The sequence below is a fragment of the Pelmatolapia mariae genome, linkage group LG10_11 (genome assembly GCF_036321145.2).
Source record: "Pelmatolapia mariae isolate MD_Pm_ZW linkage group LG10_11, Pm_UMD_F_2, whole genome shotgun sequence".
NCBI lineage: Eukaryota > Metazoa > Chordata > Actinopteri > Cichliformes > Cichlidae > Pelmatolapia > Pelmatolapia mariae.
In genome coordinates this window covers 73889048-74013979 of record NC_086236.1, presented here as the reverse complement: position 1 = coordinate 74013979, position 124932 = coordinate 73889048, and the positions used below count along the sequence as shown (strand labels likewise).

General features: G+C 44.7%; 2 protein-coding genes across 3 annotated transcripts; both read left to right on the top strand.

Moving 5' to 3' along the window:
- Nucleotides 1-4357: 4357 nt before the first annotated feature.
- cmtm7 (CKLF-like MARVEL transmembrane domain containing 7) lies at nt 4358-11182 on the top strand. Its single transcript, XM_063487280.1, has 5 exons — nt 4358-4557; nt 8621-8797; nt 9825-9923; nt 10162-10240; nt 11074-11182. The coding sequence occupies exons 1-5, from the start codon at nt 4447-4449 to the stop codon at nt 11079-11081; spliced, it is 474 nt and encodes a 157-aa protein (XP_063343350.1). The 5' UTR covers nt 4358-4446; the 3' UTR covers nt 11082-11182.
- An 11491-nt stretch (nt 11183-22673) lies between these two features.
- Nucleotides 22674-94120, top strand: nek11 (NIMA-related kinase 11). 2 transcript variants are annotated; one of them, XM_063487985.1, is made up of 15 exons: nt 22674-22766; nt 28354-28524; nt 43304-43469; nt 45589-45707; nt 45980-46044; nt 47237-47363; nt 61627-61776; nt 62076-62154; nt 65009-65082; nt 67353-67472; nt 70179-70272; nt 70395-70515; nt 78357-78475; nt 85113-85173; nt 93050-94120. In XM_063487985.1, exons 2-15 carry the CDS (start codon nt 28367-28369, stop codon nt 93106-93108), a joined length of 1512 nt encoding a protein of 503 aa, XP_063344055.1. In that variant the 5' UTR covers nt 22674-22766; nt 28354-28366; the 3' UTR covers nt 93109-94120. The 2 variants fall into 2 exon arrangements, with proteins under 2 accessions (XP_063344055.1, XP_063344056.1); XM_063487986.1 differs by lacking the exon at nt 22674-22766 and adding an exon at nt 25852-25888.
- Nucleotides 94121-124932: the final 30812 nt, after the last annotated feature.

The following is a 124932-nucleotide window of genomic DNA, read 5'->3' as shown; positions in this document are numbered from 1 at the left end:
TCGTTCAACATGAACTGCATTCATGAAAAGGCCGCACGCAGCTTCCACTGAAACAGGATCAAAGTGTGACGCTCACTAAATGGAAATATCAGCTGCATTTGGATAAAGATGGAGTCTGTCTGAAGTGTACTTTGGTCCCGTGCTGGTTTTGTGAAGCCACATGTGGTCAGATAGTTACATAAAAAAAATCCATTTACATTTGTTCAGTGTGGAACTCCAGGCCTCGATGGCCGGCATCCCGCAGGTCAGCACGCCTGAATCACATGATTAGTTCATTACCAGGCCTCTGGAGAACTTTAAGGCATGCTGAGGAGGTCATTTAGCCGTTTAAATCAGCTGTGTTGTATCAGCGACACATCTAACACCTGCAGGACGCCGGCCCTCGAGGCCTGGAGTTGGACACCCCTGAGCTACAGAGCCCGAACACTTCTGCCCTCCGGCTGCGTGAGGCCTTTTACAATGTGTGACGCTGCGGCGTGACCGTACGTCGATCACTTGGAGGTCTTAAAGTCTCTGAGGACTGACTCGATGCTGGAGGCAGACGCCGCTCCATCAGAGGGTCTGCAGCTTGTGAAACTTCATGCTCGGTGCTGCAGTTGCTGCTCAGGCGTACCTCGGTCGAAGCAGCGCCTCCGTGAACATTACTGTGCTTCAGCCCTGCGCTCATGTTCACATGAGACAGGAAGTCGAAGCTGTCTGTGGTTATTGTGTCATTCTCTGTTCTATATCAGTCAGTGTGTCACTTAATGCTTACTTTGACCAACATCGCAGAAGACTCTGGAGACAGGGACGTGGGTTTACCTTGTAAAGCACTTGTGACACATGTCTGTGAAAGGTGTTATATAAATAAACTTTACTTACTTACTTATCCTTTTCTCAGCAAAACCCCCACATGACACCCACTGTGGGAGTAATCTCCTGAAGTCTTCACCTGTGAAAGGGCATTCTCATTTTCTGTTGCAGTGACGTGCGCTGAGTTTACAGAAAGGGAAGCAGAGGAGCTGACAGCCCACCCACAAACACAGAGAAAGCTTCCACTGCTGAGCACACCTACAGACAGCTGGACCAGACGCAAACACACTGGCTCTCATCAGCAGCGCTTTTATATCGTGAGTTTGAAGTATCAGCAGAATCACCCTGTACCACGTATGATGTCACACACCTTATTAGGATTTACAAAAAACAAACCTCATAACGAGGATCGGGAAAGGAAGTGTGCGTGAGCGTCAGCGGCCACGCCAACAACAAGTTGTCCAATCCTCCCGTGTTCAACATGTCCTCTGTGTGGGACTTTTCCCATCAGTATAATTAAATAGTCCTCACATAAAACTTTATATTACTGTCAGATTTGACTCAAAGTGAAAGAGCTGCTCCTGTGAGCTGTGGACATGAAAGTGACAGAAACTAAAGAAACAACTGCAGCCTGTGTGTCGGATCAGCCACCGCTCTTCAGTCTGCAGAGAGCAGCTCTGGGCGGCACTCGGAGCTGCAGCTCAGCTGTGCTGATGTGCGTCTCTTTCTCCTTCGGGTTTAGTGTTTCTGAGGCCGCTGTCTGAATTATGAATGATGCTCTGAGAGCATTTTAGTCGAAAACTCAGGAGACTCCTCCAGCTCCTTCCTTCTGAAACAGAGACGTCACCTTTTCATGACAAACAGATGATTCGTCATCACTGAAAACTAAAAGTAACGTTGTCACATCAGCGGTTGGTGAAGCTGCAGCTTGTCAAGTGTTCTCGGTGGAGCCGGGTGGTGCTTCCCTGTGTTGGTCTGAGCATCTCTGCTCTCTGTGACTCTCTTGGCTTCTCCGGCTGGTGTCCAGCTCGCACTGAGAGTTCACAGCTAAATGTGCAGCGTTGGGATTGAGAGTAAGTACTTCCAGTCTGAGCTGGATCAGAGTGGAAGAGTTTAAGTGTCTCGGAGTCTTGTCTATGTTGTCTATGATGAGTTGGTGACGCCTCTGTAGTGACGTGGACGCTGTACCGGCCTGTGGTGGTAAAAACAAAGCTGTCGACTCAGAGGTCGATCCACGTCTCCACCCTCACCTTTGACTGGGAGCTCTGGATGGTGACTGGAACAGGCACCACCTCTCAGCTCTGTCGTGCACAGAAGTTTATCATTTATCACCTGCACAGGAACACGATCTGTACTCATGAACACGGCACAGAAACAAGCTAGCGAGCGTGATGTGCTTAATGATTGATTTTGTACTTCTAAAGCACAACAGCTCAACTGTAGCTCCTCCCATTTATGGTTATGTACAGAGCTGATGTAGTGAACCTGAGCTGCATCCATCGCAGAAGCGTCCACGAAGATCGTGTTGAAATCAGAAAAAAGACGTTCATATTCGCAGCTCAGCCTGAGAGAGTGTGATTAATGAACTTCAGCTCATTTTCTGGTACCTCAGGATGCAGGCGAGCATCACCGCCCTGTGTGTGTTCAGACGACTGACGTAGTTTACTCTTCTATATTTACCTCACTGTTGTGTCATGAGCTGGTCTGCACGTCTGCACGTCTGCACACTCTTTAAAACGAAGGTTTTATCTCATGTTTCCCGCTTAAACGTGAAATATTCAAACAGAAAACAGAGAAAATGGTACTGAGCTCCGAATGGAGGTGTGTGTGTGTGTGTGTGTGCGTGTGTGTGTGTGTGTGTGCGTGTTCAGTTTAAAGGGAAACGTCCTGACAGCAGCTCTGTTGTCCTGCTGCTCGGGAACATTCGTGCCTCTCTGGAAGCTGCTGCTGCTGCTGCAGTGCTTCCTGACAGAGACCACACCTCCACTCGGCCCACAGGTCAACGCTGACACCTCAGCCACCCAAAAACCTGCACACACAGGATGTCTGCTTCAAAATAAAGGCCTCGCAACAAACACAAGCAGATTCACAGCATGTTTCAGTCAGAAAGCAACATAAAGTCCAGCGTTATCAGGCACCGTTCATGATTGTGTGTGTTTGCTGCTGCAGTCTCAGATATGACTCTCAGATGTAAAGGGAAACAACAGAAACCACAATAATACAATTACATAAATAAAGATAGGATTCAATGATATTACTGACTCTCTAGCATCTGTTTAATTACCTGTTAGGTATCCTAACAACAAACTATGGTCTTATCAGAGATCTCCCTGCATTATTTTCTGAATCATGATGGATCATGAAGTATCTGATGGAAAATTAAAAGAATCAAATTCACCAACAAAACGAGAGCCGTGTTTGAGTTAGAATAAACACCTCAAACATCAAACTTGACGTTCAGCTTTAATATAATTTTAAATGATCATTTTTACTTATTTTTATAAATTGAATTTCATTTATTATAAAACAAGCAACAATAAATAAATGAGATAAATTCACCACAACCTGCAGTTCCTGTGATGTCCAGCAGGGGCAGCAGTGAGTCAGTCCCCATAGACTCCCATGTTAAAACTTTACAGCAGAGATATAAACTGCTTGGTCTCTACAGATTCCCCCTTCATAACAACTGTAACACTGAATAATTTATTTTTTATCTGTGAGTTTTGAGACTTAAATTTATGGGCGTGGCCAGTTATTGACTAACCGCTGGATGGCCACAGAGTGTGGCTGGAGTCCCTGAACTGGACCTCTGCACTGTGTTTGTGCCGTTGGAGCCTTTTGGAGCATTTTTAGTGACATCATGTGGCCAATAACATGTCTGCTGTGAGGTCACTGTACTAACAGACTGTTCAAGAAGGCGGAGCTCCAGTTTTTAGTGACTGAAATTCAAGGATTTCACTGAGGGTACACCAAAGCTTTGGCGATTGTTGAGTCATATACGGGTGATGTATGTTGGGCTTGACACATGAAAGAAACGCAAAAGCAGAACACGACATTTTATTCACAGAGGATGATGAAATGACCAGAATTTACACAAAAATCGAACGAACTGTGATTTAAAATAACATTAACATTTATTTAAAATAAATGTTAATGACCCAATCTCAAAGTTTCTGTCAGATTGGCTCACCTGTGAAGGAGGAGAGTGATAAGATGTTATTGAACACTGATTAGCAGACATATGTGTGTGTGGATGTACACTAATAATAAAACAAGGCTCTAAAATGTTCAAAACCAGTGGGTGACGTCAAAGTGGTGGTGTCCATCTTTATATACAATCTATGGAACTTTTAAAAAATTGATATTTCAGACACACTCAGAAAAATACACTCAAAAAACCACAGTTACATTAAAAATATGCTACTGTTATTATACTGGAAATATATGAATACACACTAAAGTGTTTTGAGAGGACAGGGTTTTTTTCCGGTGCTTTTATTATGAAATACATCCCGGAAGCTGTCGCGTTTATCTGCTGCGCGTTGACGTCAGCGATTAAAACAGGGGCTGTGTCGTGTCGGGCGGTCGACGGTGACTTTCCGCTGCGGTTAAACTCGTTTAAACGTTTTATTTACCGTGCTGTTTACCGGCGTCATGTCTCACACCGTCATCACCACGACAACAACGACCAGGACATCCGGGGAGAGCGGCCTGAACCTGGGCTACACCCGGACCATCCCGGGACTGCTCAAGATCGGACAGCTGGTAAGAGTCGGTCCGGCGGACAAAGCCCGGGACTTTACCCGGGTCTACCCGGGTTTATGTGCGCGTGGCAGAGTTTTCTAAAGATTTAGACACGAGAAACTTTACCTGTGAAATATTTAAACGACTGTTGTTGTTATTGATCGCCTGTGATGCTCGGAGTGATCGTCTCCTGATGGAGAAATATTGATTTTCGTAAAAACTTCCATCAATTTCCTGCCGTGAAACTGAGTCCAGACAGGGACGGGCGAACAGAAAACAGGGCCCGGGGCTCAGAGACAGCTACAGACCCCCAGGCTTTTACAGGGGACCTCTCCAGCTGTTTTATGTGTCCTCATATTATTATAATAGCACCATTAGACCCACTCACAAGGCACTTTATTAGGTACACTTTACTGGCACCAAACATTTGGATCCAGTTTTTCCTTCAGAGATGTTTTAATTCTTCATGGCTCTGAATCAACAAGCTGCTGGAAACATTTCTCAGGGGCTTTGGTCACGTGATCACAGTGAGATGATTTTGTGACATGGAGCGTCATCCTGCTGGAAGCAGCCAATCAGAAGATGGTACACTCTGGTCAAAAAGGGATGCCCCACTCAGCCAGGCTGTGGCGTTTCGGTGAAGCTCTAACGGCTGACACAGGCCAGAGTGGATCCACACTTTCATGCTGTTTCCTCAAACTCCATCATTGACGGTTGCAGCAGAAACCGAGACTCATCAGAACAGGCAGCGTTTCTCTGATCACCTGGTGTGGTCTTCTGCTGCCGTAGCCCATCTGCTTGATGTTCGACACGTTCATTGATGCTCTGCACGCGATGGTCGTAACGATCTGATCTCCTCGTGTCGGTGTTGTTCCCACATCATCATAATAAATGTTTATACCAACACGAGGATATCAGATCGTGCTTTATTCGAGGTCCTGGTGCCTTCCTATCAGCTTAAAAATCTGTTTCTGACACAGTCAGACCAACAGCCATGTTCAGAGTCACTCAGGTCGCCTTTCTCCATCATTCTGATGCTCAGCGTGAACTTCAGCAGGTCGTCTCAGCCGGGTCCATGTGCTTAAATGAGTCACTGCCATGTGATTGGCTGATATTTGTGTTGGCGTGCAGTTGAACAAGTGTACCTAATAAAGTGTCCGGTGAGTCTGACCGCCTGTGTAAAACCTTTAACGCCGTCTCAGAGCAGACTTACAGGAGTGAAGCTCGTGAACACGTTAGTTTGTATGCCGTTTCCTACGTGCACTCCAACACGTGCACTCTCTGTCTGAGATAACGACAGAGCGACTGATCCTTGTTGGTTCGACTCAACAGTCAGTTTGAAACTTGTTCCTTTGAGACCTAGATGCTGGCGGGTTTGATAATATTCATATCTTTGAACTAAAACAAAAACACAAATCAGCTGCTGATTCAGACCCAACAGCTGTTTGACCCAGAACGAACCGTGTTTACAGCTTTCTGCCACATTTGGCCTGGTTGGTTCAGGCTGTGCCGTCACATCAGGAACAAGTCCTGCTTATGTGAGCTAAATATCAGAGTTTCTGTGGCAACAGAGCAGGGCTCTGGACTGCCACCAACTTTTTAATGATGCAACTAAAAAAAAATCCTAGGTCGCACCGGTGCAACCAACTGTTTGAGTGGTTAAAAAAAAAGGTCTCTGCAACTCTCCATGTGGTCAACAACAGACACATTATGTCCCTATCGTGGTCTAAACCAATCAGAGATAGTAAGGGGCGGGACCTCTCTGATATAGATATCCGATATCGATTCATTAAATCCTGAATTGACTTTTTAATATAAATGTATTTTGCCAGAAACGCCAGAATCTCAGGTTAAAGCTCACAGAACTATTTCAACAACCATCAAACAGTAAATGAGAGCAGGAACACGGACTCTGCACAAAGACGTAAACAGAGCGGACGCATCAGAATCAGCTTTGTCTTTCTCGACTTTCTCACCCGATGGCCCGTACACGGACACGCCGTCGGGGCTGAAAGCCGACAGCTCGCTGACTCTGATGCGTCGGGTCCGCGCTGTCTTTACGTCTTTTTTGCGCTCGATTCTGATGCTGCAGGTTTGGTCTCTCTGCAAATTGCATTTATTATAAAACAAGCAACAATAAATAAATGAGATAAATTCACCACAACCTGCAGTTCCTGTGATGTCCAGCAGGGGCAGCAGTGAGTCAGTCCCCATAGACTCCCATGTTAAAACTTTCCAGCAGAGATATAAACTGCTTGGTCTCTACAGATTCCCCCTTCATAACCACTGTAACATCAAATAATTTATTTTTTATCTGTGAGTTTTGAGACTTAAATTTATGGGCGTGGCCAGTCATTGACTAACAGCTGGATGGTCACAGGGTGTGGCTGGAGTCCCTGAACTGGACCTCTGCACTGTGTTTGTGCCGTTGGAGCCTTTTGGAGCATTTTTAATGACATCATGTGGCCAATAACATGTCTGCTGTGAGGTCAACAGACACATTATGTCCCTATCGTGGTCTAAACCAAAATTCACTGAAGCAGCAGCAAAAGAAACTACGCTTCATTTTTGATAAACGTCGTCATGAATTCACTCTGACTTTTGCTGTTTTGCTTCCACCACGATAAAAATCACACTTCATGCACAGCTCGCTCTCTCTCTCTCTCTCTCTCTCTCTCTCTCTCTCTCAGATCTCTGTTTTCTGCATTATTCATTCGCTTATTACCCATCAGTCTACTGTTGTTTACAGCGCTGTCGGCCGCTGTCTTTTTTTTCTTTTTTTTACTTAAATGACCTCGGACAGGAAAGCCTCATTTCTGCTGTTCAATACTGAAGAAATGTAAACTTTTTAAAATTCTGCAAAACTGCAGAATATTTTTAAAGTTATCTGCTATAAAAATCCAGGCCAGGAAAATCTCCTTCATGTTTTTCTGTTTTATCCTCAGTTACTTTGACACAAAGGCCTCTGCTGTGATGCCCACACCTCTGATGAAGGCTCACAGTGTCAGTGCTGATAAATGATCAGAATTATGATATTTCTGACTGTCTGATGCAAAATTGAATCAAATCGAATGGATTATAGAAATCAGTGATGATGCCCAGCCCCAGTGAGCAGCCTAGGCCCGACAGAGTGGATGTAGCTGTGGGTAATGTGAAAAGATGAAAAGAACGATTGATAACTTTTTTGTTAAGTTAAGGCCTGATCGTCTGAAATTCATAGCCAGCTCTGACACGGAGCCATCAGCCTCTGAGCGCTGAAAAAGCAGCAGTGAATCCAGGAAACACATTATATGCAGCGATAAATGCCCAAGTGTCCCCTCTCCCCACTGCCTTTCAGCAGCAGGCAGGCCGTCAGAGGAGCCGATGTGATGAATAAGTTTAACATTGCCTACAGTATTACCAAAGAGTGCCAAAGCACTTTAAGGACAAGCATAAGATTGTTAGTTAATCATTTGCAAATTAATATTGTCTGTATGGACAGTAATTTTCCCCCTTTAAAAGTGCACATGTAAAACTGCGGTGTTAGGCGATGTGGTTGAAAAATTTGGGTGCACCTAACTTTTGTGCTGGTGCGCAAAAAGTTAGTGTAGAGGCCTGCATCAGAGCCACAGCCGACCCCCTACCTCCGAATCATGCCCACAGTGTTTATCTGCGCTGTAACTGAGCTGAAGGTGCCAGAACCAAATGTACCATTTATTGATTGATTGATTTATTTATTTATTTATTTATTTATTGTCTGAAAATAAACACTCATTTTAAATTTGATGCCAGTAAGATGTTTCAAAAAGCTGGGACGGGGAGTGAAACTGGGTCAGATGATGAGTGTGAAATCTGCAAACAGTTCAGCAGTGACATTTTCACAGTGTGTGGAGCTCATGAGAAACCAGCCGATCCTGAGGTGGAAGTCACTGCACGCGCTCAGGAGCTCTTCTAAAAACCATCGGCCGTGAACGCGGCGCATCGCTTCGTTCTCTTTTGCTTGTTTAAACAAGAAGATGCAAAAACATGTGATGCATGTCCTCAAAACGCTGCTCGCCTCTAATGCAAAATAAGCAGATATTAAAATGAATTTCCCTTTTCCCAGATCTCCCTGCTCATCGCCTTCCTGTGTGTGTTCTGCACTCGCGGCTGGCCCAGCTGGCCGGCCTTCCAGTACTTCGAGGTGGTGACGCTGTGGTTCCTCGTAGCCTTCCTCATCTTCTTCCTCATGCACCTGTGCAGGCTGCAGACGAGGATGCCCTGCATCAACTGGCCGCTGACGGTAAGAGGAGCGACGCTTCCATCTGTCTGTGTCTCACTTCTGCATTTCAGCCGAACTTCTGCATCGAAGACTTGAGCGTTTGATTCTCAGGGTAGTGCAACAGGAAGCTGCTGTTATGCAACGCTGAGAAGCCAGAAGAACATTTACCCAAATGTTCTTCTGGCTTCTCTGTGGAGTTCAAGGAAGGAAGAAAGTTTCTGGTGTGCGGATGCTCGTAGTGCACCAGCAGCCCCTCGTTTACCTTCCTGACCAGTCTGCCGTGAGCAGAGGTGATTTTCAGATTGAGTAAATCTCAGATTTTGGATCAAAATGAAACAAATCAGCTGCTGCAAATTGTTCCTTAATCTTTTGAGAGCTTTGTGACCTTCAAAATGTTCATGAGCACCAAACATGCTGGGAGATCTCAGCCTGAGACCGAAACATCAACCTGCAGCTCTCTGTTAGTCGTTCGGCTCAAACTTGCAGGATGGACTTCATCCAAAATCAGATTTATGCTTCCACACATGCCGAGATTTCCTCTTTGTTCTGTTGAATCCAGAGAAATGTTCAAAATTGTGAGATGACAGCTGATCTTCATACGGACGCTGTACATACATGCACCCAAAGTCTGCTCAGCTGTAAACGGTACTAATAAAGCTCCACAGCAGAGCACCTGCCTCCATGTCACCCGACCCCCAGCGTCTTCTGCACATCTGTACGCACATCTGTTCAGCAGCGGTCAGTCCCTTGCTCTTATTTTGAAAGTCCAGCAGCTGCGGTGCAGGTCTGGTTCCTGTGCTGAGCTCTCAGCGAGCTCATCCGACTGCAGGATGAGAGACGTGCTGGTAATGAAAAGCACTTCCTGTACAGCGGTATTTATTAATGAATGTTTGTGTCCTGGTTTCAGAAGCAGACCCGACTTTGAAGCCGTCCACTAAAGCGGAGCTCTGAGGAAGGCTCGGAGCTTTCTCAGAGCTCCTCTGTGGTGGAAACGAGGTGCTGACAGATGCTGAGAAATCTTCTGTTTATTGTTCCTCTGCTGTTTCAGGAGTTCTTTCATTACTCTGTGGGATGCATCCTCATCTTCATCGCCTCCATCATCGCCTCGGCGAAGAGCGGTGGAGTTTCAGCGCTGGTGGCCGGATCGGTACGTAAGCGCACAGCTGCTAGACTCGTGTTGTGTCACTTTGCAGCAGACCGGCTCTGTGTGTGACTCCTGCAGACCGAGTCCTCCCTCTGATCACGCAGGACGTCACATTAAGTTCTTTCCTCAGAACAGAAATCTGGTCCTGCCTGAACTTCTCTGAGCTGAGTGAGATCCGTCAGTAAACTTGAGCAGCTTTACTTTGAAAGGTGTTTGTAACGCACTGTGTGTTTGTTCACAGGTGTTTGGATTCATAGCGACGTTCCTGATGGCCGTGAACTTGTGGACGTCTTACAGCGTGGCTTGTGGGCCTCAGTCTGGTAGGTGCTGTCCTTCACCTGACACAGTCTTCACCTGCTTCTGGTCTGAGCCTGTTACCTGCTCACATGGTTTTGGGTTAAACGTCTCCAGCGCTGGGCGAGGGTGTCGTCTTTTTAACGCGCTGCAGAATCAAACCTTCATGGCCTCGCCTGCTTTTTATGAGCACGGTTCAAGTGAAGCATGTTGTTAAACTGCAGTGCATTCAGGGACAAGTAAGCGTTTTGTGCTCAAAGTCGATGTTAGAGGCAGGAAAACGGACGAGCGTGAGGATTTGTGACAGTTTGGCTCAAAGTAGCTGCGACACTGAAGCTCCTGTGGGGCTCCAAGGAAGGAGCAGGGGTCACGGGGTCACGGGCCATCTCAGTCAGCTGAGCATCAGTGCGAGGTGCTGCACAAAAGGTCCAATCCACAGAGGCTCCACCCACAGCACAGCCTCGATGGGTGCAGCCAAAGGGGGGCCGACACAATATTAGGCACACGGTCAGTATGTTACACCTGACTGGTGCATATTTGTCCACAGTTGGACTGAAGGTGGCTGCATACCACATTTAAAACATTGTTATGGTATAAATAATGCAAACGTGCACCTCCCTGCTCGAGTTGAGTTCCCTGTGATAAGTGGAGGGTTTCCCTGAGGAATGCTAACGATGCTAACGATGCTAATCAGTTTAAAGTGCTTTTTTTTTTTTTTCCAAACAGTGAACCAACTGTTTTCTTCGAGCCACATCCAAAGATGTGAGGCCGATCCACATGACAGCAATTACTTCCACTGCCCTGAGACTCTAACACTCTCTCTCTCCCCGCATGTTTCTCCCATCATGCTTTTCTGCAGCCGTGTAAAAAGCATCCCGTCACGATGGAGTCCGATGGCTGTGTTGGCAGTCTGCTGTGTCCTGGTTCTTCTCTGCTAATCGACCGCCTGAATAAATCGATGTGATCATAAATCTTACTGCAGAGGAGCGCCGACTCAGCACCGGCTGGACGGGACAGCAGTCAGTGTTATTTTTTTACTCGTTAAATCGGACCACTGTGGTCACGTTTCCACGGTAACGGTGCTCTGGGTCACACATTTGAACCATCAGTAATCCTCATTAATGAATGACAGCACAGTCACCTGGAATTGTCACCTTTACTACATTTCCCATCATTCCTGTTGTTTTCTTTCTTTTTCCTTAAGAATGAGGCGTAGGCTCTAAAGCGATGGCGCCCTCGTACTGCTGTGTGCCATAAATGAGCGTGACCTCACGGTTTACAGCGCCCAGCTCGTCCTTCTGCTCCTTTGAAACTTCCTCGAGCTCTGCAGAAGCAGTTTGGACCACAGATGCATTAAAATTACAGCAGTTCTACTTTAAAATATTAGTGTTGAAATATTCTTATCACTCAAACACGAGTTGCATGCTAATGTTGTTGTTAGCATGCTAAAAATTTACTCAGGGGCTGTAAAACAGCAGCATGCTAACAAATGAAACGAAACAGGTAAAACGTCGGCATGCCAACAAAGCAAAAGAACAAAAAATCGCCATTTTTGGCGAGTAAAGACACGTGGCAGAAATCGTTATTTCTTTGATTGTCAGGAAGCCCGTGGGCGGAGTCTAACCTGCTGGAGGTTCAGTTTGTTTTAGCCAGCTGGGTCATTTCTAAAGATTCACGGAAACTGAAGACGCTTCACGCGACGCTGCATGTAAACAGTGTAAACCACACGCATGTAAACAGGTTGCAAATTTTAATGATTGAAAAAATCTCACATTGATTATGTGGGTCAGTAATGATGTCATCGTTCATTTATATTGCAAAAAAAGCTGCAGATAAATATAAGAACCAGCTTGACTCATGGACACGCCCACTTACATTAAAGACAAACGCTCCCGTCTGCAGCTGTTCTGCTTGAGATGCTCGAAAACCTGAAAACCCGACAAATACATCAGTTTGTGTCGCGTTAAATCAGACCACAACTGGGGGCTCACGTTTATTGACTCTCAGCGTGTCCGTGGCCCGTAGACACATGTACAGGAAATAAACCTGAATGTTTTTGTGTGTCGTGAGGTGTTCTGTGGGAAGCTCCAGTGTTTGACATCTGCTTGTGGGATTTACTGACAATAAGAGAAATAAAGGACAGAGCACAGCGTCTGTGTTATGGAGGAAGAACGTGTAATATGTCACTGACGTGGATTCAATCTGTAACTGAACTCCTCGCAGTTTAGAGACGTTTCAGCAGGAACTGCAGATTATTGTAATTACTCTTTTGTTCAGCTGTCCTCGGTGCTTAAAAGAACCAAACTTTTAGCCATTTGAATTTAAAATTCAGTCTGAATTTTGTATTTAAAAAGCACATCTGTGATTATTTTAGAGGATGCCAAAAGAGAGCGATGTATAAATTATATCAGGATTATTTGTAAAAATGAACTGTGTGGAAATCTGTGCGGATTAATAAATGTAATGACATGTAACAGGATTACAGACTGGATTCATTCAGATTATCCAAATATTCACGTGATTAATGATCAATCATACTTCGTTCAGTCGCGCTGAGATGGATTCAAATGAACCAAAGAGATTAAAAGTGTGTATCTATGGACAGAAGAAGACATATTGTAGTAAATATTAAACATCATTCATTTAAAAGTGTTTGGATTTATAATTATATGTTGGAAGCTACATTTTTGGAAAATGTGTGTTTTCCAGAAGAAAAGCTGTAAAATATGATCTGACGTCATTGCAGCGCCACATCAGTGAAAGCACAGACGAGCTAACAATGAAAAGATGCTGTAAATATTCGATGTGCTGCACTGAGCGCAGCGTGTTAGCCGTTTTACAATCGTCCGACTGTTTAAGCACAATCTCTGCGTACCTCTCCCAGCCCGTTCGTTCTGATCATAGTTATTAATCTGTGCTTTCATTCAGTGACAGCAAACTTTTATTAATCTGCACACGGTGACTTCCACTCCCGCTAACTGCTAGCTCCGACCGCACGCAGCATCTCTGGGCTGTCAGCTCTGCAAACATCTCTGATTGACTCAACGCTCAGTTGAACTTACGTGGAAAAAGAAGTCACACCTCTGAACCTAAAAACTTTAGCGTGAAAAATCGTTACGAATCGAGACAGGGACGCCAAATGCGGCAGGTAGCCAACGTTAGCCGAGACGTTAGCTTACAGCTAAGTGATTACTAAAACAAATTGAAGAGACAGAATTAAGAGTTTGTTGAAAATGGTTAAACCATGCTTATGTTTTCTGTTGACTATACATTATTGATACATAGTTAACATTTTATTAAATGGAATTTAATGAAGAGGTTAATATAGCAGCACTAGCTAACAAGCGTGACCCAGCATGACTGTTGTTGATGCCACGCCCATTTTTTCTCGCCTGCACTGCCGATCTGATTGGACAGGAGGGGAGTTCATGCTAACATGCCAGTGTTCACATGACAGCTGCTGGTTGTCTTATTGGTCTTTAATAACAAAGTGCCATTTATTGTTTGATTGTTTTTAGCGATTAATCCCAGTTTACAGGTGTGCAGATAAACTGCTGTAAACGTCTTGGAGGAAAAACACATTTCCAGTTTTTCTGCTGCGTGTTCTTTGTAGAACCCAAAGTTGTACTCGCTTTAATTCTTAGAATAAAAAGGCTCAAAGTTGGACCCTTTTCTGCCACCTGTCGTTAACAAACGAGTAAAACCATTCGGTGTGCAACGATAATCCTGAGATTACTGCCTTACTGTCCGCTCAACATCTTAGTGCGATGCTTCTGACTCTGCACTGAATGTGTCTGAAATTTCCTCTGAAGTAGCTCAGAGCACCAAATGAAGGACTGACCTCTAATTGGATTCAGACTGAATGTTAAACTGTGGAAGCTTAGGTTTACACAGCACTTTGTAGTACATTTAAATACCCGTTAGTGTCCGACCCTGGAGCCTCTACACACTGTGTGACATCATAACAGGTTCCTGCTCGACTGGTCTGTGGGAACCATCAGGATGTTCTAGTTGGCGTAGGAACTTGATGAGAGCATGTGAGCTTTTTGTAAGAACGTTTTTAGCTTTAGACAACTTCATAAACTAACTTTAAAAAGCATAATTAGGTTGTGGTGGCTTAGCGGTGCAGCGGCTGGAGCTTCATGTTCTCCCTGTCTGGGTTTCCTCTCACAGTCCAAAGACGTAGGTGGGGTGACCTGTCCAGGGTACGAGCCCCGCCCACAGGGTTTCAGTAGTAAAACGTGCCACTGACTGAGACACTGAATAAGAGCGGTCCTTCAGCTCTTCATTATCTGAAGCTGGTCATGAAATCATGTGACCCTGCAGGTAGAGACTCATACAGTGTAACGCGGTCTGACCTGACCTGTAGGGCCGGCCTCAGCGGACGCGATGGCGTCGTTTGCAGCTGCTGAGAGTCACAGTCCTGTTTGATAGGCTGCAGGGACTGACTTCACAACAGTGACATCACATCCTGCCTGCTCCCAGCGAGTCCTGGTACGTCAGGGCCTGAACTCCTGACAGCCAAAGGCTGAGGATCACACAGTGTGCAGGGGTTCCTGTCCCATTAATGTCACGTGTCTCATAAGCTTTATTTCACGCTGTGATGCTGTTCGTAATGGTGCACCATGCTCACTTGCTGCCTCTTTGGTTTCCTGTCTGCACCAGCTTCATTTGTAAGAGTTTGATTTCTTATGCGATGCACTGATAAGCTTACTGCAGCAGGCCGTTACATCATCGTGTTAAATCACAACACGTGAAAAGATTTACATTTGATTTTTGTATGTATTTACTATTTCTATGGTTGAACTTTACTACGCTGTTTTTCCAGTTTGGGATAAAATTCAAACTTTTTTCTTGTTTCCGTTTCCTTGGAATAATTTTTTTTTACCCTAAAGCTGGGATTTAATTTTCCGTCTGGATGTTTTGCATGAATCCAAAATGAAGGTGTTTGTCAGTCAGAGTGTGGGACAGCGATGTGGTTTTCCTGAAGGCTATTTGAAGGCGTTGCTGTGAGCGTTTACAGTTATTTCCATGCCTCGAGTACTCTGATGGATCCGGGCTCCACCATAGACAAACCACACTGTTTACATTATTTATTTTGGCTCCAGCTTGATGATGATATTCTCACCGATGCAAAGTGACCTGATGTATGGCTGCGTGTCCACTGGGGGACAGAAACATTCATTAGACTGGTTATGAATCTGGACCGCTGATAATCCATTACAGTCAGGTCTGAGTTCACCTGCTGCTCATTATATTTTTCACTGTCGGAGGGAAACGGCTTCAACTGCTCAGTCTCCGGGTGAGATTTGTTTGTACAAATGTTCCAGTTTAGTGGAAAGCAGCCAAAGCTCGTATGCAATTGGTCAAGACTTGACCCTTTTTTCTACACATGCCACAGATTCATTTACAGAGTGTGTGCAGATTGACAGAAATCTTTCAAAATCAATATAAATGATGTCAAATCAAGAATATAAATTCCTTCAATTCAATTCAACTTTATTTATACAGCGCCAAATCACAACAACAGTCGCCTCAAGGTGCTTTATATTGTAAGGTCGACCCTACAATAATACATACAGAGAAAAACCCAACAATCATATGACCCCCTATGAGCAAGCACTTTGGTGACAGTGGGAAGGAAAAACTCCCTTTTAACAGGAAGAAACCTCTGGCAGAACCAGGCTCAGGAGGGGCGGGGCCATCTGCTGCAACCGGTTGGGGTGAGAGAAGGAGGACAGGATAAAGACATGCTGTGGAAGAGAGACAGAGATTAATAACAGATATGATTCAGTGCAGAGAGGTCTGTTAACACATAGTGAGTGAGAAAGGTGACTTTCTTTAATCTCGAGTCTGTTTGATTTCATTTGAGACCAACAAAGCTTCACACATGGAAACATTTTACTGCAACAGCAACTTTTAGTCTCAGGTCTATTTTTTCATTTTTAATGCCACTGATTGTGTTTCTACTACAGACTAAAGTCCTGCAGACATTTGGTCGATTATTCAGCTCATATTAAATCTTTTTTTGTTAAAGTCATTTAGTTTGAGCTGAATCCTGTCACTGCTGTTTCCTGTGATGACACACGGGGCGGCGCCAGGAAAAGCTGTAAAAGCAGGTCGTGGAGCAGCCGTCCTAACAGCTGTTTCAAAGCTTCTTCTTTCTCCAACGTTAAATTCTGATTGGACGTTTGCTTCTTAAAGTTCTGAATCTGTGAATTGAATGTTTGAGATCGAGACTAGGAACAGATTTCCAATTTTAAAAATAAATGTATACATATGAGAGCGAGGAGCCCAGTGGACACGGTCACCTGGTAGTTCATTTAGTGTTTTCTCCAAAGTGCCTTAATGTTCTGTGGGTGTGGATTGGTCACTTGGCTTCTGTGAGGAGCCACGATCAGGCTGGACCTGTGATTTTATTATATTACAATAAAAGATGTGTACAGTGTTATGAGTGACATCACAAACACGACTCGAGTTGTTTTTCTACATTTTTAAAATATGTTCAAACTACAAGTTGTGATTTATTGCATGTTGTGAATTAAAGGCTCATTGCACCATTTCTGTCTCTGTGCTAGTTTCATAGAACATGAGGAACAAATACATGAGAAATGGAAACAAAGTATTATTTATAATTACAGTTAACAAAATGATGCATTTATCTGTTTAGTAAAGTCTTTGTGTAAAACTCTCCATGTGTGTAAGGACTTTACACACACTGATATGACTGTGTACAGAGGTTTAGCATTTTGCTGTGGGTGGAAAAATCTGCGTGGGACACTTTTACTGTGTAAAATAAATGCTTTCAGTTTTAGCTAATCTGATGTTTGAGGCACATTTTGAAAACACATGAAAGCGTTAGCGGCATGTAGAGAACAGTGTGGATTATTAGCAAACATTAGAAAGATGAAGAGTCCTAAAAGTGATCCCTGTGGAACACCCACACCACTTTATCCAATCCAACTTTATTTATAAAGCACTTTAACATCCAAAGTGCTTTACAGCAGATATGTTAAGAAAAAAAAATTCAATTTCAAACAGCCCTATATTAAAAAACAACATAGAACCAACTAAAAAAGTTTGGGAGCTGCTACAGCAAAAGCACGATCTCTAAGTTTTGTCTTGGGTACATGCAGGAGCAGCTGATCAGCTGACCTGAGAGAGCGGGTGGGTGTATGAGGCTGTAGCAGCTCAGAGAGATGAGATGGGGCGAGGCCATGGAGAGCTTTAAAAGCAAATAAAAGAATTTTAAAATGAATCCTAAAAGTAATGGGCAGCCAGTGAAGTGAAGCTGAAATAGGGGAAATGTGCTCAAACTTTCGAGTGCCAGTTAAAAGACGAGCTGCGGCATTTTGCACCCTCTGTAGATGAGTAATATATGATGCGCTGAGCCCAGTGCATTACAGTAATCCAGCTGAGTGCTAACAAAGGCGTGGATAGCTGTGAAAACTGGCTTTATTTTAGCCAGCTGCCTTAATCTGACTGTCAAACTTCAGATCACAGTCCACTTTGACCCCCAGGTTTGTGACAGCTGGTTTAACATACTGGGCCAAGGTAACTAAATACACACTGGGGGTCTCAGTGGGGCTACCAAAAACCATCACCTCGGTCTTTTTGTCATTGAATTTTAAAAAGTTAAGAGACATCCAAGCCTTAATTTCAAGACACTGAAGTAGTGGCTGTGTGGAGTATGTGCTTTTGTTCTTTAGAGGGACATAGATCTGACAGTCATCAGCATAAAAGGGGAATACAACGCAACTGAGTTTTCTCAGTACAGAACCAAGAGGGGGCAGATACAAAGAAAAGAGGAGGGGGCCGAGAACTGAGCCCTGTGGGACACCACACCACAGAGGAGCGGAGGACAGCACGGCACAAAAGTTCACCCTGCCAAGTAGGACCTGAACCACTCCAGTGCCGTGCCCACCCAGTGCTCCAAACCAGAGAGTAAAATGACGTGATCCACTGTATCAGACGCAGCTGTCAAATCTAAAAGCACCAGAACAACACAGTCCCGAGCGACAGGAGCTAAAAATATGTCATTAAAACTTTGAACAGGGCTGATTCAGTGAAAGGGTTTAAAACCAGACTGGGAAACATCTAAAACATTTTGCTTTCCAAGGAAGGCCGTTTATTGGCTGTGAGCTCTTTTCAAGACATTTGGAAAGAAAAGATAGTTTGGAGATAGACCTGTAATTTACAGGAGTCATAGGATCAAGAGCAGGTTTTTTAATCAGGGGTTTGACTACAGCATGTTTAACATCTTTAGGGACAACATCTGACATCAAACTGTGGTTTACCAGCTCAAAAAGCAGAGTTCCAACTGCAGTTAACACGTGTTTTAAGAGTCGAGGAGGGGTAGTATCATTTGGAGACCCTGCAGGCTTAAAACGACCAACAGTCTCCTTTAAAGAGGACAGAGTCACCGGCTCAAAGAAGACAGCAGAGCAGGAAGCAGAGACTGAGAGGTCATGAGCAGAAAGATCTGAGCCCTGGTGGAGGAGACCTCAAGAAAACAGCGTACAAACCGTTCACAGGTGCAGACGAGGGCTCGGTACAGTCAGAGCAGAGTTAATGGTCTTAAATAAAACACGTGTTGTGACAGTTTGACAGAATAATGTCAGATACGTGTTTTTTACAGTTGTGTTTAAAGCAGCTGTGTATTTTGAAGGTTTGAGTTTATAAACCGATGCTTTAAACAGAGAGAAAAAACACTCCTCTTGTGTCTGTGTTTGTCTCCCACACGTGACATCATGACCTGGTCCACCGAGGAAGGAAGAGCGAGGAAGCACGCCCTGTTTCCACCGGTCAGAGCAGGTAAACAGCAGTGACACCGGACAGGAAGTGTGTGGAGAGCTGCAGCTGTGAAAAAGTGTGACGCATGAAATAAACGTGGTTTCTGTGATGTGAGGAAGAAAAACGTTTCCTCATCAATCTGCACCCAGCTGAGGCTTTTGGCTGGAGTCGGATGATTCGCCTTCATTAGAGGTGGATATTTTTCACCAATAATTTTTTATGTTTCCATAAGATTTTTTTAAATTAGTGGAAACATTATTTGATTGGTTTGATTCTTATATAAACTGAGCACCTCTGTGTTCCTGGACTCTGATGGGACACAACCTGCACAGGCAGCGTGTGATGGGAGTCATAGCTGCCTCTCATTTCCTGAACTCCAGCCTAAACTGTACAGAAGGAAAAGCAGAAGGCTTCTGTTCAACCCCTGTGAAAGACTACCGTCACCGAGCTGATCTTATTTCTCTTCTTTAATGTTGAGTTGCGTTCTGTTCTCAAGCACCAGAACCAAAGCCAGGGCTGACGTGCCCAAACCTGCAGTTCCTGCTACGTCCACAAGGCTGAGTCCAAAAGTGAGTCGGTCCTCGGTGACACAGGCGGCTGTAGCTGCTCGCGGCCTGCTGGGCTTCGCCTCAGCTAGTCCGTGTTTGTGCTTGAATTATGTGACAGATAACACAGTTCGATGTGTGTCTAACTGTTCGAACAGCAGGTAACGAAACAGCTGACTCCTTATTTCTCTCATCTTAAAGCAGCTTTAACGAATTCAGAGTCAAATCCTGAACTCTGAGACAAAGTGCTGACATATTAATGATGCGCCTACCTGACAGTGACCGCAGCATTTAAAGATGATGACACATAATCTCTCAATAAACCAGATCATCAACGAACCAAAATGAATGTCTGAACTGTTTATTCCAGAGTCTGTAAAAGCTTCTGACAGACAAGAAACACTGAAACCATCAGTGAGCTGTTTCTCAAATAAAGGATTTATTCAGACCTTCATTTGAACTCGACAGGAAAACGTTTGTAACTAAGTAAAATGTATTTATACGGCACTTTTCACAGATAGAAATCACAAAGGGCTTCACAATAAAACCAGAAATATAAATGAAATAATAATATTAATTAAAAGCTCGTTTGTATAGAAACATCAGTGGGGTCTACACAGAGGATTCCACAGTGCCTGAACAGCCGAACCGAGTACGTGGGACCAACAGTGACCTCTGACCTGAAGACCTGAGTGCTCGGGAAGAAGCTCGAGCGCTGAACTGTTACATTTCTGAGACTCGATTGAACGAAGTTCTGAATTTCTGAAGTCATGTGATCAGGAGCAATAATCAAGGTATGTGTTTGTGATGTTCTCACACTCAGGACACGACACAATACAAAGGGAAGACAACCACACGACCTCAGACACAGGCGGGTGGATCTGAGCTCCACTGGCTCCCTCTGGTGGTGGCAGAGTAGACTGCAGACAACTCCAGCGAGCACTCTGTGTGTGTGTGTGTGTGTGTCTACATGTTTAGACATCTGAAATGTTAGGATACTTGTGGGGACCAACAGTCACCTATGGGGACATAAAACCCGTCCACACGAGTTTGAAGGTAATTTTGAGGCTATCGATGTGGTTAGGTTAGTAGTAGTTATGGTTAGGTTTAGGCTGAGGGTTAGCCAATCATTTTCGATGGTTAGGGGTAAGCGGCTACAGAAAGAACTATGTCAATGAGATGTCCTCACTACAATATGAAAACGAGAATGTGTGTGTGTGATACAGATGTTTTTCTTCTAAAATATTGCCAGCAGCAGGTCTGTGGTGCCAGCTATTCACAGGGCTCATATAAGTGTTGAAAACACTATGTTGCCAAAAGTGTTCGCTCAGCCTTCCAAATCAGTGAGTCCAGGTGTTCCTCGCACTTCCAGGTCCGGTCACAAAACTGATCGGGATCAGTTTTGATCAGTCAGCGGACGCCACCGCCTTTCTGTGGAGTCAGGGGCTGCACAGCTCCACACTTCACGTGGCCTTCAGGTTAGCTCAAGAACTGCGTGTGGAGAGCTTCGTGGATTTGGTTTCACTTTGTGAAGTGTGGCGTGATGTATGGTTTGGTTTGAACCAATAAAAATAAAGTTCTTGTCTCGCCGATCTGTGTGGCTTGGAGGAATGAGAACGCTACCTGGAAAACTTTTCAAATCAGTCAACAGCAAACTGACAGCTCTCAAACTGCAGCACCCAGAGGGTAAATACGCTGAATAACTGGACCTTATTTTCTCTCAGGAACCCATCTGACTCTGCTCAGTGTGCACACAGTGCTGCTCATCATTGTGATATTCACCCTCATGAGCTACAGATGAATGCGCTCACTATCAGTTCCCATCTCTTCTGTTCCTGAGTTATTTCTGCTGAAGAGCAGTCAGAATCCGATGGATGGAGGATCTGGAGACATAAAATCCTCCAGAGGCAAAAAATGACTTTTTATTATCCTAATAAAAAGACAAAAGTCCAGTGTTGCAAAGTAAAGAGCGTCGTGTTTGAGCATCAGTTTAAAGAAATTGCTGCGCTGAATGAAAACTAACCATGAAGCTTCCGGTGTTTGAGTCTATGGTCATATCACCGGAAATATTACAGCCACAAAACTGTTCTGCAACCTAACGGAAGCTTAAAAATACCTCGTGAAATAAAAGGAGGATGTTCAGTACCGACCACATAGTTCACACTCACCACCTCAGTGTGTCAGTCAGTGTCTTCATCAGCACTGCTGACCACACGTTTAAAGAAGAAGTCATTCAGTCGGCTCATTAAAACGTGAGGATGGCAGTTTGGGACAAAAACAGTCTGTGGGGGCTCCTGTTCCTGCTGGCAGGTAAGACCTGTTTAACATTTTTATGTGTCTTATTGTAACTGCTTGTGTTTTCACATCAAACCGACTTCTTTCCGTTTCGGAAACTTTGTTTTAGAGCTTCACACACAGCAGTCTGTATTTTCTGTCTCTAAACTGAGTCACTGTGTTTGAATCTCAGCTCTGTGTTTGCTCCTCTTTAGGTGCTGTGGGTCAAACTGTGATCTATCCTTTCACGTCTACCTGTGCTGTCAGAGGATCCACTGTCACCCTCCCCTGCACCTTCACACCTCTGAAGTCTTTTAAAGTGAATCAAACAGAAGTTCCACTAAAGATCGTCAGAGTCCTCTGGTGTCAGAACCACCGGTACTGCTACACTAACACTCCCTCTGTGTATGACAGTAACTCAGCAAACATCAATCCTCGTTATCAATATCTGGGAGACATGAAGACAAACTGCACTTTACAGATCAGAGATGTTCAGCAGGGAGACAACGCAACCTTTCGCTTCAGGATGGACGCTGATCATCGTGAAGGACATTTTACTAACAAGACAGGAGTGACTGTCAGAGTTGATGGTGAGAGAAAAATGTCCTGATTCTCACACAAATATTAATCTTTAATATTAACGACTGTTTATTCAAACTAATGAACACTTTGATTTTAGATGGGTCTAAAATGAGAATAATCAGCTCCAGTGATGATGAAAAGTTGAGCAGAGGTGAAACCGTCACACTGCTCTGTGCTTCAGGCTGCACTTTCCACCAACTGGAGGTCACCTGGTTCAAAGATAACCACGCCCTCTCAGACACTGGCCCCTCCCTCCATCTCAGCCCTTTGATTGCAGAGGACTCTGGGAGCTACACCTGTGCTCTGAAGGCCAACATGGAGACTGTCTCTGAGCCGTACAGCCTGCAGGTGGAGGCAGGTTGGTGTGATCAGTTTCTCTCAGATTTTCCTCTCCGTCAAACAGCTGCATGATGTTAAACCTTTGCTGCGCTGCACTCTGCAAAAATCAGATTGTTGCTTAAATTTACACAAAATGTCAGAAATCTGCACCGTCATGAACAAAAAGCTCATTTTCATGATTTGTTGGGTTCACCCTCTGGGGAGCACGACATAACCGCACACTTTTCACTACTTTGTGTTTCACCCTTACATCTTTTGTTGCCTCGTTTGTTTGGTATCATTCTCTTCAGCTCAACCTCACGTGTCTGAATTTACACGGAGTTTTCACTGACACACTGTAGTAACACAACTGATCTGAAATCACACAAAAACATTAAATCCTAGTCGTAGTTATATTCGCTTTACTGTAAAAACCACAAATTTGTTTAGTGAATAATTTGACTAAAGTTGAAATGCAAATATAAACTGTCAGATTTTAAAAACGTATGCACACAACAACAAAGTTATATACAACTATTTATCTAAAAGTCAATGCATCCCACAGGTTTTTGTACAAACATTTACAACTACTGAAACTACAATGAGAGAACAAGCAGGTGTCACAATAAGATGCAGCACAAATTATTTGTGTCAGTGAACAAAATTAGTTTGTGGCCACAAGAGAGAGGAGAACAGCACAGGGACAAAGCTGCAGGCCTGACAGCAGGAGGTGTATCACTGCTCCTGTTTCCACCTGGAGACAGTCTTTCCACTGCAGTCTGCCTTTGTCACATTCATTAGTGCCCTCACTGACACACAACAACCACTACACAACACACTCCCAACACGCTAAACATCACAAATCCCGCCCTCTCTCTCTTCCTAAACAACCACGTGTTGTCGTTTTTTTCAATTGGTCGACATGGTACATTTTTCAACCAATAGGAAAGAGGCAGCATTTTTCTTTCTTTAATGTTTTTCGTGACGTCCTTCGAAAATGCTTCGTTTTTTAACAATTTCTTGCAGAACAAACGTATCGATAGAATTCAGAAAAGCATCGCTTATATATTTTTTTATTATAATTCTTGGCCGAAAAATAAAATGTAAAAACCAGGGGCGATTTTAGCCCATTTTGGGGGGTGCTTCAGCACCCCCCAAAATGAATCAAAGCACCCCCAAAGATTTCTTACTTTTTTTGACAATATTTGCTGTTTGTGGGACACACTACTAAAAATATAAAAAAGCATACAGTACGTAATTGAGATGGAAAATTTTAACAACAAAAGTATAGACACCCCCCCTCCCAAAATGGTTTGTTCCAGCTCTACCCTACTCTGGCTCTGGTGCCCGAGACCCAGCGGAGCGGAGGTGGAATCGCCTGCCTTAAAATAGGACATATTAGCTGCATTTAACCCTAAGTTACTCTTTATATAGTTCGGTAGGAGTCATGTTTCTTTTTAGCTGAAAAACATTACACCAGGTAACCTGCTGTGTTGAAAACGTGTTTCCCGATGATGTTTTCTACCCTACAATCCGTCCTGCTCTGTAGTAAATATTTGACCGTCCTGTTGCTCCCATTGAAATGTATAAAGCCTATTTAAAATCTAAAACTTAAAATTGTCCGTAGCCTGCTGCTGTTACCACTGTCCTGTTTGAAAAGGAATGAGAGAAGCTGGTTATTTTGTCATATGTGCCGATATTAAACTCAAGGTACTAACTAGCTAACTGACTGGATGCCCATTAACCTTATAACTCCTGGTGTGCGTCTGTGTGTGTACAGAGAGACAGCCAGGTTCATATAAGATCAGATCAAATGATCCATCAATAAAGGATAATGTTGGATCAGTGTTTCAATATTTATATCATGTATTAGATGTACATGTGGTTTGGTTATTTGCCTTTTTGTTGAAAGTACACTGAGAGAGGACTTTTTTTATTAGACCATGGGTCAAAGCAGACTCCAGCACCTGGCTGTGATGTCAGCTGAGAAAGAGATGCTTGAGAGTCTTGACCACCAAAATGTGATAGACAGATTTGCCAACTTCAAGGTGAGGCGACATAGGTTAAAAGAAAAGAAAAAATCTGCAGAGCCATAGTAGCATCTGCAGTAAAGATCTTTTCATACATTGTATACATTGTACCATAGGCCAAGGTGTCTCCATTTTTCTAATTTTTTAATAATATTTTGTACATTTCAAGGACTCTTCTATTTTTGGAGTGTATTTTTATGTATCTGTATTATATCATACACACACTTTAAAAGTGTATCTCTGTCCAAAAAATGCACTCAGTTTATTTTTTACTCACTGTGAGCATCATTCATTATTCTCCCGCAGTAATTAAGGTTAGGATATGTATTTTTTAAAATTCCAATCCATTCTTCTTTAGCAGCATTTAAATAACCTTTATCAGATTTGATGGTTTTGTTACAGACTTTTCAAAAAAGTGTTTTGCTTTTCTTTCACACATGTGGGGATTAAATTGTGTTAAAATGTACAAAACAGTGATGTCATGTTTTGTGACGAGGACCCAGGCACAGAGAGACTTGATGAATTTAAAATTCTTATGCTTTAATAAAGAAATTTGCAGACTTGCACAGAGATGGTAAAATTATGATGACTGATAATGGAGATGAAGACAACAGACGATGAGGACAGGGAGGAACGGAGGGAACTCGGGACAACTGGAGACATTTGAGGATGCAGGGACTGACAGAGACAGGGAAGAAGTCTCATCGTGACGAGTAAAGTTTACCTTGCCTGGATGGGCAGCTCTCTGGGTGCTCAGCACCCCCAAAGCTCTCATCCTAGAATTGCCCCTGGTAAAAACTGATCTATAGTTTGAAGGTCTTTCAACGCAGCTTGTTGCTATGTCAGCTTAAATGCTACTGACAGCAAGAAGTAAAGCCGTCCGGCCATGGGCTGAACCATTTGTTAATGGTGGAGGGGAGGTAACAGTATGCAATATATTCAGTTTGTGTCGCTTCAGCTTCATGTGACCACAGAGGAAGCAGCAGATTGGTCGCAGGAAGTAAACAAGGTGAGAACACCTGGTGAGAGCTCCCGATGTAAGCTCCTCCCCTGCATTTGTCAGTGCGCCTGCGCGTTCGTTGTCTTTAGTTTCCATGGAAACACAGAAGTCCGCCATCCAGAGTTGCTGCAGGTAAACAACACAACAAATCATCGCTCCAGTTTATTTACCTGGTTAAATGGTTCATTTTAAAACCCAAATATCGCGAGATGACGCGGCAGCTTTTCCGCCACTCATCGAGATCCTCAGTACTTCACTATCGGACACTTTTAGCTCTTTTTCTCCTTTTTTCTTCTCCGCCGTCGGTTTTACGGGAACAAACGAGCTGGTTAAAGCAGCGGATACAAACAGCTGATAAGCTTCCGGTTGTCGTGTCCTCCATCCCGCGCATGCTTTAACCTCGAGAAAACAGTTGTTGAAAAAAGACATGATACTGGTACCCAAAGCGATTGAGCGTGTGCATTTATGTGTCCGGTCACATTTTCAAAATAAAACCAATTTCCTGAAATGTTTTCAAAATAAAATAACTCCTGTGATGAAAGCCTTAACAGTTTTCTGCTTCACTTCTCTCACTCTGGGATGGATTTGATGTTCCCGTGTCTTTTCATGTTAGCAAAAACGTTTTTTAGACTTTTTTGGTTTCTTCTTCTTTTCAGAATGAAAGAAATACCACATCTGTGATTTTATTTTACTCTGTCTTTAGAAATTAATCTATGATCCCCTCTGTGAATCGCTACCTTATTGTGGTGGAGGGTTTTGTGTATCCCAGGAATCCCAGGGGCTATGTTGTCAAATGACAAATTGGTCCTGGGTGAATGACCAGACAAAGAGCTATTCAGAAACCCTTATGAGTGAAAAGCCTAGGAAACAGTTCAACGTGCCCGAGATAGGGTTGCCGGGGCCCCGCCCTGGAGCCTCGTGGCCGGATCTTAGTTCATGTGGCCCAGCCCCCCACACAGCCCAAAGAAAGGACTTGGGCTCACCCTCCTGTAGGCCCACCACCCTCAGAAGGTGGCTTAGGGGTTCAATTCAATTCAATTCAATTAAATTTTATTTATACAGCGCCAAATCACAACAAAAGTCGCCTCAAGGCGCTTTATATTGTACAGTAGATCGCACAATAATAAATACAGAGAAAAACCCAACAATCATATGACCCCCTATGAGCAAGCACTTTGGCAACAGTGGGAAGGAAAAACTCCCTTTTAACAGGAAGAAACCTCCGGCAGAACCAGGCTCAGGGAGGGGCGGGGCCATCTGCTGTGATTGGTTGGGGTGAGAGAAGGAAGACAGGATAAAGACATGCTGTGGAAGAGAGACAGAGATTAATAACAGATATGATTCAGTGCAGAGAGGTCTGTTAACACATAGTGAGTGAGAAAGGTGACTGGAAAGGAAAAACTCGATGCATCATGGGAATCCCCGGCAGCCTACATCTATTGCAGCATAACTAAGGGAGGATTCAGGGTCACCTGGTCCAGCCCTAACTATATGCTTTAGCAAAAAGGAAAGTTTGAAGCCTAATCTTGAAAGTAGAGATAGTGTCTGTCTCCTGAATCCAAACTGGAAGCTGGTTCCACAGAAGAGGGGCCTGAAAACTGAAGGCTCTGCCTCCCATTCTACTTTTAAATACTCTAGGAACAACAAGTAAGCCTGCAGTGTGAGAGCGAAGTGCTCTAATAGGGTGATATGGTACTACAAGGTCATTAAGATAAGATGGGGCCTGATTATTTAAGACCTTGTATATGAGGAGCAGGATTTTGAATTCTGGATTTAACAGGAAGCCAATGAAGGGAAGCCAATACAGGAGAAATATGGTTGCATGCAGTGTGCTGGGTGGCGACCAAGGGTGGAGACCCTGGTAGACCAATGCCCGGCTACCGAGACATGAAACGTCACCTGTCTGATGTGGAAGGAGCGTGAGCTTATGCGTGAGGTTGAGAGGTTTCAACCAGATACAGTGGGTTGGATCAGGTGGCCAAGGAGGATGTTGGATAGACCCAATGTGCCTAAACGTATAGTGAGGGTACACTGGGAACGCCTAGCAGAGCCCACAGTCCAGGAGACTCCCATCTCTGGCAGAGAGTTGACAGCATTCCAAGGGAAACACTGAGTTTGGATGCACCATGTTCAGCACCGCCATTGCTGAAGCTGCTGCACTGAGCTGGGGCTGCAAGGTGTTTGGTGCCTGTCATGGTGCTAACCACAAAAGATGGTGGACATCAGAGGTAAAAGGAACCATCACGCTAAAGAAGGAGTCTTATCATGCTTGGTTAGCCTGTGGGACTTTGGATGCAGCTGATAAGGCGACTCGGGAGGGGAAAGCGGTGCTCTACCTGCACTGCGTATATTGCGGCTGTAGCGCTACTGATTACGACTGAGGATATTGTCGGGTGGTGGAAGTAACACTTTGAGGACCTCCTTAAGCCCACTGACACGTATTTGGTCCTGGTCGTGGAACACTGGACCAGTGAATTACTGTGGAGGGCCAGTGTGAACACACAGACGTAATACATGGATATCATTTTTCCATTCGGGGAAGTCAAACTGTGCTTTTGGTGACTCTGAGCTCTCCGTCGCCTCTTCTTATTCCACAGGTGAGCTGACAGGATGCCTCGGTTCCAGGAGGTGGCAGCCGGCCAACCTTTGACCCCCGGAGGCGGTGGTCTGGTTGCTAAGCGATACAGCATCCTGCAGAATCTGGGCCGAGGAAGTTTTGGTTCAGTTTTTCTGGTTCAGGATGCCAAAGCTGCAGATGGAGAGAAGCTGTGAGTAGCTTTGAATCATCTTGTTTTAAGATGGCATCTGGATGTTTTTGCTGCTTTTTAATTCCAATTAGATTTGATTGTTGGATAAAAAAAATTACATTTATTTAACACGTTTCAATAAATACATACATATATATGCCTTAGTGTAGAAAATAGGTTACATAGAGAACATATTTAGAGTAATAAGTAAAATTAGTGATAAAGGCACATTAAGACAAACAAAATTAATTTAAAAATGAGTAAAAAAATAAAAACTGAAGCATGAAAAAGTAAAAACTAACGATTTTGTTAACAAAACTCGTGGGTCAGATGTGAAAGTGTTTACGATCTATTTATAAACGTTTGCTTCCTGTTGGGTGGATTTTTAAATGTTTGATGGTAATATTTGGAACGTTTGGATTTTTGCTGATGGAGGCCTCACACTCGAGCTCAGAGGACACAGAGCAGTGCTGAAGCTGCAGGACAGAAAGAGTTCTGCAGACGGACACTAGATGGCGATATTGGCTTGTACATGCTTGCACTGTAGCTCCTTCAGCAGATGTGCTACAGTCTGTGAGCAGTAAAATCAATCAGGCTGATTAGTGAGCAGAGATCACCCATCTGTTCAGCTCCTGCCACTGAGCAGCTTTAACTGAACTTCGTCTAAGGTCACTCAGACTGGCTGTTGTCTTCAGACGCTGTGTTGTGGCAGTGCAAGGTAGAGGATTTGGAGGTCTGTTTCCAGGCTTCCCAAAGTGGCTCGTGGGACGTAGAGCATCCGCTCTCTGTGGGAAAGGAGGCTCAGAGGTCAGACTGGTCTGAGGCAGAAAAAGGAAGAGCATTTTTTTACTTCATCAATTTGCAACAAATATTTAAAACATGGAAAACTTTGATGCTGATAAACTGAAAATATTTCCATAAAACTGAATAACAGAAGAATTACAACAATAGGAAACACGAGTCATTGTTACTGTGGCAACATTAATTTTAGTTGATGCAGAACGTGTTAGACCTGCCGTCCTCTACTGTCAAATTTCAGCTTTTACTGAAAATCACCTTTAGTTACTGACAGTATTGGCTTCACGTAATGAAACCGTTTGTGTGATTAAAGACAGAGTCAAACAAAATTTAGGTGTTTTATTTTTGGAGAATTATGAACTGGATCTTTGGACCTTATTTGTGCTGTTTGAGCCTTTTGGAGCGTTTTAAATTTGATTATATCGTACTGGCAGAACTCAGAGGCCCTGACTCTGTGAGGGTTCAGTGCTCGATTCCTGGTTTGAGACTGGGAGAAGATGCAAACCCACCCTCGGTATTTGACAAGCTGATGTATCACTAGTGCTGGTTCCAAACTGGGATAATTGCATCAGAAACAGCATCTGGGGGGAAATCTATGCCAAATCAAACACGTGGATCAATCTGCTGTGGCGACCCCGGGGAAATAAGGGCGCTGATGAAAGTTCTTCCATGAGGGACCATGAAACTGCTCAGGTGTATGCTCTGTATCACCAAGGCTTAGTTTTATGTACTGGCTATTAAAAAAGAGGAAAAAAGAATTGTGCACATCATGAGTTTTGCGCTGTCGTCCTCACTCTTGGGATTTTATCTCTTCTTCGCTGTTTTCAGCTCTTCTTCCTGCTCTTCTTCCTGCTCTCAGGGTTTGTTTCCTCCTGTTTGTCTGTGGATGTTAGCAGAGACGGTGAATCAGCTGACGGTACACTCATTCACGTCTGTGTGGAGCGAGCTCGGCAAACAGAGCCGCCTCCTTCCCTTCACACAGAGCTCAGTGGGATTGCAGTGCGGCTCGTTGCTTTGAGGCTGCGTTAGAAATAGTTCCAGCAGAAGATGTGAGAACATGAACTGGTCTCACTGGTTTCCTTCAGCTGCTTGTCGTCATCACAAAGATTTTCTTTGTGTGTGAGTTCAACAGTGGTGAGGTGTCAGTCGTAAATGCGTATTCCCTTTGAACAAACCACATGATTAAATACATCACAGATAAGAAGAGACACCAAACCTGTGCTCAGGATTCATTCAGCAGCTGGTGGCTGCAGTCGCGATCCTTTCGTGATCCTTTCTGTCCGAGCTGAAGTGGCTCTGATTCCCAGAGAGTCAATCTGACGTCTTCTTCTTTCATGTGCACTTAACGCAGCCGGACTCTTTAATAAAAAACACACTTATGACCCAGGCATGAACACGGGAACCGCGTGTCAGACATTCATTTATGAAATGGTCAAAATCGAGTAACATCTGTTATTAAAGCGTACCTTATCCATGGACCAGCTTTGGATGATTCAGAGTTTAAAACAGTTCCTATACTTGTTATAGTGCACGGTTCATCTCGAAACAAATCATTTTAGCTCCTGTTGTTCGCTCCCCTCCCTAAAAATATGCTTTACTGTGACTGGTCAATTACTGGAAGCCTGCTGAGGGGCAGCACCCAGTTCTTCTGAGCTCTAACAAAGAAAAAACTTCCATTTCAAAGACTTCCTGTTTCATGATGTTGATAATGAGTGGAGCCCAAAAATGTCATTTTCACGTGACAAACATTGTTAACATTTGGCTGCCTCCGTTTTTTATTAGAAAGAATTGATCAAATAAGGATGAGAGCATGGAGTAATGAATTTGCTAATACTAGCAGACTTTGTTAGTGACTTCTATCCATCAGCCTTGTGCATGTGTGCGTGCAGATACTTGCAAACTTGTGCTAACTCAATAAAATGGGAGAATTTCTATCAGAAAACTGGAGCATGGACGTCTTTGGTAGCGTGTTTGTACAGTTAACCGCACAGCAGGGATTTCATTGGACAATTACATTAAATACTTTCAATTGCACCAACTGCATAAACTTGATGCAGAACGAGGAGAAGCCTAGCAGGCAGGTAACAGCTACAGCTGCCTGCCCTCCATCCATCTGTCAGTCAAAGAGACCTCGCCCTTTTTGAGATGGCCACGCCTCCCCGAATCTGGTTCTGCTGGAGGTTTCTTCCTGTTGAAAGGGAGTTTTTCCTTTCCATTGTCACCAAGTGTTTGCTCAGAAGGGGGCCGTCTGATTTTTGGGGTTTTCTCTGTATTATTGTAGGCTCCTTATCTTACAATATAAATCACCCTGAGGTGATTACTGTTGTGATTTGGTGCTATATAAATAAAACTGGGTTGACTGTTGCCCTGAAGTGTCCCAGGACAGGAGGACCAGGGGGGATGAATGCTGTGTTAACCTGCATGGATCACTTGCAGCTGCAGTATTAGAGGAAGTTTAGGATTCAGGGATGTAAACAAGAGTAAAGGAGTTTTTCTGACTATGCTGAAATACTTCTAATCACACCTTATTATTTATGCTGTACTTGTGCTGATGTAGAGATCTGAGGTCCTTATTAATCAGCTCAGATGGAGACACTCACAGGAAATACCCGACACAAGTACTGATAACATATCTCTTCTATCTCTGTCCTATCTGCGTCTACATCTTTTTCTATCGGTCACGCTCTGTCGCTTCCTCGCCAACCCTGACACACACACACACACACACACAGTCATGCCTTCATCATCAAGTTGACGTTACAGTCGTGTACATTCATCATCAGGAGGATAACCCTTAAACCCAGTCTTCATCCTAAGATGCACCTGCACTTGTTGGGACTCGCTCTTTGTCCCCAAAACGAGACGTGCTCCCACAATGTGTCCAACAGATTTGAGTCCCCACAGAGTCTGTAATACAAGTACAAACAAACACGCACACTCTTCAGTCCAGCCAGGGAGGATGACAGCATGCTCAGGCAGTTTTACAGCAGGACGAGGACCTGAGAAATCCTCACCGCCTTCATGTTTATCACGTCTCTGACTCTTCACCTCAGTGACTGAACACATGAATGGTCGAGTGGGCGACACACACACACACACACACGCATACGCACACACACACACACACACACACACACACACACACACACACACACACACACACACACACACACACACACAGAGGGATGCAGCATGCTGTCCTTCCAGCACATCTTTCTGTCATCTCCAAACCAGAATCCAACAGCCAAAAGCAGCAGAGTGCGTTTTTGTGTCTGTGGTCAAATGTCCATTTTTGTGAGGACGGGTCAGAGTGTTAGACCTTCTGAGGACTTTATCTCTGGTCCTCACTTTGGGACTCAAAGGACTGTTTGTGGGTTCGGATCAGATCAGGTTAGAATCAGATTTACATTAAAGTGACAGGAAAGACTTTTTTAGAAAATTGTTTCTTTTCAGGAAGAGAAACTTTCTGTGAGAAAGTGGACAAACGCTGAGACTGGTCACATGTTTACATCCACTCGTAATGGGCATGAATGTCATGGTAACTTTATGCTTTTAATGATTTCTTTGAACATTTATTTTCGTATGTTGGAATCTTTAATGACTTTATAAAACAAGAATTGATTTTTAAAAATCTTTTCATTATTTTGGATTTTCTCTAAAGCAAACGGGGTCAGAGTGAACGTACAGCTAATATTTGTTTAAACGTTCATTAGGAAGCTGCACCTTGACCAGACTTCTGTTGGGATTTTTGTCCACCTTCTCAGCAGAATTATCACGTCTGTGTGCGGCAGGCAGGACCCAAGTGCAGGACTCAAGACGGCCAATGTAAACTCAGCTTTATTTGCTGGACGGCAAACAAACAGAAAACTAACTAGACTGGAATCATAACAAGGCTTACCCAACAGACAGAACACAGCCGGATATGAGGGTACAACATGACACAGAGCAAGGAAAACACAGGGCTTAAATAGACACCAGAGTAATCAGGGAACGGGAGACGGGGGGACACACAGCTCGGAGAACTTAGACTGAACGAGACAAGGGAAGCAAAACCAGACACACTGCAAACAGGACAGGAACTATCAAAATAAAACAGGAAACACAACAGGAAGAGGCATGGACACCGATCAAAGGGAACACAGAAACAAAACGTAAGAACTAAAATCACAGAACAAAGAACTGCTAGAGCTAGAAACACAGAACCATAAACCAAAAGACTAGTAACGATAAAGCATGATGAAATCAAATAATCAAAACACTGACCAGGACCGTGACACGATTGGTTAGGTTCATTTAAAGATGATTGTTCCCTGGGACAGATTCGGCTTTTAAGTGTAGTTCACCTGTGTTTTAACAGCGTTGAGGTCGGGGAGGACCATTTATTGTTAGCCTGATTCCAAAACCAGTTCTGATGTGTGTTTGAATATGGCTGAATTAAAATTTGTGGCCTGTACTCAAAACTCAGGTCTGTGCCAAGAAACCAGCTCAGCGTGGCCAGAAGCTTGTTGGTGGTTGTTAGTGGGGCTGTATGTACATGTCCATGCTGTGTGGAGTAGAGAAATCTAAACTAATTTCAAATTTGTGTACCAAATTCCTGCTTTTTAAAATCATGTATGCTGTACAGTCATTCCAGTGCAGGAAAAGAACAGATTAAAGAAAATGATTAAAAAGCCAAAATGACCACGACATTCATGCCCATGAAGATGGATTCGTTCCTGTTAGAAGGGAGTTTTTCCTTCCCGCCGTCACCACCAGGACTGGGTTTTCTCTGTGTTATTAAAGGGTCCGTACCTTCTGCCATAAAGAGCTTTGAGGCGAGTGTTGTTGTGATTTGGTGCTATATAAATAAAATTGAATTATTGCTGTGATGAGTGTGGAGCTGTTAATATTTGTGCCCTCAGATGTCCATAGACCTTTGGTGCTGTTGCATGTTTACTCTCACACATTTGAGCTCATAGCTCTCGGCTGTTTTTACCGTTTGGATCAATCTGGAGCGTGATGCTCAATCTCAGGTGCTGCCCCCCTGCCGCCTCCTGCTTATGCTCCTCTTTGTCCTTGTTATCTCCTGAAAGTCCTTCTAATAAAGGCTAGCTGCAGCCCCCAATCCATCTTCTGCCCTCAGCTGTTGTCGGCGGTTCACGGTGTTTAGCTAGAGGTGTTATCCAGGGACATGCTCACAATGAAGGGCTCTGTGGTTCACTCGGACAGGGCGAGCACTGAGGAGGGATTTTGAGGATTCGTAAAGAAGCTAAATTAATCCTCTGTTTGTTTAAGGGGAAGACTGAGTCTCATAACTAAGCGATAAATAAATAAAGCTTCAGAGCTCAGAAGGAAGGACAGGTTTTTCTTTGGAACGCCAACAAACTTGAGTGTGGTGCAGACCAAAGTGTCCATGAAGCCAGGCTTGTGCGACTCGCCATCATACCTCCCTCTGTTACGTCTGTGTTTTATGTCAGCATACAGCCGACACGGGCGAGGTGACGTATTCTAGTGGCTACCAGTGTTTTGAATCCAGAAGGGCCAGATGGATGCTGGTAACATCGGTTTTGACTCTAAGGGGACCATAATAAACAGTATCATAGAGCCATAGATCAAGTGAGCAGCAGCGTTATCTCCCATTTCTTCAGACTTCTTTTTGGGAGGCGTCTCCCCCTGGTGGCAGTGAATATAACAGCTCCTATTTTATGAAATCGTGTTCATTTAGTAAATTATGGTCCAGTTGGAGCCAAAGGGACGATTAAAAAAGAAGATTTTTGTTTCTTAGTCATATCTGTCGTGGTTGTGCTGTGTGGCAGGCAGGGTGAGGACCCGTGTGCACGACGCAAGACGAAGGAATAAACTCAAAACGGCAGCTTGCTGGAAAACTCACATCGAATACAAAGCTAAACTAGAAAACAAACCAGGAACTGAGAACTAACACAGAGGGACAAACACAGCATTGTCAGGGTACGACACGATGACAGACAGAGGAAAACACGAGCAGGATGGGGAACAGGTGGGAACACAGCGGGGACTAATCAGACCCAACGAGACAGGGGAGGCAACACTAGATACGCTGATGTGGGACAAGGACTATCAAAAGAAAACAGGAAACACACAGACCAAACTCAGACTCAAGACATGCAACATGAGACAACATGACATGAAAGGTGGGACACGGGTCAAGCACAGAGTAGACACAGGAGCAGAGATTAAACGCTGAATCCCTAACCAAAACCAAAACCATGAACAACAATAATGAAAAAATGTAATTACAAATACCAGGTCGCAGGCCCGGTACGTTACAAGATATCCAACTTTTCTCATCATGTTTGGTCTCAAAACACTGTCGAGGATTCAAGAAGGTTCCATGAGTGGGCGACGTCACAGCCAGTGTCAGCTTAAGAGCAGATTGTGGCTGAAAATAATTTTAAAAGCCTTCGTTCGCTCCTTTTCTAATCTGGCTTCACCCTTTGTTGTAGTAAACAGTTTAGTAAAAAGAATCTAGTCTCTGCGCTGAACTTCCTGTGCTGTCTGACTGAAAACAAACTTTTCTAATGGCGGTGCATGTGGCCCGTCGAGTGCTGCGTGGCTGCGGGGCGCTGGCTCAGGAAGCGGCGCCGCTGAAGGACGGTTTTCTGACTCTTTCTGCAGGGCGTCATTCAGAAAGAAGCCGACCGTGAGAAGTCTTTGTGTTGTCAGAAAGCAGATGGTGAGCCGTTGTTTAGAGTCGTCATCTCTGCCCTTTTCACCATCTGACAGGTCTCACCCCCCTCTCCTCACCTCCTCCCCCCTCTCGCCTCTCCCTCTCTGATAAATTTGGTACTGGGTGGCCTGATCGACGTGTCAGCGTTTGCTCATAAATCTCTGACAACTCCGTGTGCCAGAGACGAACTCGGCCTCACGCCTTCTTGGTTTTCGCCGTGTGTCGCACGTCGGGAGTGAGGAAGAGCGCTCCGCTCGATTACGGTGGAAAAAATGAGAGTTTAGAGGACAAAATGAAAACGGTAAGCGCCCCAGGTACGTGACCCCTCTATCCGTTTGGATGCGGTTTCCATGGCAACAGAAGTGCAGCACATGTCACGGCTGAGTGTTGTTATCAAGATGGAGGAAACTCTGAAAAGAAGCTTTCAGCACACTTTTGTCTTTACTGAAAACAAAGCAGAGAGCAGGATTCATCAGAGCAACCGTACGATGATGATGATGGTTTACAGTCAGAAGTTTATTGTGAGCTAACAGAGTGAATTTCAGTTCAATATTCAGTCTGAATAGTTGACAAGTTAAATCAAAGTCCTTGTAGAAGCAATTTGTAGAAGCATAATTGCCACATTTTTAAATTAACGAGGGATGCACATCTCTAATTTTTACCATGAGTTAAAAGCTGGACATAAAGCCTCACCAGTGAAATCTGAGTAAAGATCCTTGTGGAAAGCAGGTCGTACAAAGTGTGACCAAAAAATTGTGAGAACACGTCCATAAAAGTCGAAAGCAGGATTTAAATGTTACATCTCTGTGTAGAAGTCGCTGCGCGTGCCCTTCCTCATGTCTCTGTAATGCTGGATCTACTGAAAACTGATCTTTTACATTTATTTTCATCTTCAGGAAGCAGACAAAGTCACACTGAGGACGGAGCAAAGATTGTCATGAGTACAAGATCCAGAAACTTTGCCCACAAACCTAATGAAATTTCCCCTTGTGGGACTAATAAAGGTATATCAATGTGCGACCATCTGATGTTAAATTTAAACTTTGCCCAAAAATGTATATTTTGACAGGATAATGTCCACAGAAGAAGGCCTCATGGACAAAGATGCAAATCATGCACAGGAAGCTTCTGGTAGCAGAGATGTAGAAACTATTGGACATGTTTTTGTTGATTAAAACTGTATGTAGGTTCAAAGGGAATGAAACACATAAAAAATGAATAGTCCCATGGGATGAGATTATTTTCTGCTTACTGAAAGTTAAAGATTGATTAAAGATGCTTCAGTCTGTTTTTTTTTTTATCTTTAGCGTTTTCTCCAGAGACAAAGAACAGAAGAAGAAACACCTCCAAACAACCAGAAAACCTAAAAGTGGGACACAAATTCTCCAAACTCTCTTACAAAATGCTTGCTTTTAAAATTCATGTGTCTCAGATACTGGTTTTTACATTTTCATCTGCAGACACTCACAGGATGCAGTGGTTCATTGTTGGATGGCATTCCCGGGAATCTCACAGTGGTATTAGAATAAGTGTAAAATATGGAGAACATAACGGTTAAAAATGCACACGTGGTCTGGTCTTCTGGTTTTTCCATTTGCAAAGAGAAACTTGACAAGCCTGAGACGTGGATCTGATCGTGTTACCAAACTTTATGTCTAATTAATACATTTTGAGCTGTGAAACCATTTTTTTTTAAAATCTAGAAACCATAGTGATTTATTTTTACAGCTGTGCACCCGGCCCAGTCTGCAGCCACGTTAGGATTACTAAAGCTTTGTGTGCACAATTATGATACAATAACCACTGCTGACAATAGTGACTTTAATTTTTGAAAGAAAAACATCAACAGACTCAAAATATTTTTAATTCTAGCAAATTGAAGAGAATTTTACTGGTACTAAAATAACTGGATAAGCAGAAGAAGATGGATGGATAGACGGACAGACGGATGGATGGACTGTTGGATGGTCAGATGGATGAATGAGTGGATGGATGCACACCTGCTGTATAACAGACACCTTTGTGAAAAGCGTACCAGGCTCTCAGGCGTGGATCCTGCTGGTGTTTGATGTGTAGAGTTGTATTCTGTGCTGTTGTGAGTGTTTAATATCAGGAAGCTGTTTTGTAAATGATTTTCTTTGTTCAACCATTATTTAACAATTTCCCCAAGCAGCTTGCTGCTGACCCATTTAAGCTACAGGCCGGCTCTATTTAAAGCATCGAAAAAGAATCTCATTTATCTTCTGCTCCTGAAAGCCAGGAAGAACGTTTCAAATGCAGCCAACAGCAGCATGGATGTCATAGTCGAGCAGCGCTGCATTCACACAGTTTACCCAGAATACAAACGTGTCCACATACTTCTGGCTTTGACAGTGACGCTCTCACACAGACAACATGATGCAAGCAGTGACTCGCCTGAGCTCGTCTCCTCTGAGGTTTTAGGAGCAGCTGTGTGACCTCCATTGTCTCTGTCACACCTGGAGTTTCTGTTTTCAGTCCCCGACACAACACGCTCAGGTGCGTTCAGCACAAACTTCCTGAATTCACCTGAGATCTGCTCCAAAGGTTTGTACACACCTGCTTTGGGTCCTCGGAGTCTTATTCTTGATCTTCCTCAGTCTGGGTTTCTTTGCAGCAGCTCCTCAAAGCTGAAGGCTCCGCCTCCTGTTCTACTTTTAGAAACTCTCGAAACCACAAATAAATCAGCAGTCTGAGAAAGAAGTCCTTTATTAGGTTGATGAGGAACTGTGAGGTCTTTAATGTTATGATCCTGATTATTCAGGACTACATGTGGAAAGAAATCTGCAGTTAACAGGAAGCCAATGAGAAGAAAAACGCCTGCTGTGGCATTTTGGTTCAACTGAAGACGTTTCAGGGAGCTTTTAGAACAGCCCAATAATACTCCCATCATTTCTCTCATGGCCTGTGAACTCATAATCTGCCTGAGTGATTGATCAGTGTGCTCAAATGTCTCAAACTGCTGCCTGTGCTCGTCCAGCCTGCTGAGGCTCTAAAATCTTACTTCCTGTTGTGCTGATTTATCCACTTCCTGTTAAGCTTTCCCTTCAGCAGGAAGCAGCTGGGCGGCCTCTCAGAGAGGCTCAGACGCTGGAGGATGCATTGAGATAAAATGATCGCCTGAGGGACAGGTGGAACGTCACAGCAGGCCAGAGGAAGCTTCATCTGGTGACGTGTTTGAATCATTTATGTCTGAAAAGTCAATCAAAACGATTTGTTCTCTTACCAACAATTTATTATGCTCAACAGCAACTGTGCAGGAGTAAAATAGACATATTAGACAACAGGAATAAATAAAAAAGCAGGAGAAAGGAGCAGGAGTGTTTGAAATCAGTACAAAGAGTTAATAGAATCTGTGTGAGTGTCCTGAGTGATGAGGGTCACTCAGACCATGGTTCAGATTGGTGGACAGGGGTGGAGGAAGAAGCTGTTAGTGAGTCTGGAGGTGTGGCACCCGACTGACCTGAGGCGCAGACCAGAGAGCAGTGGGTCAAACAGGAGGTGGGCGGGGTCACCTGTGATGGCCCTGGTTTACCTGAGACAGGAGGATCTGGCGATGGCCTCCAGGTGTGTCAGAGGGCAGCCAGTGATTTTTGGGGGGGTATTAATGACCCTCAGTGCAGCCTTCCTGCTCTCAGTCGTGGCCCCTGATACAAACACCTGGCAGGAGGAGCACGCTCTCCACTGAGGAGGGTGGAGGAGCAGCTCCTGCTCCACGTTGGTGGTCTGGGATTATGGGGTTGAACCCTGAGCTGTAAGCTTGTGTATCTCACCTGGCTCCGCCCTCGGCCTCTGTAACCTCTGCTCACCTTGCTCACTAACATGTTTCTGTTCTTAATGTTGCCTCACAGAAAGAAGGTCCTGAGTTCAAATCCAGCCGGAGCCTTGTGGTGTAGAGTTTTTGTTCCTCTGGTGCTTTTATTACAAACAGAACGTCATGTTTGATGTCACCAGATGAAAATCGTGGAGTCCGAATAAAAGGAACTACTTCAACTTTATATTTAAGTAAATTACTTCATGTTACTGTAGTTTGCTGGTGGGTGTGTCTCCTGCTGACTGTCAGGGTCAGAGTTCATTTGAGTGACTGCGAATCTCTCTATGACTTCTGATTGAAATCCTTTCTTCCTTCCTTTCTTCCTTCCTTTCTTCCTTCTCTGGTCTCGTTCTGGTTTACAGTTCGGGGTCGGAGCTTGTGTTTCTCTGCTCTCAGCCAAACAAAGACACACACAAACTCAGGAGTGTCTGAGCGTCGCACTTCGAACATCCTTTCTCCGTAGTTGCATAGCAACGGACGGTCGGCGCTCCCAGCTCGGCGAGCAGCTGAAGAGAAGCCCCTCTCAGTGCACATCACAGTGAGGGCTCAAAGAACTGAATGAAATAGATTTTTTTGCCCATAAATTATAAATTCAGGCTGTGAATTTGATTTCCCAGCAGCCTTTTGGCTTTAACGTGAAATCAAAGGCAGTAACGACGCCGCTGAGCCGGTTGTTCTTTGAACGGGAAGCTTCTCCCCTGTGTTGGCTCACATTTTTGACCCTCTAAGTGTAAAGATGAAGCTGAAGACAGCGGCTTTAACAGAAATCAGTGGGAGTGTCCTGTTGTCTCCGTAAACTGAATGGATTCAAATATCCTGAAATAGGAAACAGAAAAAACAAAAACGGAAATAGGAACAAATAGATTTCCAAAAGCACAAGGGAAGTGTTTCTGGGGAGACAATAAGCCGACGGACCAGTGTGCTTTTGCAGCGTTTTTCTTATTGCTGGTGTTTTCTTAAGTTGCAGTCCGTTTGGCCTCTCAGGGCCACCGTAAATTATAGATCCCCTAGATCGTTTTAGGGCACGGTGGTTAGCACTGTTGCCGCACAGCAAGAAGGTCCTGAGTTCAATTCCACCATCAGGGCGGGGTCTTTCTGTGTGGAGTTGGCATGTTCTCCCCGTGTTTGCGTGGGTTCTCTGTGGGTACTGCGGCTTCCTCCCACCGTCTGCAGTTAGTGGGGAGAGGTTAATCGATTAATCTAAATTGCCGTAGGTGTGAATGTGAGTGCGCATGGTTGTCTGTGTGTTGGCCCTGCGACATGGCGACCTGTCCAGGGTGTACCCCGCCTCTCGCCCTATGACAGCTGGGATAGGCTCCAGCGCCCCCGCGACCCTGAAAAAGAGAAGCGGATGCATGGATGGATTTAACTTCCGCGTCTGACAGCTGTGATCACATTCAAATAAGTTCGTAGTAAAGACCCAGTTGTTGCATTTCTGTTACAGGAAACTAACAAGCTGCAGGTTCGAATCAGTCGTGAACTTTTTGAATAATTTTCTGGTGGGACAGAGAAGATGATCCCCACATGTACGTGCCCTGACTTTGTTTCGTGTATCCATAGGATGATGACATAACTGAACTCTCATCAAATCGATGGACGTCATGTTTTATCCAGTGTGATGCAAATCAGCACAGTGTTAGTGAGGCCACAGAGGACCGTGTACCTCTACAAGACAAGAAGCCTTTTGGTAGCAGTCGCCCCCTGCTGGGCATTAAAAATATTTCAGGTTAAAGGTGTGTTGGGTTCATTTTTCACCTTTTGTCTGATGCAAAGACGAGCACCAGAGTGCAGACGGAAGTTTACTTTGCTGTTTTAGTTTCTGTGGAATAATCCTGAGTAAATGTTTAAGTACTGAAGTGAAGTGTATTCACAGCACGGGAGGGTTTCTGAGCTCATCCAAGTTGACGCACACAACATTCAGAAAAACCAAAGCAGCAACAAAAAGACACACAAAAAGCACAAAAAGGCTAAAAACTACAAAAGACTGAAAAGCAGCACAAAGCCTTTTCGCCTCTCCTGCTTTCAGTCGTGTGCAGGATGAAATCAGAGCTCACGTCTCTTTGATCCTTCTGTTCTGCTTTATGAATCAAAGCTCTGAGATTACAGAGTCATGGAAGTGTGTGTCTCTGAGTGTGAGTGTGTGCGTCAGTTGGATGATGACTGACACTCTGCTCATTCACATCACTGATGTGTCGTCAGCATCGACAGCATCCAGCTGTTTTCCTCAGCGACGCGCATCCCAACATGAAAAGCTGCACCGCGGAGAGGTCTGCAGCTGCGGCGCGGAGACAACGACACCCCCGATCCCTGAGCTAAAAGGTTTAGGTGGGTTCAAGATGACATTTCAAAAACAGCTCGCTCTTGTTTTATTTAAATTTTTGCCTTTTCTCAGGAGAAAAGATTAAGAAAGGAAGAAAGGAAACAATAATGTGACAGGTAAATGGAAATGTGACCTGATCCCTGCATTAATTAAAATGACAAAAGCAAAACATGAAAACAAGAAATGATAAAACAAGAGTGGAGTTTTACTAAAGTACACGCCACTGCTCTGCTGCAGCCCCACAGACTGTACATAAAGGATGGACACAGTCACCGCCGTGCCATATTGCAACATGATGCTGTAACTCCTCATTTTAATGAAGTTTAAACTGATGAGTTACAACATGAAGCTGCCGCGCAGCTGCTCTGAAGCTGAAAACTCGCCGTACAGGCCAAAACTGTTTACTGTTTTATTTCTGACATCACAGGAAGTGCAGATGTTGGTGCTTCTAAGCTGGCTTCCGTTTTCAGGCCAGGAGTTTTTGCTTTGACAGCAAACCCACAGCTGTCTGTGATGACATCATCAATCACCCAGACGTTTATCGAGGGGCTCGTATGCGATAAATAAGATGGGATAAAAGAGTTTTGAACAGTGCCTCGAGTGGAAAATAAACCGTCTTACTGGTGTTTTAAGATACCAAAGTTACTACAGCACGTGTCTGGGCCAGTAAAATCACATAATCACAGTAAGCAGGTCGTATTTTAACTGAGAAATTTCCACTTTGACCCCATGCTGTGTTTCTGCTGTCTTCACAGCAGAAAGTGAAGCCGAGGGGGTGAGAGCAGGGAGCTAATAAACCAGAGCCTCCATTTCACCTGCTGACCTGCTCACCAATTTAACAAGAGCAGGAGAGACGGCCTGCTCGGTGAGCAGCAGCTGATTACCTCCCTGAGGGGGAGGACGGAGGTTTGAGACCACACTGCTCCAGTTTTTTAGCTTGGTGCTGACATTAGCAGTCTCTGCGCTCTCCCTCTGGATGTGACCACGAGTTTTTATTGCAGAAATATCATCGCTCCACAAAGTTCTTACCCAGTACGCAACTTTAAGGCACTGGTTCACATTGAAACTTTTCTAAAAGCTCCCTGCCGTGAACATCATGAACGTCATCAGTAAACAGGTGCTTCACACCTGCAGAACGTCCCTCTGACCTGTCTCTCTCATCCAGGAAGGCGCTGAAGCAGATTCCTCTGGGTGACCTTCGACCCGACGAGACGGTTAGAGCCACTCAGGAGGCCCAGCTGCTGTCTCAGCTGCACCACCCAGCGATACTGACCTTCTACCACAGCTTCCTGGAGAGAGACGCCTTCTGCATAATCACAGAGTACTGCCAGGTAACAGGAACCAGGAGCACTCACAGGGAGAGGTTCCAGTTGTCCAGAAGACTGAATCCCTTTGATCCAAAACCTCACTTAACAAAAATAATCTCAGTAAATTCAGTTGGACCTTCAGCGTTCAGCAGTTACAGTCGGCCGCCAGTTAAAGAGGCCACGCCCCCAATAATGCAACCATCGAGTCTTAAAAAAACGAACGTGTGAAGGATTTAAAACAGTTGCAATGACCGAGGGAAAGTAGCTGCAGAGGTCAAACTAGTCTTTGTTTGCTCCTGTTTTAACCTCACTGTTGGAGCCTCAAGTGGACATTAGAGGAACTGCAGGCTTTGCTTTTCTGCTGCTTATTTATAGCTGAATGTAGATCACTCACAGTAGCTAAGTTAGCTAACTACACCAGCTTGTTTGAATGAGCATTTTAAGTCCCAAAGAGACATATGGTGGTAAAGTCTTTTCTTTTAGCCAGCTTTGGTAGCATTTCAGCATGCTTGGGTTGACTGTTCTTCCCCCACTGCAGGCATGGTTCCCATTTTCAGCCCTGGAGCTTGAGGCCTGATTAAAACACTGCCTGTTTGTGGGAGACACGCCTGATGTGGGTTCAAACTCTCGGTCATCTACCACGGGAACATGGGTTAGCGCTAACTCGCTGTCCTTCTGTAATGTGCAGAGTTCAAGCTGCCTTAAGCCAACCTGCCCGACGCAGCTGTTAGAGTTTGTTCCTTATCGGGTTTAAAATGCCTCCCAGTCTTACGTTTCTTACACCTGCATGTCTGGTTTGTTTGACGTTGCAGTGAAACCGAGTGTTCTCGTTGTTCGGGGCCGCCGTGCTCTTCAAAAACAGATCCTCACCTCAGTCACAACACATGAGGAAGTAAGAATGAAGCAACCGTGACAAAAGCTGCAGATTTGCAGGTTTGCATCAGCAAATGCTGGGCCTGCGGAGAGTCCCTCTGTCTGATAAAGACACAATGAAGCAACAGCCTGAAACTGAACCCCCCGCCCCTCCCTCCTCTCCATCTTTCACGCCTGCTGTCTCGATGACACCAGGTGCCGTCTTCACACTCAGCCTCTCCACTAATGAATCTCACGCTGCCTTCATCTCCACTCGTGTTTTTCTCTGCCTCCCACACTCGGAGTATCCCCCTCGCCCGCTCGTTTACGTCACCTGACGGCGATCCTCCCCCCTCACTACCCAGCCCCCCCCCCCTTGCCTCCTTCAGCATCTCCAGAAGATTTGAATCACTGCTGCAGAACAGTTCACGAAGCTTGCCGTGCTTCTGTGCTGCTAACCGGCTGGTTTTCTGTTCTACAAACACACAGACTGAACAATATTTAGGCCTTTTGTGAGGATTTAGTGTAATTCAACACACTTAAACATGAACAGGCTGTGCCTTTGGAGATCTTAAGAGCTACTGTTTCTGTTCACCCCATTACTCACAATCCCCTGCAGAGCTGTGGAGGACTCTGGGGCATTGCTTCAGCCTGATAGAGTGAGCAGAAAAATCTGATTTGACAGAGAAAAAACAGGAAATCACATCGTCTTATAAAATCCAGAACTGAACAAACAAAGCTGGAATCACAGCAACGTAAATGTCACATTTGAACTTTCCTTTAATATCTCAGTAATCTGATTATAATCGTCGGCACATCAGTGGACGGGTTACAGTTAACTGCTGCTGGCAGTTGGTGCGGCTTCTTTTAATGGCATCAGTCTGACAGAACGTGAACACGCCCAGGAGCTGAGAGCGAACAGCAGTACCGACCTGTAGCTGAAGCTTCAGCCGCACGTTAGCTCTCTGACTTCTGGCTGCAGCTGCAGGCGTTCCCAAACTGGTCTGCTGTCAAAGCTTCCTTCATTTCACACAGAAGCTGATTTTCAGGCTCAGCTGAGAAGAAAGACTGAGCCACTCAGGAGCTGTTACTGTGGAGTGAAGTGTAATGACACATGCGCTTCAGTCCAAGGCCGTTTCACTTGACTTTACACGTGAAGTTACTAAACGTGGGAGGAATTTAAAGCAGGCGTGGATCCAGCTGCTGCAGGCCACCAAAAACTGTTCATTCATGTTAGAATCAGCAGACTCTGAATGAGAGACGCATCATTTCCTCCTCGCTGTGCCCTCAGGATCGGGATCTGGACTGTAAGATAGGAGAGGTGAGACGAGCTGGGCGGAGCCTTCCTGAAAGCCAGGTCATTGATTGGCTCATCCAGCTCCTGCTCGGCCTTCGCTACATACATGACAGGTGCAGAGTTTTCTATTATTTCCTCTAAAGTCGTCTTTAGCTTTATATGTTTGTCCTGTTTCTGAAGCGAATCTGCTCCACATGTTTTATCTACCTGACACCTGGTAGTTAAGTAGAAACACGTTTTTGTGGTTTAATGAGATTCTAGGTGACAACAAAAAGTCACAAAAACAGTAAAATCTGTAGCTGTTTAATATTAGAACAAATGATTGCAGATTGAAGTGGCTTCAGTTTGAAACCTGCTTTTAAATCCGCTGTGCTGCTCTCTGCAGGCGGATCCTCCACCGAGATCTGAAGGCCAAGAACATCTTCCTGAAACGAAACCTCGTTAAAATCGGTGAGCGTCCTCCTTTTGCTGCTGCTGCAAAGGCTTGCGGTACTTTCCTCACGTTTGTGCGTGTATTACAAAACTGTCTGCTGCCTAAAAGGGCTTCTTCCTCTCACTAACAGCAACAACAACAAACAGGGCCACAAATAGAAGCGTGCTTCCAGCTAACGAGTGGGTAGTAACACAGGAGGAAGTGGATTTACACTGAGTGTGTGGAGTGTAAAGTCAGCAGATTGTTGCTGCTGCTGCCGTCTGCAGTTTTGGACGTGAACCAGAACTTTGTGATGGCAGTTTAGTTTACCAGCTGCACACACGGAGCACCGACTCCACAGAGACGCTGCAGATCTGTGGGACAAAACCTACTGTGCAGTCATGTGAGCGGCGTTAAGTTTGACGTGTTGGCACAGTTAGTGGTTTCCAGTATCTATCAGTAAAGGTGTTATCTCACTGTGTCATGATCAGCCCTATGTTAATCAGATATTCAAATACATCAGCGTAGAATTAGAAGTTCTAGATCTGTATCCTCAGATTTGCTCATTCACTCATTGGCTGTTGCTTTGGAGCTGTCAGGGTCAGTAGCGGACACTCTGGTCCATTTCCATTGGATTAGTACGTTCTCCAACTTTAAATGTTCGTTGTGTGTTTCACAGCTGAGTGACCGAGTGTCTCTGACTCTCCGCGGCTCCGGTCGCTCCGTTACTCCTACAGAAGTTATTTAAACCTCTGACGTCTCGGCTCAGGTGCTCTCTTTGTTGTCACAGTGCGTGATGTTCCCACGTCGAGCTCTGAAGAGCTTTTTGTCGCTGTTTGAGGGCTGCTGGAGGTGAATAATGCAGCTTTGCTCTTTATAGACAGAACAAAAAAGCAGAAGACTTGGAGGGAAGCGGGTAAATCAGTCAGGCCAAACCTGAAGCTTAGGAGAGGCTGAAACCGGGTCTGAAGCGTGGTGCTGGAAACCTTCACTGCCTGTGGGACAGCTCATTGATTCTTTATGATTTCTGCACATATCAAAGCGTGGTGAGGATAAGGCAGGTCTGTGGACCGTTCAGTGTCTGTGGGATGTATCGGCCCACAGTGACACAGAGCATGTGTTTGGTGTGTGCAGGTCCAGGTGTTCACGGACCTTCTGCAGGTTCTTTAGATGTTCAGATTCAGTTTAACAGCAGATCAGTCATCAGGATGATGCTTCTCATGTTTCCAGGTGACTTTGGTGTTTCCTGCCTGCTGATGGGATCATGTGACCTGGCCACCACCTTCACAGGGACTCCGTACTACATGAGCCCAGAGGTGCTGAGCCACCAGGGCTACGACTGCAAATCTGACATCTGGTAACTTTTTAAGGGCCCCATGAGCAGTGTTTGTATTAATATTCCTTTTTGACTGGTGCATAAATTTTGTATTTTCAAAATAGAATTAAAATAGTTGTTATTGGTTATTATAGTTATTTTTATCAGGCTGATGATGTGTGTCTCAGGTCATGTTCTGCCTTTGGACCTTGTCTCCTTTTCTTCTGACCACACATTTGCAAAGCTCAGCTTAGTTTTTGGTCGTTCGTGACGTTTCGGGTATTTCTTCAGTGTCGGATCAAACCGCTTCACGCATGATCAGAATCTTTGGCCGGTTTGAAGTTTGTAAGGATTTGAGACAGACTCTGAGACGAGGAGTGTGGCTGCAGGCCGGCTGCTGTCTGCGTGGAAGCTCTGAGCCTCCTTCAGACAAAACATTTTCTTTGTCATTGTGAAACTAGATGAAAGGGATTCAGATAAAAAGCCCAGACCTCGGTTAAAGTGAATTTCACACCAGCTTTGTGCAGCTTCATTTTCCTCTGCTGTGATTGGTTCTGAGCTGGAGGCTGTACAGGTGCATCGTGGGAAGGGCTGATGGAGGAACGCCTGCAGGTGGGGAGCAGGAATTCATTTAACTGCTGCTGCTGCAGGAAGGAAAGCGAATGGGCTGCAGTCAGAGACTTTCCTGCAGACGGAGATTTTACCCACAGATCATGTTCTGTACCTGAGGAGGAGTGGAGAGGCGCAGTGCAGGCTGCAGTATAACCAGGAAATGATGCTGAACAGGACACACTGGTGTAAATCACACCACACATTGTAAATCCTGATATTTTTGTAATCCAGGTTGCTCGGCACAGTTGGTGTACATTTAAGTTTTAGGAGGATAAAGGCGTGCGTTTGTTGTCCCTGCGGTCTGAAGCGGTCCCTGAAGAAGGCGGTTTGTTCCACAGATGTTTGTGCAACTTTCAAATTGAATCTGTGACGCAGCTGACTGAGTTTAACATGCAGAAAGACCTCTGCCAAGATCCAGCGAGGACGAGATGAGCCTGATCTCGCTTGTATCCTCGACGGCAGAGAAATAATCAAAGAGCGCTGACAGCAGCAGGCGTGACAGCGACTCAAACACGCGTTCAGTCGACGTGTGGAGCGCAGAGGTGGCCTGACAGGGTGAAAGATGAGACGGAGAGAGCTGCTCCGTGAAGTCAGCGTGGGACTGAAGTTTCCAGTTAGAGTTCAGGACGACTGAAAGATGCTTTTATTGTGATGTGTGATGTAATCATATGTAATCATGTGTGTTCGGTGAGTGATCAGTGCAGACTGTGCACAACAGGAAATGAGGAAGAATATCTCTTAAGTACCAGACAGTCCTCTAAATGAATCACATGACCTTTTTCAGTAACATTACTGCAGTAAATTCAGTAATCACATTACAGTTACAATTATATAGTTACTCGTGTTACAAAGGCTCTTCAGGTATCTGCACGCTGTGTGGACAGGAATGTTTTCTTCCTGCGCTACAATCAGCTGATTTCAGGTCTGTGCTGGGTGGAGGAGAGTGGTGGAGCCATCACATTACTGTTACAGTTACTGTGCAAAAGCACCGACGCACAGAGTGGTGTTAAAGCTGCAGCAGGTAACAAAGCAGTGATGAGCAGTCAGCCTCCATTTGCACCTGTTCGTGTGTCCACGGCTGAATCACGGCGGCGCTCTGATGCGTCTGGGTCGGTTTTCATCTTTGCTTTGTGTTCGTACGTAAATACTAAGAGAAAGATCGTGCGTGTCCTCGTTAGGACAGGGATTCGTGTTGGTGTGTGGAATTTGTTCCTCTAACTGTTAATTATGTGGCATTTATGGTCCTTTTAAGGAGTAACGTGAAAATAATGTAACAACTGGTGTAATGAATGACCATCTCCGGCGAGGAGCTGAGTAAACAGCCGTCTGCAGGCCATCTCTCACACCAACAGTTAGTGTTCGTACCAAAGTCAGTGTAACGTTTAACTCGAATAACTAAACATAAAAATATTTACAAGAATATTCTTATGCAAATTTTTAATGATGTGACTTTTTTCAGTATTTCTCAAATCATCAATATTATTCTCTGTCTCATGCTTTCAGTTGAATTTTATTTAAATCACAGCAACAGTCACTTCAAGATGCTTTATATTGTAAGATAAAGATCCTGCAATAACACAAAGAAAACAGAGACAAGCCCAACAATCAAACTTTGGCGACAGTGGGAAGGAACCAGGCTCAGGGAGGGGCGGGGCCATCTGCTCAGGGAGGGGCGGGGCCATCTGCTGCCACTGGTTGGGGTGAGAGAAGGAAGACAGGATAAAGACTGTGGCTGTGAAAGAGAGACAGAGATTAATAACAAGGATGATTAAATTACATTTTCCTTCTCAAACACAGGAGATCCAATCATACACACACACACACACACACACACATATAGTAAGTAAGTAAGTAAGTAAAATTTATTTATATAGCACATTTCACAGATAAAAATCACAAAGTGCTTCACAATAAGATCAGACATAGAAGTTAAAATTAATTAAAAGCCCATTTGTATAAAAATGTCTTCAGCTGCTTTTTAAAGGAGTCAGTAGAGTCTAGACAGTGTAAAGACAACGGCAGGGAGTTCCACAGCCTAGGTGCCTGAAAAGCCCGATCCCCACGTGTTTTAAACCTAGTACGTGGGACCACCAGTAGCCTCTGACCTGAAGACCTAAGTGCTCGGGATGAAGCATGAGGTTTCAACAGGTCAGAGATATACTGGGGAGCTTCACCGTGCAGAGCTCTAAAAGTTACAACTAAAATTTTAAAATGAACCCTAAAATTTACTGGCAACCAATGAAGAAAAGCCAAAACTGGAGTAATGTGTGACCTCTTGTTTGTACCAGTTAAAAGTCTTGCCGCTGCATTCTGAATAGACTGAAGGCGATCCAGAGCTGATTTGTTGAGACACGTAAAAAGACCGTTACAATAATCCAAACGAGAAGAGATAAAAGCATGAATCATCTCAAGTTCTGTCTTTGACACCAGCAGTCTGAGTTTAGAAATGTTTCTTAGATGATAAAAACAGTTCCAGACAAGTTGTTTTGAGTGTTTCTCAAGAGATATTGAACTGTCAAATATAACACCTAAGTTTCTGAGACTCGACTGAAATGAAGGGTCTAAAAACTGAGAGCATGTGATCAGGTGCAATAATCAAGGTTTCTGTTTTATCTGCATTTAACTGGAGGAAACTGTCATTTAACCATTGTTTGATTTCTGACAGACAATTATTTAAACACGACAATTTATAAAACTCAGAAGCTTTGAAAGAACAGTATAACTGAATGTCATCAGCAGAGAGATGATAAGAAATATTACTGTAACGTTTGATAATTTGGCCTAGAGGGAGTATATACAGCAAAAAGAGAATAGGACCTAAAACAGATCCTTGAGGTTCCCCAGAGGGCAGAACTGATGTTTCAGACAACACATGATTGATACAGACAGTAAAGGATCTCTCAGACAGATACGACATAAACCATTTAAAACAACACCAGTGATCCCAAACAAGTCCTTCAGCCTATTCATCATGATGCTGTGATCAACAGTATCAAAATGCAGAGCTGAGATCCAACATAACCAGAACGGTGTACTCTCCAGAGTCTGCTGCCATCAGAGTGTCACCACACACTTTAAGTAAAGCTGTTTCAGTGGAGTGTAATTTGCGGAAACCAGACTGGAAAATGTCCAGAACATTGTTCTTCTCCAAAAAGTTGTTAAGTTGTTCTGCAACTGTTTTTTCCAAGATCTTTGACACCAATGGTAATTTTGATATTGGCCTGTAACTGCTTGGAAGAGATGGGTCCAAATTTGGTTTCTTTAATATTGGTTCAACAATAGCTTGTTTAAAATAGCTGGGAACTGAGCCAGTATAAAGAGAAATATTAATTATTTCCAGAATACAGGGGCCAATAGAGTCAAACACACTAATGAAAAATGATGGAGGAAGTACATCAAGGTGGCTTGAAGTCAGTTTCATTCGACCAAGTAGAGCCCTGATGTCCTGCAAGGTAACAGGAGTAAAAGAGGACCAGGTGTCAGAGGTAAGCAACGTGTCAGTGTGATACTGAGAGGATGATGGAGAAATATTAGACCTGACGGCAGCGACCTTATTAACAAAATAGTTTAAAAAGTCATTTAGTATAGTATAATCAGATTTAGTATAGACTGGTACATGAGGAACATCAGGAGAGACAATATATATATATATATATATATATATATATAAATCTCTGTTCCACACTTAACGCTATTCAATCAGCTACGTAATTTAACTCAGACTCAGAGTTCTACGCCACAAATTGCTGCCTGTTTTACAAACTTACTGGTGACCAGTGCTTCCCCTCAGCCTCGTGCTAAGCACACCTATGGTACCTGTTCTAAAATTCTACCTGGCCTTGTCCTCAGGTTTCTTAGACATTTTCAGAAAATTTGACCTCTGACCTTGAGGTCGATGCCCCTGTGCTGTCAGTTTGAAAATCCTACATGATTTCATTCTCCAGTTCAAAGCTGTGTCTCCGGCCGGCGGATTAGCGACAATACCCCATCAGTAAACACTATAAACATTATAAATATTTATATATAAACATTATAAATAAATAGTAGATTTCATCGCATTTAGAAATTTGTCTGCTTTGAAGCTTTTTCTGCTCCCGTGCAGCACGTCACCCTTCCTTTATCCACATCTGCATATCTCTGCACAGAGAAGTCAACTGCAGGCTTTGAGCCTCCTGACACTTTCCATCTGCTTTGTTTCTTTACTCAGACACAGCGGGGTTTCGAAGCTCAATGAAAAGTCAGAAAGGAAATGATCCGGCTCATGCCGCTGCACGTAGTCCCATCCCTAACGCTGAAAGTGGAAGTGAATTTGTTTGTGCTGTGGACGCTTTCTAGATGGAGCGCAAAAAATTAGAGAGGGAGGTACATTTTATCCCCACCAGAGTTGGACTTGCTCGATGTCTGTGGGGACTCACTCAGTCTTGAAGCCAGCCAAGTGGACATTGGAGGAAGTGCAGGCTTTGGCACTTGCACGCTGGGTTCTTGATCATAAAGACAAAATTTCTGTTTGTTTGTCTTTGTTAAAACCACAGAGTGAAACCAAACACTCGCCTGGCATCCTGTTAATGAAACAAACTGCAGGCTTCAGATCAGACGGCCTCTTCGGGATGAATGGAGGAGGGCGGTACGCAGCGGGGGCGGCAGCTGCTCCGACGTCTGATTAAACTGAAGCCTCTCGCTTCAGCGTGCGTTCACACTCTGACTCTCACGTCTCTGATGAACTCTTTGTTCTGTCGTCAGGTCCTGATTAAAGCCAACATGTATGTGTTTCCTCCTCAGACTGTATTGAGTCTGTGTGCAGTTTGCAGCAGCAGCGTTGTAGTGATTGGACGTGATTGGACATTAACAATGACGCCAGCAGGTTTGGGACAAACTGCAGCACAGATGATTAGCAACAGTTATGAAAAAGAAGCCAAATCTTCCCTCCTTTCTTTTTCATCCTCTCTGTCCTGCTTCACGTTCTGTGATCTCTTCTTTAATTAGCTCCATCTGTACGAGCGACGCCCAAACCATCAGCTCTGTTTCTGTCTGTAATTATCCCCATGAACAAACACAAGCTTTATCTTTCAATTATTACTAATTTGCTCAATTTTTATGTTTCAGCATCAATGCATTATCGCACGTCTGGGTTTTTATTTGCTAATTACGGATTGACTCTGCTTGTCACAAATAATTCAGGATCTGATGATAACTGTCTCGTTAACGACGCAGTGTTTGCTGGGAAATGACAGTGAGGTGATCCTGCAGACCTCAGGAGACAATGGCATCAGTGATATCAGTGATCCAGCCAATGAGAAGATCAGGGATAAATATCTCCACGATCTCTCTTTTCTTGGTGGTGGTAGATAGAGGGAAAATGGGAAAAATGGGGTGAGGGAGTGTGTTACTGGTGCCTGTGTGACTTTTGGGTGGTTATGGTCTTTGGAAAGAAACTGTTAAGCAGGCTGAACAGGTTGAAACCAGGGTGGGAGCTGTCCTTGATGATGTTTGGGGGGAGAGGGAGAGGGAGGGGGAGAGGGGAGAGCGCAGCCAATGATCTGAAGCCTCGCTCTGACCGCCTTGGTGCAGCCATACCGTGATGCAGTAAGTTAGCAGGCTCTAAATGGACGAGCGGTAGAAGGTCAGCAGCAGGTTGGTGTTCAGCTTGTACTCCCTGAGGACCCTCAGGAAGTGCAGCCGCTGTTGGGCCTTCTTGATGACCGTTGAGATGTTTTCTGTCCAGGAGATGTCAGCAGAGATGAGGACACCAAGAAAACCAGAAGGTGTGGACCCTCTCCACATGCTCCCCGTTGATGTAAAGGGGGGCTAAGTCAGTGCCTCCTGAAGTCAACAATGACCTCTTTGGTTTTCTTAGTGTTCGGCTCCAGGTTGTTGAAGTTAAAAAGCTCAGACGTGTATTTAAACCGATGATTCCAGTTTCAAATATTTAAACTTTTTAAATTTGTTGAAATGTTTGGTACTGTGCGGTACAACATGACTAGACTAAATTTCTCCTCTAAACATAATTTAGTTTTTTTATATTTGTTAATCATTTTTAATAATTTGGTGTTGTGATAATTATTTTTATATATTGTTTAAGGATGTTCGGCCTATCTGCTCTTTAAGTGTGACGTCATCAGCTGTTTCTGGTCCCAAAGTCAAACGAACACTGCGGCATCACTGAGAGTTAAAAACTGTCTAAATTCTTTCATCTTTAATAAAATGATCAGCGTTGTTGCTTTACCAGGTGTAACAATGAAGTTTCACATCCAGGCATCCATGAAAACAGAATTTATTACATTTAACAGAGTTAGAAGTTAGCAGGAAGTTAGCTCGCTAGCTTCCACCTAAACATGATATAGCATGTTCTGACTGAGAGATTTCTGAAACAAATTCAAACGTACAGCTCTGCTATCACTTCCAACATAAATGAAGACAGAAAAATAAAGTAGGGCTGTTTTCTCTGGAAGCTCCGCCCCCTGGAACAGACTTTGCAGGAAAAGAAGGGCTGCACCGTCCGCTGTTTTGTGCCTGGCTCTGGAAACGTTACTGTGGTGTGGAGTTCTACACTTGAAGGCTCAAACACCAGGAGAGAGAAAGTAGACCCTTTATGCACATATAGACTTTTACTGAGGCAACTTGTTTTTACTGGTAATGTCGACTGGTTACCAAGCAACATGAAAGGCGCACGTAAGGCCCCAGTTAGCTAATGCTAATTGATATCTAATGATGTCATCATCAAATTAGTAATAATCAAATGTAATGTAAGTGAAGATTGTTCATTTAGGATTGAAAAAATAAAAACAGACTGTTACATTTTGTGTTATATTGACATGAGATAGATGTAAAGACGTCATGTGAAAAAATAACATAAAAATCTTGTAATATAGAAAAGTTGTGCAGTTATTAAACAGAAGATTAAGGGTGACTAAACATGTCCCTGTTGAGTGTGAACGATCTACATATTTGTTTCATGTGAATCCAGCAGGTTATCTTTTTCAGTGTGTGTTCCACTGTGCCGTGTATAGCGAGGCTTTTATTTTGGCGGTCTGTTTCTGATCTGCTCTTCACTTCAGAGAGCCAGGAGCAATAACCTCCTGATGTTTGTTCATAACAAGAAGCTCAATGGCAAAAGATCTATAAGATTAATCTTCCACTGAAACAGAAAGAAACACACACACACACAGACGCACACACGGCTTGTCAGAGACCACGCCCCTCCGTGGTTATGTTCCAGTTTATTCTGACACAGCTACAGAACAGCAGGCGTCAGCTCGGTCATCACTGCTCTGACACATTGTTGTGGTTTCTGTTAAATTAATGTGTAGATGTAACACAGAATTAGTCTTTATTCTTTCAAACAAACATAAAAACATATTTCAAACTGGCTCGTCCGGCTTACAAATTTCATAAAACATCAGATAGTACAAATGGGTGCCTTGCTTTAGGATGATATTCATACAGCTGCTCGAACAGCCAGGGTTTCTTACCGATGCTCTCCAGGAAGTGTTACCATGAGTGCACTGAGGTCTGAGGAAGCCTGCAGAGATGAGCGTGAGCCAAAAGTCAAATGGCACAACAGAAGGTGAAAGACTGACTGCGACTCCAACCCGGCTGTGGATGTTTCGATGACCTCGTGTGAAGCTCCAACATGTCTGAAGTTTCAGCTTCAACCATTTGACTGTTAAATTGAAGAAACCTTCGTCACTTTCTGCTGCTAATTACCTCCTCATCATCATCCGCTGTGATCTGTTCCTCTCTAATTACGACCGCTGACCTCCGACTGATGTCAGCGCTGCGTGTGTCTGCGCTCGTTTCGCCCGTGTTGTCGGGACTTTGCTCGCAGCCGGGTTGGGGGCTGAATGAGACTCGTTAGATTTGAAGGTGACGCTGTGCTGATTGATTTATAAAGAGCTTCACACACTGAAAGACTTGCAACTAAGTAACAACGCACTCAACAAACCCGACAAAAATCACTGCGAGAGCTGAGAGTTCATGATTTAGAGGTGCGTGTCTGTTCCTCACCTGTGGTCATGAGCTGAGTCACAGGTGGATTGAACTGAAATGAAACTGAAAGCCTTTATTGTCATTATGCATAGTATAACGAAATTAGAAACAGCTCTATAACAGTGCACACGTGCTTATAGCACATTATAAAAACTATACAATAATGTAACTATACACTTACTATAAATATAAATACACAGTACAGTGCTGACACAGAGACAGATGGGCAGAGAACTGATGATATTTCAGTGCAGATTACTTTTTGTACAAGTCTGAGTTGAGTACGGTGATGGCTTTGGGGAAGAAGCTGTCCCTGAGTCTGTTTGTTCTGGCCCGTATGGATCTGGAGCAGCTGCCAGAGGGTAGTAGGTTGAAAAGATGGTAGCTGGGGTGGGTAGTGTCCTTTAAAATGTTTCTGGCCCTGCTAAGACAGCGGGAGTTGTAGACGGCAGAAAAGGAGTGCAGGGGGCAGCCGATGATTTTTTGTGGTGTTTACCACCCTCTGCAGTCTCTTCTTGTCTGCCTCCGTGCAGCTGGTGTGCCACACTGTCACTGCATAGGTCAGCAGGCTCTCGATGGTGGATCTGTAGAAGGTCACCAGCAGCGGGGGGTTTAGTTGCTCCTTCCTGAGGACCCTTAAAAAGTGTAGCCGCTGCTGGGCTTTCTTGACTAGGGCCGTGGTGTTAGCTGCCCGGGAGAGGTCTGCAGAGATGTGGACGCCAAGGAATTTGAAGGACTCCACTCGCTCTACACATTCTCCGTTGATGTGCAGGGGGGCAGGGGCAGTTCTGTTCCGCCTGAAGTTCAGGATGAGTTCCTTGGTCTTGGTGATGTTGAGTGCCAGGTTGTTTGATGCACACCATTCACCCAGTCTCAGGACCTCATCTCTGTAAGCCGCCTCATTTCCCCCTGTGATCAGCCCCATCACTGTTGTGACTGAGATCAGATCCTCTGCAGGGTGTCTGGGCTCGGCTTTAGCGATGGAGGAAGGAGCTCGGAGGGTCCGCGGGGAACTCAGATGAGAGTCTCTGATCCAGACAGCTGAGGCGGTTCGAGTCTGACTGGGATGTCTCCTTCACGCCATACGCCGGAGGTTTTCCAGACATGCCTGGGTGGTAGGAATACATATTATTGTCTTACCTTGGGATTGGTCAGAAAGAACTGGAAGAGAAAGATAATGTCTGGAACACGAGATAAGTGGAATAAACTCTACTGTAGTTTCAGCCACTCGATGTTCTTTCTAATGTTCTTTAATTTTCACCATCTTGTTGTTTTGAAACCCGAGAAGCGAGCAATCAATCTCACAGGACCTCAGTGAGTCGTCTTTGTCCCGTCTTCCTCCCTGTGAAGTAGTCAGACTTCACAGGCCCAAAGCCGGCAACACAATGCTCACACAAACAGACCCGGGATAGTGCAGCAATGTTACTTTGACAAATAGCAAATCACAGCAAATAAATATAGAGACAGAATAATGTGCATATTATGCAAAAAAGTCAACACATCTGAGACAAGTGGAGAGCATTACAACTGCTCATCCACTTTGTCGCACTCCCCTCTCACATCCTGACGGCTGCTCCTCCCTGAGCCTGGTTCTGTTGGAGGTTTCTTCTCATTAAAACGACGTTTTTCCTTCCCACTGTCTCCGAAGCACTTGCTCATCTGATTGTTGGTGTTTTCTCTGTTCTCTCTGTGTTATTGTCGCCTCTGCCTTACAATCGAATAGTCTCGAAACTGATTTGGAGCTATATAAATAAAATAAAATTGAATTGAAAGGTGGCCACAGCATAAACCACATCCTGCTTTTTGATGCGGTCAGTACATGCTCATCTATGGCTGAGCGACCAGCGACCGCACGCTTCGTAGTGCGCATTTGGAGACCGATTACGTCACTGCGACGCGACGAAGGGTGTCCCAATTCGAAGTGTACTCCGAATGCGGTCGACAAATGTGCCGTTCATTTCCCCACATTTGAAGTGTGGTCCGGTGTAGACTTCGTGGTCCCATATATCCCACAATTCATAGCGCGGCGGTGGGTGTGGATAATTTTGCTGAAAAAAACGGCAGACGGCTGAAGAGGAGCGGCCAAAGAGTGAACTGTCAAAAGTAAGTACTGAATATGATGTCACCTATTTATGTGCAAATGTTTAATAATGAAGAACATTAAAACATTACTGTTGGCCACATGTCGGCAAAGTTATGTGACATTAGTGATGTTTGTACTAACTTGGTTTTAAAGCCTTTACTTTCAAATATACGCCGTTCAATAGTCGACCTTAATCTTACAGAGAATGTGATGATTTTATGGATAATTAAAGTCAGTCATATATCCACAAACACAACAAGCTGAAAGTCAGTGATGCTGCTCGGTTTGCAGTCCTGAATATCACGGCACAAGCAGGATTCACTGCACTGTTAATGTTAGCTATGTTATATTGCTGCCTCTGTTCGGTGGTGTCGAGCCAAACGGACTTTAACGTGTGTTTGAACGAGCTGACGGTTCACTCGTTAAGCTGAAAGAAAGATGCTTTAATCACAGGAGTCACACATGTGTCCACTGTACCATCTGGGAACTCTTCTTGTTTAGCACTCGTAATAACACAAACACTAAATCCTCCTTCTCTTGTGCTGTTTTGTAGCAGTGTATACACCTGAGACTGTCACCTGTCTGTCTGTCCTGCACTCTCTCTCTGTTTCTTTCTCTCTGATTGTGGAATAAAAGTATGAACATGTATTTATAAGTTACACTTGTGTTTGAATCCTGCAGCTTATCAGACATTTGATTTCCATGTGTGACAACTGCAAGTGTCCAGAGTGAGGACAGACTGAGGGACCCACTGCTGCACATCATCTGTGAGGCTTTGCACCCCTGATGATCCACCAGGACAAACTCAGCAGTGTGTGAGGAAGAGGAGGAGGAAGAGCCAGCAGCAGCTGACAGATGGAGAGAATAGACAGACTGTTCCCTGTTTGTGAAGGACTGCTAGGAAAGTTTAACATAACTAATGTCTGTCCTGAATCAGTCTTATTAGGTAATGTTCAAATAATGTTATCATTCCAGTGTTTTCAGTGTGGGAGAAAGTACTCAGGGCCTTCAAGTTACACACTATGAAAGGCAGCAACAAGTTTAATATTCAGAAACCTAAAGTATGTATCAGCAGCAGAATGGAGCTAAAAATAAATGTTTGTTTCAGTTCTATGAAGCTTTGAGTATTTTGGATTAGTAGCACTGCTGTGTTTGTTGCATCATATTGCTGTAATTGTTTATATGCTTTATATATTCTGAGGTAAGTTGATCTATAGTGTTACATCATATTCTATAAGGATGTTATGTGTTTGTATACTTTCTGCCCAGTTTGACCCATTTAGCAGAAGTCAGCCTGTTTAAGGCTCTGATATCTATTCTGTATGACTTAAAGCAGTTATGACATGGTCTGATTTTCTCACCCAATAAAGGAATATTTCATATATCAGTCTACTCTTCATTCTATCAGAAACAGTTTTCACAGCTCGTACATTTTCCTTTTTACACATATATGTAAGCATTGAGCCAAATGTAATAATGCCAACATATTAGACGAACAATATTTGTGTCTTATGTATAATACATCTATATATACACTGTCACAGGTACTTGTATTTGAGTGAAGATTTAAGGTGATAGGACATATAAATAACTGCAACTTAAATCTTTGACCCAGAGTTCAAGCTCACTGCTGTAATATATCCAATATATATCATATACCATAATAATCTGACAATACATATAATATTGGCCATATTATATTTACATTACCACAGTGAGATGACGTTAGTCTCATGAACAACATTAGCTGATTGTTATTTACTAGCTAATCTTAAATGACTGTTCAGTACAGAAGTGAAGCCCAACAATCATGTTTTACAGTCCTGTGGTCTCAGCCTCAGATACTCAACTAATCAAAGTGATGTCATAAAAAAATAAACGAATGAACGAACAAAAAAAACATTTTTTCTTCTTCATTTATGTCAAACAAAGCTGTATGAAACGTTTCTCGTGGTTAGTATCATGGTTGCTAGGCAACCTGAGCAGCACGACGAAGGCCAGACCGTCCCATTTCACAAGCCTCTCACTTCCGCACTTCTCGTACTTATAGTACCCGCCGTACGTAGTCCGCGAACTGCGCGTACTATGAAGCGTGCTGTTGCTGGATTGGGACACAGCCTATATAACCAGACTGCTAAAAGCCCCCTGGTGGCCATTATAATCACTGCAGGTTTGAGGCATTTCTGGAGTGTCTTCAGGAATCTATGTCCATCTTTTCTGTACAGTCTGTGCTCCAGCTTGTAGGTGAGGAAAGGTTAGATGTGCAACATTTAATCCCGCCCACCCTGATTGTATCAGTTTGGTTAGAATGTGAAGTAAACTACTTAAAGTAAATCCATCACATCCATTTTCTCCTGCTTATCCAGTTCAGGGTTGCACCGGCATGGAGTGTATCCCAGCAGTGTGATCCCACAGTCAGTCTATCGCACACACAGACACACCCAGCACCTTGTTGCTGTAACCACTGCACCACCGTGCTGCTGATGCACTCATGGCTTTAATCAGAGATAAGGAGCATGAATGCTGAGGTTTAATATGAATTTTAATGTAATTTTTCAGAGATGACCAGCAATTAGAATCTAAGTTTGAAAATATGAAGACGTTTGTTGACATTGTGCTATAAGCTGAGTTTATTAGCTGCATATCAGAGTTGGGGAATGTTTCTGGAATGCTGCAGATGGAAAAATGTTGACCATCAGAGAAGTCATGAAAGCAGCTCTCAAAACATGTTGAGCCATCTCAGCTGTTGGAGAGGACGTTCAGGCTTACTGGGCCCCGGGCACGTCCATCACTGTCTGCAGTGTTTCCAACAGCAGCAGTTCAGATTCCACATCTTTGGAAGTCGTGAAAACAGACCAGAGAGCAGCTGCAGGCTGTCCTCACGTACGATACGTATACGTGACTATTAGTCTGTGAATTCTAGTGCTGACTTTTATTCAGCTAATCCTTTTTTTCTGTCTAATTTGATAATAATTAAAACATCTGCTCTTCTAATCGCACTGATTCAGTGTAGTGAACGCTGACGTGCAAACACTGCAGTTCCTCTAATGACCACTTGAGGCCTTCATCCAAAACTGAGTCCATCCCCATTGACTCCAATGTTAAAACTGTTATAACCTGTTTACGGCTGCTTTGACTGACAGGTGGGCGGTGACACAGGTGGCAGTCACAGCTGTCTGTAGGCTTCATCTCAGCTGATCCGCTGAACGCTCCTCTGCTGTTCATTTAAAGTGGCAGCTGTGAGGTTAATTGTCCTAACAGACTCTCTGTCTGTGTCCCAGCTTTTGGTTTTTATCAGTGCTGATCAATAATGAGCAGGTATCTGTGTCTGTGCCCTCGCTGTTTGAGTTAAATGTTCTCAGTCATGTGTTGTGCGCTTCGACAAATGTCATCACTATTTCACATCAGCATAAAAACAAACACGTAATCTTGAAGAAAGCAGAGTTAAAGTCCTGTTAGTAGCATGAGGAAACAGTGAAGCTAAGCAGAGAGCCTGAGGTCAGTCTGCACCGGGCTGATCGCACTCAGCTGAGGTGTAAACGTGTCCCAGCGTGATGAAAGGTTTGCTTCACTGTGAGCCAGCAGGAACACGTTTCCAAACCAGCCGATGTTTCTGTGCTGCAGGGCTCTGGGCTGCCTCCTCTACCAGATGTGCTGCCTGACTCACGCCTTCCAGGGTCCAAACTTCCTGTCTGTGGTGATGAAGATCGTGGAGGGAGACACCCCAGCGCTGCCCGCCGCCTACTCTCCAGATCTGAACTCTGTCATGCGGAGGTGAGGAGGACGTCAGGCTAACTGCTCGGTGAAGTCTCCCAGGGTGTTTTCAGTCAGACGGCTGACGTTAATATGCAAACACGAGGCTGTCCGCAGGTGGCGGGCTTCCCTTCGGTTCCCTAAAAGTAAAATCTCCTTTGGTAAAAGAAGTTTTGATCCTCAGATCATCACCGAGAGAGGGTGCACCCGTCTCGTCCTATCCCAGCATCCTCCTCTGTCAGGTGCTATGAATTTACCCGAGTGTGTCACTGACTCTGAGCTCGCATTAACCAGCTGCTGTTTGTCTCTGTGTGAACCAGCATGCTGCAGAAACAACCAACATCCAGACCGACGGCGGCTGAGATCCTCAAGAGCACATTCATGGAGGAGAACATGCAGGTTGGATTCTTTAGTTAAGCATTTCCTCAGCACCAGGTGAGCTGCAGGTATCTGAGCAGAGACGTGAGCCTCCCACCCACTGTGTCATTCTAACAACACCTGTCTCCCCCCCCTCAGCCCCAGCTGGCAGATGGCCCCGCCCCTCCCTGAGCTTCGTTCTGCCGGAGGTTTCTTCCTGTTAAAAGGAAGTTTTTCCTTCCCACTGTCGCCAAGTGCTTGTTCATAGGGGGTCATATGATTGTTGGGTCTTTATTAATTTAAAGCACCGTGAGGTGACTGTTGTTGTGTTTGGTGCTAAATAAATAAAATTAAATTAAACTAAAAAAATAATAATAGTGAAATTCTAAGAAGCATCAGTTATATCCAATAAAAACTGTACAGTTAAAACTAAATAAAGCTCTATATAAATCTTATGGAGCAGAAATCAAACAGAATAAACGTTTACAAGTTAAACAAGAACATTTTTAAATGTGTTGGTCTGTAGCTCCCGAGGTTTGGACATGAAAAGGTGAAAGCAGCTTCAGCGGCGAGTCGGAGGAACCACCGAGGCCTGAAACAAGCTTTCAAATCCACAGAGAAACTGAAACGTCGCTCTGATGTTTCGGACACGTTTGCTGGGAGTTTCCTGCAAAGATGAAATGTCTGGTTGTCCTAAATGAGCCCAGGATGCTGCTCAGACACAGACTAAATAAAGTTCAGAGTAAATCTCTTCAGCCAGAGCAAACGTGCTCCCGTGCAGTCTTCCAAAACCACTACGCATGCTGGTCGACATGCACGACCCGGCCTGTTAGGCGAATGCTGATTGGCTGAGAAGTGGGCCGAAACAGTGAGTGACAGCAGAGTTCACTGGGAATGGAAGAAACCATCAAAGATTTAACAAACTTCAACATGAGAGCAGCGACAGCAGCTGCTCTTCAACGCTCGCTTTCTGTGGCCACAGACCGGCTGTACCACACGGTTTTGACTCCGCCCCCATCGATAACAGATGCTCTCTGCAGGTAGACGGGTCATCAGGAACTGCACGACCACCACTGAACCATAATTTCCCCATTAGTTTAATGTCCTCTGAAGTGCTGAAAACCTGTGTGTGTGTGTGTGTGTGTGTGTGTGTGTGTATTATATAACAACATCACCCGTTTCCCATAAACCTCGCTGGAGGCTCAGTTCTTTGGATGTTCGGGGAACTCGGCGAGAGATAACACATTATGGTTTTCATGGAGTGGGTTGCCATGGTTTCCACTGAAATATTATTATGTTAATGTTATTCCATACTGCGGCGTGGCACTCTGGGGCATTACGATGGCAGCTGAAGATCTCCTGCAGCGCTCCGTAGCAGGTGACCCAGCTTTAATGTCTCCGAAGTCTGGGCAAATTTCCGGGGATAAGATTTGAGGAGTAACTGACACTTCCCAGAATTTCATTTCACACAATGCAATGTTACAGTGCTGTGCACACAAATGATTCAATTAGAACACACTGATAGATTTAACTCAACACTGAACCTACTTATTAAAAAATGATTCACACTCTGAGCTTTTATCTCGCTGCCTTAAAGACGAAGCTTCCACTCAGGCTCCTCCACAGTGAGCGGAGAGCGTGACACCAGAGCAGGACGATCGAGGGAAATCACAAAGGAAGTGCAGGCGCTGACAGCTGTGATCTGGCATCTGGAAGCTTTATTGTTAATTCTGCGATACGTACAGGACGTAGACGGGATCCCAGCGGTGTTTAGCCTGACCCAGCGTGTGTAACGAGAGTGAATCTAAATGAAATTAAATAGATTGAAAGATAAGAAACCAAATATGAGGTGTGGATGGCTGTCCCCGCTCTGGCTCTCCTCAGGTTACAGAGGAACCGGCAGGCGTCCGGCGGCCGACGACGGTGAGTGGAGGTGCTGGGTGTGTCTGTGACGTCCCAGGCGATTCACCTCGCTCCTGACGAGACCCGGCGTTGTGTCGTTGTTGTTGTTGTGTGTCTGCAGTCAGCAGAGCGAGGAGCAGCAGACTCAGCGCACACCCCCGGGGGCTCCAGCCTCGTGTGACCTCGTGTTAAAGCTCAGTGTGACGAGCTCGGGCTCCCGAGGTTATCATAGTGAAGGCTGAACACAATCTGAAACCAGGGGTGAAAAACTTCTCAGCTCACTGAAACAAATATTCAAAACTTTTGATGGGTGCAGCTTTTTAAACCACAGCGGGAATAAAAGTGAAAGTATGTGCTCCAGCAGAAACCGACCATATCCACCTTTAAACCTCGTTTCATAGCCTCCAGTATTCTCATTAAAGCTCTCACCATCTTTGACCTGAGCTCAGTGAATCTCCTGTGATCTTGTGGGACTGTTTTTCTGAGCGTGTGTGTCCTCTGTGGTTCTGAGTGTCCTCCCTGCAGGCCTCCCTCTGATCAGCTGGACTCGGTCTGTTTCTTCCTGTACTCAGCAGCAGAAGCAGCACCTCCGGATTCTTCGGGAGAGAGATCCGAGTTCTGGTTCTGTTTGTGTTGGGTGTGTGTGTGCGTCTCTGTCGTGTTTGCTTGTACCTGATGTGACAGGTAACCTGGAGCTGCTTTGTGTTCTGTGGGCTTTCTCGCTTTTTCTGCATCTGTGACCTGTTTTGTTTCCTTTTGGAGGCACTCAGCAAACCCCTGGCTCAGTGACCCACAATGCAGTTTTTGAAATATTAGCCTCTCTCTATTGTAAGTTATTTTGGACAGGCAGGAGAGCACGCTCAATATTTAATTTCATTTTATTATCCAGGACAGTCAGGCTGAACTGTTCAAAGTTTTCTTTTTTGTGCAGAAAAATAATTTGACTCAAACGCCGCCAAAGCTCTGCAGAGTCTCTGTGTCTCTGTTTTTGCAGAAAATGAAGGACAGGTTTGTCTTCGTCTCGTCAGAGAGAGGAAAGAGCGATGCTGCAGCCATCGCTAAGCACATGTAAGTCTTCGTCATCATCAGCTGTCTTTTCCTTCATCATCCTGCTGACGACACAGTTTGGTCGGAGCGTCAGCTGTGGGACCGACGGCCTCATGTCTGACTCCAGAATACCACAGCTGGTCTGAGGTGTTTGCTTTTCTCCAAACATGCTGCTGTGCATTAGCGACAAACATCTCCACGTCCACAGATCGCGTCTGAACAAAAACCACAAGACCAATTCGTTTTTTCAGCAGCAGCTTTGCAAGCCGTGCCGCCACGTTCAGGGAGAAGCTTTCTCCTGAAAGCTGCTGAGTGAATGTTGTTCAGTCTCTTTTCTAATAACATGAACTTTAACCTTTACAGCGAGGCCTGTAAACTCTGAGACGCAGCTCTTTGTCCGGGCATTTTAACAATGAGCACCGCACTGATACACACCTGCAAACTGCCAAAACCTCTGACCTGCTGATGATCATCAGTCAGTCATGTGACTCGATTATCAGCAGCTGACTGCTACTTACCCTTTTTGTTCCAGTGATGGTGGACTTGATTTCCACAGGACTTCAATCATAAATTCACTTGCTGAGCTGCGGTTTGGGGGAGGCCTCGAAGGGGCCTGGCAGATCCCCGTGTGATAAATAGAAGTGAAGAAGTTAAAGAACTGAAAAGTGGAGTGAGGGTGGAGCACGTAAACGAGAACGAGCAGCTTGTAGAACTGGGGGAACACATATAGATGAGAACCAGAAGGAGCGTGGTTGGAGGCGTGGTCCCGCTCCTGAAATTCTGATACTTTATCTCCAATAAAAGCTCCACGTCGAGCGGCTCCAACGATAAAACTTTCAGCCTCTTTTCTTTTTCTCCTCTTCTTTCTTTTTCTATTTATTTAATTTATTTTCATTTTCTTTCCACTTTGTTGCGTTTCCTCCTTTTCTTGCTTTCCTCCCCTCCTCTGCTGCTGCTCCACCTCCTCTTCCTCTTATTTTTCCTTTTCCTGTTTCCTTTCCCCTTCACCCTCGTTTTCTTCTCCTTCATTATCCTTCTTCCTCTCCTTCTTAACATTATTTTCCTGCTCCTCTTCATTATGCAACTTTGCCTCAGCCTTATCACACACATACATGCACACACACACACACGCACACACACACACACACACACACACACACACACACACACACACACACATACACGCACACACACACACACACACACACACACATACACGCACACATACACGCACACACACACACACACACACACACACACACACACACACACACACACACACACACACACACACACACACACACACACACACAGTGTTTAGCCTCCCCTCAGAGTGTTGCTGCTATAATTAGAGCAGCAGCGAGCGCGGCTCCAGCTCGGTGTGTTGACAGACGAGACGCTGCTCGCTGACAGATAATCCATCCCCGCGACGCCGCACACACCCACGCGGTTGCGCTGCTCTTTGTGAGGCCTCTCATTGACTTCATGCATTCGTTTCCTCTTTAACCTCACGTTACAAACGACACTGCCGAACACCGAGCGCAGGTCTAACCTGAACCTTCAAACAGGCCTTTGGAGACTGACACATCCTCAGGCTCAGGGTCAGACGAGTGCAGTGGTAGCCACGCAGGTCGACACAGGTGGGATTTGACTGTGAGGGCGGGGGCTCAGCACGTTTCTCAGCATTTCAGTTTTCTTTAAGAAGTGCACTAAAAACTTTAAAGTGTGTGTTTTCAGTTAGCTGCTTTGAGCGTAGCGACGTTTAAATGATGAGGTAGCAGCAGGTCGTCCTTACAAAGCTGCACAGAGCAGATGAGGAGGTCCAGAAATAAAACACACAATAACCTGGCACTCTAAACGGCTCCTGGGATTTAAAGCTGTGGGAATAAAACTCATTCTGACCTGAACAGCCAACTCTCACCGGTGACAGTTGGATCTCCTGCCACTGTTTGGTGTTTGTCCTCTTCAGTCTCAGAAACCTTTGATATGCTCCTGACTTTAACAGCATGACTGACAGCAGCTTCACATTTCTTCTTTGCTCTGATTGCTTCAAAAGTGATCAAGTGAGACTTTAAACTAAAGAACTCGAACCTCTCTGACGTTTGTCTGCAGGACTGTGTCCAGATGAAATCACTCTGAGATAATTATCATCATCACTGAGTTCACGTAACTCCATATTTGAGGCAGTAGGTAGAACCAGCTCCTACAGTCAGTGATTGGACAGCCCTGGGTGACTGACAGGTGTGTGTGTGTGCGTGCTTGTGTGTGTGTGCGTGTGTGTTTGTGTGCAGGCAGACGAAGGTTCACCTGCAGACGCTCAGGGACAGGTCAGAGGTGGAGAAGATGACCCCCAGAGAAAGGATGAGACTCCGCAAACTGCAGGCTGCTGATGAGAAGGCCAGGAGACTCAGGTGAAGCTTCATTTAGAGCGGAAACTCCCTTTATCTCTGCAGCCCCGCCTTCCACGCCATTATAGTTGCGCTGGTATGCATAGACCCGACATGTAGCTGCATTTATCAGGACGTGCACGTAGGGTATATAGAGAAGGTTGGGTGGAGCTTCACTTCCAGCCGACGATGGTCTGAATGTGAGGCTGATGGGCCTGAGTTATTTTCATAAGAAGATATGAGCCAGGCAGACGTGATTCAAAAACAGGAACATACTCAATGTTGTGTTCAAAAATGCTTTAATCATCCTTCAGTTTTGCAGAGGAAATGTGAGGAATACGATGTGAGGCGTTACTTCCAGACGTTGCTATGAGAGAAACAGCAACTGAGCTTCTGCCCTTAATGTACAAACAGAGTGAGCTTTCAGATAAACTCATATATGCACCTGACATATTAAAAATGCAACAAAATAATGTGTAATATTCAAATACACATAAAAAAGAACAGCACAGCTTGGATCTTTAGATTGCTTCTCTTGTCCGGCCGACGGTCCGGGACACAAAATGATTACAAAGAAATGAAATTATAAAAATTATAACAATTCTGCAAAGTCAAAGTAGAAAATTGTCAAATCTGAACCTGCAGCCGTGTTTTTGTTGCTGGCGTTGATGGTCGTGTGCAGCGATGAACATTAAGGTTTAATCAGTGTTGATGAATCTACATCTGGAGGAAGGACGACTCTGATCCAGACTCGTGTTTCCTGTTTCACGAGGGGCAGCAGCAGGCGGCTCCATCAGGACTCAAACCCGTGACCTCGATCAGGCGGCGTGAGAGCAGAGTGACATTATCCAAATTGGATCTGACACATTCTGGTTTCCGTCCCCCCGAGCCGGCGTGCTAATCGACTTTCGTCACGGCGAGGGGGCCGTTAAACGCTTGTTATCGTCACTGTGTGTGTAATAAAGTGTGAATGTGCTCCGAAGCCTGCGAATGATGCCAGCGTGCCGCCACGGATCCTCGTCAGATGGCGTGCAGACGGAGATCACATGGGAGGGCAGGGACGACAGCAGGCCGGCGCGGCTGTTTGGCAGCACGCGGACGGTTTCTGCAGGACTTTATGTCGGAACCAGAACCTGAACATGTGTTTCATCAAGTCCGGCTCACATTAAATAAGAGATTTATCCACAAATACGCTGCAGATCCTCCCTGTTCGCTCCTAATGAAGCAGCTGCTGACTCCAGACCTGTTTACACACTTCCAAGCCCATTAAACAGCCGTTATCTGTGGTTATCTGTCCCGTGGACACATCGAGCAGGCTGTTATCACCTTGTTTATTGGTGGCGGGCGCCCCAGAAGCCACCTTTCATTACCAGGAAACTTTTGCACTACCCTGAAATAAGGTTATGGTTCCCTGTTTCCTCTCACGGAGAGATGCTGAGGCTGTCAGGAGACGGCGTGGAGGGTTGTAGCTGCAGAGCTACACGCCCTCCACCCTTCCAACATGAGGATTTATGCATATTTATGTATTGTTATATATAGAGCAGGGCGATATGACCAAAAATATTTATCACGATATACATTTGAAAATTTGCGATAACGATATAACTGACGATATAATTGACACTAGACAAAATACTTTACAACTCCACAACTTTATTAGTGCAAAAACACCCATCAATGTATTTTCACTTAAACAAGCAGCTGTTTTTTATGTGCATTAAAGTTATATAAAAATTTAACAGTGCAAATGCAAATTCCTTGCTGACAGTTTAACCAAAAGGCATTTCCAGTGGAAACTGGCCGACATATCCTCAGCATAACCATGTATAATATCCACAAAACTTAAAAAGAGGTTATACACACACAATACGGTAATATTATGTTGAAGCACAGTACGTATCACTCCGCGAGGCTCCTGCCTACGATAGCCGTAATGCTCCCACAATCCATCAAGCAGTGCGGCTTTGTAGCTTAGCAAAGTCGTACTAAAACATTTGACAGATTTTCGAGTGCCGTGTAGCACATAAAATCGTCGATTTTCAGAAAAATCAAAGGATTGATTTTAAGTGTGCCGTATTTTCCAAAAAAAACACGGTAATAACGACGGCCCGCTAGCATGCTCTACCAAAAATAGTGCTTTGTTGTGTATCTGACGGACGAAAGCTAAACCAGTTCCACACCACTGAAGCTGCAGCATTTTTACAAACCAGTTCTGGTTCATCGTTTCATTCAACGATCCGCTTTCGCCCTTCTGATTCTCCGTTGCCGCCATGCTTTTTCCGCCATGTGCGTATGAAAACAAAGGCACTGCGCATTTACCCATATTCTATCGCGATATTTCATTTTCTTATCGTTGCCTAACATTGTACCAGTATTACCGTGAAAGGTATGATATGGCCCAGCCCTAGTTATATATTCTGCAGGTTATTTCATGACCAAAGTGTAAAATAAGGCAAAATAAGGGAACCATGAACAGCAGCTGGGTAGAGCAGCATAAATCACAGCACGAGGTCTGTCCACGTCCTTGAAGCATCTCCATTGTGACAGAGTGCAGATGGTTATCAGGGAGACAGAATGAAACGGAGGCAAAGCAGGAAGTGGTCTAAAGGTGCACGAGGAGGTGAGCTGGAGGGGGATCAGGGAAAAACCTTCTGTTACACTGAGTGATAAATAGAAGCCGACAGAAACATCCGAGCTGCACCCTCACAGCGCGTCCTCTGTCCTCCACAGGAAACTGGCTGAGGAGAAGTACGAGGAGGTCCACACCCGCAGGAGGGAACTGAGGAGCCGCCATTTCGAAAACGTCAGCGTGGATGTTCTGAATGTAAGAAACACTTTGTTGTTCCTCTGATACTTGATTCGGGCTTCGTGGGTTTCTCTGTTGTTCTCTGAGTCTAACTGGGTTCCAGTAAAACACTCATTTAATGCTTTTCCACCAACCGTTAGGAGAGCAGAGAGGACGGAGCCTGCCAGGGTCAGGCTCAGCCAATCAGCAGCCAGAATCGCCTGAACGCTGGAGGGTCACCGCCGAAACCGAAGCAGGACGAGTCAGAACCAGAACTGCACGGTGAGAAAACGTCTCCTTTACAACAACAGACATGGCGGCTCGTTCATCGCCACGCGTTCACACACATACACGCAGAGAGCAGCCGTGACACAGACGCAGACTCAGAGGGCCGGAGCTTCCCAGAGGGGTGGAGCTTCCCAAGGGGTGGAGCTTCCCAGAGGGGTGGAGCGTCACAAAAACCACCTTAAAGAGCACAAACGCAAAATGAGCGAGAAGACCACAAACAAGTGCAAAGAGATTAAAAACAATAAAGGACGTTGTTTGTGGTCACATTCGCTGCTTAACAAATGTCATTAAAACAAGAACACAAATGTTTTAGAATCTGTCAAAAAATTTGTTTAAAACTAAAAATGATGTTTTTTATTCTGCAAACAACAAACAAAAGCAGCACGCTGGAAATGAATCAAGCTGAACTTTCAAACTCCAAAACTCATTTTTCTGTTCAGGGATGAAAGAAATACTATAATACTATAATAATAATAATGTGCTTTATTATTTCTATCTGCCCTTTTGTATTACAGGACATTTGAATTCAAGGATAACAACAATAATTATGTTATAGTGATAAAAGTATCATTTTGATTAACAGGCTTGCACATGCTGGTGGATTAACCATGAACATAAACAATGATTTTGTTAATTACCGTTATTGTTTATTTCGGGCAGCTGTGGCACAAACCTTGAATCGAGCGGTCGTCCGATGAATCTGTGAAGTTTTTTAAAAAACTTTTAAAGAGTGAAAACGTCTGAATTTGCCGGCTGGACGTGTTGAGTTCTAACATGTGAAATATCATTAAAATGTTATGTAACTAAATGTAACTAAATTACAACACTCGACACTTTTTCCGAAGCTCGTTTTCTCGGTTGCCACGGTGATGCATCTCCTCTGAAGAGTCCGGACGACGAACGCGCTGCAGACGTGAAACATGCTTCCTGTGGAGTTGCAGCAGCTTCAGATTTGTTTCTGTAACAAACATCAGAAACTTTGTGTCAATGAACACAAACCGGTTCTGTTCATGGTTCTGCGTGTTTTTCTGAGAGGTCGAGACATCCTGAGCCTCAAAGTATGGACCAGATTCAGACTGTGGGGATGTCTGTTCTACCATTAAATAATATATATTTATGTTAATAAGGTCAAAAAATGTCTTTTCTTGGAGGCTTCTTCAGTAGGAACCACAGGCTGAGACTTAAAGCAGGTTCTCAGACCAGAACTCGGAGCTTGCGTGAAACCTCAGGTCACTTCCCGGCAGCTTCACGCTGGACAGCTAAATTCCACAGGCTGTCTCTGTTCAAGTGTTTTTAACAGGCTTGGAGAACATTTCATCAGCTTGCAGTTATGATCTGTCTTCAGGTTCATATTGCTCCCGTCTTCTGTCACTGATGTTTCCTAAATAAACCCAGCAGCCAGCGAGCTCGAACTAATAAAATTTGCAGCTGATGTGAAGCAAAAGCTCTCCAGGGGTCTGCGTTTCAGCAACTTAATCATACGTTTATCTAAAAGTCCTTTGGAGGTAATAAGGAAGGCCAACAGCCAAAAAATCTCATTAAAGTTAATGTCATTTGTAAAAACTCAGCTCAGGCGAGACAAAGAAAGTCTGATATTTCTTTGTTATCGTGCTTTCATCATCGGTCCCTCCTGGGTTTTTCACTTTTTATGAGCACAGTTCAGAGCTGAGGGCAGCTGTGGGAGGATGCTGAGTTTATATTTGAGTTATTCAGGTTTTTGCACAAGAGAAGGAAGCAGAAACATGTGGATGACAGTGAAAGTCTCAGTGCTGTTTGGTGGCTTAAAATGACTCAACATCAGTATCATCCAGTAATCTGCCGACATCTTTGAAAGCATGGAGAAGATAAAAGATTGAGAATAAACAGCTTCAGCTCGACAGCGTCCTTCCTACGGCCATGTTGGAAAACACTTTGAACGAACATCAGCAAACAGCTGAGGAGCACTTCCTGTTTCTCTGGGAAACACCTGAAACCTTCGTGAAGTCCCCGAGCGCCAGAGTGTGATCCAGCAGGACAGATTATGAAACGAAGCCGTTGGAGTTTGATCAGTTTGGTGAGAAGCTCACAGCTGGAGACGAGAGGCTGACTCTCCTGCAGGGAGCTCACAGATAAAGAAACAAAGCTCTTTATGTACAAAACAGAAATCAGTTATATGAGTGGAAGCAGCTGCGTTGGTTTTTCATGCTTCCTGGGAACAGATGGAATTTCGATTCTCCACAGGGAGAGTTTTCAGGAATGAAGTGGCCCCGCGGCGTTTCACAGAACACTTAGGTTCACATCAAGAAAACAGACTTCATTTAATGTTTTCATAATTCTGAACAGAGACAAGGTCGCTCTGCTCTCTGTCCTCCAGCTTTCAGCTTTTCAGTTTGTATTCGATTGGACGGCGAACGCGTGACGTTCAGGATCAGATCCACATCTTACACTTCAGGCTTCCTTCAGCAGCACAGACGCTGAGCGATGAGGGAACCACCGACAGGACGTTTGGCTCGACGCTGAGTTCATAAAGGTTCAACTGCATCAAACTGCTCAGGGAGTCGTAATGAAACCTGAGATTTTCTCTCCTCCGGATGCTCAGAGACCAACGCTGCAGACAAAAATAGAAAGTTAGTTTGTGGAGTTCAAATTTAACGAGAGGCGTGTTTCTTCAGCTCGCTTCACGTTATTCCTCAAACATGCAAACCCTTTGCTGTTGTCCTGAAGGGATGTGATGATTCATTCCCTAAAAGCTAGCCATCGGACATTTATATATGTTAAATACTAACAGTGCTCTGTGCAGCACTTTTTAATGTACAGACTGCCTCCATCAGCCTGTGGAGTGACTGACGTGACATTTATGGCCCCTCCCTTATCCTCACCTCACCTGCTTTCAGCCGTAGATGATGTAAGCGGTGGCCGTGGGACCGCCCACTCATTTCTGACCTCCTGTTTTGAAGACTCCTGTCGTCATGGTTGGAAGCAACCAGATGTGCCCAGAAGGGGCGGGTCTGGCTGTGAAACCGCTCATTCATTGGCTAATGATTTCTGATTGACAAGTCATTAGTTTTTAAAATGTGACCTTTCCCAAAGATTTTAGACACATTTTTAGACCTGATGACGTGAAGCTGCAACACATGCTGAGCAGAAACTCGACCCTCCTGTTCAAATATGACCCGCTTTTCTCCATCTTTGTCCAATCACGATCCTTCCTCTGCACATGCTCGGATCATCTCAGCCTGAGCTGTCCCTCTCATGTACTCCTTTCTAATCCTGTCCATGCTGGCCTCTCCCAATGAAAATCTCAGCATTTCCAGCTCCACCACCACCTCCTGTCTTTTGCCACCATCTCTAAAGCAAACCTCACAGGTGCAGCTCTCACTGCCAGCTGCAAACCTTCCTTTTCACTCTTGCTGCCTTCATTTGTCATTAATCAGAGTTAGGCTCATCCACCTTCACAACATTTACTTCTTCCTCTTTCAAACACAGAGCATATTTGTTGAATATGACCTGAAGTGTTGCACAGTCACGTGTCGTGCTGCCGTAACGCACAGGAACAATGCTCCGCCCCTTTTTTCCTCCTAAAGCGATAAAATAAAATCATCACATTTATCTTCAAATCAGTGAAGAGTGTTTTACACCAGAGAAAATACAATAAAGAAAATAAGACTGCTCACAGCTGTTGTATTTATATTTGATGTGTTTGATTGATGACGTCAGCTCATTCATTAAATGAAAAACAAAATTCTGCTTTAAAAGCTGCTCGCCGCCTTCAGACGGCACAATTAATCTTCTAAACTTGTAAAGATGAGAAAGGAAAATATAATATAATAAAATGTTTTGAGAACATCAGTGAAAGTGGATTCAAAGTAACACTGAGCACTGTAACTGTTTTACTCAGTGAATAAAACTCTGTTTCCTCCTTTATTCACTGACGTTTTCACTCCGACTGTTGCTTTGCTCCTTCTTATAGCGTTTTTATTCCCTTACACTCTGTTCATCAGACGTTACTGCATCACGTTCTTCACGCAAACAGAGCCCTCCACAGTTTCAGTAGGCACAAACCTTTCACTTTGACTTTTATTGTGAAACATTTACAGGAACATATTCTGTAAACCTCAAACTGATTTTATTTTAAGATAGAAAATAAGATCATCTGTGGCATAAAAAGATGGACGTGGCTTCCACCACAACGGCCACCAGGGGGCGATGCAGTGGAAGTGTTTACGGGAAAACGGCGGTCTGAGTTTGTGGTTTCCGTCACTCACATCAGACGAGTTAAAAACAACATTAAGTGTCAGAAAAGACTCATAACTTCTCGTTTTCGGGCTGTCCAGCCAGTTTCACTCTCCTCTATGAAAATGTTCATGTTGAGTCTTCACTAACCAATGGGGTGACGGCACAGGGAACGCATGTCCTCACCTGTAGGACAGAGGGTGACTGTCCTACTGGGGACGCGGAAGCAGGAAACACATCCAGGTAGAGCGACGATCTCTCCCTCTGTGGTTAGACGAGCTGAGGAATGATCTCGCTGGAGGAGATGGAGCTGCTTTTTGTCACTGCTGTGAAAACAGGGTGTTAGTCGGCTTTAAAAGAAGACTAGTGTTTGCGTTTCACAGCAGCCAACACAGAACTTTGTCACTGCTCTGAAACAGCGAGGAGGAAGTTTGAAAGACCCCTGCTGGTTACGTCCTTAAAGTGACTCATCATTAGTTTTGATTTATTTGCAGGCTCTGGTTCAACACTTTGAAACTGCGAGTGTCTCCACAGAGAGCCATTTCTAAGTAATAAACTTTGAAAGCTTCATTTTGCTGCCAGCCTTTCATCATAACACACGTCACCTTTTCCAAACCGGCATCGTCTTATTTTAGTTTTCCAGCTTTCCGCTCCTCAAACCGTTTTCTCATTAAAGGGTCCGAGAGCTCCGACACGACCCACGACAGACGGGAACTCCTCGGAGAGTCACAGCCGCTGTGGTCTCCCTAAATATTTTCAGCTTTAGCAGAAACAGAGCTGACACCTGAGCCTCGCGTCACATGGTGCTGGAGCTCAGCCAATCAGTTTCTAGACAGCTTGATATCACAGAGGAGCCGCTGGTTAAATATCTCCTGAGTCAAGAATGAGTGAACAATTTCATCCATCAGTTTAATGTTAACTGAGTAAAACACTCAGAGCTGATCTCACGTTGTGGTTTATTCTAATGAAATCCAGTCTCGTTTATCCATCACTGAAATGCTGGTTCTGTTTAAATGTGTCACGTTCTCACCGAGCTCCATGTTTCTGACAGAAGCATCAGCATTCAGCTCAGTTTTAGCTCACTGGGATTAGAGAGAACGTGAGCCGCACAGGACCACTGAGACCTCCAGCAGAACCAGGATCAGGGAGGAGCAGCCTCCTGCGCGACTGGTCGGTGCTTCAGGGGAGAGAAAAGAGAAAAGGAGCATCGAGAGACCGGGACAAAATATAAACCACAGGAGAGAAAATGGAAGTTGATAAAGTGAAGTAGATGCATTTAAACGCATGAGGAGGAGAGTGGTAGAGAGGAAGTGCTCAGTGGATCGTTAGAAGTGTCCTCCAGCCTGAGACACAGGACAGACACTCGGTAGTTGACGCCGCTGCCTCCCATCTCTTCAACAGGAACACTGAGGAGCTCTGACTCCAGCACGTCCTGCGTCTACCTCAGGGCGTCCTCTCAGTAGGACACACCTAAAACAGGATCCGGATCAGATGCCTGAACCACCTGAGCTGGCCTCATCTGATGATGAGGAGTTGTGTTTGAGTGACTGAGGTTGGAGGACAGTGACTGAAAGCTCATTCTGTCATTCACTCTCAGAATCATGTAACGCTATCCAGAGCTCGTGGTGAGGACGGTTAGGAAGGTACACTGACCGGTTAATCCAATCAGGCAGCACTAATCACAGGCCAGTGCATCCCTCGTCATGTTACGGCTGCAACAGGCAGGATTAGGACCAAAACAAAAGGTGGAACTGAAAAAGGCTTTATGTGCTGTGACAAAACCCTGGAATATTACAATGGAGAAAAACAAAACCGAAACATAAACTAGAAAACTCAGTTTTCAGGAAACACAGAGGAAAACCAGAGCAATCAGGGTGTGTGATTATTAACGACAACAAACAGGGCTCAAATACACAAGGCAGCAACGAGGGAACAGGAAACAGGAGGGAAACACAGCGGGGACACAACGAGACGGGGGGGAAGCAAAACCAAAGACACTCACATGGAACTATCAAAATAAAACAGGAAACCAGAGGCCGACACTGAAACGCAGAACACAAGGAACAGAGGGAACACGGAGCACAGAGTAACAACTGTGACGTGGAGACACGACTGAGTGTGGGACATGAAACAAACATACAAGAGACTATATGATGAGAAAAGCACTAAATCACCAAATATGAAAGAATCCAAACATCAACACTGGGTCAGCCGACTCAGCACCGTGTCATCCGTAGAGTGAAGCATGGAGGTGGCGGCGTCATGCTGTGGGGATGTTTTTGAGCAGCAGGAACTGGAAGAGTAGTCAGGGTCGAGGAAAAGATGAACGTGTTTGTGGTCTGACGTTTGGCTCCGTCTTCATCTCAACAGACCAGTGCAGCATCCTCATCCTCGCTGTAGACAGCGATCCGTTGGACAGCCTCTCGCTCACCCTGCCCTCACCGGAGATACTTACTCTAAACTTCCTCCAGGGAGCAACAACCAAAAGTTAATTACGACCGTCCAGTTTTGAAACGCCTTTTCCATTCCAGCTCACGTGTTGTGACGCTGTCCACAAGTTAATCGACCTCCGTGGGAGAAAAGTTAGGAAGCCGCTCCGCACTGTGCTGCAGGCACTGAAGGAAATGATCGTAAAATCACTCCCTTAAATCTGATCAAGGAACTTGCAGATAAGCCTGGGAATGCTGTAACAGGGTTTTCCAGGTGCTGAACACTCCAGTTTTGGAAATAACTTGTTAATCTGAACAGTCGGGGTGATTTGGGAGCTCAGAACATTTTATTTTTATTGAAATCGCAGTAGAGGCGGCGGAGATTTGAGTTCGGCCTGTCTTTGACCTCTCCCTGACTTTTCTCTGCATCTTTTAGTTCAAACTTTTATTTCATGGTAGATTCCCCTCACGTACGCTCCCAGAGCTCCGCCCTCTCCCTAATCCCTGTCGTGTGATTGGCTGATAGTGGCGGAAGAGGCTCTGTCAGACCTCGGAGACACCATGAATTAAACATCCTCCATCTTTACAATTCTCCGAGCTCGTTAGCAGGAATAATTACCCAGACACAGCGCCTGGTAAAACAGACAAATGAAATCCATCAAGACTAAAGAGGTTAGGAAGCATTCTGTTCATCAACTCTCGCTTCACTTTATGAGAACATTTAGTCCTCGGCTGTGTGCATTTTAAATAGAAGTGCGCACACAGGCCAGCATCCAAATGATGTCACTGCAGATAAAGAATGCGATTACATGTGAAGCTTAAAGTAAAACAATAATAATAGGGAGGGGTTTCCACTTCCTGCTCGTGGTTTCTGTGATCTGCAAGCAGCTTTACAACCCACTTCAGCCCCAGCTCCTCTGTTTCATGCTGTTTCTGGCTCAATGAGTCACTGATGGCGGCTCTGTGAACATACAGGTGGTCACTTTACCAGTTACAACCATTGGTCATTATAAGCTCCACAGCCAGACTGGGCGTGGTTATGGATTTAACCCTTTGATCACCAGGATGCTGCAAACAGCTGTCTCGTTGTCTTTGCTCTCATCTGCTTGCAGTCGTGTCGCACGTCTTTGTGGTTGCTTGACTTTCTTCTTCCCCTGTGGTGGTTGTTGAAGTTGTTGCTGTACGTGTGTGCAGATATCCCTGAGGATCCTCGGGCTGCAGAAGTTTATTACAACCAGGACAGGTTCGACTCGTGCTCAGAGGACGACGAGCCCGCGTCACCTGCAGAGACTCTGTACCTGTCTGACCCACAGGTGAGCTGCTTTTAACGCGCTTTCATGGCTGAACTGTTTCATTTATAAAATCTGCACAAAGAGCCGAACACAGAGGAACGTGTGAGAGTCGAGCGCCGTCTCGCTCTGTTTCCACTCTGCTTATCTTCTTTATCCAGTGTTCAGGAGGCATGATGGGATTTTGTTTAGCTCCTTAATCAGTGTTAGCATTAGCCCGGATTAGCATGACGCACACAGAGAGGATGGTGTAGGTGGAGGAGCTTTGACTTCAGCTCTCAGGCGTCTCTGCTGGCTGGCTTTCGTTGTGACGAGTTTTCGTGCGGCTCAAATGATCATAATACAATTCTCACGCGTCCAGAGAAGCCGCCTAAAACCTCTAATTAGAGACACACTCGCAGCGAAGGGAGTCCTGACCCGCCGCTAACGAAGATGCACATTGTTAGCAGCTCAGTTACTCTGAGAGAAAAAGTGCATTTTTAACGCCAGAGCTGGAAGCTCTCAGCACAATCAAAAATGTGAAAGACGCTGAAGGTGATTTAGGGAGGAGTCTGAGGGATTAAGACTCAAAGAGAATATGATGGAAACAAAAACAGCTCATGTGCTCGGTTTGTTCCTGTCACAGGAGAAATGTCCGCTCACCGATGGATCATTAGAACCGCTGTGTAGCAGGGCTCGGTGCGGCCTCTGAAACAGGCGTTTGGCTTCTGCTGGTGGAGTCGTTCCTGCTTCTTGTTGTGTCTCTTAAGCCTTTGTGGATCTTTTTGTTTCTCTTTGTGTAATCTTATAATTTTGCAGCACTTTAAGATAGTTTAACACATTGTTTTTTCGGTGCCTCTGCAGCTCCTCTGTACTATATTTCTTTTTATTCTTTTTATATAAATCTTTGGATAAATGATTTTTAGCCTTTGGATGGAGGTTTGATTATGATACAAATATGATTTACTGTAATTCAGTTAGATTCAGTTTTATTTATATCAAATCCCAACATCAGACGCCCCAGTTTGAGCAAACAGCAACAGTGGGAAGGAAAAACTCCCTTTTAGCAGGAAGAAAGCTCGGACAGAACCAGGATCGGGCGGCCGTCTGGGAGTGAGGAATGTTTTCAGAGTTTAAAAAATGACCTCTGTCATCTTGAGGCTGGACCTTCTCCCTTTAAGTCACAGAGCCGTTCATGTGCTCATTATTCCCACCGTCCAGCAGTGGTGGGAATAATGTTCCCTTTAATGACAAAGAGATAAAGGTTTGTTTTTTAAGGGAGAATGAATATCTACAAAACGCCGATACTGTACATGAAGTTAATAGTTCAGTAATAGCTTATTGCAGGACTGTATGCAGTAATAATTTAGGGAGGACCTGAAATCGCAACCTGAGCCGCTGCACTAACAATGCCAGTGCAGTTCAGCTTCAAGTGTATAAAAGCAGATGTGCCATTTTCTGTCACTGTAGTCTGTAAGCTGAATGCAGGTTTGGTCTGATTGAGCCTGCAGAGATCGGTCGCAGCATGCAGGACATGCAGGACATGCAGGGGAAGAGGAAACGTCCCACAAATGTTCCCTCTACAGGGATCCCTTTCACTGACACGAGCCCACAGCTACAGGGTGAGTCAGATCCCATTTTTCGGTAGACAGCAGCTCTGCATCCCGGGACGATTACCACCGATTTATAACCAAACGGCCGAGTCCAATTCACTTATATTAGAGCCAGAGAGAGCCAGCGGTGAAGGCCAGCAGCCAATTTGTGGTTGAGCTTCAGAGAAAGTGGAAGGCTGGGAGAGATTAAACCTATTTGTCACTGCTGATAGTGATGACAGAAAACAGAGAGGAGAAGAAGAGAAGAAATAGAGCGAAGCTGAGGATTGTGGAGCCGGATAATTAGCGGAGCCGAGACACAGAGAGGCCACGAGACGAAGCTCTGAGACTCTAATCGCTGCATTTCTGTGGAGAGGACGCGATGCTGGGTCACGTGGAGGCGTTCTCGTCTCATAGCTGATAGATTTACCGTGGCGCCCAAATCAGAACTGTACTATTATAAATACCAGGGCGCTGTTGAATGAATCCGGCTTTAGCTTCAGACGTATGTCAAACCGCTCTGTCAGTGAGTGAAAGACCTGCCAAATAAAATATGGTTTAAATACTTACAGGATATTACAAATATTACAGTCCAGATTCTTCCGTTTTCCTAACAACAGCTAGTTTTCTTATTCTATTTTTTAATTGATTTAAGACTAATGCTCATACATTCATCCTCTGACCTGATGTGTTCAGCTGCAGCTTGTCTGTCGTGCTCCTGTGTAGATGGGAGCACGGTAGTTTAAAAAAATCAGATTTTTCTCAGTTTGTTCATTTTCTATAATAAATATCATACTCCACCCTAAAAAACAGGCAGAGCGAAATGTGAATGAAACCCGAGTGCAGTGACTGGGAACGCCGTTAAGCCAGTTTGATTCAAATGAATACGAAGAGAAGACGTCAGGTGTTGGAGCTGAGGAAACGTACGTGGTTCAGAAAGTTATTAGATTATAACGATTCAGCTGCTCTGCTGTGTCTTTGTTGGCTCTTAGCTTTCTGACATGTGTGATGTTCGGTTTTATTAATCAAGCGGACACAAAACCAAGTTCTTTGCAACAAAGGAAACAATGACAAAGCTTATTCTCCTGCTTATTATGTATTTTGTGGTTTGGTGAAATAATCAAACCTTCCCTGAGAAAGAAGCTAGCGCATGCTGCTGCTGTAGAGATCACTGCAGAGCAATGAGGCTTCACACATGTGGAGCTATCCCATAATTATGTCACTGTTTGTAAAGTAACATCTTTGAGTCTGAAGCTACAGCTTCATTCTGCTTTAATGAGCGTTTCTAACTTCAATTCAACTTTATTTATACAGCGCCAAATCACAACAACAGTCACCTCAAGGTGCTTTATACTGTAAGGTCGACCCTACAATAATACATACAGAGGAAAACCCAACAATCATATGACCCCCTATGAGCAAGCACTTTGGCGACAGTGGGAAGGAAAAACTCCCTTTTAACAGGAAGAAACCTCCGGCAGAACCAGGCTCAGGGAGGGGCGGGGCCATCTGCTGTGATTGGTTGGGGTGAGAGAAGGAAGACAGGATAAAGACATGCTGTGGAAGAGAGACAGAGATTAATAACAGATATGATTCAGTGCAGAGAGGTCTATTAACACATAGTGAGTGAAGAAGAAACACTTCACGTCACACAGTCGTCTCTTGCAGGAACCAGAATGTTAAAGTGCTCCATATTTTTATTTGCTTCCATAAAGATCGGCCCACCGGTCATTTCTGTGAGCAGGTGATTGTGTCATCACACTTGGATGGGGTGAGACTCGTCACCCTGATGAAACCTAGTAAGTAGTCGATAAGTTTCTTTGCGTGAGTCATCGTTTAAACAAATCCGTGTTTATCTCATACTGAGGCTGTTGTAGCTTAAAATTTTTAAGTGAGCGGCTGCATCAAGATAAATATTAAAAAAGCTGTAGTGCAAGTTTGCGTCTCCATCAGGCTCAGACTATTTCATGGAAATTCATTCCTCAGTGGTCGATCCTGTCGTGCAGCAGAACAGAAATGAAGCCCATAAATGTTCCTGAGTGATGAAGAGTAACAGCTCCATCGCTCTGACTTCCTTCTCAGTTATTACTGCCTGGAGAGCCGATAACACTGAAGAAGAGGACAGGGCTGAGTTATTGCCACAGATAATGAAAAATAATATTCATTATTAGTGGAGCAGCAGTTGACTGATGCAGAGAAATGCTTTCAGTGTAAGTGGGTGCAAAGTGAAACGCCTTCCTCCTGAGCGGTCAGGGAGGGGCCACGCCACGGAGCGTTTTACTGACAGTACACGCGAAGTGAACGCTCAACATTCACTCGATTCAAACAACCAATCAGATCCCAAAGTCACTCCAATGTGGCTGTATGTGTAATATGTTTATTCATCAACAGGTTTACAGGATATGTGGCTTTACTAAAAATGATGGGAGTGATTTTTAGAAATGTTGCATCCAAAAACCGTTTGAGAATCTAAACTGAATCAAATCTGAACAACATGAAGCATGTTTTTACTTTCAGTGATTCTTTAATCTGTGAAACTGTAGAAAAACGTCAGAGCATGCCGAGCTGATCCAGGAGAGCTGCTTCACTTCCTGTTAGTACCATTGTACAGATATCGTGCAGTTCAGTCAGGGTCCAGCAGGGGGCTCTCCTGAGATAATCTTCATTTAATAGGTATGATGGCGCTAAATCGCTGTATCGACGCAGCAAAGATAAAACATCAGAACTGAACTAAAACTACATCCATCCACCTGTTTTCTCTCTTTACAGAGTGAAGATGATCCAATAACATGTTATTATTAGTTTGTACATGATCCTGATACACTGACTGAACCTCGTGCAGCAGCAGTAACTCGAAGTTTCCTGTGGGACTTTATCGGTCTCTCACATCACTGTGGAGAGTTTTGACCCACTCTTCTTTAAAGCGTTGCTTCAGCTCATTGAGGTTTGCAGGATTATTCATGCACAGCTCTGTGAAGGTCCCACCACAGCATCTCACACTCTGACTGCACCACTGCAGCAGCTCCATTCTTTCCTTTTTCAGCCGTTCTGCTGCAGATCTGCTGCTGTGCTCGGGGTCATCGTGGTGACCCAGTTCAGTCCAAGCTTCAGCTGTGGCACAGACGGCCTCTGGTCTGACACTAGAATACAGAGGAGTTCATGGTGCCCAAATCCTCACCCCTCCACCACCGTGCTGTAGTTGGTCTGAAGTGTTTGTGTTTGTGCATCATGGCCGAACAGCTCCGCTCTGCTCTCGTATGTTCAGACGCAACGTTGAAACCTAAACTGTCATGTTCAGTTTACAGAGCAGAGGTTTTCTCCTTGTACCCTCCCAAACAAGCTGCACTCATTCAGTTATTTTCTACACGATGACTCGTCTTTCAGCTGTAGATACCAAAGTGCAGAGAGGTTTGTCACAAATGCAGCAGACGAGTCTTTTCAGCCTTTTCTGAAACAGAGCATCTTTCATCAGCCGCACTCGGACTCAGCCTCGCTCTACGTTGTGCTGCTTTGACAATCAGCTGAGAGTCCTGCCTGACGTGGTCTCAGTTTTCCTTTGTTCTTCTGTACTTCCTGTTTCTGATGACTCCACGCTGCCAGTTTATTCCCGTCTCTCAAGTCTCTCGCTGCATTTTGGTCCTTATTTTATGTCCTGTGTGAGGTGATTTTATCTGCACTGAAGCACAAAGCAGATCAAACTTGCTGAGACCAAAAGCAGGTCCAGTCGAGGCAGCAGAGCTGTAACAGTTAGCTTAATAGAAAATGGAACTGGTTGAAAAAACTTCTAATTGTCCTTTAAATGCGCAGCGATGTGACACTGGTTGAAGTCTGTTTTAAATTCAGCTCTCTCTGCACGATTAACTCTGGAGCAGCAACCTTAACGAGGGTGTGTCTGCAGTTTAAATGTTCGAGTCAGTTTTTATTGGCTCGTGAATCAAGTGAAAGTGGATTAACCTCCCGCAGACGTCCCCTCTCTGCTCCCTCGCTCTGTTTGTTTTGCAGGAATAATGAGTGAAATAAATCGGAATCATTCACATGATGCATCGGCTGTGTAACAACACGCAGATGATTATTACATTTTGTGCAGAACAATCTCGGTTTCCCGATTCGGCAGCTGAGCACGGTGACGGGGGACGTGGATGTCGCCGAGCTTTTCTTTCAATAGCACACTTCAGCCTGCTGTTTAAGGTTTATGTGTCTATTGTGACCAAAGTTATTCCAGCTAAATCGGCTTTTTGGAAAGCTGCGGGGAACCACTCGACACAAAACCAGTTTTTTCTTTTAGCTTTTGTTCCCACGACAGAAAGTGCAAAGATAACCCAGGCACACCACAGACACCTCTGTGGGACATACAGCAGAAGAGTCCATTTAAATGTGCATTATGGGGTTTTTTATGTATTATAAACTGACTTTTTCAATGTGTCAGCAGCAGAACTTTACAAAAGTTCTTCCCCAACTTTTGTTGATCGTGGATCAAGAGTTGGCAGTTCGTCTTGTAATCGGAAGGTTGCTGGTTCGAGCCCCGGCTCCGACAGTTTCAGTCGTTGTGTCCTTGGGCAAGAAACTTCACCCGTTCCCTACTGGTGGTGGTCAGAGGGCCCGGTGGCGCCAGTGTCCGGCAGCCTCGCCTCTGTCAGTGCGCCCCAGGGCAGCTGTGGCTACAATGTAGCTGCCATCACCAGTGTGTGAATGGGTGGATGACTGGATGTAGTGTAAAGCGCGTTGGGGTCCTTAGGGACTAGTAAAGCACTATACAAATACAGGCCATTTACCATTTAAACAAAAAGTGCGCCTTTATTATGGCCGATAGAAAAACAAAGCAACAGTAACGTGGTTTCACAGAGGCAGCAGCACCATCGCCTCACCTTAATCCAGGGCTCCCTTTGTGTGGACTTTACATGTTCACACATGGAGGTCAGCTTGTCTGGTGATTGTAAACTTGCCACAGGTACGAATGTGACTGTGACTGGTTGTCTCTGTAATAATAATAATAATAGTAATAATAATAATTATGTGATTTTGTTTGTAATTATAGAAAGAATTGATCATTCTGATCAGACTAAAAGATTCCCCTCCTTCATCTTCCTCAGGTCAGTGAGCTTGAGGCCCTGATGAAGCACATGCAGGAAGTTCTGGATGAGGAGCTGAGTGGTGAGTCTGAGCACCAAAAACACTGCATGCACAGACACAGAGCTGGGCGGGTGGTCCATCCGACACACGGCTGTGCAGTAACGGGACATTAGACACGAACGCTCATTTAACTCAGTTACACTAAAGCGGTGACCGGTACAGCTGCAGGCATCATGATCACCGGCAGGTCGTCAGGAGTCTGTGTTTTCAACACAGCTGATCTACTTCAGGCTTGGTCGGTGTGTCGTCTCTTGTCACCACAGTTTCTCCTCTCTGGCACATGCTCAGTTTGTGCATTTGCTGTGCACAGAGTTTCGATTACACACATAAGATAGCCGTGCACACGTGCACACAGTCTGCGTGTCCTTTTCATCACGATTCCTCCCTCCTCCTCCCCACGCGTCCCCAGCCTCCCTCCCTCCCCCCTCGTTCCCGTTGGCCTGGTTCAGTCACCGTCTCGCCTCGGCTGTGAAACCTGTTCGTCTCGCTCCGCTGACCTCAGAAAAAATCGAAGCCTCCACAGTTCACCTGCAGATGAAACCTCGCTCCGTCTTTTCTGCTGCCTGATGAAACGCTGTCACGAAACAGGGACACAACCTGCAGCTTCTCCACACTTACTGTACAAAACCAGCACAAATCCACCCAAACTCTGTCAGACATAATGAGTACGACTGAATGTGCTGTGAAATGCACCAGGTAACAGTTTTCTGCTGTATCTTATTAAATAAGAAAAAACTATTTAAAAAATCAAGTCATATTCTGAGTGGATCCAACATCAGCTGTGGATGATCTACTTTTTATTTTCAGCTAATAAATGAATGATTATTTTTACTCGAACCATCAACACAGAAAGCCCAGAAACAGCCAGTCTGAGCATGTTTTACGTGCAGTCTATATCTTTTCTTATTCAAAGACACAACAATGAGGAACCAGAGTGATGCTTTGAAGAACAGTCTGAGTCCTTCTTAGAGGCAGCGAGCCAGGCAGCGCCTCCGGACGCTTAATTAGGCAATTATTTTAAACCATCTGTCAAAAGTAAAGGGGAGGCGGCCAACGGACTAAAATGTGAACACCATTCATCATTATTTTGTCTGTAGAATCACCTGTAAATAGGAAAACTTAAGTCGCTGCTTCATTGCAGCTTCATCAGAGGCTCGTCTTCGTTTCCTCTCCAGGTTTGGTTTGTGGCAAAAAGTGAAGAAAGGAGCGTAAAATGAGCGTCTGGCTGGATTTGAGTGCTGCTGGGTCTCCGAGAGTCTAAATGAGTCTCACAGGTCTGGAGACTCATTTATAATAATTATAATTTATAATTCTTAGCTTGTTTGATCTGCTGCTCACCACACACAAGCAGACGTTTTGGACTTTTAACTGTAGTTTCAGAAGTTTTACAGCTTTTCCTACTGAACATTCATACGGCACAAAGTAATGAAGCCATAACCCAGAGGGAGGGAGAACATCTGGTTTATCTGTAAATACAGACACGTGTGGAATCCACAGAAACACCAGAATCTCAACTGAAACCCTGCAAAACCATTTCAGCGAACAGCTAAAGCAGCAGGTAAACAGATCCTGCATGAAACACAAACGTGGCCCGCCATGTAAAACGAGTTTGACACCCCTGCTTTAGAGGAAGCTAGTTCCACCATCCACAGTCTCATTCTTTCATACACCACCCACAGCACATAGCAGTAACTCCTCCCTCACCCGGAGCGGACCCTTCACCTGGTCTCAGACTCTGGGGCGCTGATGCTCATCCCAGTTCCGTCACAGTGTGGAGGCCGTCACTCGAAGCCAACAGAGACGCATCATCAGCATAAAACAAACAGATGAACAGGACACTGCTTTTCTCTTCATACGTTCACATTCATGCAAGCACCTTCCTCTATGCCTGCGTGCATTCACACACTCGATGGATGCGTCGTTCCAACTCGGGGTCCGGTGTCTTACAGCCAGGCATCAAACCACTGACCTTACAGTTAGTAGATGTGTAGCTCTGCCTCCTGAGCTGAAGGTTGCTCTTCCATGGATTCAGGAGGTTTGATGTGAACTGTGAACCTGATCTCAGTGACGCTGGACTGTTTGAGGGGGTTTGCAGTGCCGTCGACATGTGCTCTGTGGGACAGGGCGTTCAGCCGCGCCCCCTCGGGGCGTCATGCAGATGTGTACAGCTGTGTGTATCCTGGACATCATCCAGCATGCTGCAGACACTTCCTGATGTCAGTCATTGCAGCAGCAGAAAACAAATGTTGGTATCAAGCAGCAGCAGATGGACTCTGTCAAACAAACATGAAAGCAGAAGAAAATATTCAGTTTTCTGCAGGTGAGTCTGAAGCGAGTTTATCAACGTTCACAAAGTGAATAAAGTCAAGAAAAATACAATTCTGACGAGCGGCTTTTTAAACAGGAGTCTATCATTTAGATGCAAATGAAACTCAATTTAAATGTTGTGACGTCTGAATTCGACGCACTGATATTTAAACTCATTCAAATCGTTCTGCTGTTGTGTTGTTTTTTTTTATCAAATGCAGACGGTCACAAAGCACATAGATACAGAAATGACAGTGTCTTCTCTTTTTTAATAACATTCAGTAAACATGAATAACATAGATGGCATGAATAACACCCCCCCCCCCCCCCCCAATAATTTGAAGGTGACTATGTTACAGAAAGATGGATTAACCCATACATCAAAACAAACAAAGAAAACCAACAATAAAGTGCTTATCCCTGTGGATCCATATTGACATTAATCAACATTAATTAACACTAATTAATATCGATATTAATGATGTTTGCTCCTCAGTCAAAGTAAATCGATAATGCTGGAGTATCTTAAATAAAGTAATCTTATGAGGTGGAACAGCCACTGTCTGCAACAGCAGGAGCGTTTGTGCACGGTCGTATGATGGGCTACAAAGAGATTTCTCGTGCTGGAAGCTACAGTAAGTATTTAAGTAACGGTTTCCAGTGAGTAAAAAATCTATCAGATGAGCCTCTGAGGGAGAATTTTATCTTCTCCAATTTTAGGAGTCCTAGGATGTCGTGTAACCAGACTTTAATGGTGGCTGAGATGATTTCCACGACAACAAAATTCTTTTTCGGGCAATAAGAGAAGCAAAGGCAATAAAGTTATTTTGGATGGCTGTGATACGAAGGTTCTTTGGTGGTTTGCCAAAAATAGCAGTATGTGGAGTCGGAGTTAGATTTATACCTCATATATCTGAAATTAGTTTGAAGAATTGATGCCAAAATTCAGACAGCCTGGGGCACGCCCAAAACATGAGTAAGGTTGCAAGGTGTCTGTGAGCATCTATTACATTTATCATCAAATTTATCTGGATATCATTTCTTTACTGGAGTGTAGTCTGTGGAAAACTTTAAATTGTATTAATGAGTCTGGCACAACTAGAGGACAAATTAATGACCCCCCAACTCCCCCCCAGCTTCTGACTCCTATTTTTATCTTGGTCCTATGTAAAAGAGACTCGCTGGGTGGAGAAACTAGTTTGTAAAGGTAAGAAATATGACCCTTCGACAGAGTATTAGCTTTAAGAACCGCTGGGAGTCGGGATTTGTGGGAATGAAGTTGAGCATTTCTTTGTAGCTGGAAGTACCGGAAAAAAAATCAGATTTATTGAAATTAAAGCGAGAAACTAATTGATTAAAACTTGCAAAAGCATCATTTATGTATAAATCACCTAGACTACGAAGTCCTTTATCGTCTAAGACTTGAGTCCATCTTCACTGGAACAAATAAATGATTGTTGCAAATCGGGGTTGCTAGAGGGAGGGGAGCCATCTGCCATTCTGCTGTTGTATGAAAGGATTTCAAGCACAGCAGGTGAGATATGCTAACTGATGAGCATGAAAGAGACTGTGTGTGTTTATGAAGACGCATGTGGAATATGCAGGTAGCTTACATGTTTCTGAGTGTACGTTTGTTCAGCAGCTTCGAGCTCGATGTAGGCGACGATGGTTACTCACCAACCCTGGCTCTGTGTGAGCAGGTTGATCTCTATAAGAGCTGCTTGTTCCATGCAGAGTTAGAGTTCCCACAAACACTGCACAGCAGCCGTATCTGCAAAAATTAGTGTTTGACCCGAGTACAGATTTATACACCAAACGTTACGTCACGTGGAATGAATGAGGCGCGGACCTAAACGCAGACAGCGGAGATGAAGGTGGATGTTGAACAAGAAGACAGCCTTTATCTTAGTGGAACAGAACAACAAACAAAAGCAAAGAACGACCAAACCGTGCTAACAAAACCTATTCTGGGAACACGAGGGAAAGAAGTAATCCAGAGGGAAATACACAGACGATCCGAAACAGGAAACGGGAGGGGAACGCAGCCGAGACTAATCGGACACGACGAGACGGGAGGGAGAGCAACACTGTAAACACTAAGACAGGACACGGCAAAGTAAAACAGGAAATACACCAACATAGAGACAAGGATGACAGGATGTAACACAAGGGAGGCACAAAAACAGTAAAGGAGCAGAAATACAAACTAAACCATTAAAAACCACAAAATAACAGAATGATAATAATCAAAGCACAAAAACACTCCAGACCCAGTGAGCTTAAACGTTTTGGGCCACAGCTCATTATCTTTGAATTCAGGTGTTTTTAGCCCCGTGGCCACACCTCCCGAGGCCACACCTCCCGGGGGGCACACCCACATGAGGCCACACCTCCCGATGCCACACCTCCTGGGGGACACACCCCTATGAGGCCACACCTCCTGTGTCCACGCAGTCTGCCCTTAAATAAAGAAAAAAGAACAGGTCGTTGTGAAGACTCCGAACTCTCCTCTGTTCCTGCAGCAGGTTGCCATCATTCCCATTCTACCGTCAGCTGTAAGCACTATTATTCCAAAGTGAAGCGTTTAGAACCAGAACTAAGGATCAGAACACACAGACTTTTTTAATAACTGAGCAAATGTAAATTAATATATTCTAATGACTCTAATACATTTGTCTGTGAAGCAGGAGACAACAAACACAGGCAAACAGCCTGATTAGGTTAACACCGCGTGCTTCATCACTGTTTGCTGTTCCTTTTGTGTTTCCATTAAAACTGTGGCTTCAGCATTAGTTGTACAAAGAGTTCAGCGTGTTTCCCTGTCCTGCCTGTCAGGTCCCTGCTTAACCAGACTAATTATTCCCTTTAGGGAAGCAAAGTAACAGAATGCATCATCAGCAGAGATAAACAGCCGTTAAATCCCCGGATATTTAGCATCCAGCAAACGGACGAAAGGCCCAGAGCAGCCCAGAGCCCATTATCCTGATTTACTGTCCAGTCATTAGCTGTTGAACAGCAGCTCAGAGTCTATCTGTGCTGGCCGGAAAACAAAAGCAGCAGCAGGTTTGCTTTTGTTTAACACGTCCGATTCAGTGTGAAGGGAAAGGAAGAGACTCCTGACATCGATAACAGATACAGAAAGAAAGGTGAAGCTGAAAGTCAACTATTAAAAGGATCTGATGGATACTCTGCAAAGTGCTTAAATAACAAAAATAGCTGAAACAGTGCAAGAGTTGCACGTGATATTTGTTAAACGGAGCCCCTGAAGGCAAATCGTTTCTGATTATGAAATGTGAGATAAGTCGTAGACGTGAAAGCAGGAAGGAAGTAAAAGAAATCCAGAGACATGAACAATAAAAATCAAAAGGGTTCAAATATCAGCCGGTGTAGCGTGGACCGGTCCGGACATGACGCCGGCGGCTTTCGGTTTAATGATCTCTGTGAGGGCGTCAGCTCGTTAGCATTCAGAGCTCGTTACAGCTCAGACTTCCTGGCAATCAAGAGCCTCGTTAAGACGCTGAGCTCGTTAATCTTCAAAGAGACTTGAAACAACTACCTGTGACTGAGACGTCGCACCTTTGCTTTTATGAAAGTTTTCAGCCTGGTCATTTTCAGTGTGTGTGTGTGTGTGTGTGAGGCAGACGTATAGACATGTGTGTTTAGATTCTGGCAGCAGCAGATATCCTGCCATTATAATCCCATTAGATCACCTCCACACTCTGCTGTGCTTCTGTTGATGGAGCCTGAGCTGCTCCTGCAGACAGAGAGGGAGGAAGTGAGGAAGGACGCCAGCGCTTCCTAAAATTGGGATCACATCACGGTAATCCGCTGTCAGTCACCGGATCCAACAGGAGCAGCATAAAAGGGTCATTGTGCTGCTTTTAATAGCACCAGGTTGAGGTAATATAAATGCTTCAGACTGGATTAAAAGCACCGACCAGGGTTCATTAAAAACGCTCACATATAGAAACATTTCAAATTAAAGGAAAAACCCACCATGAAGAGCCTTAGTAGGTGTTTGGCTTCCAGGTGACATGCAGAGCGGGGTCTGCAGGTACCTGTCGTCAGGACTTATCACATCACTCGATGGAGGAACCAGCCAATGGCGTGCCCTGCAGCCTCACACCACTGCTCACGCTGGTCCTCCATTCCTGGACTACATGAAACTGGCGGAGCTGCTGGTTCTGGGCTGGGCGATCGTGGCTCAAGAGTTGGGAGTTCGCCTTGTAATCGGAAGCTCCAGCCGATCCAGGAGAGAAGGACAACCGCTGCCTAAGCAAAAACCTGTAGTGATCCCGTATGTGTCAGGAGTATCGGAGCAGCTGAGACGCATTTTTTCTAAACACCGGGTCTCTGTGGCTTTTAAACCCCAAAACACGCTGCGCCAAAAATTGGTCCACCCCAAGGATCGGGTCCCCCGACACAAACAGAGTAACATAGTGTACGCTGTTAAGTGCAGGATTTATACATCGGGGAAACCAAACAACCTCTGGCGAAGAGGATGGTACAACACAGAAGAGCTACCTCGTCAGGCCAGGACTCTGCAGTCTATTTACACCTACAGGACAGTGGACACTCTTTCAATGATGAGGATGTACACTTTTTGGAGATTTATTTTCCTGGATGATTGAGAATGCATCAAGACCTTGTAATCAGAAGGTTGCCAGTTCGAGCCCCGGCTTGGACAGTCTCAGTCGTTGTGTCCTTGGGCAAGACACTTCACCTGTTGCCTACTGGTGGTGGTCAGAGGGCCCGGTGGCGCCAGTGTCCGGCAGCCTCGCCTCTGTCAGTGCGTCCCAGGGTGGCTGTGGCTACAGTGTGGCTGCCATCACCAGTGTGTGAATGTGTGTGTGGATGACTGGTTGTGTAAAGCGCTTTGGGGTCCTTAGGGACTGTTAAAGCGCTATACAAATACAGGCCATTTACCATTCTCAAACTTTTTCTCAAAAATGGTTCAAATATTTCATGTGAGGCAAAAAATGACACATGCAGTTATGAAATCTCTTATTAAAGACTGACAGCAGAGTTTCTACAATCCTCCACACGCCTCACTTTCACAAAGTGCTGCAGACTCTGAGCCACAGTGAGGGATTGGTCAGGCTCACAGCCACTGGTGACGCGTACTGGGGGGTGTAGTTACCACTTGCAGTTATGGAGTTACATCTGGTAACCAGGACACATGTTTAAATTTGTGATACTGATATTATGAAGTACGGGATGAAGAACAGATAACTTTAGTGTTCAGTGTTAATTTTGATTTAGTCTCTTCATCGTCTGTAAGCTGCAACATTATTCTAGTAAAATCATAAGATTACAGTTCAGTGACTAGAATAAAAGTGTGTTTGAGAGTTGATCCACGTGGTTTACTAACCATAAACATAAACAAAGAAAATTACAGAAACATTTCATCATAGCTTTTGTCCTGTTACAATCGTATTTAATGATCATCTTGTTTTCTTCAGTTGGAGGCGAGTCTTCGGTCAAAACAGAAGCTCCAGATCCTGAAACCATACGAGTCAAGGTCCAGACTGACTGAAAGTCTTTAGGCGTGTCTTACTTTCCTCTTTTGTGTTGTTTGTCTTTAAACCAGGAGACCCAGCAGGGCCAGAGGCCCCTCAGAGCCCCGACCATCAACCGCAGCCAGTCTGAGACTGAAATCCAGCAGCGGAGACAGCGAGTCCTCCACCTCCTGTTAGTTAGAGGATCTGATCCAGAACTTTTTGTACTGGAGGACAATAATGAAGCACAGATGTTACCACCTTCCTTTGAGCAAGGCAGCAGACTTTTTCCTGTTTTAGCTGAACTGATTTAGGATTTCTTAGGTTTTTTCTGGTTTGTCTCCATGAAAATAGTTTTTCAGATTTTTACATGAAGCACTCGATGTGCACATCAGACGCTGGGATAAATTAAAGATGCAAAGTTTAGACTCGGGCATCGCAGGTCCAAGGTTCAAGTCCTGAGGGTGTGGATTTATTCTACAACAGGGGAACTCCAGGCCTCGAGGGTCTCCTGCAGGTTTTAGATCTCACCCTGGGCCAACACACCTGGATCACATGATTAGTTCATCACCATGCCTCTGGAGAACTTCAAGACATGTTGAGGAGGTCATTTAGCCTTTAAATCAGCTGTGCTGGATCAAGGACACATCTCAGGACTCGGGACACCCCTGCTCTAAAACGTAGTCTTTCCTTCTGATTGTCCGATCAGGAAAAAAGACGCCATTGACCCTCGAGTCAGCCGCTCGACTCGACCTTTGAGTCGGTGCGGACTGTTGTTCTGTTGTAAACCAGAGCAAGAAGCACTTTTATAATACCAGCTGAGATTATGGTTAATATATATTTTAGGGGAAAACAGATGATATTAGTTGTGATGGATGTGGGTGGTGGTGGTGTTTCCTTTAAAACATATTCGCTGCTGCAGATTCATGAAATAATAAATGTGGACTCGTGAGGAAGATTCTGCTGCTTGATGAAAGCGCAACAATAATCACTTGACTTAATCTAGCAAAATAAATGACTGTGTATCATCTTCACCAATGTAAAGTGAATTTAATGTCCCGTCTTTAATCTGCCTTGCTGTGTTTTTTCAACTGTCTGCGTGTTTCCAGCGTTATTGAGGGGGGGCATCAAGATAATTGGTTCTGCATTTCATTACTTCCTCATTAAAGGCTCATAAAAACACAGAAAAGCAGAAACGATCTGATCCCTCAGGCAGCTCAGCTCTTAACCTACAGTTCTTTGGGCAGGAAACTGGCTTCAGTAAAATAATGTATATTGATGGTTTTATTATAGCATTAGTATTAAAATGAACTCATCAGAGGCTCGTTCAGCTAAATCAACCTGCAGCCTTTCAGCATCTGCTTAGTTCCTCTTCAGTCTCCTACAGGCCACAGCGTAACTTTGGCCCCGGCTGTCTGCACACTTTTCCTCTGCTGAGTTTCTTTTTTCAAATTTTATCTGTTAAAAAACTGTTTTGGGGTATCAGCTGAGATTTAAGCTCCATCTCTCCACAAGCGTCTGTGAAAGTTTAATTTAGAATAATCCAATTATCGCAGACGAAACATCATCCCCGAAGCTGCAAGCGTCGCCGCGTGGATCAGAGCGTGATACGAAGCAGATCTGCTTTTGTTTGTGCAGATTGTGGAAGAAACTCCCAGTTAAACAAAAGCAACAGAAAATTTAAGATGGCAAGAAACATTTGGAAAAGGTGAAAGAAACAGCGAGGGCGTGTTCACAGTGGAAACTGTCAGTGTGAGGATGAGGAGGATTCCTTCATTTCAAACAGTTAAAAGCAGAGTTTAACATGCAGGCTGTGAAGCTGGTGTGCAGAGAGCATAAACACCGACACCTCCCTGCAGCATGACGGGGTTTGGTACGGACTTCATCCTGTGTTTTCTCTCATTTGTTGCACAGCAGGAAAAGTTCAGCACAGAGAAAACAAGCTGAAGTGACTCCTGCTCATCAGCTTACTGCTTTGTCTGCTCTCTGCTGTAATCCTGGAGGAGGGCACTGCTCCCTGCAGCTTGTTATCACCATACTTCACACTTAAGCCTCATTCTTGCAGGATTTGTAGATCTGTGGAGGGGTCGATTTTTATCTAATCCACAGTGCATGTGAGTCATTTTTCAGCCCCTCCCCAGCAGCAGTGATAAACTGCTGCTTTTCCCTGAACTCGCTGCTCCTCCTCCTCCTCTAAATTTAAATCCTGTCTGGAGACTCCACGTCGTATTTGAAATTGTTTTTTCCGTCTCCTGTAGTTTATCAGCTCAAAGTGAAATTTGGCTTGGAAGTAATATATCTGTCAGGAGCAGGTGAGACCAAACACGGAGCTACCGGAGCAGCTGCAGGCCTGCAGCTCAAAATACAAACAGCTGGATATGAAATGACAGATGTTGGGTTAAAAAAAGGAAAGACAGCAAACAAAAATAATAAATATCGTTCTGTTTGCTTTCATTCAACTTGTCTGACTAAACACAATCATGGCTCCACCCCTCTGCATGAAACCCCGCCTCTCTTCTCTGATTGGATCCAGCTGGTAGGTGGATGGCTGATGGTCACATAGGTGGGGTTAATGAAATGAAAAATCCCACTTGGATTGAGTCGTCACCATGGCAACAACGTCTTTCTCCACAAACACACAACAGCTGCTCTGCGTGGGAATTAAAGGCTGTCGGCTTCCTCGGAGCGCTTCGTAAAACGAGGAGGAAGAGGAAGCGTTTAGAAGAAGAACAGAGCTCTGTGATTACTCCTTCTGCCCGTGCTGAGGTCCCTCGAGCCGGAGCTCAGGGTCTGAAAACATTTCTCTGCAGAGGACATCAAATTACATTACTCTGACTTTTGTGGGAAAACGGTGGGAGTCCAAAATGTATCTGAAAAATTTGTAGGCACTGATGGATCAGCTCTACTTCCTGTTCCCTGGATATTAAACTGATTATTTTTAATGAATTGTTATTTTACCAGAAGCTCCAGCAGTCTTTTCCAGTCATTGCTCCCTTTGTAACAACTCTAATTCAGTCAAGGTGCTTGGGAACATTAATTTAAGTCCTGGATGTGACCGCTGTGACTGACAGGCAGCTATAGCTGCTATCTTTCTGTTTAGCTTCAGCTAAGCTAATTAACCTGGCAGTGGACCTGGACTGGTCAGCAATCTGTCGCAGGGTTAACACAGAGAAACAGACAGACATGGTCGATCTGTGGTTACAGCCAAAAACGACGAGGCTTCAAAATGTGAAGCCCAATACCAGCGGGTGACATCACGGTGGGTATGTCCCAGTATAATTCAGACTGACACAGTATGAAGAGTTGCTTCTTCTCATCAGCCCCGACTTTACAACCACCTTCAGGTGCAGTGACTAAAACCAACAGCTTGGATATGTTTGAAAGTGCATCAGGTTGATGTGAACTGTGATAGCGTCATGATTGTGTCACTGCATCTGCAAACAGCAGGTGTGTGTGTTGTTCCTGGTGTGCCAGGTTCAGCACGAGTGGTCCAAACAAGTCTTTTCTCCATCAGTTCAATTCAGTTCAATTTTATTTATACAGCGCCAAATCACAACAACAGTCGCCTCAAGGTGCTTTATATTGTACAGTAGATCCTACAATAATAGATACAGAGAAAAACCCAACAATCATATGACCCCCTATGAGCAAGCACTTTGGTGACAGTGGGAAGGAAAAACTCCCTTTTAACAGGAAGAAACCTCTGGCAGAACCAGGCTCAGGGAGGCCAAGACGATAAGTTGATATCTGATGGGTTCCTGTTCAGCAGCTCTTACGTGATTGCTGGTTGTTGTGCAGCTCTCTGATTTCTGGAGCGTTGGTGTGGACGTGCATCAGAGATAATCATCTCCTCAGGAGGTGGAAGTCACACTGAATATAAATACTTCATTCCTGTGTGTCCTGATTTGACTGAGTTATGATTAAGAAATAGAAAGACGTCTAACTAATTCACCTCGTGCTGCATTTCTACCGCCCCTTCAGCCTGGTGCTGCCCTCCTGTGGAGACATTTATCTCATTAAATATTCTTCTCATTTCACCCGAGGTAAAGAAGCTTGGATTGATGAGGTAAATTACAGACGAGCTGGGTGAGATGTTACTTTCCGCCTCCCCCTGCAGCTTCTATCCTGTATGAGCAGGACTTCCTCTTCCCGTAACGTCCAGCGTGATGTTGGCCGTCAGTTTGTGCCCTGAAGCTTCAGCTCAGACATGAATCCTCCTGCTGCTTCTCAGCTTGTTCTGCAGGAGCAGATTTCATAAGAGCAGCCAAGGATGTGAGAGGAAATGAAGATTTTGGAGACATTAATAAATCATCGGGTTTGTATTTTGCTCTGATGCTTGAATACAAAAAGTTTGATTCCTCTCCTGTTGGTTTTAGAAAGTTCTGTGGATGCAGGTGAACAGCAGATACCTGCTAATTACTGCTGAATAACAGACTTGACAGTAAAGTTAATCCACATCTGTAAGATAATCCAAGTACAAGTTAACGGTTAACTGAAGTGAAGCCGAGCAGCTGGGCAGCCATGAAATATGGCCGCTGTTGAACATTTTGACATCGGAGTGTTTGGAGAATGACTCACTGCTGGAGCTCCTGGTGGACGTCAGAGGAACTGCACTGTCAGGCTTATTTATTTTAAATTATTCTTTCTTTATTTTTGCTTTGTTTGGAAAAGTAAGTAACTGAGGTTATTTGAGGTGTTTAAGAAATTAAGGAAATTGTCTGAATAAAGATGCTGACACATCCTGAATCACAAAGAAAAACATCAGTCAGAGCAGTTGGTCTCCTGCGTCTACAGCCAGCTCTGTGACTGTGGAGGAAAGAAACATGAAGAGTGTTGTCAGGCAGCCTGACAGCTGCTGTCTACGTCATCAAGAAAACAGCCGATTAGCTGCTGACAGGAGCTCAAAGCAACCTGAAAGAAGCAGGAGGAGCAGCCAGTCTGCGCTGCTGCTTTCACTAACATGCAGCTTTTTTCACTTATTAAAATCAGACAGTTTTTTAATGGTTGTTACTCCGGCTGCTTCTTTGAAATGAACTTGCTGTTGCTGTAAATCACCAGGAGAGCTGCTGATGGCCTTGTGAGGACTTGTTTCACAGCTGTCAGACTTACAAGCGTTTAATTGCAGCATCTGAGGTTTTTGATGAATAAACACTTGTTGTGAATCTTCAGTTTTACCCTGGTTACAGGTGGCTAACGAGTTGCCGTCAAGATGATCTTCTCTTCTTCCCCCCGAGCCTTTTGGGGGGGGGGGGGGGGGGCTTTTGTTAAGACTGCAGGCAAACAGGGAGCGTCGCTGGACAACATTACTGATGTGTGCGAGGCAGCGTGTGTGAATGTGGTTTGTAGTGAAAAATGCTTTGAGGGGTCGGTAATGATTTTGTGTGGACATTTTTGCAAAGTCAAGAGTTTTTCTGGGAAAAAGGGAAATGTTGTGATATTTAGGACAGCTGTAAACATATTTTGATAAATACGCTGTCTGTGGCCGAGGAGGAATAAAAAGCCTTATCTGAAGGCTGCAGCACCAAACACATGCATGCAAATGTATTCATCCACGGATGGATTGAAGGGTCTAGTTTGTGACCAGTTCACATCCTGTCCACCAGCAGTCAAAGGGAAACAAAGGTGAACACGTCTGCATCAGAGGCACCTGTGTGCAGGGAAGAATCCTGCCAGCATGTAAGCTCTTCACACAGGAAGCCTTTAAGTTAGCACTGCGATGGTGAAGTCACTCACCTGCAGCAGGTCCCTGTATCAGGGTCTGGGTTTGGAGGTTTCCCAGAAGACAATGGGCTGCTGACAGAAGTAAGAGGGTGAAGGAGTCACAGGGACTCAGAACACAAGAGGTGATCGTGGTCTTCAGGTGGACCAGATCCCGTTTGATGAAGAAGAGCTGCAGAGACTCAGGAAGCAACAGCAGGATGCGCTGCCAGCCTGCTCGTCTCTCACAGAAACTCTCTGGAGATGTTATATCTTATCAGTATATCATCAAATGGCAACTGAATTTGTGTTTCCATCCTTTAGACCACAGGAGTCTAAAGGATGGAACTTTATTGTTTTGGCTCATTTACAGTGAAATTTACAGATTTTCTGGTGTCACTCACAAATAAACTATATTAAAAATGTTTTATTGGCGCTGTTTCATTTTTGCTGGAATAAAAAATGAAACTAATTCTATTCAGTGTTCATTTACGTAGCCTGTTTCATGACATCAGTTATCTCAGACACTTCTATGCAAAGAGCCAGGGAGAGGAAGCATCTGCAGTGACGGGTTTGGAGGGTGGAAAGACAAACCAGAGCACATAAAATTAAACAGCGCAGGTCAGCAAACAGTGTCGCAGACTGCTGTGTCGGAAACTGTTCGTGGCTGAAACTTATGGCTGATGTTTGCTGTCCAACTTGAGCTCTGCTGACTGAAACAGCAGCACGTCTGTGTGGCTGTGCAGGTTACCTGGTTGGCTGTTAGTGAGGAAACGCTTTGACTGTCAGATGCAGAGTAGTCAGTAAAACTGGCGTTCTTGTGAAAGTACAAATTGAGCCGGTGGGTCATTACCCCGCCCGGCCCCAGACCTCTGCAGCTCCCTGTCTGAGACTGCCTGAGGGCGTCGGTCGTACAATAAGCTCGCTCCACGTCCTCACGAGGCTGAAGATTGCAGAGAATCCACACTGAATCCAGCACCCTGCTATTAGTGCTCCCTGTGAGGCTGAGCAGTGCGATCTCCCGATAATTAGAGCCCACCCTCAGGCCTCATTTATTAAAAATAGAAAGCAGCACCTCAGCCTAGCAGGCCACAGGCTTTCCCATGTATTAAAATTACTTCACAGTGCTGGTAGTTAATAGAAATACGACTGCAGAACCAACTGAGTCACACAAATGAATGGATAAAAGTTAAATGTGATTACAGCCCTCAGGGAAACCATAATTCAGTTTCCCTCACTATTCAGTGAAGATGAGGCTGAAATGAGAAGTTTGGCGGTCCCTGTTTGAACTGCTGTTTTTCTTTTGTTTGCAGCAAACGTGAAGCAGGAGCAGGCTGATGTGATTCCTGCCAGCGTGATGAAGCTTCCTGCTGAGGGAAGTTTACACGCTGCAGGTGTGTGTCGCTCCGCATGTTTCCAGGCTCAGAGCGATGAGCTTTTTATCAGAGCTCAGCCTCTTTGTTTTGGCTGACGCTCCAAACAAACCCTGTTAGATTATCACACAGAACATCAGACATGCAGCGGACCCGCGGTCAGCGTGACTTTAATCTCATCTAAACGTCTGACTCTGAGCTGACCTCAATATCTCTGTGAGCTGACTGTGGGCGTGGCCGCTCTGGTGTACAGGTGTCTGCAGGAGTCGGATGATTGGCTGAGCTGCTGCTGCAGCAACAAGATGGCGCTTTACAAAAACACTTCAGTGATCAAACACAAGTATCTCAGTTTTTAGATGGCTGCTTCATTTTTAGACTTTAACTTTTTCAGTTTCAGTTTTTTTATTGGACCACAAAGACCTCCACCTTCCACTGCACCTCCCACTTACACTGCCCTGGACCTCTATAGCTCCTCCTGCAGGTGGTGGGTCCACAGGAGGAGTGGCCCATGTGGCTCATTCAAGCTAAACCTGGCTGAGGCCTCTTGGGCTAAGACTGAACTCCTGACGAACACCTTTATTAACCCAGGCTCAGGGTGGGTTCATGGTAACCTCAGTCTGGGGTTTCTGCTTATACTGCTGCCCCTACAACCCAGGCCTGACTAAGGGACAGCAAGGATGGATGCATGGATGGATCGATGGATGGATGGATGGCAGATGGATGGATGATAGATGGCAGATGGATGGATGGATGGATGGCAGATGGATGGCGGATGGATGGATGGCAGATGGATGGATGGATGGATGGCAGATGGATGGATGGATGGATGGATGGACGGATGGATGGATGATGGATTGATGGATGGATGGATGGATGGATGGATTGATGGATGGATGGATGGATGGCAGATGGATGGATGATAGATGGCAGATGGATGGATGGATGGATGGATGATGGATGGCAGATGGATGGATGATAGATGACAGATGGATGGATGATAGATGGCAGATGGATGGATGGATGATAGATGGCAGATGGATGGATGGATGATGGATGGATGGATGGATGGATGGATTGATGGATGGATGGCAGATGGATGGATGATAGATGGCAGATGGATGGATGGATGGATGGCAGATGGATGGCGGATGGATGGATGGCAGATGGATGGATGATAGATGGCAGATGGATGGATGGATGGATGGATGGATGGATGGACGGATGGATGGATGATGGATTGATGGATGGATGGATGGATGGATGGATTGATGGATGGATGGATGGATGGCAGATGGATGGATGATAGATGGCAGATGGATGGATGGATGGATGGATGATGGATGGCAGATGGATGGATGATAGATGACAGATGGATGGATGATAGATGGCAGATGGATGGATGGATGATGGATGGATGGATGGATGGATGGATGGATGGATTGATGGATGGATGGCAGATGGATGGATGATAGATGGCAGATGGATGGATGGATGGATGATGGATGGCAGATGGATGGGTGATAGATGGCAGATGGATGGATGGATGGATGGATGGATGGCAGATGGATGGATGATAGATGGTAGATGGATGGATGGATGGATGGATGGATGGATGGCAGATGGATGGATGATAGATGGCAGATGGATGGATGATAGATGGCAGATGGATGGATGATAGATGGCAGATGGATGGATGGATGGATGATAGATGGCAGATGGATGGATGGATAGATGGCAGATGGATGGATGATAGATGGCAGATGGATGGATGGATGGATGGATGGCAGATGGATGGATGATAGATGGCAGATGGATGGATGGATGGATGGATGGCAGATGGATGGATGATAGATGGCAGATGGATGGATGATAGATGGCAGATGGATGGATGATAGATGGCAGATGGATAGATGGATGATAGATGGCAGATGGATAGATGATAGATGGCAGAAGGATAGATGGATGATAGATGGCAGATGGATGGATGATAGATGGCAGATGGATGGATGGATGGATGGATGGATGGATGGCAGATGGATGGATGATAGATGGCAGATGGATGGATGGATGATAGATGGCAGATGGATGGATGGATGATAGATGGCAGATGGATAGATGATAGATGGCAGAAGGATAGATGGATGATAGATGGCAGATGGATGGATGATAGATGGCAGATGGATGGATGGATGATAGATGGCGGATGGATGATAGATGGCAGATGGATGGATGGATGGATGATGGATGGCAGATGGATGGATGATAGATGGCAGATGGATGGATGGATGGATGAATGATGGATGGCAGATGGATGGATGATAGATGGCAGATGGACGGATGGATGGATGGATGGATGACGGATGGATGGATGTATGGATGGATGACGGACGGATGGATGGATGACGGATGGATGGATGGATGGATGACGGATGGATGGATGGATGATGATGATGGATGGATGGATGGATGGATGGATGATGATGGATGGATGGATGGATGGATGGATGACGGATGGATGGATGACGGATGGATGGATGGATGGATGGATGGATGGATGACGGATGGATGGATGGATGGATGATGGATGGATGGATGATGACGGATGGATGGATGGATGGATGGATGATGATGGATGGATGGATGATGATGGATGGATGGATGATGATGGATGGATGGATGGATGGATGGATGATGGATGGATGGATGGATGGATGATGATGGATGGATGGATGATGATGGATGGATGGATGGATGGATGGATGGATGATGGATGGATGGATGGATGGATGATGGATGGATGGATGATGGATGGATGGATGGATGGATGATGATGGATGGATTTTCAGTCTTTTTATTTGTTTACTCCCTAAAACATCATAAGTTGCATTTTGAAGGCTTCTCTATCGGAGCACTGAAGGCAAACTTTGCTCCCTTTTCATGGTTATCAGTAGGGATGGGTATCGAAAACCGGTTCTCAACAAGAACCGGTTCCCACTGTTTCAATTCCTTGGAATTGTTTGCCATTTTTGCAAACGATTCCCTTATCGATTCCAGTCGCCCCGAATGACGTCACCACGTTGCGGAGCGTCATTTACCTGGCAGGAAACATGGCGCCTAAGCGGGTCAAACGCTCAAAAGTTTGGTCATACTTTACGAGAACGGATGACAACAGGGCAACTTGCAATACTTGCAAAGTACAGGGCTCGCAAAATCGCTAGCCCGACGTCCCGGAGCTAGCAGATCGCGCTAATATAATATGCACTGTTAGTTGATTATTTACCTGCCGCATTAACGGGAGAGGGCGTGCAAACGTTACCGCTGCTGCTGGGTTGAGATTCACGAGTCCGGAGCGGAATTAAAAACACGACATTCATTTAAGGTTATCGCGTGTTTTGTGAGCAAATGCTTTTGCATATTCGTAGTGTTTCCTTCATTTAAGGGAGGAAACACTAGGATAGATCTCTTAAGATCTGGGTTTGTAAGGCCATGTTACTCCCAAATTTCTATCTTGTTCAAAGAGAAGATATAAAACAAAGTTCTAAGCTAATCGACGTTAGTGTTCTCCTTTTTTAAAAAGAATCGATAAAGAATCGAATCGTTAAACAGAATCGAAAATGGAATCGGAATCGTGAAAATCTTATCAATACCCATCCCTAGTTATCAGGTTGACCAACATTAACACGAGCAGCTGTAGTTCACACTAATTAACCTGGACATGGTTTTATGTAAAAATGTCAACACTGAAACCTGGAATGACCGGCCATTACTGTTTCTAGTAAGTTCAGACTGTAACAACAGAAGAAGGTGGATTTTTAAAGTTTTCTCTTTTGTAAGTCAAAGTGTGGAATTAAACACTTTCTTTTAACTAGAAATCACCAAAAATGATTTTTAAAGATACCATCAGCGTGCTGGAACGTCATGTCTGTCGACTCAATGCTATTGACTCCTTTGCTGAGAGTTTGAACTCTAATCCTTATTTTGTCAGAATGCATTTTGAGGTTCAGACGTGGGTTAAACTGAGGCAACGTAACACATGAGCCTCCTGGCACTGATACCAATCCATCTACTGAGAGCAGAGGGTAGAGGCTGCTGAGCGAGGGCAGCGTACACACTCGTGTTTAAACTGCATGTAATGAATAAAAATACAGACACATTCCTGTCATCCATAAAATGGCTTTTGTTCCGTGCAGCTCGTTTGTCGTTCGACAGACTTTGTGCAGCTTAAACTCCTGGATGCTGCTCTGCTCGGGGAAGATTTTCTGTGGAAAAACCAGAAACATCTGCTGTTCAGCTGAGCCTCCACATCACGCCAGCTCCCAGTGGGATTTAAACCCCCAACCTCTGGCAGGGCTGGAGCTTCTCTCTGCCTGCTGAGCTCCACAGAGCCGTGACAGAGACCTTCCTCCCCACAGACCCAACAACACAAAGTTTGAATGCAAACAAAAAAAAGTTCCGATGACATGATGTCGCTTTAATTTCCTGCTGAGCTCCAACAGAAGTTAGAGTTGAATAATTTCTGCGATGCAGAGAGAGAGAAGGTTAAACAGGAACACGTGCCTGAGTTAAAGATTCTCAATACAAACGACATCTGATGAACATCAGTAACACAAGAAGAAAACACACAGATCAGAGGTGTGTCGATTAGCCTCCAGCTGTGCATAAATAACAGCGTCACCAAAATAATCACCCATTAACAATCAAAGATAATGACTTCATGAGTGAAAGGTCACTGCTCGGTTATTTATTAATGCTGTGAGGTTAGAGAGCACGAGGCTCAAGAAAAAATAAGAACATTTGTGTTTAGCTGATTATTTCTTTGTTGTGCTTCATAGCAATAAATCTTACACCGTTTATTTCTGCTGGTTCCACATTTGTGGGTGGAGCTACACTGTGCCAACGCCAAACAGCTGCTGGTGCCCCAGGTGTTCTTATGTTCAGGTTACGTTCAGCAGTGAGTTCACATTGTCTCTACAGCAGTTGGATCGTAAGGTCAAATTTTGGAGAAGGCCCAGAGAGCACTGTTAGTGTGTTTGCTGCATCATTATGGGTTGAGGCAGTTTGATGGTGCGGGGCGGCATCTCAATGGAAAAACAAGGCTCGTCATCACTGGAGGAAGCATTCTGCAGCAATCAGCATTTAACATCCAGCTTCCATACACAGAATCTGAACTCCTTCAATTCAGTGTCATGTCTACAGCGCCGTCACAACAACAGTTGGCTCAAGGCGCTTTATATTGTAAGGTAAGGACCTGCAGTAATCCAGAGAATAAGCTGTTTGGCATTAGCGAAGAAGATTTAACAAGTTCAACCAACCCACAAATGGATTTTCCTGAAAATATGAAACCATTTAAGGGCAAATGGCAAAAAGGTATAAGACTTACTGCCAAGAAGCAGAACAAAGAAATAATCAACCAAACGCAAATTTCATTCCTCTTGGTGCCAGCTTTATATCTGGTCGAGATCTCAAAATGTCTCCAGTATTTTTAGCATTTTCATGGTTTGAGTATTAGAGTTTGTGATTTTTGGATTTATAAAGTTTAAACATTTAGAAACTGTCAAGAGATTTATTCTAAGACACTTCTTCAGCTGAGAGATCAGAGAGGAGAAACACACAGTTTTACTTGCATGCAAGGGCAGTCACAGAGCACTCGCACGAGAGTGAGGGCCAATGTTCCCTCTAAGCTGCGCACGTGCGCAATTGCGCACTGCTGGCACGGTCTCTGCGCACAGAAAATCTGCGTTGCGCACAAAAAAAAAAATCTAACCTGAATTGAAATTAAAGTTAATACTTTAACAATTTTGTTTTTCAGTGTTAGTCAGTAAGTGACTGGCTGCTCCTGTATGGGATTAGAACGATGCCACCTTATCCCATAGTCCAGCCAATAATGCGATTCACATTCACGTATATACGCAGCCAATCAACGTCGTTGACAGGCTATGACAGCGTCCTTATGTGCCGACACTGGAGTTTTAGCTAGCAAAGCGGCGTGGCTGATGTGGAGTGAAGCCACGTTAATGACAACGTGTACAACCATTGGAGATCTGAGCAGGACAGACGGAACAATTACGGAAAAAGTGTGGACTTTATACCAGTTTTCAAATTGTGTTGATAGGCCACGTAAAACCAGAGTTGTGATAAAAAAAAATATGCAATGTTTGGTTTTCTTCCTGAATACTATCGCTGTTTATATTTACTGCAGGAAGAAACGGTAAAAACTGCGTTTTATAAGAAAAAAGGCACCTGTGAGCAAAAACAAACCCCCACCCCCTCTCTCTTTCCTATTCGTCCAAAAAAAGTACCATGTCGACCAATCAAAAAATGGTATGGCAACGTGGCATCTAGTTGTTAAGAAACGGGGGGAAGTTTTAGGAGTGCCGGCGTATTTTGAGATGTGAGAGATTTGAGACGTTTAGCGCAAATCTTGTGTAGTTAGTGTGTAGTTAGTGTGTAGTGTAGTCAATAGTTTTATTGTGTGTGTCAGAACAATGAGGCGACTGCTGAATGTTACAGGTGTTACAGGAGTGATACATCTGCTGTTATCAGGCCTGCAGGTATCAGGCTGCTGTTCTACTTTATCTCATAGTGGACAGAAATTATTTGGAGTGGCACAAATAATTTGTGTGGCATCAAATTTAATGCAGAACAGCTGATTGTTCTGTAAATAGTTTGAAATGTTTATTTAAAAATGCCTTGGCTGCATTTAAAAAAAATAGCTGCAAAAAACTTTGTTGTTTGCCAAACTGAGTTACTTTTTTGAGGAGTAACTATATGATTAATTGCCCAGCATTGGTCATTATATCCTGTATTTTGCAGACAGAGAGTTACAGGACTCTCTCCCAGACCACAGACTCATAATACAAGTCAGAGCTTTATTTAAAATAAAAAAAAAAGAAAGAAAGAAAAGAAAGTTGTGTTTTCGAAATTGGAGTTCAAATTATTTTTACTTCCAATAGTGTTAACATACTACACAGGCCAATGGCTAGATTTTTTTTTTACATTTTCATTGTAAGTGGGCTAAAGCAGTTTAAAAGTAGTCTAACATAAATGTAAATGCTGTAATTTGATTATTTTAATAAACCATGTAACTTGGATGGATTAGATGCTGGCGTGACCACAATGCACACGTCTGATGTCGCTCACAGTGGTCCAAGGGATCGCTCAGGGAGTTTGTGTGTTCGCTCAGACACATGAAAAATTAGAGGGAACATTGGTGAGGGCTCCGGGACTCGCACTCTGCCACTGCCCTGGTCTTTATTTATATACAACAGTAGGTGCGTTTGATCAAAACATTGGAATGTGGATGTGTATGTGTGTGTGTGTGTGTGTGTGTGTGTGTGTGTGCCAGGAGAGGCTCCTCTACCTGGTACAAAGTGAAACTGCTTGTTAAGCTCTTATCTAGCAGGTACTGCTCCTTCCCTGCATGATAACGGGTCACAGAGAATTAAAACAACAGTCTGAGTCATAAAGAGGTCATCATGCAGTATTCTATCATATGCAAACTTATATAATTAAAAGATTATACTGACTACTAAGTACAATTTTCTATTGACAGAAACATTTCAAGACAAGCACGTTGGTCCAGTGAAAAGAGGCAAATGTCTGAAATCTGTGACATACTTCAGCTATTTGGGGGCTGATTTTTTGGGGGTGGGACTTGTTGGGTGGCTGTAGGTCAGGTGGTAGAGCAGGTCGCCTGCTAAACCGAAGGTTGGTGATTTGATCCCAGTCTGCATGCCAAGTATCCTTGGGCAAATTCATACTCCGATGCATCCATCAGAGTATGAATGTGTGTGAAACAGCGTAGAAGAAAGTGTTTGTGCAAATGGGTGAAAGTAAAAGTTGTGTGAAGCGCTCAGAGTAGAACAGAGTCAGTCCATTTAGCATTTACTTGTTAGCTTGGCAATCTAAAAAAAAAGTGAAAAAAGATGATTTAAGTTTAGTATGCAAACAACATGATGAGGCTGCCTGTTCGTGGTCACGGGAGTAATGAGGTAGCGTACACGACGAGTGACGACTGCAACACTGATCACAACCAAGAGGGGAAACAACTCCAGCACGCACAAAGATTTGACCCACAGCATAAAACTGATGTGCATGAATGCAATGTCCTTATTATGCTGCTTAGTGATGGCGGTGACTCTCGAAGTGGTTTCAGTGGAAACCCGATGAAAATCGATAAGGAATCAAACTGATGAGCAATATTGATAATGCAGTCTGCCGTGCTCAGGCAGGGGGAGAGAATCCAGAGTCTACTGGAGAACTGAGACGCAGCATGGAGTGAATTTTCCACTAAAGTACAAATAATTTCACCGACTCGGCACTAAATCAAATTACGTGACACAAATTCAGGTCAATTATCGCTACGTAACATCCACCAGGTGACCTTTGTGAGCCTTAGGGACATGTTCACATCCACCCATCAAATAGATTTTTCTGTTTTATGAGACCCACACATGGACATCCTGTAACATAAGAACAGTATGACTAAAAAGGATAAAAGAGAGATTTTGTATCTGGAACCGTTGTTTACACTGTGCCTAAAGTCTGACGCAGAGTTTTCACTGTTTTTAAAGGCTCCAAAAGGCCCCAGCAGCACAGACCCAGCTGAGAGTCCAGTTCACCGAGCAGACGGATAAAGAACGGTGTCAGCGGCATGTTTAGTCCATGTCAGCCAAATCTGGAAGCTTTAGTTGGAATTCTGTGGCGTGCCCTGCAGTAGAAACCTTCATTTATATGTGTGTAACTGTTACGGCCATAATGTGTCTTGGTGGCTGTTTTTTGTTCTGCCTGTCTGTGTCTTTAAGAGTCTCTGCAGGTCCCTGATTGGAGAAGCTGACGGCCGCTGATTGGTCCCCTGATCATGTGGTTGCTTTGAAAATCTGTCACCAGCAGTGTTGCCAACTTAGGGACTTTGTCGCTATATTTAGCGAGTTTTCAGACCCCCTAGCGACTTTTTTTTAGAAAAAAAGTCGTTAAAAAAAGACGTGAAAGCGCATATCGCTTTTACTCTCAACAAGCAGCGGGTGCTGTAACGCAGTCAGTTCTTCTTTTACTCTTATGCTGTTTTGTGGATCACAAGGTTTAAAACTACTTATAAACACACACACACAAAGTAACTCCACCAGAGTGCCTATTTCGGGTCACTTTTGCCGGTCCAAGCCCGGGTAAAGGAGCAGGGTTGGAATTGTGACATTAAAAAAACAATAATTGCTAAAAGAAATTTAATTTGTAGTTCTAAATAAACTCTAAATGCATTTAGGACGTTTTTTACTCACTTTATGTCTCTTCTACGATGTTATTTCTCTCTCCAACAACGTAGGTTACAATTATATTAGCATGACCAATTATGCAAATTAGGTGATGACGTCATTTAGCGACTTCTAGCGACTTTTAGGACAGCCAATAGCGATTTTCCTTACTGAGGAGTTGGCAACACTGGTCACCAGCAGTTGTCCCGGGGCAGCCACTGACAGCAGCAGCAGACCCATCCTTGGCCTCCAAACCCTGTGTTATTCGCGTGTGTGTTCCTGAGGATTGCTGAGCTTCTGTATATAGTGTGTAGTTTAGAGTCACGTGTAAATAGTCACTGAAGCCGAAGGGTGAGCTGCCTTGTTATTTTCTGTATTATTTCCTCCTGTTTATTCAGTTAGGGGTAGCATTTGTCTTTTGTTTGATCTTTTTATCACGTAGGGTTTAGGTAGCAAACCTTGACTGATTAAGCTGGTTTTGTTTGTTATTTTGGCTTTTGTTCACCCCGGAGTCACGCTGCAGTTTAGGCACAATAAACCACTTTCACATATAAATCGGCTGTGGTGTGGTTGTGGGGACCAGGGTGGGGTCACTCTTCTTTTAACTTATGCTACGTTCCTGTACACCTAGACAGGGGCGTAACAGTAACATACTGAAGGGTACACATGCTAAAAAGAAAGCACTTCTCCAGCTTTGGATGGTGAGCACAGCTTAACTTCACTGACCTTCATCAAACACTGACGCTCAGTGTTCATCGAGTCCTTGGACCAAACTGAGAAAAAAGGCTTAAATACATCCTTCAATTTACCAAATGATTCATGGTCCTTCAAACTAAGCTGAAGTGATACAGCAAACTCTGAGCCCCTCAGTCAGTCTTTAAAATCTGAGAACAAAGTGCCCCGACAGTAAAAACGCCGACAGTCGTTATCGCACGAGCCGCTCGAGCCGACTCTCCAATATCAGTCCCAAACTCGTCTTTAATAAAACAGACTTTTAAAGAACATGAAAAATATTCAGCTCAATATTTAACATGTTAATCAGCTGCTGGAGCGGAAATTTCAGTAGAGAGGACTTCCTGCCCTGGGTCTCCTCCTACCCCACCCACTCCATTTATAATGAGCAGGAGGAATAACCGGCTCTCCATCCTGACTCCGACCTGAAAGCCTAGCAGGATGTTCTCACTATGAGGTTTTTAAAATAAAATGTGTCTGAACAAACGTGGAACTATATTTCCATGCTAACAGCAGAGCAGCATGTGTGTGCATGCCCTGCATTGTATATTCATGTATGTTTGCTCCCATTTCAAATGCATTACTGAGCCTGCAGCTCAGGCCCAACACCCAGCAGAACAGCGGTAGAAACCGCTGTTCTGCTGGCCTTCCACAGACATGCTGCACTACGTCTCGACATACAGACTACATCAGTGTTTGACATCAACAGATACATAGCTGTTTTAAAGACCAATGAGGTCCATGTTTGGAGGCTGGAAGAGTGGAAGCACAGGAAGTTACAAGTGTGCAGAGCAGCTCATGTCCTGATTGGAAGACTTGTGCACCAAAGATCAAAAACAACGTGCCACAACGTTCAAGCATCAGCAGGCCGTAAACATCTGTAGGGACACACTCAATTTTAGAGCCTAAAGTGGACATTAGAGGAAGTTTCATTTCAGGCACTGCAGTGTTGGATCCATTGTTCAGCCACAGAGGTTCCAGTTTGGACACAGGAAACTGGGCAGTCCAAACCAGCCAAAAACCAGACTAATGCTGGGATTGGCAGAGCGCTCTGCAGCGTGCTTTTCTATATGTGCTCACCTCCGTTTGACAGGATTTAAATATAACTAATTATATTTTATCATAATTTAAGTTGGTGACTTTTTTTTTTTTTTACGGGGATTGACCCAAACTGAGGCCAAAACGTTAGCATCATGTTGAACGTATCTGCGTGCACGCACACACACACGCACACACATGCACGCACACACACACACATGCACACACACACACGCACGAACACACACACACACACACACGCACGAACACACACACGCACACACACACGCACACACACGCACGAACACACACACACACGAACGCACACACGCACGCACGCACACACGCACGCACACGCACACGCACGCACACGCACACACACACACGCACACACACACGCACGAACACACACACGAGCACGCACACACGAGCGCACGCGCGCGCACACACGCGCACACACACACGAGCACGCACACACGAGCGCACGCGCGCGCACACACGCACGCACGCACGCACGCACACACACACACGCACGCACACACACACGCACACACACACACACACACGCACACACACACGCACGCACACACACACACACACACGCACGCACGCACACACGCACGCACGCACACACGCACGCACGCACACACACACGCACGCACGCACGCACACACACACACGCACGCACACACACACGCACGCACACACACACACACACACACGCACTCACACTAAAAAATATTTCCAGTCTGTAATTACACTTCAGCTCGTATCAGAGGAGTTTCTGCTCGCTCCCTGGTGAACTATGGTGAGTGTAATTAACAGACTCTGGACGACTGGTCGTGTGTGTGTGTGTGTGTGTGTGTGTGTGTGTGTGTGTGTGTGTAGTTCAGTAGAAGATGAATCTTATAGATCTGTGGTGGGTGTTTCTGCCATCGAGTTTCTGTTTATGAACAAACAGCAGGAGGTTATTGCTGCTGGGTCTCTGAAGTGAACAGTAGCTCAGAAACAGACTGTCAAAATAAAAGCCTCGTATTGATCCTTACACAGAAAGCTTTGGGAATAAAACCAAAACCTGGCAGTTCAATCAGCAACAGCAAACAAATCAGACTGCACACTCAACATCCCAACACACAGGTCGGTGCTTCCATGTCTGCTAGAAACATCATCCAACCCCCAGCTTTACAAACACAAACTGTATATAAAAGAGAGACACATCCAGCTGTACCTCACCTGTGTGTTTGTAGACTAATGTTGTGAATTTGTTGGTTCTGTCGTTCATGTCTGCCTTGAGATGACGATGTCTGAAAGATTGGAGGAGTGCTAATGTATAAGCTAATGCTACAACTATTGTATAGACCCTGTAAGTGACCACAGCAGACCCGACGACATGAACGTGCTTTGCGGCGTACTTTATTCGTTTCAGTCGCTGTTACAGATTCAAACGGCTGCAGCTCTCCCGCTGCCAGCTGCACACATCACCAACAACAACCCAACACAGAACCCAGTACAATATTTAAGTCAGCCGGCATGATTCGCAGATGCCGTGCAGGTGCGTCTGCCTTCCCTGCACGGCACCGCAGACCATGTTGGAAGTACTGTAATGTTTAAAAACTGACCCAACAGGCGCAGTTTTAGCTCAGGGGGTTGGCGGGCGACCATACGGCGTATGGCCAGAGAGCGGTAGGCCCAGGCTCGAGTCCGACCCGAGGCCCTGCATGGCTTCCCCTCTCTCTCCCAGTTTTCCTGTCTCTCTTGAATAAAGGGAAAAAAGGCCTGAACCAACTCACTTTAGGTTGTTGTTGTGTCTTTTGGGAATGCTTTTTACTGCTTAGCACTGTGACTTTCAGGCTGTGTATTTATGCACTTGAGTTTGTATCTTCAGTATGTAGACTTTCATAAATATTTAAGTTTATTGTGTCTACTATTTACTGTTTTACTGAGTAAAGGTTCCACTTCCACCAGCAGCATTAGTCAAAAACAGTAATAGTGGGATAAGCAGCATTTCATACCTGTGGCTGTAACAGAACCTGGTCACCAGGTCCAGTTCTACCTGCCAAAGAGGCCACGCCTCTAATAAGGCAAACTTTAAACCTTAATGTAATTTAAGAGGTGAGTGATAAAAACATTCTTCCCCCGTACCGCTGTTGAGAAGGAGGAAAACTGGTTCTGCATCAGCTGTGAATATGTTTATTTCTACTGTAAAGTTTTAAGATGGGAGTCTGTGGGGACTGAGTCTGGAGCCTCTGCTGGACACTGGAGGAACTGCAGCTTCATGTTCTTCCTCTACAACAGGTCTAAGCTCTCAAACAGCCATTTTTAAAAGTGAGGGTCACAAACATATATTTTTAAAACATTCCTGTCATTGAACACATGTTTGAGATCCTATGTTTTAACAATATGTGCTTTGTAGGATTCAGTCTGACTCTGTGGGATTTGTCATATATTAGAAAAAAGATGAAAAATGTGAATTTAAAGGGAATGAAAATAAACGGCCTCATTATTCCAGATCTGCTGCAGCTTTGGGCCTCGTGTTCAGTCAGTGTGGAACTTTATTAGAAAATCTGGGAGGAGGAAAAAATAAATTGCTTTCATAAGCCAAGCAGCAAATATGATCACCAATTTATCTGCATGTTGCATTAGTGAAATATCCATCCATCCTCCTATCTGTCTGTGAATCTGTCTGCTTTCATTTTCTTCATGGTTCACTGGATCGCTCCATCTCCAGCTGCCCCTCAGCTGAAGAATATCGCAGGTTTTCTCCTCTTTTTTAGTGTTTGCAGGTTTTACTGTTGGAAACTTGTTAGAATAATACTTCAAAACCCACAGAGACTGAATCACAGACGTCTATCCTCAGAGAGAAAGAATAATTCTGCTTTCATTCTTGTAAAATCAATAATTGCTTTGTGGTTAGGTTAGAATGAGCGCCTTCACATCCGTGAAGCACGTCCGTCGCAGGCTCTTCTACATGCCTGTGATGGAAGGAGTTGTGTGTGAAGTCACTGAAATACCACCAAATATCATCTTATTAAACACCGTATTTAATCTCAGTGATGTTTGTTTGATTGCCAGATTATACTTTCATCTTTGAAGACCAGAGCCAGACTGGGTCACTATTATGACAGTCCAAGTTTCTAAACCAGGGATGGGCAACTCCAGGCCTCGAGGGCCGGCGTCCTGCAGGTTTTAGATGTGTCCTTGATCCAGCACAGCTGATTCAAATGGTTAAATGACCTCCTCAACATGTCTTGAAGTTCTCCAGAGGCCTGGTAATGAACTAATCATGTGATTCAGGTGTGTTGACCCAGGGTGAGATCTGAAACCTGCAGGACCCCGGCCCTCGAGGCCTGGAGCTCTAAACAATGAAGAATCGCTGTTGGTGGATTTAGGTGAGCAAGCCTCTGGTGAACTGATCACATCCACCTGAGAGTCTGAACGCTGCGTCTTTGTTGACATGGTTAAGAAAGGTCTGCGCTAGTTTAACATTCTTAGTCTAATCTTCTTTCTTTTAAACACAGATGTCACTTTATGGTTGTTCTACCTGTGAGTGGATCGATTTGAACTTGCCTTGTTTGTGAATGCTGGGAAGAAGCGTGTTTGCTGGAGGCCGTCGTGGCCTGTCAGAGCGGTGGAGTCCAACAGGTGAGTCCCTGTCACGGGATCAGATGTTTCCCGGAAAGAGTAGCTACCGTGGAAGAGGCGCCTGCAGCAGGAGGGGTGGTAGGGTAGGAGGGTGGAGAGGAGATGGTGAAGACTAGAGCGGAGAGAATGGAGTGGGTCCATCTAGGAATGATGAGACGTCTCAGCCAGGAGGGGAAAGTGAAAATGTGGCAGAGCAACAGACACACGCTGAGGGTCAAGGGTCAGACAGGTGAGGGGGTGAGGATGACTGAGTGTGAGGAAGAGGAGCTGTCAGGACTAAAGACTAACTTTGAGGACCAGAGTGAAGACGTGCACTCAGCTGTGCAGCTCAGTCACTTCCTCAGGAACACAAGAAAAAGAAGAATTTCTCTCTTTCCTGATTCAGAAACGTTCTTTATGACACAGAGAACGAAAACGTGTCCTGGAAACGTTCAGTGTAACATCTGATTTTAATGGAGGTTTCTGTAAAATTCAACGTGTGGAAAATTCCTTCATTTTAAAACAGGACATGGACCAACTGATGTTAACCTGTGTAATATTTTTGTGTATCTTTGTTTGCTTCACATTTTTCAATAAAGAAGATCAAAACTGTCAGCGTCTTGGTTCCAGGTTCTCATGAACAACTCTGAGATTCAGAAAAAGAGAACGCCCTCGTGTGCAGCGTCCATGTTGTTTCCATATTCTGAGTTAAAAACACAGCCACAAAAAAAGCTCCGTTTTGGGAAATGCGACCCTCTGAGTACTGAGGGGACCCTCCTCTGTGCTCTGCCTTCATCAGCATCAGTGCATCCAGCTGTGATGATTGCCGACTCTCCTCAGCTGTCATTCATCTGCTGACTCCTCAGTTCAAACCGGTCTCTGACCTCTTCATCCCACAGAACCCATGAACCAGTACGATGGGCATAAATTAGAGTGATCGGGAGCGCTGTATGGAACTGCTGTGAAGGCTAGGCGCTGCTGCTTGCCTCGTTTTGTCCACAGTGTGTCATTAAAGCCGTGGGTGCACAGATCACCGCGAGCTAGAACAAAACTTTCAAATTCTCCATGAAGATCCTTCAGCTCCTGCTGGATTGTTTTTCTCTGAGACTTCTGAGCAGATGCATTCAGACTTATTCAAAAATAATGAAATCCTGGCGAAGGGTGAGTCACAATGAATTTTAAATATATGAATTTTCATATGGGAGCTCAGATATTCTGAGAATGCGTGAGAGAGAAGAATGGATCGGTTTTGTATTTGCAGCCAGTTCATGGATGTTTGATAGCTCCTGCTCAGGGTTCGTGTTTCAACATTGAAACTTTAAAATGTGAAAAAGAACCTCGATGTAATCCTGAGCAGCACTCAGACAATCATTCAGGCTCAGACTGTGTGATCGAATGAGTGGAAACGTCACATTATAAAACATGTCAGCGTCACAGTGTCAGGTCCTCGTGTCTCCATCACAGCTGATGCTGAGAAGTCTACTTTCCTTTAAAGGCCTTGAAGCTCCTTCACGTTCACACAGAGCTCTCACACACTCTCACTCTGCTGCTTTGTTACTAATTTTGTGTTTTCATGCTTGTCTGACAAACTTTCATCTTTCTTCCTCCAGCTGATTGGGAACAGAAATGAGTTACAGTGTGAGAAGTCTGTATGTAACTGTAACTTTAATCTTAGTGCATGTACTAGTACATAAAAATAATACTTTTTAATTATTCGTTCGCGTGTCTGAGGCCAAACACGAGCCTGAAAATCAGGCCCGCTCTTCTGCTTTCTAGTTTTGTTTAAACTTATTTATTTATGACTGTGAATAGTGATGTGGGATTGGAGGGACCAATAAAACCCGACCGCCCCCGTGCTGTTGAGCCTAATGACATAATGAGGTAAATATTGGACTGACTCAGTGAGCTGTGTAAATGTGCTGTGAGTCAGTCCGTCTGATATTTGCCTCGTTATCTGCAGGATCTCTGCCTCGTCAGCGACAAAACCCTCGAGGTGTTGCTGAAAGTTTAAACACAGTAATCGGCTTGTTCTGACTCTAATTACTCTGAGAAGCCTTCCTGGCAGGTGCAGCTCAGACCGCCTCAACTTTGTCTCATTAAACTTTTGCTGAAGATCCTAATGCCAGTCATTGTCTGCTCACAGAAGAGTGCTTGACATGTAGATGGGTTTCAGAGTTCAGTCTGCAGCGGACTGATACTGAGAGGAATAGTACAGGCCTCCTCAAACCACAAATATAGCAGCACAAGCTCAATAATAAGCTCATAGTTGAGTTTTAAAGCTGCTAATAGACGGTAATCGATGGAGTTGGTGAAGATGAACCTAGTACATGCCAAACCACCTGGAGGTTTGTTACCCAGGAGGCAGGGATGTCTGGGCATGTGCGCATGCGTGGCAGGCGGAGAGTGGGCAGGCGGGCTGATCCCTGATCACTTTGAGGGTTCAGTTACTAGAGCGTCTGACAAACAGCCTGCCAGGGAGACGAAGATCGGAGCAGATCGCTCTCAACCTGCTCCACCAACAGGTGCTTGTTCAGAGTGGGAAGGAAGAACCTCGCCCAGTTCCAATCCTCCCACTACATCCACGGATTGTCAGACCAGTTCTCCGTAAGTGCAAGTGTCCTCAATGCTGCAAACGAGCGACATGATCATTTACTGTGACGAGTTCTTAAAAAGACATTTTCTCTCACACATATAAACATAAAACAGATGTTATGCTACAGTAAGAGCAGCTGTGCAGAAATACATTTTTACATGGATGAAATTAACAGGACTTCATTTAGATGAGTGCATGAACAGACACCTGCGTCCTCACAGTTCTTAAACTGTGGCCTTACACAGCGAGGACAAGGACGGCCGGACGCGTGGAGGCGTTATGATCCAACTTCCACCTGAGCCGCAGCCACGCCCACCCCAAGGACTCTGAGGCTGTTTTCACCTGAGAAATCCAAAGCAAGGTTCATGTATCTCTAAGATTTGCTGCTGGCAGTTACCTGAGTTTTCACTGTCACACTCTTCGTCAGAGCCGCCACAGTAGAGTCCAGAGTGAATGAGGCTGTACGAGAACAAAGGGGGATTATTCCTTCTGAAAAAGAAGAAGCTGCGAGCTGTGCGAGCCATCTCGTGGTTTTTTCAGACCGCTTCACTTTTTGTATGATTAATACAAACGTGTCATCGCCTAAGTGGCACTTTCCCAGACAGATGTGTACATGAAACTCTCTGACAGAAGCATATTATTACTTTGGTTAGCCTCCTGTCCTCTCTCCGATGAAGGAAGTATCGATTTTGACTGCAGATTAATCCTTCAGCATCATTAGTTATCCCGAGACACCCTGCAACACGACGGGAAATAAATTCTGATCTTTATGATGATAGATGATACTTTCTTTGTCTCGTCTTGTGCTTGTGTGCTATCACGGCTCATTTTTACTTTGAACTAACTGAAAGTTTGAACCATCCAAAACATATAAGTTTGATTTGGACTGAGATCGCCTCCCACTGTGCTTCCTCTGGTGCCCAGCACTGAATGTGAACTGTAGGAACAAACACATAAAGGAACCTCTGAACAAAACTGAAGGAAGACTTTGAACCACATGAGAGCTCAGTGTTGCCCCTGTACTGCAGCTGTCATCAAACCAAAGCAGCTGAAACCGACTAACAACCCCGCTCCTCCTTAGCTGACCCGATCGATGCTATCGTCTTTAATTATATATGAATAAATTATTAACGTGACTTTCTGAGCAGTATATATTTATTACTGAGATGTTCCAGCTTGTGTTTGACAGTCGCTCAGGGGAAAATGTGAAGATTGTGAAGGAAACAGCTGAATTAGATGATTCCTGTTCATCCTGAAAACACGAAACCCTCCACAGAGTTTGTCCTTTTATCGTGAGTGACAGCTCCCACCCAGAGAGCTGCAGAGCTCCACGTTCGTCTCTTTGACCTCAAACTTTGCGTTGCAGCACGCCCGCAAGTCCCAAGTAAAATAAAGGTTAATGAGGTACAGAGTTGCTGTTCACTGGCCTTTATCGCATCTCAGCTAACGCAGCTTCATTTGAATTTCTGAATTTGAATGAATTCTGTTGGCCTTTAATTGCTGGTGGTTTAAAGACGCATTCATCGCGACTTTTCAACTATCGAGAGCCGGTTTAGCAGCCGTCGGGTCACCCTGCATCTCTGTTACAGCTTGTTCAGCGTCATTAAACAATCCTCACTGATGCTTTTATTCAGTCTACAAAACTGCTGCGTTACACTGATTACAGACATGAATTATCTAAAGTGGTGTCATTAAAGCCGCCATCAGTGGCTACAGATGGCTTTAATGGCATGACCAAAGAATATTCTGGCAGAGCGTGAAAGCATCGCCGCCGATTTACGGGTCAGTTCATGTTCCTACACTTCTGATTTGAGCGCCAATAATGAGCTCGCCACGTCAGAGGCCAGGCGAGTGGGTGGGGTGTTTTAGCCAAGCCATACTGGGAGGAAACCCGGGGGGGTCGGCATAACTCAGGTGAGCCTTAGGAGGTGACCGGAGAGAAAGAGGCGCAGATAGCTCAGCTTAGACTTTGCAGCCACATCCTAGACCCAGACTTTCAGGCCTCCGTTTTTGTATTGCTCCTGTGATCTGCGAGTCTGCGTCCTTAAACTGAGCTGTTATTCGAAGGCTCTTCACAACATTCAGAGGGAAAAACACAGGAAGTGATTTTTTTGTTCATTTTTGCTGATTTCAAAGAGCTGCACCTCTGCCTGTAACACCTGGAGTCACATTAAACCCCGCCCACTTTGCTTCCTCCTCTCCATCCTGGTGCGCCTGTTGAATTTGGCCTGTGAGGTTTAGGTGTCTGTGCAGAGCAGGAGAGGCACAGGCGTCACTTTTGTTAAATGTAAATCTGAGCTCAGAGTCCTGATTAACTCAGTTTGCTGCTGCACGTAGATGAATGAATCTCATCTCTCGCCTCATCTGCTCGCTCATATTGCTCCGTGGTTGCGTCACCGCGGCCAAACTGTTCCAGTCAGACTGGAGAAAAAATGCTCTTGGAGGTTTTTCAAAGCTGCTCGCATCAGTGATGGAGGGCCGGTGCTCCTCGGGTGACTTCCTGTTAGACGGGACGGCGACGAGCTGCACACAAGGTGAAGGCGAAGCATCTGCTGACTGAAACGATGCTGCTGTCTGCGCTGACTGGACGAAGACGAGGCAGACTGGGGCTGATCGTGCAGGTTTCATCATCGTTATTCATCCTGCAGCAACTTCCTGTCCAGCAAACTGCTGACAGCTCGCAGTACTGATGCGTTTGAACATGTCAAAAGTGTCAGTCCAAGACTTCACCTCCATCGTTTTGTTGTTCCTGAACCTGAGCTATTTCTCAGCTTTGGGAGGAAGAGTCACAATTTCACGTCGTACACAAAAGGAAATAAATGCAAATGTCCAAAAAGTGTCCCGATAATGTCTAAAATTATGGAGAAAATTGTCAGATATTAAATCTTTTATTGTCTAAGGAAGCCCATCCTCTTCAGGGTCGCGGGGGAGGCGGAGCCTGTCTGTAGCAGGTCTGACACATAGACACAGACAACCATTCACACTCACAGGTTTGGAGTTTCCAGTTAACCCCACTGACCGCATGTGTTTGGACTGTGGGGGGAAGCTGGAGAGAACCCACGTGATGACAGGCTGTAGCTGGGGAGATGTTAGCGCGGTCTGAGTTCTGATTTTAGTTAAAACCAAGTTCAAATACAGATTTTTAGTCTGAGGGACATTAACAATGTTCAGATTAAAGTGCAAAACACTGGAAATATGATAAAAATGTTATTTCTCATTCACCTTTTCCCTCCTACGTGTTTCCTAACAATCACTCTCGGGCTTTGGTAGCTGGCATGGAGCAATGAATAGCGGGAAAATGAAGAATATATTTGGCTTTGTGACTAAAAGCCCAACAGTTTGACTCGATGAGCATCTTTTGTCTGGCGTGCAGAGGAGTCTGAGGTGTTCTGAGGTGTCATGGCGGCTGCAGGTGGTTTGTGACAGAGCGGCTCCGCGGGCAGAACGAGTGAGTCATCGATGGCGCGTCCGTCAAAGCGGCAGGACTACGATGATCCCTTTTTGTGTCTGTGTCCACGAGTAGCTCCTCTCAGCCGAGGCGCTGAGATCAATAAGCTGAGCCTCCACTGAAAAGAGTCTTTCAGTCATGAAGACGTGCAGCAGGAGGGCTGGAAGCAGTTTCAGGTTATGACTGTACATCCGTGCTGAGCGGAGGCGAGCTGAGGACGTCTGAGAGCATCGAGTCACAAAGTGCTGCTATTTAGAAAATGGGACAATGTGACTTCGTTCACTAAAATGAGCTTTTTTACCTTTAAAACAGGAACTCTGTTGGTCACAAAGCAGGAAGTCTTTCACTTGGTAGTTATTACAGTTTTTTCTGACTGCTTAAGCACATTTTTTGTAACTATTGGCTATTTTTGCAAAACTCTACACACAAATAAGAAAACCTGTCACCCAATTATCAAAACATTGTAGTTCTCTTGCAAAAGCGAACACAGCTAGATTAACTCTTCACACCTTCGTAAAAATGGTGTTTTCGTATCAAACAGTACACACAAGCCATCATCTACTAAGCACACAATGCGCCACCTGCACACTGATGGTATGAATACAAAACACATCTGGCTTTTGCTTTCTCTGTGTACAGATGTCAATTTGAGGTCACACTTTTGTCATAGTGTCATGTAAACATACAAGGATCCAAACTTCAAGTATTGGTGTTTATTCACACTCATCAAAACCAAGACAAAGTCAGAACACAAAATAGGAATTTCACAAAAAAAAGGGAAAAAAAAGACAATCAGCCTACATCATGTCGTCTTTCTGGGTCCGGCCACAAAATTTCGTCCACATCGCATGCGATATCCTCCAGTCCAAGGCACCGGGGAAAATATCTCCTTGAATGCCGTATCCAGGCCTGACATGATGCCTGGTCAATATCTCCACATGCCTCCTCCATTGCCTGTAAAAGGGCTACCTGTTGATGAGGATGACGGTCGTACACTTTCCAGCGCCAGGCAGAGAAGAACTCCTCGATGGGATTTAAGAATGGAGAGTATGGAGGGAGGTTGAGTACCATGAAGGATGGGTGGTCTGTAAACCAGTTGCGGACCAAAGCAGCCCTATGGAAACTAACATTGTCCCATATGATGACATATCGGGTCTGCTCTGGTCTCTGAACAGTGAGCATGTCATGCAAGGTGTCCAGGAATGCAATAATGTGTGCAGTGTTGTATGGGCCTATGGTTGCATGATGGTGAACAACACCATTTTGGCTTATAGCTGCACACATGGTTATGTTACCACCACGTTGTCCTGGGACATTGATGATGGCACGGTGTCCAATAATGTTCCTGCCACGTCTCCTGGTTTTACTGAGGTTAAAACCGGCCTCATCCACAAAAAGTAGCTCATGTCCCATTGCATCTGCTTCTAGTTCCATCACTCTCTGGACAAGACAAAACAAATGCAACACATCAGGCCCATGCACAGCACTACAGTATGCACTTCCAAATTCAGAACCAATGACACTAGCTTACCTGCACATAGTCATATCGCAGTTGCTTTACACGTTCTGTGTTTCTCTCGAAAGGAACTCTGTAAATTTGCTTCATTCTTATTCTGTGGCGCGCAAGTACACGACTCAGTGCAGAAATGCTTGCACTGTGTACATTTTGAAAGATGGTGTCATTATCAATTATGCGCTGCTGTATTTCGCGCAGTCTTATTGCATTATTGGCAATCACCATGTTCACTATATGGGTCTCTTGCTCTGGAGTGAACATTCTGCCTCTGCCCCCAACATCTGGACGTCTAGCAATTCTGTGAAGTAACAATTTCAGTATTTTTGCATGTATGGTACTGTTGTGTTTCTCATTAGAGTATGGCAGTGCTACAAAGTACTTACCGATTCTCATTTTGAAATGTCCTAATGATGCCTGCCACAGTGTAGCGGCTCAGTTTAGGCTGAACCCGTTGGCCAGCTTCCCTCAGGGTCATCCCATGGTTGATGACATGGTCCACTATTGTAGCTCTGATGTCATCAGTTATTCTGTTTCTTACTCTTCTTACCCTTCCTCTTTCCCCTCCTCATCCTCTTCTTGCTCCTCCACGTCCTCTTCCTCCAACTTCTTCACCTCCACGTCCTCTCCCTCGGCCTCCTCTGATTCTCACTCTTCTCACTCTTGCTGCTCCTTCCATTGTACTCCACATAGACAGCTTACCTGTGGCCTGTTTATAGTGCTTAGGCTGATTGCAAAGTGGACTAATTATCTAAGACAGTTTTCACATGTGAAAGTGTGCCAGACAGTTGGCAAAATAGTGTTAATGATAGCCATACATGTGTATAATTTTGCTAGGAGTGTGTTGGAAATTTGGTAATTGAGTGTAAGCAGTGAGTTGTGTTTAAAGTTCTGCAAAAAGAGTGTTGTGCAGTGAATTGTGCCTACAGTTTTGCAAAGTGTGTGTTACAAAATGGCAAACTGAGTGCAAAGCAGTGTTTGTGCTTTTAGTTTTGCAAACTCAGTGAGTGGTTTTGCTATAAGTATTAATAGTTTTAGAAATTGTGCTATAAGAATCACAGTTAGGGTTTAAGCATTCAGTAAAAACTGTAAGCGAGGGCACAGCACATATTTCTTCATGGACTCTCAGCAATGACATAATTTCACTCGCCCACTAATTGAAGGACAGACGCCATGAGGGAGTTTATGTCCACCTTGCTTCAAGGCAAAGTGGACAAAAGCAAAATTAACGAGGCTGCTGATCATAACTTTCTTGAGTTTGACCGCTGTCCTAATTAAGCCAAGCAGATGGCCCATTTAAAGATTTTTAATTTGCTCCAGCACCAAAACCTCATTTATCGATAGCTTGGAGGGATTTTTTCCCAATCATTTGTTCCTGAATATTTCTGTCTTTGGCCCAAAGCTAATCTACTTTTCCAGGAGGGCGACACATTTCAGCGCCGTGAGAAGAGAATCAGCCCGCAGGTGACCGGCAGCATGAAGAGACGGTTCACGGATCATAAAGGGAGCAGAGCTGTGAAGAACACATGTGGAGGTTTGAATACGAGCTGCTCCCAAAAAGCATCCAAACAAAGGCTGACTCCCACTGAACATCTTCACGCCGGGTTTCCATCCATGTTGTCCTCTCTCGAGCTCCTGCTGCACCTTTTCTGCTTGCAGTATTTTGGAAAATGAGATTCGTGTAATCTGTTCTTGGAACAGCATGTACATTTAGCGATGCTGTAAATCTTCACAACCGTCCGGCTGTGGAAGAGCTTTGAAACATGAAGAGGAGGGATTAGAGAGAAGGAGGGCTGAATGAAACAAACTGCAGGACAAATGGTGCGCTAACATTCCTGGATTCAAATTTTAGCTTCTGGAACTTGTTTGTTCATAAACGGCTTTTTGTTATGAATCTGAAATCACAAGTTTCTGAGGCTTTGCCAGTTTTTCTCCTCTCTGTACCTTCTCTCATTCACCACAGAAGCTTTCTGACAGTCATTCAGAGTCGACCTGCTTCTGAGTGAACCAACAACTGTGCTGAGATTTTAAATGTGATATTCCAGATAAGGAAGACGTGGAAGACCTGACAGGTCACGACCCCATCTGAACTTTTAACCTTAACTGCATGCAGAGCAGTCACTTTGTAGCAAACGTGCACACTAATCATCTTTCAGTCTATACCTGGTGTCAGACATCACGTTGGTGGGCGGTGTTGGGCGCTTACCTCTTAAAAGCTTAAAAATGAGTGCATGGCAGGTTGGAAGTGTAACAAACCCTGTAATGATGACATTTAATGATCGTTGGGTTTGTTTTCGAGTAAAGGCTTCGATCTGAGTGAGATAACAGGAAGACTTCAACAGCAGGTGGACGAAGATGAGCTTTCCTGTCCCGTCACGCTGGAGCCATTTCCTCATTTCATTGTTTCATTTCCTGAAATCAAACACAAGCAACCATGACTCGTGGGAATTTCCATCCCGTCAAATCCATCAATCCATCCTACCAGAGCGGAGGACAGGAGGGTGGAGCCCTGCATCTTGGTGTTTTAGTTGAGTTCATGGAGGAGTGGGTTTCCAAATGTTTGTTTTTACTAGTTTCAGGGTTTAAGGAGGACTCAACTAACAGCCTGGTGGACATCCAGATCTCACTAATTCTGTCCATTAACGCCGCCTTATTTGTTGTCAGATTTTTCTATAAAAACTGAACGCGAGTTCTGTAAAATGATGTTGGGAA

What these genes read in the sequence shown, in the direction of transcription:
- nek11 (XM_063487985.1), top strand. Translation starts at nt 28,367, where the DNA reads ATGCCTCGGTTCCAGGAGGTGGCAGCCGGCCAACCTTTGACCCCCGGA. An exon ending in TAATCACAGAGTACTGCCAG is followed by an intron (nt 43,470 to 45,588) that starts GTAACAGGAACC and finishes CTGTGCCCTCAG; the next exon opens with GATCGGGATCTGGACTGTAA. An exon ending in CTTCGCTACATACATGACAG is followed by an intron (nt 45,708 to 45,979) that starts GTGCAGAGTTTT and finishes TGCTCTCTGCAG; the next exon opens with GCGGATCCTCCACCGAGATC.
- cmtm7 (XM_063487280.1), top strand. Translation starts at nt 4,447, where the DNA reads ATGTCTCACACCGTCATCACCACGACAACAACGACCAGGACATCCGGG. An exon ending in GCATCAACTGGCCGCTGACG is followed by an intron (nt 8,798 to 9,824) that starts GTAAGAGGAGCG and finishes CTGCTGTTTCAG; the next exon opens with GAGTTCTTTCATTACTCTGT. An exon ending in CAGCGCTGGTGGCCGGATCG is followed by an intron (nt 9,924 to 10,161) that starts GTACGTAAGCGC and finishes GTTTGTTCACAG; the next exon opens with GTGTTTGGATTCATAGCGAC.